We start from the raw sequence: 142692 nt of genomic DNA, 5'->3' as shown, positions 1-142692 counted from the left end.
GCTACCTTGTTCTTATAGTCTTTAATATTTTTTAAATTTTCATAATTTAGATCTAGATCATTTCTTGCTATGTTTATTCCAATAATAATAAATATTATTTTTGTGTTACAATTGTAAACAGGATCTTTTTTTGTACTCTTTTTAGCTTCTCCATACCCCTCTTAAGCCCTGAACCCCAAACTGAACATACCACTCCAGAATTGCTGAGAAGGATTTCATCAGCCTTGTACCTCTGCCCATCTCCATTGTGACTGTCTTAGTCCAGGTTCTCACCAAAGCCTCCTAACTGCCGGCAGTCCACCCACTACACTGATGCTGCAAGGAGTTGCTATATATTTGTTCAACTCCCACGTAGTTAAGCACCTACTAAGTGCCAGACACTGAGCTACATGCCTGTCTCTAATGTTCAGATCTCATCATGTCACTCACCTACTTAAAAATTGTAAGGGTGGCCAGGCGCGGTGGCTCACACCTGTAATCCCAGCACTTTGGGAGGCCGAAGTGAGCGGATCACAAGGTCAGGAGATCTAGACCATCCTGGCTAACACGGTGAAACCCCGTCTCTACTAAAAATACAAAAAATTAGCCGGGGCGTGGCGGCGGGTGCCTGTAGTCCCAGCTACTCGGGAGGCTGAGGCAGGAGAATGGCGTAAACCCGGGAGGCGGAACTTGCAGTGAGCCGAGATTGTGCCACTGCACTCCAGTCTGGGCGACTGAGAGAGACTCCATCTAAAAAAAAAAAAAAAATTATAAGGGCTTCTTTCTACGTCCTGTAGGATAGACCCACACAGGTGGTACACAAGTTATCACCATAGTCTGGGTACTGACTGCCTTTCATCCCAAATCTACCCCTTTGGCCATTTTTTTTTAAGACAGGGTCTCACTCTTTCACTCAGGCTGGAATACACTCTTTCACTCAGTCTCAGCTCACTGCAACCTCCATGTCCCTGATTCAAGCGATTCCTCTGCCCCAAACTCCCAAGTAGCTGGGACTACAGGCCTGCGGTCACCATGACCAGCAAATGTTTCTATTTTTGGTAGAGACAGGGTTCCACCATGTTGGCCAGGCTGGTCTCAAACTCCTGGCCTCAGGTGATCCACTAGCCTACGCCTTCCAAAGTGCTGGGATTACAAGTGTAAACCACTGCAACCGACCCCTCTTTGGGTATCTGTATTCCAGCACCAAACCACCTTTTTTCTTGACTGTGTGGTACTCTTTGTACCTCTATGCCTCAACTCTTTCTCCTCCCTCTTCCTGAAATGCCTTCTCCTCTCCATTCTCCACTTTCTGAATTCTTTTTATTCCAGCAATCCAGCGTCAGTTAACTAACTAGTGACTCTTTCCCGACCCTCTCAGACTGTGTGTCTTCCCAGACCACTTGGTTTATTTCCCTCCTGCGTAACTTGATAAGCAATGTTTTGATTGTTTGCTTACATGTATATTTTCCCCATAAGCTTCAAGTTCCCCATAGAGTGCGGGGATTGTATCTTATTTGTCTTTCATCCCTGGTGCCTAACACAGTGTGTGGTTTATAGTAGGTGTTCATTTAACATTAACAAAGACATGAATTTTCATATATAACATGAGTGTAAAGTTGCTATTGTGAGGGCTGTTCCAAGTGCTGTACATGTATTCTGTAAAATAGAATGAGTCTTCTGATGAGCCGAGCAGAGGAGGTTGATTTTATAGACAGAAAAGGGCTGAGGAAAGCAGAAACAGAAAATAAAAAAGCAGATTGATCTTTTCAACATAACTTTTCTTGTAAAGGTGAAAGCAGAGGGGACTTCTTTATTACACCTGCTAAAATTGGTCAGTTGGGGATTTGGCTATTATCTGTCTCTCTCTCCCCACTGATTTCCGGGAAAGTCAGATGAAGACCTTAGTTTTTGGCTGGTTGTGGGGAACTTCAGCCTGAGTAATTGCATTTTGCTTTGGTCTGTTGGGTCTAGTGCAGGAGCTCAGTCCAAACCAATGGCCTCCTATACATTTTATTTAACACGCACTTAATTTTCCAATAACTCTAAGACTAGGACTAATTATTATCCACATTTTGGGCAGTCACGGTGACTTACTCCTGTAATCCCAGCACTTTGGGAGGCCGAGGTAGGCAGATCACTTGAAGTCAGGAGTTCGAAACCAGCCTGGCCAACATGGTGAAACCTCATCTCTACTAAAAATAGAAGTAGCTGTAATCTCAGCTACTTTGGAGGCTGAGGCAGGAGAACTGCGTGAACCTGGGAGGTGGAGGTTGCAGTGAGCTAAGATTGGGCCACTGCACTCCAGCCTGGGAAACAGAGTGAGACTCTGTCTCAAAAACAACAACAACAACAACAACAAATCCACATTATATAGATAAGGAGACTTAGGCACAGAGTGGTTAAATAACTTGCCCAAAGTTACTTGGCTGTGACATAGAACATCCAGGATTTAAACTCAGGCTGACTGTACACTTGCATGCTTACTCAATAATATACGCCACATCTCTGTGAAAGACTTGCATCTGTATAGCAGGTATAGCAGAAGGAAGACTCCTCGACTCCCCCTTCCATACACATTCTTCTTTTACGTATGTTTCTTGTAACAGAATGCCTCCTACCATTATATTACTGAATGTAATCCACTAAGACCTCTGGATCTTTTTCTGTCATTCTGTTTTTAGTTTCCAAATCCCTTAGTCCCTTGCACCTACCCATATTAAACCTGGTACTCTATGTGTTTGCTCTTTCACTCTCTTTAAAAAAAAAAAAAAATCAGCTTTAATTTCAAACTCTTTTTGTGTGGCAGAAGTTTATTTTTTTTAACTGAGGTAAAATACACATAATTTACCATCTTTACCATTTTAAGTGTACAGTTCAGTGGTCATAAATATGTTTATATCATTTTTTTCCCCTTTCATTAACTTCCTGCCCGCTTCCCAGCCTCTGGTAACCACCAATCCACTCTGTATCTTCATGAGATCAACTTTTTTAGCTCCCACAAATGAGTAAGAACATGTGAGATTTGTCTTTCTGTACTTGGCTTATTTCACTTAATATCATGGCCTCCAGTTCCCTAGATGTTGTTGCAAATGACAGGGTTTTATTCTTTTTTATGGCTGAATAATATCCCATTGTGTATATGTACCACATTTCCCTTATTCATTCATCCACTGAAGGGTACTTAGGTTGATTCCGTATTTGGCTATTGTGCATAGTGCTGCAATAAACATGGGAGTGCGGGCATCTCTTTGTATATTGTTTTCCTTTCTTTTGGAATATATATATATATATTACACACACACACGCACACACACACACAGGGTAGTGCTATTTTTCGTTTTGTGAGGAACTTCCATGCTGTTCTCCATAGTAGCTGTACTAATTTGTATTCCCACCAACAGTATATGAGTGTTCCCCTTTCTCCATATCCTCACCGGTGTGTTATTGCTTGTCTTTTTGATACAGGCCATTTTAACTGGGGTAAGATGATAATAAATTGTGGTTTCAGTTTGTGTTTCTCTGATGATTAGTGATGTTGAACATTTTTTCATATACCCATTGACCATGTGTATGTCTTCTTTTGAGAAGTGTCTGTTCAGATCTTATGCCCATTTGAAAATCAGATTATTTGGTTTTCTTTTTCTATTGAGATTTCGAACTCCTGATATATTCTGGTTAGTAATCTCTTGTCAGCTGGCTAGTTTGCAAATATTTTCTCCAATTCTGTGGGCTGTCTTTTCACTTTGTTGATTGTTTCCTTCGCTGTGCAAAACTTTTTAGCTTGATGTAATCCCAGTTGTCTGTTTTTGCTTTGGTTGACCATGCTTTTGATGTCTTACACAAAAAGTCTTTGCTGAGATCAATGTCCTAGAGAATTTCCCCAAAGTTTTCTTCTGGTAGTTTCATAGTTTTAGGTCTTTAATCAATTTTGATATGATTTTTACGTACGGTGAGAGGTAGGGGCCTAGTTTCATTCTTCTGCATATAAATATCCAGTCTACCCAGCACAATTTATTGAAAGAACTGTCCTTTCCCCATTGTATGTTCCTTGCACCTTTGTAGAAAATAAGTTAGTTATAAATGCATGGATTTATATCGGGGTTTTCTATGCTGTTTCATTGGTCTATGTGTCTTTTTTTATGCCAGTACCATGCTGTTTTAGTTACCATAGCTCTGTAGTAAACTTTGAAGTCCAATATGGTAGTATGATGCCTCCAGCTTTGTTGTTGTTTTTAGAATCTGGGTCCCTGTCATCCAGGCTGGAGAGCGGTGGCGCAATTACGGATCACTGCAGCCTCAAGCTCCTGGGCTCAAGGGAGCTTCCCGCCTCAGCCTCTCAAATGGCTGGGACCACAGGCTTGTGCCACCATGCCTGGGGTTTTTTTCTTCTTTTTTGTAGAAAGGGGGTCTCACTATGTTGCTCAGGCTGGGCTCAAATTCAAATTCCTGGCCTCAAGTGATCCTCCAGCTTTGACCTTCCAAAGCACTGAGATTACAGACATGAGCCACTGCACCCGGCCCTGTTCTTTTTGCTCAGGATTGCTTTGGCTTTTCAAAATCTTTTGTGGTTCCATAAAAGTTTTAGAATTTTTTTTTATTTCTATGAAGCATATCATTAGCATTTTGATAGGGATTACTGTATTTGCCATTTCTTTAATTCCTGACACTTTTCAGTCTTAAGAAGGTCAGAAATGCACTCTTCTTTATTTCTCTCGTCTTAATCTCTCTCTTCTCTCTCCCTTTCTCTCCCACATCCCTCCCCCACACCAATTTCTCTCTCTTTCTCTCTCTCTCTCTCTCTCTCTCTGTAGGTGAGGATCAAATTCACAAAGGAAGGGACCAATTAAGATCTTCAAATCCCCTACATCCTACAGAGGATGTCCCACTTTTCAATTAAAGAGGAATATTCCCATGCCTCTAATGATTTCCATTCAGAGGGAAATGCTTTTGTGTTAAATGCATATATGAAAGGTTTTCCACCTGACATTACTGAGTCTTTATTGTTCTGTTTCTGTGTGCCTGTATGTGTGTTCTTAGATTTGTTTGTATTCATTGAATATTGGACCTTTCTCCACTATCTGCAGGGATCCCTTGCCCCTAAAGTCCCTCCTTCCACTGCCTCACATTGATCTTTAGTTTCTTGCCCCGTAAGGGGCTCCTTTCCACTGAATTCTGGATCTCAATTCCTTTCAGTAAAGATGACTCCAAGATCTCCCTGGGCTCCCACAGAGAAACAGAGTCTGCCCTGGGAAAGTCCAGCTTCACTCTAACCTCACTCCCCATCTACACGGTGAGATGCATCTAGGTTTTAAGGGCATAGAGAGAAGTCACCATTCTGACAAGTCATGGGAAATACTCCTTCTTAACTTCCTTCCTTTTGTGTGTCCCTCTCCATTTCTTATGGCTTCTCTTCCATGTTCTCTCTCCCCTACCCCCATCCTGCTGCCTGTTTATTTTTTAAGCCTTATCTCCTAAATCCTGATTGCATAGCTCATAAATATTCAGCATCTCCTAGGAGGAACCTCTGAACAGTATATCACCACCCAGCGTTGTTCCCTCCTGTAATCAGAAATGGGGCTAGACTTTTCTCAGAGTCACTTGCCTTCAATCCCTGAGCCCTCCTCTTATCAGGATGAGGGCTTTATTTTCCTCTTTATGGTCTTAATCATAAAAAGATTCCTCACTGTGACTTTGGAGCCCGGTATGGATTCTAACCTCCATCATTTCAGGGTCCTATATCTCTAAATGTGAAAACTCCCAAATATTCCCTGATGAGAAAGTTTACCTATTCCAAGGCAATTACTCTGGCATTAGAAGAGGAAAGGAAATAGAAATGAGTCTAGAGTTATAATCCAGGTGGAAAAATTATAAGCACTGTTCCTGGCACATAGAAGATATTCAGTAAATATTTCAATTATGCTGAATGATTTCCAATGTGCCTATGAAAAAGATGGAATGAAAGATAAACCAAAGTATAAGCGATGGTGGAATCAGGTGTGAGACAATGTATACAACTTTTCCATCTTTCCTCCATTTTTGAATATTTTGTCATCCTAATTAATAATGGAAAAATATACAGTTATCATTTAGAGAGGGTGAAGTAGAGGAAAGTGGGCAGGCAGATTATGGCTGGCTCCCCTTAGCACCCCAAGCTCCTGCCTCTGTGGGCGTCGTAGAGCAGCCCAAGGCCGCAGAGGCCAGAGTCTCTTCCCCCCACTGATTTGGCACCAGAGCCAGCAAGGCCAGTTGTTTGTATTAGGGCGAAAGAGGGAACAAAGAGGTGGGAATAGGAAGTAAATGCAGAGAATCAGAGAAGTGTGGTTTCTTTGCAAACATCCTCCCCAAACCTCTCTCCTATGATGTTTTAAACAGATGTCATCCAGGTTTGACTCAAATCCTTCCAGAGGCAGGGAGCTCGGAACCTGATGGAGGGTGCCTAGGACAAGGTAAGGCAGCTCCCACAAACAGCAGGTCTTCTCTATAGATACCTGCCTCATCTGTTGGGCTAGTCCTGCCTCTAAATAATTGGTTCAGAAATGAATAGGAAGAGAGACTGGGCACAGCGGCTCATACCTGTAGTCTCAGCACTTTGGGAGGCTAAGACAGGTGGATCACTTGAGGTCAGGAGTTTGAGACCAGCCTGGGCAACATGGTGGAACCCCGTACCTACCAAAAAAAAAATTAGCTGGGCATAGTGACGTGCACCTGTAGTCCCAGCTACTTGGGAGGCTGAGGCAGGAGAATCGCTTGAACCCAGGAGGCAGAGGTTGCAGTTAGCAGAGATTACACCACTGCACTCCAGACTAGGTGACAGAGCAAAACTCTGTCTCAAAAAAAAGAAAAAAAAAGTGTATGAGAAGAGAGAGCAGAAGTGGAAGGCAAGATATAAGGAAAAGAACATCTCTTGGTATAAGATTAACATATTGGTTGAAACACTAAAGGCTGAAGGTCGAGCTCATTGTTTAACTTGCCTTTAGCCATTTCTGCTCAAAGTCTACAAGAGGACTGAGGCTGGCAGAATTTGGGGGTTGGCTGTGTAGCAGTGACTTGGGCCAGTATCCAGAAAAGCAGCTGCATAATCCCCATTTAAATCCTATTTCGGCACAATTTACGTTGGAGATGGGAGCGGGGACTATTCCATAGAGTTATTTCAGAAAGACCAGGGATGCTGTCAGTGGAAGCTGTGAAAGTGTCTGTGTGTGGACGGTGGAGACAGGGCCCATGTGTTTTGGGCTCTATTAACTATCTCCCTCCCATCCATCACAGCCTCCCCCCGGGCCTCCACAGCCCTGGCAGCTGGGTCACCCCGGGGAGGCTGGGCTCGGGGTCCCTAAAGGGAGCTAGGCTTCAGGCAGAGCAGCGGAGACACATGTGTGCTGGGCTGGGTTGGGGCCGGCACCTCATTGAGAAGGGGGCTCTCCAAGCTGGGCTTCATTAGGGCAGTGGCACTAATAGGGAGGGGGTCCTGGGGGCTGGGCTGACAGCCAGTTACTTGCTCGTCTGCATTATGGATTAACCCATCTGGGCCTGGGAGATTGGCTCTGAAAGGGGCACAAAAGGCGGGGGGCGTGACCACAATCACACACTGAATTATCCCGTCTGAGCGCAATTGTCCACCAACAAACGGGGCCTCGGGATGGTGACCCCCTTGGGTTCTCTTCATCTCCCATCCCCATAGGGGATGCCCCATAGGAAAAGCCAGAGATAAACTGCTGCCTGGTTAAAAAACAGGGTTTGGGGCAAGGAGGACAAGGATGCCATTCCAGAGAGACAAGGAATTTAGGAGAGAGGAGTGGGATTTGAGTTTCAGCCAGAGAAGCCAGGAGCCAAGCAGTTCTCCCAACATACTTTTTGACTTCAGCCGTCTACCTCAGAAACAAAGAATGACGTAAGAATCACACCTGTCAGGAATACCAGGCAGAATCCCGGAGCAGAGGGGCTCAGTCTAGGGGAGAGGCATGGGAAGGATCAGAGTCAGGTGTCTCGCATCTCACCCGTCACCCCCTCTGAGGCTAATTGATTCCAGACATGAATAAGGGGCTCTCATTTGGGGTCTTGAAGGACCCCTGCCCTGCTCTGGCATCTCTGATGCTCTCCCAGTGGGAGTGCCCCAACCCCTCCCCCACATCCTCCTCCAGGAATAAGACCCTGTGCGATGCAGGGTGATGGAGGGAAGAACAGGAGGGGGCAGCAGGCAGGGGGCCCTCTCCTCTGCCTAATCCTCTCATTACCATCTCATAATCAGAATCACGCTTTCGATGTAAATGGGGATGTTAAATATTGGTTTCTCTAGACACAAGCTCCTTTGGAGAAAATTATTAATGCTCCCCCTTTTGCCAATACTGGTGGCCCCCACAGTGTAGGGGGGGATGGTGCAAAGTATTACTGAGGGCTGGGGGATTTAGAGTCAGACTGGTGGGAAGGTGGAAGTGTCTGACTTCCACGGGGGTAGACTGATTTGTTTTCAGTTGGCCTGGGCAGCCTCAATTTCCCTGATTCAGCAGAATAAACTCATCCAGAGGAAATTGGCTCATTTTAAACTCATCAAGCCTTGGTTGGAGCTGATTGACTCCTGGTCTCAAATCATTCTCGACTGGAGATCAATATGGAGTTGTAGATCCCAAAATCAGATTACTAGGGGAGGGGAAGGGTATTCACTGGAGAGCTCAGGCTCTTTGCCCTGTTGCCCATTGCTAGAAACTCCTGGCATGTCCCAGGGGAGTGACCTGCACTCTCCAACCAAGGACAAAAAGTGACAATGTCCTCTCACATCCAGAACTTCCTGTTTGCCATTTCACAGCAGTCCTGCAACATAGGGAGAGCAGCTACCATTCCCAACTGGCAGGATGAGGCTCAGAGTGGATAAGCAACTCACTCAGGCTCACACAGCTGGTAGATGACAGATTCGTATGGTAACATGGGTCATCTGAGTCCAAACTCACCCTCCTCCCTTTGCACCATGCTCTCTCTTAAAATTCGGGCTACTACTCCACTGCTACTTGTAGGGAGATGGAGACCATTCGGTATGTCAGTGTTTTGACCACAGAAGAGTGTGCATTGGGGGTGCGTTGAAGGCGTGGCGGTCAGGTCAGGCAGAGGTCACTGTCAGCTCTACTCTGCTCCTGTGGTTAGGACACGAGGACTCGGACTGCTGGAAAAGCCATCACCCTGCCTGTTCTCTTTGTTCAGTGGCTCCATCCCTCACTGCATTGTCTGAACTCTGGGTTCAAAACTGAGAGTGAATGTGAATCACAAGAGTCTTGAGCTCCCGGCCTCAAATGATCATCCTGACTCAGTCTTCCAAGTAGCTGAGATTACAGGCATAAGCCACAGAGCCCGGTGAGTTAATATTAATAGCAATAATAATTGCTTCTTCTCACATTTGCTTAGTACTTTACAGTGTACAAAGTCCCTCTCTGGGCTGGGCGCAGTGGCTCATGCCTGTAACCCCAGCACTTTGGGAGGCCAAGGCGGGCAGAACACTTGAGGTCAGGAGTTCAAGACTAACATTGTGAAACCCAGTCTCTACTAAAAATACAAAAAATTAGCTGGGCGTAGGTGGTAGCCGCCTGTAGTCCCAGCTACTTGGGAAGCTGAGGCAAGAGAATCACTTGAACCCGGGAGACGGAGGTTGCAGTGAGCCAAGATTGTGCCACTGCACTTCAGCCTGGGCGACAGAGTGAGACTGTCTCAAAAACAAAAACAAAGCCCCTCTCTCGATTTGGGGATATGATTTGATGCTCAAACCCCGCCTTGAGAACTAGCACCGCAGCATTATGCTAAGGACAGGACGCAGGTTCTGGGATCAGCCTGTGTGTGTTCACTTCCCGGCACAACTGCTTATTAGCTGGGTCATTGCTGGTAAGCAGCAGTACGACCTCAGGCAAGTTAAGTCCCAGCTCCCTGCCTCAGTGTCCTTATCTCTGAAGTAAAGACGGTAATAACACAGCCTACTTCCTAGAGTTGTTGGGAAGAATCAATAAGATTATACACGCCAAGTGCTTAGTGTCTGGCGCTCACTAACAGTCATTTTTAGGGCGGGTAAGGAGTGTGATCCCATCTTACAGACGCAGAAGCTGAGGCTCAAGGGACTAAGTAACTTGTCCAAGGTTACTCGGTTGGCATGGCAGAGCTGATCCTTAATTCGGGTCTGGAACGCAATCTGCAGGTGGTCTGGGACCCGTGCCCAAAGTTCCCTGAGGAGAAAAGGAAAGGGGCGGTCTCCTGAGGCCCTTTGTTGTGTTTCAGATGGCAAGGCAGGCTCTTTTGCTGTTTAGCCGGGTTAGCCACACGCGGAGGAGACGGACTCCACTGCGGCGGGCGTGACTTGGGGCGACCCCTCTTCCCCCGCCCCTGGGCTTGAGGCGGCAAGAGGAGCCAGGGGCACCATGTGGCTTGCGCTAAGCCGCTACTAGAAAGAGAAGGCGGGAGATGCCTTCGGAGGGCCCCCTCCAGGGCCTTGGAGAGGCCTTCCGCGGCTCAGCTCCCTGCGTTTAGCTTTCTCCTCATTAACTCCCCGGCCTCATTAATCAGCCCCGATGAAATGCGCCCCCGGGAACGCTGCCCGCCCGCTCCGCACTTTGGCGCTTTAATTATCCTCCCAGCGGGAGGAGGCGGGGTTGGCGAGGCTCTGTGTCTGTGTGTGTGTGTGCGCGCGCGCGCGCGAGCGTGTGTGTCCGCACACACACACGCGCACACACACACACGCACACATGCATGCACAGGTCCGCGGATGGCCGAGACAGGCAGAGCCCGGGTCGTGACCTAGCCAGGGCTGCAGACCCGGCTCGCTTCCCAGGATATTACCTCAGCCCCAGGCAGCCCTAATGTCTCCCGGGCATCTGCCCAGCGAGCCTACTGCCAGGCTGTCATTTGCATCAAGTCCCTTCCCTTGCAGGGATCCTCTTTCTCTCCAACAGTCCACAAACCTTCATCTCTTTTGTTTAACTTCACTGACTAACCAAATCCTACTGGCCTGCACCTACTTTGCGCATCGGAAACATGGTCGGGAACATGGTCTAGGAGTTGGAGACACAGACACAGCCCCTGTCAGGCCTCAGGAAGCTCCCACACCGGCCAGGAGGGAAACAAGTGAAAACACAAACCAAACAAAGAACAAAACAACCCTTCAGTGGCAAGGTCCTCATCTTAAAGGGAGCACACAATGCTATGGACGTGCAGAGTAGGACACGGAATGCAGTCAAGGCTTGCCAAAAAGGCTTTTCCTAAGATCAAAGCCTGGAGTGGGACTTAAGCTGTAAGTGGGAGCCAGCCAGTGAAGCAGTGGATGTTTAAAGGAGTAAATAGCAAATACAGAGAGGACATAGCATAGACAAAACTGTGTGCACAGAGCCCTGTGGGTATTCTGTCCAGCTGGAGGACAGGGTTGTGACAAGGAGACAGCATGAGGTAAGGAGCTAGCCATGGTAGAGCCCAGGACATGAGAAGCCTTGTGTGCTGTGCTAATGTTGACTTAGATGTAACCTAAAGGCAATGAGCAGTTAGTGACGGATTTTAAAGCCAGAGAGTGACACCGTTAGACATATGTTTTAGAAAACCTCATTGCGAGTGAGGAGGATGAGTTGGAGGGGGACAGGAATGGAGGAAGGGAGGCTAATTAGCAGGCTAGGTGGCTGATTGGATGTGGGAGGCAAAAGAGAGAGTGGAGTTTGGAATATTCCCAAGTTTCCTCTGCAAGGTGTGTTTGGAAATGGGGAGGAAGGTTATCCTGAAGTGGTCCCAGGTCTCTGGCTCAGTTCAACTTGCAGGTGAGGCAGAGACCAGCTGGTTTTCCCTGTTTGCTTTACCCTTGTCTTGGTAGGCAGCCAGGAGACTTGTCTTCCAGTCTCAAGTAGGTAAGCTACTTCATCTGCTCTCTCATCTACAAGGTGAGAGACTTGGATGGGATCTGGTTTACAGACTTACTCCTGCAGGGCAGAGGGTCCTGGGTCTAAGAAGATCAAAGCATGCCAAGGCAAGAATGAATGCCTACTGAAGGAGGCAGTGCTCCTCAGCCAAAGTCTGCTCTAGTCTTGCTGGAAAAAGGGTTCAAGTTTGCCAGATGTTCTACAATAGAAGCCAGAGGTCAATGTTTTTAATATGACATCTCCTAATTTTAAAATGCCCAATCAAAATTTACTTGGTTTGAAACACATGAGATATATTAGTTCATAAGTGCTTAAAAAAAATCATTGGTTACCATTAGGGGAATCTGAGGAATAACCTCATTACTCTGATAAATAATAAGGGAAAGAATCAAGCATTTATCCTGCCTTTCCTATTTGACATGTACCTCTGCATAAACAAATCATTGATGACAGATACTCTTTAAAGAAGTATTCAAGCTCATAAATGAAGAGTGAATCATAGAACTAGACTGTCACAACTTGGCAATCCCTAATGAAATAATGGATCTAGACAATGGTCGTTACTGACAAGCAGACATTACTTCTGATCGAATTAAACTATGGTCTATGAAATATTCTTGAAAAAATCAAGCATTAATTGATCAAGCCTCTATATCTAACAACCAATTTACAGGAAATATAGAGGTAGAAGAACATGTTAAATAGCACCATGGGGATACATTTAACAAAATTCAGACTGTGGAAAATTCTACAGAACAAATGATCTGGTTTATTTAACAAATAAATTTCAAGGAAAAAAAGAGATTAACTGGGGGATTATCAGATTAAAGGAGAGAATGCACTGTGGAGATTCATTTGGATCCCAATTTGAACAACAATAAAGAAAAATAAGACAATTGGGGAAGTTTGAACATTGACGATATATTTGAGGACAAGGAATTATTATTTTAGGTGTGATAGTGATATTATTATTATGCTATTTAAAAGAATTCTTATCTTTTAGGACTACTTTTTAGTACTTACAGAAGAAATGATAGGATTTCTGAGATTTGCTTCAAATTCTGGAGGAGAGTGGGAGAATAGATGAAGGAAGATTGCCTTTGAATAGATTAAGTGCTGAAATTGGGTGGTGGGACTATGGGGGTTCATTATAGCATTCTCACCAATTTATATATATTTATGATCCACAATATGCTATTATTCATGATAGAAAGTTTAAAAAACACTTTATGGACCAAAATGTGTTGGTGACCTGGATTTGGTCCACAGGCTGCCAGACTGTGGCCTCTAAATCTGATGACACTTCAGCTTCCATCCAACTGTAAATTGCCCTTGAGTCCAAAACATCAGTGGTGGGACTCCATATTACTAGACTTTGATTTCCCAAACCTTTTTTCTGGTCCCTTTTCAGGTCCTTTCCCAGAGGTTCCCATCCCACAGGGAACGCGATAGTGTGGCAGAGCATTAAACAAAGCCACGACGACCAGCCAGAGTTCCCTGGGACGGAAGACACCAGACGATTGGGGTGCTTAGGACTGGGATGCTTGGAGCAGGACGTCTGGAGCTGTCACAGACTAGCGCTGCTCCTCTATCCAGTTCTCTCGCCTCCATGTTAAAGATATACACTGCATCCGGCCAGACCCACTTTTTACCTGAGCATTCCAGAGCCCAGGCAAGGCAAAGGCTTCTACTACCCAGGAAAATAATAATAATAATAAAAGACTGAAGCCTCCCCTGCGGATTTCGGGTTAGAGAAGAGGGTGGTCAATGTCGGGGAGACTGAGTGATTGGGGCAGAAGAGGGGAAAGAGTGAAAGTCCTCTTATCCGAAGGCACGTGAGAAGGACAGTGCTGCAGACGGGCACGGAGCTATTTCCGTGCGGTCTCTTGTCTTATTGCATGCCCCCAGCCCTACGCAGTGAACAACCCTGGCACGTGTCTGCGGCGCTGGCTGCTCATTTAGAAACCAAGGGGCCAGCTCGCAGAGTGCATCGCGCGGGCTGCCGCAGAGGGGACGCACAATAGGCAATCAGCGGCCGCTGGGCAGGAGGGGAGGGCGCTGGGGCGCTGCCGGGGGCGCTGCCAGGGGCTCCAGCAGCCTGCGCACTCCACGGACGCTTCCGTTCCTCGCCAGCCCCGGGGCCTCTTATTGTTCACTGGACCAGCTCCTGTTAGTCGGACTGGCGCTGGCGTGGGGGATTTGGCTAGAGTCGGTCTCGGCGGCTGCCTGGCCCGGGGTCCTGCGTGCAGGCGCTCCCTCCACTCGCCAGCGCTCCCACCCAGGTGTCCGCGTGCGCCGATTAGGCGGCCCGCCCGGCTCCCGCCTCCTCCATCAGCCGCTAATGGGCCGCCCTGGGTCTGGCCCCAGCGCTATTGTGTGCGCGTGGGGGTGACGCCGGGTCTCCACGGCGCGGTGGAGGGTGACCGCGCGCCGCTGCCACCCCGCTTCACACCTGCTCCCCGCCCCCAGCCCCGGCCGCGCGTCGGGTTCCCTCCCTCCCCGCGGGAGGGGTCTCAGCTGGGGCTGCACTTGGTAAAGAGGCCGTGGAGAGGCCGGCGGCGGCCCAAGGAGGAGCCATAAATTTGGAGCAGATGCGGCCTGACAGTCACCCAGCCCGGGGAGGTGGGGGAGGGCTCTGCGCCCCTCCCAGGCCGCGTCTTCTGGTTTGCAGCTGAGTTAGATGGATTCCAGGCCGAGGTGACTCGGGACTTTGGACACAGGGAGCCTGTGCTCCTCACGCCCCCACCTCTGCCGACCGCCCATTGTGTGCCCACATGCCGGGAGAAGGAATAGGGGGCAGAGACATGCCTGCATTCGCTTATGACTTTCCCCCTAAAAAGAGTCGTTTTTCAGTAGAGACTTGGACAAAGTCGGCCACCCTGGCTCTGAGTTGGTGCTTTTTGACAGCAGCCAAAGAAAAATATGGAAGATAGTAGAAGCAAGCTTCAGCTGTTCATTCTGCACTATTTATTAAGCGCTTGTTTTGTGCTAGAAAGGTAAGGAAGCACAAGCAGACAGGATGGGGGAGATGGGAAAAGGTGGCAGAAAAAATACCAAGGACTAATACTTGCCGTTCTGTAAGTATTGTGTGTACTGTAATTCTGCACATTTAAACAGTATTTTCCTTTAGAAAGTAGCGTTTCCTCCAGCAGAAACGGAGCGGGGTGCAGTGTCTTGGGGGTTGATGGAGTTCGTTCTCAATCCAGGTGTCCCATCCACAAATATGCGTGTGTCAGGGATGCTTTCCACGGATCTGGAAGGGAGTGAAGAGAGTTGGAGCTGCGCCCAGGTGGGGTGGACACAGCCCTATTTATCTTACCTGCTCTGGGTACTGTAGCGATCCTTCTCTAGTGTCGCTTGAATCGAAGACTGAGTCTCCCATCTGAAGATCTTGTGACCAAGGGTGATTGAGGGGTCAGTGTCCACAAAGCTGGTGCCGAGTTGGCAAAAACCTCTGCAACCTCCCTTTGTGGCTCTTCTCTGCTCCCTCTAACACTCTGGGCTGGGCTGGGTAACTAGATTGGCTTCTAGGATCCATTGCCTCTCCCCTTAGCTCCCACTCCGACAAGTCTCCCTGGTCTGTGCCCACAGGATCACCCAAAGACTAGAGCAAGCTTGTGCAACCCGCGGCCCACAGGCGGCAGGCAGACCAGAACACCTTTGAATGCAGCTCAACACAAATTCACAAACGTTCTTAAAACGTGATGAGGTTTTTTGCAAAAACACATTTTTAACTATTGTATTTTATGTGTGGCCCAAGACAATTCTTCTTCCAATGTGGCAGGGAAGCCTAAAGATTGGACACCCCTGGACTAGAGGTTCACAGCTTGCATGAACATCACCTGGAGGCCTTATGAACCCTGCCCTACAGTTTCTGATTCCTTTGGTCTGGGGTAGAGACAGAGATTTTGCATTTCTGAACGTTTCCCAGGTGGTTACAGTGGTGATACTGGGGGCCACACGTTGAGAGTACCGGCCTACAAGGAAAGGAAATTAGGAGTAGGCGAAAAAAGGAAGGAGCTGAAGTCTTCAGTGCTGGAGAAGGTTACTGGAAGCTGAAGCTGTCCAGGGTACTGGGGTATCTTCACCCTCTGTGAGGGATCCATGGGCCAAATCCACAAATAATTGTGGACATATTGCAGAATTTGTATTCCAAAATTTGGGGGGGAAGTGTGTGTGTGTTTCTGGAGACTTAGCACTCCCCCTAATGGCCTCAGATGATTCTGCACTCTCCTCAGCCTTTCAACGCGAAGCAAGAATTACTCTTACTTTCCCAGCCTAACTTGGTTATCCACTCCCATCTCTTTGTCACTGATGGAGCAGGTACATTGTCTCACACATTTGTTTGCAAATTGACGAGCATAGATTTTTTTTTTTGCACAATAGTTTCTGTACTAATGAATGAATTAGTGCTTTCTTTCCTCTTTAGGAGAACCTTATTCTCCTAAAATCTCCCTTAAGTCACATTGGAAGTGTTGTAGGTGGTTCCACCAGTGTTCTAAAACACTTCAAATGTGATTTAAGGGATTGAGTTCCAGATGGTTGCTTAAAAATTCTCCCCAAGGTGTTGGTGCCATTGTCATCAGTTGGGAACTTTTGGCTGGTGGCAAGCACAACCGAAGTCAGAGGTTAAGGTTGGGTTTGCAAAGTAGAATTTTTAAGTGTGGTATAGGGACAGATTAGATGAGAAAATCAGGTGGCATTTTATTTTTAACCACCAGGTGGCAGACCTAACCTCATTAATGAGAATCATCCCTAGATTTAAAGCTTGGCCTGCATTCTACTTTTTTCACATACGAGCCAGGGCAAAAGAGCTGTTCCTCTACTTAAATGACTCAGAAATTGGGGTAGGGAGAACAATGCTTGAAAATATCTTTGTAACTGCTGCCACTGTATTTGAATAATACCTTGAGCTTCCTGATCCATGAGGAAAGGGTCGCTGAAACTTTTTTCCTTCTGAAAAGAGGGAAAAGATATAGATGTAACAAAATTGGTTACCTAAGAAAAATGCAAGGAATCGAACTAACCAGAGGTTTCTGCCACCACCGCATAAACACATAGCAGCCCTAAACAGCTTTACAGCCACGTGGCTTCCTTCGCTTGCAGACCGTCTGGCAGGCACCCTCTTAATTCCTACCAACTGAATTCCTACCACCCGAGTTCTTTGTTCTGTCGCCCATATTGAAATTTCCTCAAACTAAAAATGAAAGCTTTATTCTAATTCTGGAATCTACTCAGGGCCTTCTTACTAAATTTAACTTGCAGTCTGTGGACATGTGGTTGATCTCTCTTTATCCCAAATGATCTTGACCTTCAGATCATAGTCAACGTATAAATTAAATTTAACCTAAATCATATAATAACTATAGCAAGGGTTACACACACACAGCAAGAATGCAGGATGGGCAAGGTGGCTCATGCCTGTAATCCCAGCACTTTGGGAGGCCAAGGTGGGCGGATCACCTGAAATCAAGAGTTCAAGACCAGCATGGCCAACATGGTGAAACTCTATCTCTGCTAAAAATATAAAAATTAGCCAGGTGTGGTGGCATGTGCCTGTAGTCCCAGCTGCTCAAGAGGCTGAGACACAAGAATCTGCCTGGGAACCTGGGAACCTAGAACCTGGAAGGCTGAGATTGGAGTGAGCCAAGACTGCACCACTGCACTCCAGCCTGAGCAACAGAGTGAGACTCTGTCTAGAAACAAAATATATACACATATATATGCACATATATACATATATAGATTATATATGCATATATATACACATATATAGATTATATATATATCTCTCTCTTACAGGAGGGGTCAATGAATGTTTTGGGAGAAGGGCGGTGAAGATTTCTGTTCTACATGCCTTTCTTATCTCAGGTCTATGTTACAGCAAGTACTGACAGTATAGTAGCTTTCTCCACAATGTCAAGGTCAGAGCAGATCTATATCTTACATAGAAGACAGAAAATTGACTATACCAACATCAGGTCCTCTAGCATAGGTGGGACATTACCTTTTTAGCCTGCAGGGCTTAGTACTACTTTCAGCTGATTGGCTTTAGGCCTCTTCCTCATTTTGGAGAGGGCAAATCTCAGGTGCACATTGAAAATCTTAACTAAGTAAAACCCTCCAGCCCAGAGTGCTTCTCTGCATTGGGCAATTCACTTTCACTGCTACAGCTGCTTTATACACTTTAAATGCTTATAAATACACTAACAGACAGAGCCTATGGGAAACAATGCAAGAGGATTGAATAGTAAGTATTTGGTTTTTTCTATGTAGTTTGTTAACAGAATCAGTCAAAAAATATATTTATGGAATGCCCACAGGCTACATAGCATGGTACTTCACCCTTCATTGAAAATCCATTAAAACAATCACTGGGTCATGCTTGGAAAGTTTTTCCACAAAGGAATTTTCTTTAGTTGCTGGGTTGACAGGAACTAATTAAAGATGCAAAACTAACAACTCCATTTGAACTAGCAAGCCCTTATGTAAACTACTACAAATGATATGTTTGAATTTATTTGCACGTGTGCCTGTATAGATGGACTTAAAAGCCAAAGACATCATGGTATTAATATGCATATAAGGAAAGAAGAGTTTTAAAAGCTAGTGAATCATCTTCTACTAATGCTTGGTAAATGTTTACCAAGAAGGTTGCGCCCTGGTTATAGGCCGGCAATGACCACCAATAAATAAAACTGTTTTCACCTCTATAACAGTTACAGAATGTCATTCCTTCTTGCCTTTCATACCAGGAAAACTAGGCTGAAAAAAAATCACTTCTTTTTAATCAAGGCAAAAACAGACTCATCCAACTAAAAACCAACCTTTGGTGTTTGAAATTAGTTTATAAACATAGGGAGAGTTCATTTTTTTTATTGTTTTCTCCTACCGCTAACTTTAATACTTTAACAACCTTTTTTAGAATACATATATGTATATATAATTGGTTCTGTCTTCGCTAAATCATTTGTTTAACAAAGAATTGTTATTACTTACTTAAGGCACTGGTATAGAAAATGTACCCCATTTCTTGCAAATCTTGCATGTTATGGGGTCTTGTTAAGTGTTTCCAAGTTTAGTGGAATCACCACCATTTCTACCCCAGTCCATATTTTTAGTTCCAGATCTTCTCTGCAACCACTATCCCAATCCCAAACCCTCTACTGTACTCCCTGTCTTCTTAGTGCAGGAGGAGAAAGAAAGAGCAGGGTTTGGCAGAGGGTCTTATTCTGCCTTAAAAAAAGGATATACTTTCCGTCAAACAATAGAACTCTGACTGACTTAAGAAAAATACAGTAGTATAAGTTTAGACCCGAGGTCAGATAGTCCTGGAGCCAAAGCTCAGATTCATCACTTAGCAATTATGTGATTTGCTGCAAGTCACTTAACTTCTCTGAGCCAAGGCTGCTTTTCTCACTTGTAAAGTGAAGCTTAAATAATACATGTGAAAGGCTGGGTGCGGCAGCTGCACCTTAGTCCTTGCACTTTGGGAGGCCAAGGCCTGTGGAGCCCTTGAGCTCAGGAGTTCAAGACCAGCCTAAGCAACATGGCAATACGCTGTCTCTACAAAAAATACAAAAATATGCTGGCTGTGATGGCATGTGCCTGTATTCCTAGCTACTTGGGAGGCTGAGGTTGGGAGTTCGAGACTAGCCTGAGCAACATAGTGAAAACCCATCTCTACAAAAAATACAAATATGCTGGTCATGGTAGTACATGTCTGTAATCCCAGCTATTCAGGAGGCTGAGGTGGGAGGATCCCTTGAGCCCTGGAGATTGAGACTGCAGTGAGCTGTGATAGTGCCACTGCACTCCAGCCTGGGAGATAGAGTGAGACCCTGTCTCAAAAAAAAAAAAAAAAAAAAAAAAAAAAAAGCACATGAAATTCTTAATGTCTGCCCTGCTACAAAGCATCGGAGAATAGAAGTTATTAGTATCTACCGGACCCAAACCTCTGCGAGAATAGAAGCCTGCTTCACTTCTGTTGCTTTGGGCGAAACTTCACCTGTGATGAAGAGAGTACGTGTGTGTGATACTGTGAAATATATATTTGGTCTTCTCCTATTTCCTGACATATAGCTCCCCAAATGCTTGGAATCTCTAAAGCAACAGGAGTCTTTTGTATGCTAATAAGATAACTAGTGGCCCAGCTGTGATTAGAGGGCTGGGACTTTCAGCCCCACCCTCCAACCTCTAGGGAAGGGAAAGGATGTGAAGTTTGGGTTGGTCACCAGTGGTCAATGATATAATTATTCATGCCTACATAATGAAGCTTCCATGAAATCCCAAAAGGACAGAGTTTGGGGAGCTTCCAGATAGCTGAACACGTGGAGGTGACTGAAGGCTGGTGCCCTGGAGAGGGCATGGGAGCTCCACGCCCCTTCCCTGTGCATCTCTTCCAGCTAACTCTTCATCTGTGTCCTTTGTAACATCCTTTTAATAAATGGGTAAGTGTAAGTAAAGTGTCTCCCTGAGGTCTGTGAGTCACTCTAGCAAATTAATCAAACCCAAGGTGAGGGCCCTGAAAACCTCAATTTATAGCTGCTTGGTCAGAAGCACAGGTTACGACCTGTGCTTATGACTGGCATTTGAAGTGGGGCAGTCTTGTGGGACTGAGCCCGCAACCTGTGGGATCTGACTGAGCCTGTCTCCAGGTGGAAGGTGTTAGAATTGAATTGGAGGACGCACAGCTGGTATCTGCTGGAGTTAGAATTGAACTGGAGGACATACAGCTGGTATCTTCAGTTTTTTGTTTTTTCTTGCCTCTTTAGTATGCATGTGCAAATACAACAGAAAACTCATTGATAGCTAAGTACAGTAGCTAGCACCCGTAATCTCAACACTTTGGGAGACTGAAGCGGGAGGATTGTTTGAGGCTAGGAGCTTGAGACCAACCTGAGCAACACAGAAGGAAAGACCCAGTCTCTTTAATTTTTTTTTTTTTTAATCAGCCAGGTATGGCAGCGCATGACTGTAGTACCAGCTACTCAGGAGGCTGAGGCAGGAGGATCACTTGAGCCCAGAAATTCCAGGCCGCAATGAGCCATGATCGCACAATTGCACTTCAGCCTGGTGACAGAGCAAGACCCCATCAAAAGAAAGAAAGATGGTGAGAAAGAGAGAAGGGGGAGTGGAAAAGAAAGGAAGAAAGGAAGGAAGGAAAGGAAGAAAGGAAGGGAGGCAGAAAAGAAGGAAGGAAAGGAAAGGAAGAAAGAGAAAGAGACAAAGAGAAAGAAAAGGAAGGAAGGAAGGAAGGAAGGAAGGAAGGAAGGAAGGAAGGAAGGAAGGAAGGAAGGAAGGAAGGAAGGAAGGGAGAGAATTCTCGTTGAAGCACCAAAACCAGGATACTGCATCATAGGACTTATTTTTCTGGGAAAAAGCTGTGTTTTGAGCAGGATAAAAGATGACCAAGATCCTTTGCCTTTCTCTAATTTTTGATCAATTGAGTTGGATCCTTTCAGAGACGGACACTGAGACAAGCATTTGAGTGCAAGGAGTTTCTCTGAGGAAGATCACCCATAGGAAAATAAAGGTGTGAGAAGGGAAAGAAGCCAATAGAGGGTAAACTGTGGATATCTGGGGCTTAATTCCTTCAGGGAACTCTGGGAGAGATGGTTTAGGATGCACCTCAGAGTTTTCCTACCTGAGGGGCAAGGAAGTTGGGATATTTATCTACCAACTCTTTATCCATCATTTGTTAAGATCTGCTTCTAGGAGCATTAACAGTTGCAGGCATGGCCTTGCCACAAAACCCCAGAGGCCAGTACTGCAGCTTTCCTAACAGAGCTTGCAAGAGACTCTGTGTGGCCTACATGCCTGCAACAAGTACCTCTAGCACCATGGAATTGCCAGGCGCGTGGCCCAAGCAGAAAGGCCACTTAAACTGCAGCTAGAACTTACTGCGGAGTGTAGTCTTGCTCTGGGCCTCCCTCAAAATCCGTAGCCTTCAGAGTTACCCAATACATGGGTGGGAGCAGTATTCAAAGAGGTGTGTTGCTATCTCCAAAATCCAAAATCCTAGCAGTACCATACCTCTCAGTGGTAGAAAAGCAAGGTACAAGAATTTGTCCTCACCCGGGGATGTCTTGGCATACCCCAGACAACTGGACCCCTAAAAACTTCACTGATATGGTAGGCCCTGAGTCATTTTAGGGTTTATTTTCTCACCTCTGGTGATACAATTGACATAATGCCATCAAAATAGGGAAACTGCATGGAGTTCTGGGGTAAATATCAAGAGAAGCAAGGTCTTTTGGGCATTATTTTGAGACTGCTCTTGGAAAAGACCTTTAAGATTCTCAGAAGCCGTGACTGCAAGGTTCCTTCAGACATTGCCTTAAATCATTCAGAGGTTTTCACAGGGGCTCTCACAACCATTCCCTTGATGTGATTTTTGGTTTTAACTTTCAGGAAGTTGAGGTCTTGCTCTCTTGCCCAGGTTGGAATGCAGTGACTCATGATTGCTCACTGTAGCCTCAAACGCCTGGGCTCATGCAATCCTCCTGCCTCAGTCTCCCGAGTAGTTGGGACTACAGGCACACACCACCACTGATTTTTTTTTTTTTTTTTTTTAGAAATGGGGTCTCCCTATGTTGTTCAGTCTTGTCTCAAACTCCTGGCCTCAGGCAACCTTCCTGCCTCAGCCTCCCAAAGCATTGCCATTACAGGCGTGAGCCACCATGGCTGGCCAACTTAGACTAATTTTTTACCAGCTGGGAAAACAGAGGATAAGAGACAGTTATGTTTTCCAAACTAGCAAATCCCTGGGCTTCTGTAAATCCTCTAAACTTTGCTTGTAAGCTGAATGGTTCCTTCCTTTGCTCATCTCTCTTTTCCTGTGTGTTATCATACACAGGAGAAGCCAAGTGGCACTTTCAACATTCTGCCTGGAGATCTCCTTAATCATGTTTTTAAAACGTTATTAGGTCCTTTTTTTTATCTTTCAAGTTTCCCCAGAAAACATTTTGCCAGTTATTCCAGTGACAACATAACACAAGTTGCCCTTTCTTCAGCCTGCAGTAACTATTTTCTCACTGCCTTTCCAGCTCCAGCAGCTGTTGGTTCGCCATTTCTCCAGCCTCTGCTCACAGCTTACTTGGTGCTTTTCCAGCCTCTAACCACCAACTGGTCCAAGGGCAGAATTCCAAGAGAAGGAGAGTGGAAGCTACAAGCCTCTTGAGGTTAGGCTCTGGAACAACATCAACTTCTGCCACACTTTATTGGTCAAAGCAAGACACAGGGCCTCTCCAGATTCAAGGAGTGGGGAAATTGACCCAACTCTTTATGAAAAGAGTTGTAAAATAATGGAACAATGTTTTTCAATTTGCATTAGACATCTTTTCACTAAAACATGGATAGATCTATAGAATAAATTCCTAAAAGTGAACTTGCTGGTTCAAATGCAAATATGTATTTGCAATTTTGTGATGTATTGCCAAGTCACCCTTCACAGAGGTTGTACCAATTTTGAATTTTACTACCAATATATGGGCGTGCCAGATGACATTTCCCCAGATCTCACAACATCATGTGTTATCCAGAATACAGAGTTTTCCCTTTGCTCATATGACAGGGAAGAACGGCATCTCCCTGTAATTTTAACTCGTCTTTCTCATATTATGAGTGAGACTGGGCATCTTTTGTTTAATTAAGAGCCAATTACATATTTTTTCTCAAAACTGGCTACTCATAAGTTTGCCATTTTCTATTTATTTTATTGGCTTGTTATCTTTCCATGCACTCAAGAACTAGCATATGTTAGGAGAGGGATATCTGGATACCAATTCTGGGACAGGCTCTCAAGACTCTGGACTAAAAGTTTCCTTAGATAACCAATTTTAGTATTGCTGAGGTCAACAAATTCTCTCTTCCCCTGGGAAAGGCCAACAGTATGAGGAGAATATAGTAGCTTAATTAAATAAAATATGGCCAATTTCACTCATTGTATGCAAAGTTTACTTACTTCAGACCAGCTCACTACAAAATAAGAGGTTCCCATGATCACCCTCAGGTTCAATAATTTTCTGGAATGATTCACAGAACTTGGGGCTGACAATTTTAGTTTTATTATAATGACAGGATACAAATTAGAACAAGCCAAAGAAAGAGACACATATGGCAGAATCCAGAGCTAAGAGTGTCCTCAGGAATGTGTGGCAACCCAAAAAGCTCATTCTAGTTTTGATGTCCAGACTCTCTATTGAGGCTTCAGTAGATAATAACTCAATTATTACATGGGTATAATTGAGGGTGGCTGGAATTGGCTGAACACAATTTCCCACCACCTTCCCTCCCTGGAGGTCAGGCTGATTTCACTCCTGTAACTCAGGAAATTTCAAGGGATTCAAGGGAAATTTCCAGAAGCGGAAACAAAGGTCAGACCTTTCTTTGCATAGTGGTAATTCTTCACTACACAAATACCAGTAGTTTTTCTTTGTTTTGGTTTTTAAATCTTAATTTAAAATGTATTTTTCTACAAAAATTAGCCCAGTGTGGTGGTGCACCCATAGTCCCAGCTATAATCCTTCAGAGACTGAGGCACAAGAATCGCTTGAACCTGGGAGGCAGAGGTTGCAGTGAGCCAAGATCATGCCACTGCACTCCAGCCTGGGTGACAGAGTGACACTCTGTCTCAAAAAAATAAAATAAAAATAAAAATAAAATGTAGTTTTCTTACATAGTAGCACAAAAAACAGCCGACACTTGCCTTTCACAACTTGTGTGGTCAATCCCATGTACTTTTGATACATTTTGGTCCATTTCTGAGTTGTATCTTTTTCCTTAAAGGACTGGGGCATATACAACTCCCATGGAAGGTCCCCTTCATTTTCCCTGTGCTAATGTGATGGTGTACAAAGTCTTGGAAGGGACAGAGTGTCTTTCATATCCTCTCCACCTTCCTTTTCTGCAATTTCCAATAACCCAATCGCCTTCCTTGTGCCCTGTGCACTTTTTTCACTGTTGCCAGGTCCTCCGCTGCTGCTTTTCACTCTTAGCCCTTGCTGGGGAGAGCACCGTTCAAACTTTACCAGGTTACCATTTTCGCCCTACTCTCAACTAGTTATCTGCATGAAAAAACAATATAGCGAACTCTTTTTTTTTTTTTTTTTTTTTTTTTGAGACAGAGTCTTGCTCTGTTGCCCAGGCTGGAGTGCAGTGGCATAATCTCAACTCACTGCAACCTCCACTTCCCGGGTTCAAGCGATTCTCCTGCCTCAGCCTCCCTAGTAGCTGGGATTACAGGTGCCCACTACCATGCATGGCTAATTTTTGTATTTGTAGGAGAGATGGGGTTTCACCATGTTGGCCAGGCTGGTCTCAAATTCCTGACCTCAAGTGATACACCCACCTCAGCCTCCCAAACTGCTGTGATTACAGGTGTGAGCCACCATGCCCAGCCCAATATAGTAAACTCTTAATGTTAGACTATTGAAGTCTGATAAAGATTTAGTGTGTTCTCCCTTTCAGGTATATTTGATTTTGAAAAAGAAATTTTTGGCTGGGCGTGGTGGCTCAAGCCTGTAATCCCAGCACTTCGGGAGGCCGAGACGGGCGGATCACAAGGTCAGGAGATCGAGACCATCCTGGATAACCCGGTGAAACCCCCGTCTCTACCAAAAAAATACAAAAAACTAGCCGGGCGTGGTGGCGGGCATCTGTAGTCCCAGCTACTCGGGAGGCTGAGGCAGGAGAATGGCGTAAACCCGGGAGGTGGAGCTTGCAGTGAGCTGAGATCTGGCCACTGCACTCCAGCCTGGGCGATAGAGCGAGACTCCATTTCAAAAAAAAAAAAAAAAGAAAAAAGAAAAAGAAATTTTTGTAAAGCACATGGGGATGATTCTCTAATTGCAGAATTTCAGGCCAGAGGGGAAGATATATTTGACAGAGGTCCTGATGAGGGAGTGAACCATGTGGATATTTGGGGAAAGGTGTTCCAGGCAGACAGAATAGCAAGTGCCAGGGTTCTGAGGCAAACGTGTGCTTTACATACTCTCGAATCAACAAGCAGGCCAGGGTGGCTAGAGCAAGGGAGGTGGCAATAGGAGATGAGGTCAGAGAGGCAACTGGATTATTCTGATTGTTTGGGTGAAAGTAGACTGCAAATGTAGACGATGTAGACTGAAGATGTAGAAGAAAGTAGACTGAAGCTGTTTTGCACAGAAAGATCAGTTAGTTGGCTCTCAGAATAATCTAATCAAGAGAAAATGGTGGCCAGAGGCGGTGGCTCATGCCTGTAATCCCAATACTTTGGGAGGCCAAGGCAGGTGGATCACCTGAGGTTAGTAGTTTGAGACCAGTGGGCCAACATGGTGAAACCCCATCTCTACTAAAAATAAAAAAATTAGCTGGGTGTGATGGTGCGTGCCTGTAATCCCCGCTACTCAGAGGCTAAGGCACAAGAATCACTTGAACCTGGGAGGCAGAAGTTGGCAAGATCGGGCCACTGCACTCCAGGCTGGGTGACAGAGTGAGACTCCATCTCAAAAAAAAAAAAAAGGGAGTGGGGGCAATAATGGTAGTGGTGACTTGAAACAGCAGTGGATGCTGTGAGAAATCCAGTTTAGAATAAATTTTGAAGGTAGAGCCACCAGAATTTGCTGATATATTGGACATAGAGTGAGAAAGAGTCAATGACAACTCCATGGTTTTTAGTCTGAGCAGCTGGAATGATGAAGAGGACGGGAAGGAGCAGATTTGGAGGGGAAGACCAGGAGCTGTTTTGTGCACACAGTTTAAGAATCCCGTTAGGCAATGTGGAGCTGTCCGGGAGGTGGCACATTATATGTGTGCAGTTTGGAAGAAAGGCTTGGCCTGGAGATATAAATTTGGAAGCAATTAGCATGTGGATGAGTACTGAGAACTGGGAGACTTGTGCCCTCGATGTGGCACCATTCCCTGGGGTGATCAGCCGGCTACTTGGTGGCAGGTTGATTATACTGGACCTCTTCCATCGTGGAAAGTGCAGAGGTTTGCCCTCACTGGAACAGACACTCCGGATGTGGGTTTGCCTATCCTGCACACAATGCTTCTGCCAAGACTACCATCTGTGGACTCACAAAATGCCTATCCACTGTTATGGTATTCCACCTAGCATTGCCTCTGACCAAAGTACTTACTTTACAACTAGAGAAGTGTGGCAGTGGGCTCATGCTCATGGAATTCACTGGTCTTACTATGTTCCCCATCATCCCAAAGCAGCTGGATTGACAGAATGATGGAATGGTCGTGTGACAAGGATCCGCTTTTTACCTGAACTAAGGAGAAAGTCGTACAATAACATTGCCTTTCCAGAAATGATTCTTCTTCTCTTTTAACCAAAACTTCTTGAAAGCAAGGAGTGACTGCTGTGTCCTCACATGGCAAAGGTGAAAGGGCAAAAGAATCTAGCTAGTTCCCGCCAGCCTTTTTATAAGGGTACTAATCCCACTGCTCTCATGACTTAATGACCTCCTAAAGGCTCCAGTGCTGCCGGTTGAGACTGGCTGGGGCTGGTGTCGCACATGATAAAAGAATTTACCAAGACAGTTGTGGGTAAAGGAAGGCAGATTTTGGGCCAGGCACGGTGGCTTATGCCTGTAATCCCAGCACTTTGGGAGGCCGAGGTGCGCGGATCATGAGGTCAGGAGTTCAAGACCAGCCTGGACAACATGGTGAAAGCCCGTCTCTACTAAAAATACAAAAATTAGCCGGGCATGGTGGCGCATGCCTGTAATCCCAGCTACTTGGGAGGCTGAGGTAGGAGAATCTCTTGAAACCAGAAGGCAGAGGTTGCAGTGAGCCGAGACTGTGCCACTGCACTCCAGCCTGGGCGACAGAGCAAGACTCTGCCTCAAAAAAAAAAAAGGCGGCAGATATTTTAGAGAAAGTACGAAGATACATTACAAGAGTGCAGCACGCAGCACAGCAGAGAAGGTAGCAGACATATTTGGGAACAGACTGATATACTGTTTGCAGCATTTCAAGGTGAAACAGCTGAATTCTAGAGGACACAAACGACAAGTAAGTTGAGATGCAAGTGCTGAAAAGGAGAAGGGCTCCTCATAACGAGGCGGCACTGAAAAATGACATCCGAGGTTGAGATGTCAGGGAAGGTGAGGGAGAAGGAGCAGATGGAGTAAGTGTAATTGAATGTAAAAGTGGTTTGTCAGGGGAAGAATGTGTGGCCTCAATCAGTCCACCGGGTTGGAGAGAATGGAAGAGAGTAGAGGAAGGCTGGTTTCGAATGTCAGAAAGTCAGTGGGGCCAGAGAATTTGGCCAAGCACATCTGACAGGTTTGGCAGAGACTGGGATCCCGAGAAACAGTCAGGAAAGCTTGGACATAAAGAACTTCAGACCATTTAGAGAAATCATATCAGAAGAGGTCAAGCTGTAAAACAGTATTGGAGACAAGGGTCCCACCCAGAGGCCAGGCCTCCTGGTCTGGAAATTTATAAAGTGGCCATTTTGTATTACATGAGAAAATTAGGTGTTTCTTTCTGAGAGTCTGAGGGTCAAATTTATCCCAATGCTTTAAAATGCAGCCCAGGGGTGAGTCTGAGGGAATGGAAGGGCTCTGTCCCATAGTGGGTCCAGGAAAGAATCTCTGCTGGGGACACGAACCACAGTTTTCTTGGGGGCATCCCACTGAGGGAAAAGGGCTCCCCTCACGTTCGCTGAAGGACTCTGAGATGCACTTTCCAAAGGGGAGGCCCACCTACCGGAAAGGATCTCCTGGCATTAGGGCCTTATGTTAGACGAACATTGGGTGAGCAACCCCAGGTCAATGCAGGTACAAACTACACTGAGTGCTCGATCCAGGTGCCAAGGGAAAAGACTGAAAGAAAACTCACCAACCCAGTGCTGTTTGGGATCACCTGGCTTAACACATCTGGAGCTGGCTGGTGGCTGTCTTCATGGAAGAATTTAGGGTGAGAAAGAGGGGGTCCGAGTTCCCCAAAACATGTGTGGATTCATCCTGGTCAAGCTGCCACCACCAATCATGCCCCGCATAGGGATAGGGAACTTTTGACCAGAAAGGATAGGAGAGAGCCTTCCTCACTTTCAGGCAAGCTGCCAAACCTGTTCACCCCTTGGGCTTCAGGCTACACCAGGGAGTCGCCCTGGCCAGTTGCCACCACTTGCCGGAGGGATACTAGAGATTGTCAGCTCGAAGACTGAAAAGAAAACTCTAAACTCTCATCCAACTGGGCAGCGGTCAGACGTCTTTCCACCAGGACCTTCTGCTCTGCTAGGCAGTGGCCCCAGCTAGGACTGTCAGTCGTCTCCAGGCCCAGACCCTGTTTGCCAAGAGGTTGGGGTTGAAGGGGGAGAAGGGGAGAGTTCCCTATATGGGCCACCAAAATATCATGGGTTGTGACTGGCTGGGGCTGGAATCCAAGGTGATAAAAGAATTTACCAAGACAGTTGTGAGTAAAGGAAGGCAGATTTATTAGAGAAAGCATGAAGATACATTGCAAGAGTGCAATGGGCAGTACAGCAGAGAAGGGGCTCTCTGCCAAGAAGCAGAGTCTGGAGGGAAGTTTTAAAGGGTCATGCTGGAGGGGACTACATGTGGATAAGGTGCGCCGATAAGCTCATGCTGCTAGGGCTATATGTGGAGCAAGATATTTGGGAACAGGATGTTGTACCAGTGGGTTGTTTGTGGTTAGCCGTTTCTCAGAGCAATTATTCTCCCCAACCTGGGGACCCTTCCTCATTGTTGCTTACTTATCAGGACTCCACATCCACCTCTTTTTTTGTTTGTTTGTTTGTTTGTTCGTTCATTTGTTTGTTTGTTTGTTAGAGATGGAGTCTCACTCTGTTGCCCAGACTGGAATGCAGTGGTGCGGTCTCGGCTCACTGCAACCTCCACCTCCCAGATTCGAGCAATTCTGCTGCCTCAGCCTCCAGAGCAGCTGGGACTACAGGTGTATGCTGCCACACTTGACTAATTTTTTGTATTTTATTTTATTTTATTTATTTATTTTTTGAGATAGAGTCTCACTCTGTCACCAGGCTGGAGTGCAGTGGCGTGATCTCGGCTCACTGCAACCTCCTGAGTTGAAGTGATTCTCCTGCCTTAGCCTCCTGAGTAGATGGGACTACAGGTGCACACCATAATGCCTAGCTAATTTTTGTATTTTTAGTAGAGAAAGGGTTTCACCATGTTGGCCATGATGGTCTCAGTCTCTTGACCTTGTGATCCACCCTCCCTGGCCTCCCAAAGTGCTGGGATTACAGGCGTGAGCCACCGTGCCCAGCCAATTTTTTGTGTTTTAGTAGAGACGGGATTTCACCATGTTGCCCAGGCTGGTCTCAAACTCATGAGCTCAGGCAATCCTCCCACCTCGGCCTCCCAAAGTGCTGGGATTACAGGCATGAGTCACCGCACCCGGCCTTTTTTTTCTTTTCTTTTTTTTCAGACGGAGTTTTGCTCTTGTTGCCTAGGCTGGAGTACAGTGGCACAATCTCAACTCACTGCAACCTACACCTCCTGGGTTCAAGGTATTCTCCAGCCTCAGCCTCCCAGGTCACTGGGGTTACAGGAGCCCACCACCACGCCTAACTAACTATTTTTGTATTACTAGTAGAGACGAGGTTTCACTATGTTGGCCAGCCTGGTCTGGAACTCTTGACCTCAGGTGATTCACCTGCCTTGGCCTCCCAAAGTGCTTTGATTACAGGCATAAGCCACCATGCCCGGCCATCCACCTGTTGATATAATCACACTGGATCTTAGGTTCTAGCATATGAATTTTAGGAAAACACACATATTCAAACCATAGCAGATTTCAGTACTCCCCATCTACAAATTGATCTACAGATTCAATGCAATCCCATCAAAATCCTAGCTAGCTTTTTTTTTTTTTTGACAAATTAATAAGCTGATGCTAAAATTTCTATGGAAATACAAGGCACCCAGAATAGCCAAAAGTCTTGAAAAAGAGCAAAGTTGGATAACTCATTCTTCATAATTTGAAAACTTACTATAAAGCTATAGTAATGAAGATAGTGTAGTATTGGCATAGGGATAGATGTACATTGATGGACCAGATGAGAGTCTAGAAGTAAATCCTCACATTTACAATCAATTGATATTTGACAAGGGTGTCAATTCAATTGAGTAAGAATGGTCTTTTTCATGAACAGTGATGGATCAACTGGATATCCAAATGCACAAAACAGAAAATTGGATCTCTCCCTCATACCATACACAAATATTAACCCAAAATGAATTATAAACCTAAATGTAAGAGCTAAAATTCTAAAAGTCTTCAAAGAAAATATAGGAGTAAGTCTTTGTGACTTTGGGTTAGTCATAGACTTCTAAGATTTGACAGCAAAAGCACAAATTACAAATTAAATAATTAGGTGACTTGAACTTCATCAAAATTTAAAACTTGTTATGCTTCAAGTGATGTTATCAAGAAAGTGAAAGACAGCCAGGCATGGTGGCTCACACTTGTAATTCCAGCAACTCAGGGAGGATGGGGTGGGAGAATCTCTTGAGGTCAGGAGTTTGAGACCAGCCTGGACAACTTAATGAGACGTGTTTCTACAAAAAAAATTTAAAAATTAGCCAGGTGTGGTGACATGTTCCTGTAGTCTTGGCTACTCAGGAGAATGAGTTGGGAGGACAGCTTGAGCCTAGAAGTTTGTTGGTTGCAGTGAACTATGATCATGCCACTGAACTCCAGCATGGGCAACAGAGAGAGACCCTGTCTCAGAAATTTTTCTTCTACATGAATATTCATAGCAATATTATTCATAATAGCCAAAAAGAAGAAACAACCCAAATGGCCATCAACTAATGAACAGATAAAATGTGTTTATCCATACAATGGAGTATTCATTGGCAATACAAAAGGATGAATTACTAATTTATGCTACAATATGAATGATCCTTGAAAACATTATGCTAAATAAAAGAAGCCAGTCACAATAACCAACATATTATATGATTCCATTCATATCAAATGTTCAAGATTGGCAAATCTATAGGGAGAGCAAATGTATTAGTTGTTGCTTAAGGCAGGGGGGGTTTGGAGGAAATGGGGAGTGGTTGCTAATGGGTATGGCATTTTTTTTGCATGATGATGAATATGTTCTAAAGTTGATTGTGATGATGGTTGTATAACTCTGTGAAGGCACTAAAAATCATCAAAATGTACACTTTAAATTGGCAAATTATATGGTATGTGAACTATATCTCAATAAAGTCACTGTATCTTTTTTTTTTTTTTTTTTAGATGGAGTCTTGCTCTATCGCCCAGGCTGGAGTGCAGCAGCACGATCTCAGCTCACTGCAACCTCTGCTTCCCGGGTTCAAGCAATTGTCCTGTCTCAGCCTCCCAAGTAGCTAGGATTACAGGCGAGCACCACCACACCTGGCTCATTTTTGTATTTTTAGTAGAGATGAGGTTTTGCCATGTTGGCCAGGCTGGTCTCCAACTCCTGACCTCAAGTGATCGGCCAGCCTCAGCCTCCCAAAGTCCTGGGATTACAGGTGTGAGCCACCGTGCCCAGCGGTGCTAAATCTTTTTTTAAAGGGAGAGAAATTGGACAGTAACTGGAGGAAGAGGGTAGGTTTTGAGATTTTTTTAATGAGACAAAAATAATGAAAGCATGATATACTGAAAAGAATGATCCAATGCAAGGGGAAAACATTGCTGCTGAAGGAGTTAGAAGAGAAAATTTCTGGAACAATGTCCTTGTCGGTAGAGGTGATAGCATTTAGTGCTTAAGCAGAGGAATTGATCTTAGCTAAAAGTACAGACTACTAACTAGTACTAACTAGAGGTACACCATGCAGGTAAGTAAATGTGTTGGGAGCTTCAATTCTAATCCTTTCCATTTCTTTTTCAGTGAAACAGGAAGGAAGACGATGAGCTAAGAATGAAGACTGGAGAAAGATTTTCGAAGTTTGAGGTGGCCAAAGGCATAACATAGTTCTATAGGAGAGTGAGAGAATGAATTAATACAAGAAACGAAATGGTTGCTGAGCCACATTAAGAGCTCACTTGAAATCTGTGGTCACATTTAATTGAAAGGAAGACCACTCGGCATAGTTTTGTGGTTTTTTTCTAGCCATAAGCAGTTATATGGTGCAGGCATGACATAGGCAGACAGTTGGATTTAAACAAGATTGTGGTTTTGCCAAAAGGATACTACAAAGAGAAGAAGGACCAGTGAGCTGAGAAGTAATAGCCCTCACTTACAAGAGCTGAGGAGGAAATGAGACAGCCAAGTTTGAGTAAGAGCCAGAAAGTGTAAAGAATGGTCAGATAAGAGATTGAGGACATAGGGATTTTTTTTTTTCTACCATCAATCCTGAATACCAGAGGATTTTGGAATGGGTGAGTAACAGAATCAGAAAAGAGAATTTGCAGAGTCTCGAACATTTAGAATGTCATCAGATTCCTGGGCTTCTCATAGTGAGTCTCTTCAGCAGGTAAAAGGGCATGATGAGATTAGTACTGGTGGTTCCAAGTCAGATAGTGTGACAAGGCTGTCATGTTGGATAGGAGTGGGTTTGGGGATGGGAGCCCTTCCATGCGGATAAGAGGAAATAGCATCAGTGATCTTTTATTGTGTTTAGTAGTACTGGGCTCCATGCAAAATACCCTTCATGAATTAGCTTATTTATGCCTCACTCTTTCCTGTGAGGTAGGCATTATGTCCCCATTGAGCAACAAATGTGACACAGACTACCTTCAGTATTACAGTGGCCCAGGGTGGGCTGCAGCCATGGAAGGGAGGAAACACTACTGTGTGATTTCTTCCAATACTTCTTTTTTAAACAACCAATTTTCCTTTCTTAAAAATCACAAGACCATCACTTCTTTCTATGTAAGAAAACAAAGATAAATAACAACACAAAAACCAGCATTCAGCCTAGCCAATACTAAAACCAGTTGCATATTTATTTCAGCCCTTTTTCGAATTAACAAATGTAGGCCTATTTAAAAAAAAACATTTTAATAAGCTTTATTTCTTGGAGCAGTTTTGAGTTTATAGAAAAATTGAGCAGCAGTACGGAGGGTCCCCCCCAACACACCCTGCCCGGCACCCCACACAGTTTCCCCTATTATTAACATCTTGCTTTAGTGCGTAGTACCTTTGTTACAATTGATGAACCAATATTGATAAATTAGTATTAACTAAGGTCCATCATTTACATTAGGGTTCACTTTTTGGGTTGTATAGTTCTATGCTATGGGATTTAACAAATGTATGTTTCATATCCACCATTACGGTATCATACAAAAGAGTTTTACTGCCCTAAAAGTCCCCTGTGCTCCATCCATTAATTCCTCTCCTCCTCCCCCATGGTAACCACTGGTCTTTTTACTGTCCTTATAGTTTTACCTCTTCCAGAATGTCATCTAGTAGGAAACATAGTCTTTCAGACTGGCTTCTCTCACTTAGGAATATGTATGTAAGTTTCTCTCATGTTTTCTCATGGCTTGTTAGCTCATTTCTTTTTATCAAATACTATTCCATTGTGTGAGTATACCACAGTTTGTTTATCCACTCTTTAAGGGGCATCTTCCTTCCTTTGTGGTTTTGGTAACTATGAATAAAGTTGTTTTGAAAATTCATGTACAGGTTTTTGTGTGGACATAAGCACTATTGCTGGATCACATGGCAAGACCATGTTTAGCTTTGTGACTGTACATTTTGCATTTCTACCAGCCATGAATGAGGGTTCCTGTTGCTCCACATCCTCACCAGCATTGGGTGTTGTCAGTGCAAAATGAGTAAAATGTAAAGCATTGGGTTTTGTCAGTGTTGTGTTGTCATATGCAAAATGAGTAAAATGTTTTGCATTTTACTCATTTTAATAGGTGTATAGTGATAATTCATTGTTGTTTCAGTATGCCAGTCCCTAATGACATCCTTCCATGTTCATATTTTTCATCTGTTTATCATCTTTGTATAGATCTTTTGCTTATATTAGGAAATTGAATTGTTTGTAATGCTTACTGTTGAGTTTTAAGAGTTCGTTGTATATTTTGCATGCAAGTCTTTTATCAGATTTGTATTTTGCATATATTTTCTCCCAGTCTGTGGCTTGTCTTTTCATTCTTTTAACAAGTCTATTATTATTATTATTATTATTATTTAGACACATGGTCTCACTATGTTGCCCAGGCTGGTCTCCCGAATAGCTGAGACTACAGACTACAACTGGCTTAAACAAACCTGTTATTTTGAACTACGGTAGTTCATTTACTAAACCATTTTTTATGTCAGAATAATATTTCATGGAATGAATATAGCAGTGTTTATTAACCAGTCTCTTACTGCTGGCTTTGTAGGTCAATTCTAATTTTTGATATTATCAACAGTAACGTGATGAACAGTCTTGTGACTAAAATCTTTGTGTGCAGTCTTGTCTTCTTAGCATACATTTCTAGAGGTGGTACAGTTGGATCAAAGGGTTTTTATGTTGTTGAAGCTTTTGATATTTATTAAAATTGTCCAGCAGAAAATTTCTCCCAGTTTACGTCTTATTAGTAGAGTAAGGGAGAGCAGCTATTTTCCCAATCTCTTGTCAAGTAGGTATGATAACATGCTCTATTTACTTATTGAGATGGAGTCTTGCTCTGTTACCCAGGCTGGACTACAGTGGTGGCATCAAAGGCTCACTACAATCTCTGTCCCCTCAGGTTCAAGTGATTCTCATGTCTCACCCTCCCAAGTAGCTGGGATTACAGGTGCACGCCACCATGCCCGGCTAATTTTTTGGTATTTTTAGTAGAGATGGGGTTTCACCATGTTGGCCATGCTGGTTTCGAACTCCTGACCTCAAGTGATCCACCCACCTCTGCCTCCCAAAGTGCTGGGATTACAGGCATGAGTCACCGTGCCTGGCCACAACATGCTTTAGAAATGGAAATGACTTCTTTTGTTCTTCCAAATATAAAATAACAAGCTTATTCCATCATTTAAAATTATTTGCAAACTGAAAGATTAAAAACAGTATTTCATTATTTTAATTTGTATTTTTAAATTGCTAATGAAGTCAAACATTTTGTCAGAAAAAAATATATTATCTCTAGTGTCACTTAAATGACATGAATTTGATGGATATGTAACAGACAGTAACTTTTTTTTTTTTTTTTTTTTTTGAGATGGAGTTTTGCTCTTGTTTACCAGGCTGGAATACAGTGGTGCTATCTCAGCTCACTGCGACCTCCGCCTCCTGGGTTCAAGTGATTCTCTTGCCTCAGCCTCCCAAGTAGCTGGGATTACAGCATGTACCACCATGCCCAGCTAATTTTTTATATTTTTAGTAGAGACAGGATTTCACCATGTTGGCCAGGCTCGTCTCGAACTCCTGACCTCAGGGGATCCACCCACCTCAGCCTCCCAAAGTGCTGGGATTACAGGCATGAGCCACCATGCTTGGCTGATAACATTCTTAAAATAGCATTTATTGAGCACTTACTCCAGCATGGTATTTTGCCAGGTATTACATAAACATGTACGGAATAATCAATCCCTAACTGCTAACAAGTCACAGTCCAAGAAAGTCAACGACCGGTTTACAAATGGTTACTGAGTGCCTACTATTGCCTGGAACTACTTTTTATAATAACTTTATTAAGGCATAATTAATATACAACAAAGTGTACATACATACTTAAAGTATACAATTTGATAACTTCTAACGTAGGCATACAACTGTAAAACTATCACCACACTCAAGATATCCACCATCCTCAAAAGTTTCCTTGTGCATCTTTGTAATCCTAGCTGATTCTGGCTCCTCTGTCCTCTCACCATTTCCAGGCAATCACTTTTCGTTATCATATATTAATTTGCATTTTATAGAACTGTATATAAATTGAATCATGAAGTACATACTCTCAGGGAGCAGGGTCTGACTTCTTTGACTTAGCATAATTATTTTGAGAGTAATCTTTATTACATGTATCAACAATTCATTTCCTCTTCTTTTTTAATCCAGCTTGTGTGTGTCAGTGGTTTATTTCTTTCAACTGCTAGTTAGTAAACATAACACAATTTGTTTATCCATTCTTTTGTTGCTGGACATTTGGGCTGTTTCCAGTTTTTGGCTATTACAAATAAAGCTGCAATGAATATGTATGTGTATCTTTGAATGAACATATGCTTTCATTTCCCTTGAGAAATGTCTAAAAATTGTCTGGCTGGGGCATAAGGCAGATGTATGTTTAACTTTTTTAAAAACTGCCAAACTGTGTTCCAAAGTGGTTGTGCATTTATCTACCAGCAGGGTGTGAGAGTTCCAGTTGCTCCAAATCCTCATCAGTTCATATGGGTTAGTCTTCTTAATATTAGACATTCTAATAGGTGTGTAGTGTATCTTATTTTGTTTTAATTTGCATTTTCCCAATGGTCAATAATATTCAATATCTTTTTGTGGGCTTATTTGCTATCTGTATATTTTCTTTTGTAAAATGCATGTTAAAATGATTTCTTAAATTGGATTGTTTTCTTATGATTGAGTTTTGAGATTCCTGTGCATATTTTGGGTACAAGCACTTTATCAGGTATGTAATTTACAGTTACTTTTTTTCCAAGTTTGTGGCTTGTCTTTTTATTCTCTTAACACTGTTTTTCAAGGAGAAAACATTCTTAATTTTAATGAAGTCCAATGTATCCATCCTTTTTCTTCTATGGATTGTGCTTTTGGTGTCAGACCTAATATCTTTGCTGGTCCGAGAGCTATGTCACAGAGCTGAGCAGCCATGACAGCCTATTTCAATGAACAAGACTGCAAGCTGTTGAACCCCAAGCGGGAGACCCTGACCCACATGCTGCTGGAGCTCACAAGATCACTTTTCAATAGGATGGATTTTGAAGACTTGGGGATGGTAGTAGATAGGAATCACCACCTGCCTCCACCAGCTGCCAAGGCAGTGTGGTTGGGAACCTCCCCAGGACAGTCATCAGGAGCTCTCAGGCTGAGAGACACACACAAGTGCCCCATGTGCTTGAGGAGGAGGCGACTGTCGTTGGGATGCCTTGCCATTAACTTTTCCATTCTAACTGCAATTTGCCCTGGCTAAGCAAGACAGATCTCTGTCCCTTGTGCTGCCAGGAGCTGTCCGCTAATAACGACACTTGTGAGGAGCACAGAGGAGATAAGGCTCAAAACAGCAGCAGCAGCACTGTCTGGAGAACCTCTACAGAGCCATGTACATATGAGGAGGCTGGGGCTAAGCGCTGGCTCTCTACAAGGTCCTCCTCTTACACCTTGAACTCTCATTAAAGGTTTCTTTACCCACAAACACAAGAAAATATCTTTGCCTAATCCAAGACAACAAAGATTTTACCCCATTTTTTTCTGATACATTTTAGAGTTTTAGGTTTTTACATTTAGATCTAGGACCTATACTTATTTTGAGTCAATTATTGCATATGGTGCAAACCATGGATCCGAGTTCATTTTATGGATATCCAATTGTTCCTGCACCATTTGTTGAAGAGATTATTTTTCTGCACTGACTTGCCTTTGTACCATTGTTGAAAATAATTGATCATATATATATGAGTCTATTTCTGAGACAAAACCCTTTTGAGGATTGTGTAGCACGGAGACTCATTAATCCTCTCTAACACTTGTGCCTCAATATTCTCTGCTATTTCATCCATTCCTCTAGTTATGGTGTTAGCTGAAAGAGGAACATGTACCACCTTTTGAACAACAGCCTCTCCTAAAAGTTCATGACAAATGTCCTTAGCAGCAGGCAGGATCAACTCTTCACCAATACTAAAGGGCTTCTTAGCTTTAATAACGTGGTTAGCCACTAAGAACGATGCTCTCAGTACAGACACACTTAATGAAGTGGTGGCCTTCAATAATTACTTCTGTTCTCCGTGTTCATGTTTTTTCTTTAGAAAAACGCCAAAGACTTGTCTTTTAATGCAGGGTGCTTGGTCTCCAGGTGGTGAAGCAGTTTTGAAGTTTTCACGCTTCCTTGAATAAGCGGGTGATCACATAACATACAAAGTGGGCTTAAAGAATGTGAATCACCTGTTGCAATTAACCCATAATTTAAGTAGAACTTCTGGCATTTCCTTTTTTTTTTTTTTTTTTTTTTTTTTTGAGACACAGTCTCGGTCTGTCACCCAGGCTGGAGTGCAGTGGCACAGTCTCGGCTCACTACGACCTCTGCCTCCTGGGTTCAAGAGATTCTACTGCCTCAGCCTCCTGAGTAGCTGAGATTACAGGCACGCACCACCATGCCTGGCTAATTCTTTTTTTTTTTTTTGGAAACATGGGTTTCACCATGTTGGCTAGGCTGGTCTCAAACTCCTGGCCTCAAGTGATCCACCTGCCTTAGCCTTCCAAAGTGCTGGGATTACAGGTGTGAGCAACCACACCTAGCCTGGTATTTTCTTTTAAGTGCAGCTTTTCTTGCTGGCAGTCTTAGAGTCTTCTGCTCATCACTGGGTCTCTCTGACTTTTCAAAGAAGCTCTCCAGTGATGTTTGCTTTTACTCATTTTAGCTAGGGTTAGCTTGTGGCTCACCAAAACTGTGACTGAGACAAGTGTGCAGTGCAGGAAGAGACATGGACAGAAGTGGTAAACAAAATAATGGGCAGGCCATGCACAGACTAAATTAAGTGTCGGATTCTGACTTAAAACTTGCCACCAGATACAGCTGTGCAATTGAAATACATCAACTCACTTGCCTCTATAAGTCTGCCACCAGATGCAGCTTAATTGTCACTTGCCGCTCACTGATAGGGTTTTGATATGAGTCTGCAGGCAACTGTTTTATTTTGGTCTCTGTGCAGTCAACCCTTTCTGCTAATGTTAATCTGTATTTGCGGTCACTCCCCAGCAACAAAATACCTACCTCCTAGCAATGCTGCCTCAGCTCCACCTCAGATCATCAGGCATTAGATTCTCATAAAAAGCGTACAACCTAGATCCCCTGCACGTGCAGTTCACAGTAGGGTTCGTGCTCCTATGAGAATCTAATGCTGCTGCTGACCTGAGAGGAGATGGAGATCAGGTGGTAATGTAAGTGATGGGGAGTAATGCAAGTGATGGAAGATAAAAATATAGATGAAGGTTTGCTGGCTAGCCTGCCGCTCACCGCTTGCTGTGTGGCCCAGTTCCTAACAGGCCGTGGACAGTACTGGTCAGTGCCCCTGGAGGTTGGGGACCCCTGCTCTGCCTAATGCCCCTTATCTATGGGGTCTTCCAATTTGGTGAGAACAGAAATTATTCCTGGTTTGTACGTGCTCCACGTATTCTTCTCTTCACACTTTCAGGTGATTCTTCCTCTGGCCTTAGGGTGCTTTGTCACATGCATGTACTGATACGTGCACAGCTGAAGAGCTGAGATCTTTTGCAGATCTCTGAGGTTCTCTCTGTGCATTTATTTTCTCTCTGGTACTCTGCTCTACAAACTCCAGCTGCCTTGGCCACTCTGGAATTTCGACTTTGTCTCCTCAACTCAGGGACACCACAGAACCTCCCAGGATCCTCCTCCCTCTGCCATGGTCGGGAAACTCTTTCTAACTAGTAATATTGGGCTATTGCAGTACTCACCTTGTTTGTTTCCCAACTCAGTGTCTACTGTCCTTGGTTGTCTGATGTCCTATGTCTTGAAAACCAGGGTTTCATAAACTTTGTCTGGGTTTCCAATTATTGAAGATAGAAGGGTATGTCTTTTCCCTGTCATTCCATCTTGGTTGGTGGGGAAAGCCTGCCTGGCATTCTTCTAAGTGCTGGATCTATTGGAAGTGAACAAAACGGACAAAGTCCTTGGCTTCAAACAGCTTACATTCTAGAAAGAAAATGCAGACAATAAATACATGAAAAAAATTAATATGCATAAATGAATGTTTTCTGAAAATAAGTGCTGTTGACGAAATGGTAACAGGCCTCTCTGGGGAGGTGACATTTGAGGAGATGAATTACAAGAAGGGAATTGTCACTGGAAGAGCTAAGATAAGAGTGTTCTAAGATAAGGAGATATGACAGCTCCAAATGCTCCAAAACAGAAATAAGTCTGGCTCGCTTGATGGGGCAGATGAGGTCAGGGTGGCTGGAGCATAGTTGAGGTGGTAGATGAAGTTTGCACAGTAAGTTAAGCTCAGAGTAAAAAGGGCCTTAAAGATTGTTGTTCCAAATATCCATTGCTACATACAAATACCCCAGAATTTAATGGGTTAGAACATACAACAATAATTCATTTTGCTCGTAAATCTAGGGGGTGCTTGCTGTCCGCTAGGCAGCTCTTAGGATCTCTGATATGGTTGTCTTCAGGTGGTGGCTGGGGCTGGGGTCATCTCAACACTTCTTCATTCACAAGTCTGGAGCCTGGAGTAGGTAGAAAAACAACTGGAGGCTGGAATATTTCTGGCTCATTGGCTATCTTCTTTGTTCTCTTTGTGGTCTCTCCACGTACACATAGGATAGCCTAACTTCTTACATGGTGGATGAAATCTTTTCCAGCAAGTATCTCAAGAGAAACTGCCAGAAGCTGCAGGGTATTTTCAAATCTAGCCTTGAAAGTCACCGTGTCACCTGTATCGCATTCGGTTTATCAAGGCAGTCACCAAGACCCACCCACATTCAAGGGGAGGAAATATAGACTCAATTAATTTCTTCTTGGGAGAATGTCAAACAGTGTGCAGACATGTTTTAAAGCCACCACAGTCATGGCAAAGAGTTTGGATTATATCATTCCAAGGGAAAGCCATTGGTGGATTATTATTATTATTTTTTTTGAAACAGGGTCTTGCTCTGTCACCCAAGCTGGAGTATAGTGAATCGATCATGGCTCACTGCAGCTGCAACCTCCCAGGCCCAAGCAATCCTCCCACCTCAGCCTCCCGAGTAGCTGCAAGTACAGATGTGCACCACCATGCCCAGCTAATTAAAAAAAAAAAAAAAAAACTTTTTGTAGAGACAGGGTCCCACTAGGCTTGGATTTTTAAAAAGAGAATGACGTGCAATGATATACAATTTTAATCAACTGCTCCATCAGGATTACTAGATACAAGATAAGATAATCAATTAGCATTTTTATATACCAGCAAAAACAATTAGAAATTAGTCAGATGTATTGGTGCATGCCTGTAGACCCAGCTACTTGGGAGGTTGAGGCAGGAGGTTTGCTTGAGCCCCTGGGGGTTGAGGCTGAAGTGAGCCAAGTTCACACCACTGCACTCCAGCCTGGGTGACAGGGCAAGACCCTGTCTCGAAAGGAAAAAAAAGAAAGAAAAGAAAATTTTAAAATGATACCACTTATAAAAACATTTTAAAAAACTCAATTACCTAGGAATAAACTGAACAAAAATGTGTAAGACCTTTATGAAGTAAATTATGTAACTTTATTGAGAGACTACAGACTAAATAAATGAAGGTTTATACCATTTCCAAGGACTTTAAGGGTGATTACTGTACAAATGTCAGTTCTCAAATTGGTCCATAGATTCAAGGCAATACCATTCAAAATAACCACAGTTTTTTCTGTAGAACTTGACAAACTAATTCTAAAATGTATATGAGAATGCAAAGGATTAAGAATAGCAAGCTACTCTTGGAGGAGGAGGAGGAAAAGCAAGAGGGTGAGAAGGAAGCACTTGCTGTACTTGACATAAGACTTATTATAAACTCACAGTAATTAAAGCAGTATGATATTATCACAAGCAACAAAAACAGAAAAATGGATAGACAAATAGACCGATGTAATAGAAGAAAGAGCCTAGAAACACACCCCTGCATATAGAGATACTTGTTTTATTTTTTTGTTTTTGTTCTTGGTTTTTTTTGTTCGTTTGTTTTGAGATGGAGTTTCGCTCTTATTGCCCAGGCTGGAGTATAATGGTGCTATCCCGGTTTACTGCAACCTCCGCCTCCGAGGTTCAAGCAATTCTCCTGGCTCAGCCTCCTGAGTAACTGGGATTACAGGCATGTGCCACTACGCCCAGCTAATTTTTTGTTTTTTTAGTGGTGATGGGGTTTCTCCATGTTGGTCAGGCTGGTCTTGAACTCCCGACCTCAGGTGATCCGCTTGCCTCGGCCTCCCAAAGTGCTGGGATTACAGGCGTGAGCCACTGCGCATGGCCCAGCCACTTGGTTTATGTCAAAGATGACATTACAAAAAAGGGAAGGAAAGGATTGTCTTTCCAATAAATGGAGTTGGAATAATTTTGTATTCACATGGAAGGAAGGAATGAAAGAAGTGAGTGAGGGAGGGAGGGAGGGAGGAAAGGAGGGAAGGAGGGAAAGAGGAAGAGAGTTGTAGAAATACTTGGACATATGACCTGGGAGATGTGTACAAGAATGTTCATAGCAGCATTATTCATAATATCCCAAATTTGAGACAACCCAAAAGTTCAACAGTAGAATGGATAAATAAAATGTGGTATATCTGGCTGGACATAGTGGCTCACACCTATAATCCCAGTACTTTGGGAAGTGGAGGTGGGAGGATTACTTGAGCCCAGGAGTTCAAGAGCAGCCTAGGCAACATAGTAAGATCCTGCCTTACAAAAATGTTAAAAATTAGCCAGGTGTGGTGGTGCACACCCGTAGTCCCAGCTACTTGGGAGGCTGAGCTGGGAAGATCACTTGAGGCCAGGGAGGTTGAGGCTGCAGTGAGTCGTGACTGTGCCACTACACTCCAACCTGGGTGACAGAATGAGACACTGTCTCAAAAGAAAAAAAAAATGACATATCCACAAAAGAGCATTTTATAGAAAAAAAAAATGAACAACCTACAGCCTCATACACATACATAATTTTTTTTTTTTGAGATGGAGTTTTGCTCTTGTCACCCAGGCTGGAATGCAATGGCACGATCTCTGCTCACTGCAACCTCTGCCCTCAGGTTCAAGCAGTTCTCCTGCCTTAGCCTCCCGAGTAGCTGGGATTACAGGTGCCCACCACCATACCTGGCTAATTTTGGTATTTTTAGTAGGGATGGGGTTTCACCATGTTGGCCAGGCTGGTCTCGAACTCCTGACCTCAGGTAATCTGCCTGTCTCCGCCTTCCAAAGTGCTGGGATTACAGGCGTGAGTCACCGTGACTGGCCTGAACCTTAATTTTTTAAAGTAATATTCAATTAAGCAGACACAATACATAATACATAATTTCATTTATAAAAAGTTCAAGACCAGGGAAAACTTTAGTATTTAGCAATGCATTATAAAATAATAAAGCTATAAAGAAAGGCAAGTCAGGAGTGTGGTTATCTTTATAAGGGAGATGAGGGTAATATTGGGAAGGGGTGAGTGGGGCAAGACCTCTAGAGTTTTGGAAATATTCTGTTTCTTGATCTGGATGGTGCTTATGTGGTATTTGCTTTATAATAATTCATATAATTGTACATATATGTTTTATGTACTGCTCTATATGCATATTTCACCAAAAAAAAAGTTTTTAAAAACCAAGTTCACTGTGACTACTGTGTAGGCAGGCAAGTGTATAGGCAGGAAGTCCAGTTGTTGAGTAAAGACAGGGTGGAGGCTTGGACTAGGGTTGAGAAGTGGTCAGATTTAGGAAATATTTCAGAGATAGAAGTAATAGGACTTGATGTGGAATGTGAAGCAAATAACAAAACAAATACACTGACTCATAAAACATAAGGCTAGAGCACGCAACAGAATTAACAAAGCTTTTGAAACAGAAAACATGAATGTGAGGTGCTAGGTTGTGTGAGTAGGTATTAGATGGAGGACTTCTGTCCAACTACCTCAGGGAAGACATAGAAAAGCTGGAAAAACCAACACTTGACACAGATTGTGCAGGAAATGAATGAAGGATGATATAATTAAAGGGAGTAGTTGACAGTTTACAGGTTGAAGATGAGTATGTATTGTTTTATTCTCTTTTGCACATTATATTATTTTCAAGACATTTCATACATTACTTCTCAAATGATTTTTATTTACTTATATCATTTAGATCCACAATTAAAGGCGTACCACACTACTTCAAACACAGTAGGCATTCCATAAATTGACTGGGCTATGAAGTCTTGAGCAGGCACCTCACACATCCCCCAAAATCCAGCATCAGCCATGGTAAGCCAATACGACAAATACATGATCGTGGCTATTTGGCAGTGCCTATATAGTATGCAATAAATACTAATAACTTTTACAGTATTCGCTTAGTTTTAACTTTAGGATGTCGCTGGGAATTTCATTTTTGTTACAACTTTTTATCATTACATAGACTGATGGGTATGGGAATGAGGTGGGGAAGGGGTAATACAGAAATAATGATTAGAAACAGAAGTTTGTGGGAAGGGAGACTTCTCAACCAAGCCATTCTATTTAGGAAGTCTTCCCATATGATTCAGGGTTGATTTGAGAATCATCCAAAACTAGGCAATAGTGATGACAGCAATGTCCTGTCTGGAGTGTCTGCTGCAAAGACACCAGCTGCAGCCAGGCTGTGTGCTCCAGAGAACCAGCTGGAGCAGAGAACAGGCGGGAGCCCTGCCCCCTTCCAAGATGGCAGGGCAGGAGCCCCGCCCCCCCAACACAGCTGCAGCCACCCAGCCACAGCTGCAGACCTGGGCATCCCTGTACTCTCAGAGACCTAGGAAGCTCCTGCCCCTGCAGGCTCCGAAGTGCCTGATCCCACTGCCTGGCCTCTCCCCACTCCCCATGCCCACTCGGATTTTGGAGCAAAGTTGAGGCCGAGCCCAGGTGCTGTTGCAACCTGGCCAGGTGTGCTTGTGCTTAGGGCAGTGCTGACATGCCAGCCCCCTACTGCCTCAGCCCCCTTTGGACTTTGGACACTGACAAGCATGGGAGGGAGGCTGAGGGCAGCTCAGTGTGGGCCTGCAGACACCCCTTAGCACAAACAGCCTGGGTGCCATGGGTGCTGCGGACAGCAGGTTGACAGTGGCAGGAGGTAGTCTCCTGGGTAGAAAGGGGTAGGTCTCGATGAAGCCCCCACCTTCAAACCAGGGACGACCTGAAGCCTGGGGGCTGGGCTGCCAGTTCTGTGGACCAGAGTGAGAAGTTACCACACTTTTTCTGGGCCCACCTATGGCCACCAATGGATCAATCAGCATGCACTTTCTCCCCTCTGAAGCCCATAAACACCAAGGACTCAGCCAGACTCAGGCAGACAACAGGATGACCTGCTTGCAGATAGGAGCTACCCACTCCAGTTCTCCTCTCCACTGAGAGCTGCACTCATTGGGACAACCTGCCTGCAGAAAGGAGTCATCCACTTTGGGTCTTCTGAGAGCTGTACTGTCACTCAATAAAGCACCTCTTTGCCTTGCTCATCCTCCAATTGTCTGCATACCTCATTCTTCCTGGATGAGGGACAACAATTTGGGACCTGCTGAATGGTGGAAGTGAAAGAGCTGTAACATAAATAGGGCTGAAATACACATCTCATTTGCCATGTTGTGGATGACAAGGAGAGAAGAGAGGAGAGAAGAGCTGTGGCTCTTTGGGAAGCCCAGACCTAGGAACTCCCCAAGCCAGGGCTGTGACACCCTCTTTGGGACTCTGCAGTTCCTGGTGTCTCCAAGCTTCTGGGAGCCACCACATTCCCTGGTACCAGCAGTGGAAGCTGCTTGCGGTATGCCTGGTCCAGCTGCGGCCTCACAGGGAGCCAGTGCCCATGCTGGCTCCTGGAGCTGCCCAACCTGTCCTAGCTGATGTGCTATGTGCAGTGGCCAGACCCCACACTCGCTCACTCATGCACCCCTTGCTGTCTGTGCCTGGCTTACCCTTGGCAGGCATGGGATCCGGGCTGGTAGCATGAGCTGAGTGCAGCCTGCCAGGCTGAGTGGGCAGAAGGAGCCCAGTGGGCCCAAGCAAAACTTGGGCAAAGGCACCACCAGCCACAGAGATTTCTGGCTGGCAAAACGACATCCCAAGGATCCCATGATAATAGGAGGAGGGTTTTTTTTGTTTGTTTTTGGTTTTTTTCCCAGACTTGTGGGACAATGAGATAAGGTTAAAGTGGCAATTTAAAAACTCTTTGGAGGGCTGGGTGCAGTGGCTCATGCCTGTAATCCCAGCGCTTTGGGAGGCTAAGATGGGGTATCACTTGAGTCCAGGAGTTCGAGACCAGCCTGGGCAACATGGTGAAAGCCCGTCTCCACAAAAAATACATAAATTAGCCAGGAGTGGTGGCACATACCTGTGGTCCCAGCCACTTGGAAGGCTGAGGTGGGAGGATCGCTTGAGCCTGGGAGCAGAGGTTGCAGTGAGCTGAGATCACACTACTGCACTCCAGCCTGGGTGACAGAGTGAGACCCTGTCTCACATACACACATACAACTCTTTGGAATCTCTGATTTAGTATATGATTTAGGCACAACTCTCCCTTTCATACACAGCAAATACCTTATGACATTAAAAATTTTATCACTGGGCTGAATGAGAGTTAATTTTGATAGATGTTTCAGATTCTATTACAGTCCTCACACAATGTCTACTGTGAACCAGGCACCGTTCTAAGGACTTTACCTATATTAACTCAGTTCTCTCTACAATGCTGTGACGTAATCCTCATTTTATAGATGAAGAAAACAAGGTACTGAGAGCTTGGTTAAGTAACTTTGCTAAGGTCACAGAACTGGAATTTGAAGCCAGGCAATCTGACTTTAGAGTCCATATTAACTGAGGTGCTAGATTGCATATTTCTTTGGAAAAAAGGGAAGAGGATATCATACATTCAGGAACTTCCTTAGGCTTCTTCTGTTAGCTTATAAAACTATGGTCGCATTTTCACATGACTTACGAAGACAATTATCTCCTCCTCTACTTTATCCCTATTGCTTAATCCTTTGGCTTTTTAGTAACACCCAATGGTAGTCATTCTCTCCAGTGAGTCTCAGAGTTAAAAAATTTAGCTGGTCTCAATGATACATTGGACTTTGGGGACTCGGGGGCTCAGGGGTAAGGGGGGGTAGTGAGGGACAAAAGACTACACATTGGGTACAGTGTACATTGCTCAGGTGCACCAAAATCTCAGAAATCACCACCAAAAACCTTATTCATGTAACCAAACACCACTTGTTATCCCCAAAAATCGATTGAAATAAAACAATAATTTAAAAAAGCACATAACCCCCCCCAAAACGTAGCTGACCTCAGCTTAAAAAAACCATACATTTGTTATTTTTAAAAATATTGCATAGTTTATTCGCATTCATTGGTCAGCATCCTCAGTTATGTCTGCTTTGAAAGAAAAATCTGCTGAAGTTTTTAAGTTAATGATCCAGGATATACAATTAAGATTTTCAGCTTTGAAAAATATGGAAATACGGTACAGCTGTGTACTGGATGTGCCGTGCTACTGTTAAGTTTCAGTACTTTAAGGAACGTTCAGGACTGACTAATACACTAATTCATTCCCAGAGGTCACTGAGCTGTCATAATTGACAGTGTTCCTTGAGTATGAAAAACCGGGAAAACGATGCAACTTCCAAACGAGGGAGGATGGAGAATGGTATTGGAAAGTAACTTTTCTGCTGGGCTCAGGAGTTTTTACATGCTCAAGCTATAGACAACTGTACCAACACAATAAAGACTAATGTAATCTAACTATTCTACAAACGGTCACACCTACCCAGACTAACTGGAAAACTGTAGTTTATAACCGGAATTAAACAGTTGCTGTTCTTTAATTAATGAGATTGGGGTTCTTGAAAAGCTACAGCGTACGAACTCTACCCTGGTCCACATCTGCTTTTTAAAGCCCTCCCCAGAACCGCTCTCCCTTCAGCCTTGGTGCCTTCCCGGATATACCCTCCAGAAGCTTCCGTGGTCCCCATCCTGGACGTCAGCCTCTGCACCTAGAGGCCGGCTTAGAGGGAAGACGGGCAGAGGCGGGGGAGACAGGAAAGAGAGAAGCGGTCAATTCCTCCTTAACTCCGGGCCCCCTCGCGGGCCTCACCCCTCCTCCCGGGGGCTGAGATTGGAGAGGAAGTGGGAAGGCTCCAATCTGTTCCTCACTCCAGCGCCCTCATGCCCCCACCCTTCTCTTCAGCTCGGGGCTTCGGCGCGCCTCGTCCCCGCCTTTCGCCCCGGGAGAGGAGCGGGCGGCGTGGGAGGGCTCGCGGAGAAAGGCCCAGGGGGGTAGACGACCTCACTCCGGCAGCCACATCCTCGGCAGCAGGGACCCGGAGCCATCCGCCCGCGGGCGAGCCAGGCCCGAGGGCAGCCCCGGAGACCGCGGTGGCCGGATGCGCGGGCGCGTCACTTCCGGGCGGTGCAGCGGCGGCCGCTTGGAAGATGGCTGCGCCCTGTGGCTCGGAGCTGCCCGCCAACTCGCCGCTAAAAATCCCGAAGATGGAGGTGCTCTCCCCGGCTTCTCCTGGTGGCCTGAGCGACGGAAATCCATCGCTGTCCGACCCTTCCACGCCTCGGGGTGCCTCCCCGCTCGGGCCGGGCAGTGCGGCGGGCTCGGGGGCAGCGGCGTCCGGGGGTCTCGGGCTGGGGCTGGGGGGCCGCAGCGCCGCCTCGTCCTCGGTCTCCTTCTCCCCTGGTGGCGGCGGTGGCGGGGCTGCGGCAGCCGCCGCCGCCGCTTGCCGGGGCATGTCGTGGACGCCGGCCGAGACGAACGCGCTCATCGCAGTGTGGGGCAACGAGCGGCTGGTGGAGGCGCGGTACCAGCAGCTGGAGGGAGCCGGCACGGTGTTCGGCAGCAAGGCCCCCGGGCCAGCCATGTACGAGCGCGTGTCCCGGGCCCTGGCCGAGCTGGGCTACGAGCGGACCCCGTCCCAGTGCCGGGAGCGCATCAAGGTAACCGGCCGCCCGGCCTGGGGCAGCGAACCAGAGACAGAGAGAAGGCGGGGAAGCGGGCCTCGGGGGCAGGGGCCGGTCTGAGGGCAGGGCTCCCCTCCGGGGCCCGGTGGGCGATTCGCATCTCCTCCGCCTTTTTCTTCTCTCCCTGGGAAGGGGGCTTTTTCCAGATGGCCGCCAGCCCGTAGGTTTCCTGAGTTTGAAGTTGGGCGTGCCTGCCGCCGCCCCTCTTTCTTGCCAATTGAGGATGTTCCTGCGCTCTGAAGTTGGTAGTTTCTCATTGTGCGCCGTGCGGCAGCCCCTGTGCCGCGGGCGCCTCTTGCCCCCACCGCCGGGGCCCCTCGCTTTGTTTCAGGCGGAGGGGCTCCCAGGCAGAGGCTTACCGGCCGGGGCGGGATTGAGGAAGGGCAGAAGTGGGGGCATTGAGCCCCCAGTGTAGGAATATTTAATAAGTGACCGTAGCGGAGCCATAGAAAAAGCGCCTTGGGACGACTGGCCTTTGTGTCAGTCGCTTTGCTTCTATCTTGAGCTACGAAGGACGAGTAAGACTAGAGATGCTTTGGAGAATTGGAAAGGCTTGATTGTAGCCAGATTGTGTATTGTTACCGTGGAGTTAGTGGACATCATCAAAGTTAGCTTGGCCAAGAGTTGGTCTGGAATTTGGATTGTCGATGCCTCCAGAGTTAAGATTGGCTTGAGGCCCTGCGGTTTCTTAGGAAGCTCCTTCAGGAAAGCCAGTTTTTCCCTGCTTCAGTTACTGTGCCGGATGTGGTGACAAGTAGAACTCTCAGTGTGCATCTGGCCATCCTTGTGTACCTGCATGTTTAAATGCTGAGGCTTAATTTGGGCTAGAAATCTTAGCCAGGTTAAGATTTTGCTACTACTACTGACTAGGCGTTCATATTTGTATTATTGGCAGATAAGGAGTTGTATTTTAGTTAAGCTCATTTCCTCATTGTAGTGGCTGCTAAAAAGATTGTGGTAGGATTCTCCCAGGTTTTACTGAACTGCTTATACTACTTAGTCCTATTATCTGTGCACTTCTTTTCTGATACAGCTGGCACTTTTTCTGGGAACTTCTTGAGGGGGGATAAAAGCCACCAAGAACAATCATAAATAAGAATGATCACACTAAAGAACAAGAATAAAGTCTAATAGGCGCAATCATGAGTTAGAGTAAGCTAAAGGAGGGAAATTGCACCAAAGTTCTCCAGGTCTTGGCTCCAGTAGTATTCCTTTAGGGATGTTGTTGCTTAGAAAACTTGGTCCAGAAACTAAGATATTTAAAACCTTCTATTGTTCAAGCAATTTGCCACGCATTAATTACTCCATTACTAATTTAAATTAGTGTATTTGATAACATGTATCTTTGGGACTTAAGTTCTCTCTTTTTTTTGACAAGGACATTAAAGTAGTAGCTAACAGGACAAGGCTACTCTTCTCTGAATCTCATTTGTTCTATTCAAAGTCATTAAGGTTAAATCTTAACTTTTATTTATGTATATTTAGAGACAGGATCTCCCTCTCTTGACCAAGCTGAAGTCCTCCTGGGCTCAGACTCTCCCTTTCTTGCCCAACCTGAAGAACTCCTGGGCTCGAACAGTCCTCCCCAGTAGCAAGGACTACAGGCATGCCCCACCACACCTGGCTCCTTAAAAAAATATATATATATATATTTTTAGAGGCAGGGTCTTCTACGTTGCTCAGGCTGGTTTTAGTTCCATGGTCTCAAGCTGTCCTGCCTCAGTCTCCCAAAGCAGTAGGATTACAGGCGTGAGCCACTGTGCCCAGCCAAGGTTTAATTTTGGGGAGAGTTTTTGTACTGTCTTGGTTAGCGTGTATCCATGACCTTTTCTTGAGTTAGAAGTGCACTTTAGGCATTTTAAACTGTTTTAGCTCAATTAATTTCTGTCCGTAGAAACTTCCCAATCACACAGAAAAAGTGTGTTGTGAAAACGTCACTGAATATAAATCTCTCCATAAAATTGTTTCTCAACCAGGGAGTATCTAATTGGGTTGTTTCATTGTCCAGTTATGAGAAGGATAACTTAAAGCAAGAAAAAGAGATTTATCTTACTTGAATAATTTTGAATAATTTTTAAAAGAGGATCGACTTACCTGTGTCCAGACAGGTAAAACCAAGTTGACCTCAAGCTCTTAGGATATTTTGAGAATGTGCTGATGAGTATGGGTTCTCTGATCCATTGTAGCTGTTAACAAGGAGGGCAGATAACTGTTTTGTGTTTTAAAGTGCTCTACTCTTTATGTGATTTCAATCAACCCAGACTTTTTCATTAGTAAGTTTTCATTAGTTGAGTTTTCCTGCCAGATTGATAAGCTAAGGACAGGTTCTGGTCTCTCTTATTCACTGCTGTACTAGCATATAGTAGACACTACATTTTTTGAATTTGTTTTAAGTTTATTTTTAATGGAGACAGGGCTTTGCTCTGTTGCCTAAGCTGGAGTGCAGTAGTGTGATCATAGCTCACTGCAGCCTTGAACTCCTGGACCTAAGTGATCTTCCCGCCTCAGCTTCCTGAGTAGCTAGGACTATAGGCATTTACTACCACGCCCAGCTAATTTTTGAATTGTGTATTTTTATTTTTTTAGAAACAGGATCTCACTGTGTTGCCTAGACTGGTCTCAAACTGCTAGGATCAAGTGATCCTCCTGCCTTGGCCTCCCAAAGTGCTGGGATTATAGGCGATAGCCACCACACCCGGCCTTATTTAATTAATTCACCAAATGAAGTCTAGAAAGATAATTTTGGAAAATATAAAAATCTGCAGCAGTATAATTCAATAATACTGCTGTTTAACGCAAAAACAGACTCTGGAACCCAGTCTGAAGAATACTGCATTTGAGGAGATTTCGTGTGAATGTAATTTTCAGCACAGAAGCAAATGTGGTCACTGAAATCATATTCCTACACAATTATGAAGTGGATGTTCAAGTAACTCAAGATTATGCTCATGAAAATAAAACTACTACCTTAAAATCTCAGAGAATCTCACACCTCTGAAAACAAGTCATTAGATCCCAGTTTCAGAAATGCAGATTTAAAACAAGTAGTTCAAAAATCTTTCACTTTGTTGTGTTGATGAGTACTACAAAAAGAAACTTAGTAATACTTTTTGCTTTAGATTTTACAAAATAGAAACAAAGTAGTAAGATGTGGAAAAGGAAAAGGAAAAGGAGGAACTTGTTATGCAGACTGAAGTACAGGTGAACTCAATGTCAGAGGCTCACAGAGAAGGAATATGTGTGAATCAATTACATTTGTGGTCTAATATATTTGAAATTCCTGTCAAAAATTCAGTTATGAGCTGGGTACAGTAGCGCTTCCCTGTTGTCCCAGCTACTTTAGAGGGTGAGGTGGGAGGATCGCTTGAGCTTATGAATTTGAGGTTGCAGTGTGCCAGATCGTAGTACCTGTAAATAACCACTGTTCTCCAGCTTGGGCAACATAGTGAGACCTGGTCTCTTTAAAAAAAAGAATTCAACTGTGAAACCCAGTAAATAATTTCTTCTAACTTTAAAAGGAAGAGATATATAGCAACTTTAATTTTTCCATGCAAACCTTCCTTTAGTCAGATAATTTCTGATTAGCAGCCTTCCTCACACTATATAAAGGATCAGGAAGCTGAGTCTTATTGCACCCTTTTCTGACCACCTTCCTGAATCACCTTAAAGCATGTCACTTACCTTCTCTGAACTGTGCCCTGGTCCTCTTATCTATACAGTAAAAGTACTAAAATTATAAATAGTGAAATTGAATTAGTAATTTAACTCTTGGATTTTGAGACTAACATCCTACTTTTTAATACTGTCTGAATGAACATATTTCTAAGCACACAAGATTTTAATTTACAGTCAGATATAAACATTTGTTTATTGCTGCAAAGTTTGATTTTGATGTCTGTCATCTTATTGGTATTTGCTCTGTCGTTTGGGTAAAACGGATGTATTTGACACTGCCTTACTACATAGATTGTTTATCTTGAAGTTTTGTTGCATTTTTGTTTGTTTGCAGCGGAAAATTTGTCTGCTAACAATTCCAGCCCAATTTTGAAGTCAGATACACAAATCTAGGTAGTTTTTTGTCTAGTGATTGCATGATTTTTCTCTTTTACTATAGGCCTTTTCTTCATATCTCCAGTCACCAAATACTTAAGTACTTACTATGTGGAGGGCTGTCTGCTAGGTGTTAGGATGAATAAAAGAACTGTAGCTTTAAAAATAAAAATAAAGAAAAGAAGTATAATACACAATTCCTGTAGCCCAAGAGCATAAGATCCAGTTGAAGCTTGTATACATACATCAATGAGTCAAAACGCTGGACAAGACAACACAAGGGATGGAATGCAAGGCGGTACTTGATTTAGTGTTATTTGCCTAAAGCCAGACTATAAGCGTAATGCCTTCAAAGGAGGGGGCAATCTCATCGCTGGCCATACTGTAGTAGTTGAAAGACCTATCTAGACTTGGAATTCATGAAAGCATTCACTCTGAGCCAGATGCTACATTCACACTTCAGTCGGTTAATCTGATGCACTGCAAAACTCATTCTCAAGTCCCATATTTTTGGGTGTTCTCCAAAAATTTGCCTCTTGAATGTTGGCTTTATGTCTTTGAAACAGATGTGTACTTCTAGCTGTGCCTCAAGATGAAATGCAGGGTGACTGTATGTGACCTAAAAAATTTGCCTTTTCTGAATCAGTGCTGGTCGCTCATCAGACAAATTTTAAAATGGTAAAAGAGGTCAGGCATGGTGGTTCATGCCTGTAATCCCAGTACTTTGGGAGGCTGAGGTGGGCAGATCATGTGAGCTCAGGAGTTGGAGACCAGCGTGGACAACATGGTGAAACCTGTCTCTACCAAAAATACAAAAAATTAGCCGGGCGTGGTGGCACACACTTGTAGTTATAACTCCTGAGGAGGCTGAAGTGGGAGGATCACTTGAGTTTGGGAGGTGGAGGTTGCGCCACTGAACTTCAGCCTGGGTGACAGAGTGAGACCCTGTCTCAAAATACATAAATAATAAGTAAAAGATAAAAGAGCCTTCTGCTCAGAAAACAAAATGATTAATTTTCTAGGGACATTGCTTAGATTTATTCATCAGTAATTGTCATCATCTTTGGAGCAAATTTTGTACTTTAACAGGAAAATCACCATATAGTATATTTGGTCTTTCATTTTAGCTCTGAAGCCTTGCAATTATTTATTTGTAAGAACCAACAGGGCAAAGATAACTAACTTGGAGCAAAAAGCTACCATTGTCCCTGATAAGCATTTTAATGACTCTGCCCATCTCTGAGGACTTCTTTTTGGTGTTTGCAGACAAGACATTTCTTCTACCTTCTCATTGAAAGATTTCTAAGAAATATGATAAGCTACTCAAATAGTTCGTAAGAAAGATTTAGATTTATTTTCTGTTATTTTTGATATATTTAGTCTCTGTTGTTACCATCCCAATGTTATCTGAACTCTTGTGCCTTCCAGTTTGCTTATCTGCTTATGAATTTGACAGAGGCTTGATGTGTATCCTCAAAGAATAGACCATCTCTGACTACCAATCATATGCTTATACTTAAACTTTCAGTTTTAGAAGGAAAGGAGCTAACAAGCACATGTTAAAACTGTGAATGAGTAGGATTCTGGGTTTATTTTCTGGCATTTTTGGAAATACAGTGAAGGGTGGAGTTAAATATTCTGGTTACTTCATTAAGAGGATATGTTAAAGGAAAAAATAATTTAGAAAGCATGTAGTACGAACAGTACTGTTCCATAAAATTTTGTAGTGATGGAAATATTCTCTGTCTACCTCAGTTCAGTATGATAGCCACTGATCACAGGTGGCTGTTCAGCCCTTAAAATGTGAGGCATTGTGCCTGAGAAACATAATCTTAAATTATATTTAATTAATTCAATTTTAAATTATAAATAGGCATAATGTGACTAGTGGCTACCATATTGAACAGTGTCAGGTAAAAAGTTGTTGTTCACAGTATTAAATTCATCTTTGTAAAAGGATTCTTGTGGCCACCTACTCAAACCTCTAGGGGGAGCTCAAGGTTCCTTCTTGACCTTTCTGTCACTTTACCCCTGTGTAGGAGGAACCTTGATAAAAGTCAAGAAAAATGGCCTGCCATTCCAGGAGGTGCCAGCAGTAAAAGTCTTATAACTTCAACTCACTGGGGCAAACAGTGCGTATTTTAGGTTCCCTAGGTGATCCCTGTCCAGTAGAATTGACTGTGACGGTGGAAGTGTTCTGAATTTGCACTGTCCAGTACGGCATTACTAGCCACAGGTGGCTACTGAGGACTTGAAATGTGGCTAGCGTGTGACTGCAAAATTGAATTTTAATTTTATCTAATTTACATTTAAATAGCCACCTGTGGCTAGTGACTGTTTTTTTGGCCAGAACAGCTTTTGAATAATGAATATTCAAACTTTTTGCTTGTGTACTCCCAAAAGACTTTGAAATCCGTGTATCCTCTGGAAGATTTTTAAGCTGACATTAAAATTTTTTCATCATGTGTTTGGAAATCTATAGGAAGTTAGCAGGACATAGAAAATGTTAAGTCTGGTGTGAGATGACTATGATGAGAATTGGCGATAAAATGTACTGAATAGCAAACTGAATCTGAAAAATACACATTAAATCATTATTTGTGAGTTTTATCAACTGTCTCTTGAAAATTTTGGTGTTAAGGAAATACTCAAGTTACATTTAAAAGAAACAATGTCACTAGCCTATATTGTTTTGGTTATTCTAAATTCAGGGGCCAGGATTGATAACTTAAACAATATAAATAAGAGGGGGAATGACAGGAATCCCTAAGGTTTCAAATTGCCTCCATCAGTTATTAAAGGAGGCTACCCCAGTTAAATACAGCTGCTTTAGAACTCAGTATCTTTTTGATATCTTTCTTGGCTGATGCAGCGGTGCTGGGCTCCTGAATTCCCTTGCCATTAGAAAGCCAGAGGAAAACAGGAGAAGGTTACAGGGGAAAGTGTGGGGCTTAACTCTTGGCTAAAGTTCAGGTATCTGGCAGGGGGTGGGGGGGGCGGGATTTAGATATTTTGCTCATTCCCTGTCATCAGATTCAACTGACGGATTCATCACAAGGTTTCTTTAAATGCTAATGTCTGAAATAAGTTCTTTATTTTTTTCATTATTCATCAACAGATATTTGAGTGCCTACTGCAGTAGGTCCGAGAATTACGGTAGTATACCATCACCTTCAAGATGTCCGTCTTCTAATAAAGGAGTCAGATTACTAAAGAATAAATTACAATATTGTGAGCAAGGTCTTGTGTGTCATGTTAATGTTATGCTCATGGTGCTATAGGAGCACACACATCCTAGGCTTTCAAAAGGTGAATCCTGAAGATGAAGGTGGACTCAAAGGTAGATGAATAGTTGGTGTAAAAGCTCAGAGGCAGCATAACCTAGAATAGTGCAAACTGCAAATATAGTGAGACATACTTACCAAAGAATGTAAAACTGGAAGTATCCAAACAGTCATATACTTTCAAAAATCTTTAAGTGTTCAGCTGTTTAAAAAGTCATGTTTTTCAATTGAAGAATAATTTACCAGTATTGCATGGCACGTGGTGAAAGAGTGATGTAGGAGTCATAAATGATGCCTTGATGGTGTCATAACCACGTAGAATGGTGGAGCCAGTAGTTTTGGGATGACATTGTAGTGAACATACCAATTCCAGGTCATTTATATGTTGTGATGAGTAACAACTTTTTCATGGCGTTGAATTGCAGTTGAGTAAATACCCATTATATATCTCATTTCTTAATTTGTATGCTAGAAAGTAAACCCAAAGCAGTGCATCTTTTTTTGACCACAATTCGCAGGAAGAAGAAATATATTTTATCCTGGGACCTGGTAGTCGCATAACATGTATGTATAACTGAAACAAATTTCACAAAACAGTGATTATAACCAACACTTACATAGTATTTTCTGTGTGCCATGCACTATTCTAAGTGCTTTGTAAATGTTAACTTAATCCACATAATGGCAATATACTTAACTACCTGTAATGTACTCTGATATGTTCTGTTCTAGTTGAAGGCAGACACTCCAGCTGTAGAGCCTGTTTCATAACAGTATACACATGTGAATGCACCTAACACAATACCTGCCGTGGCAGGGCATCTTTCTCTGCCCCCATCCTCCCCACATCCTCCTCCTCCTCCGCAGTGCTTGTCAGCATTGGCTCCCCTTTTCACCCCAGTCCCTGTGGTACTTCCCATCTTTCCCCTTCCCCAGCCACAGCCTTGGCTGTCTCCAAAAACGCCCTCACCAAATGCTGGTGCAAAGAAAGTCTGGAAGGATGGGAGCCGCCATCCTTTTGACCAAGGTGGTCACAACTTGCTAAAATTAATTGTGCAACCCACTAATGGGCCATAAGCTACAGTTAAAAGAGGACTAGAAGATAATACAGTGAGATCAATATTTATTTTTTCATTCGTTGTGTTCTTTTAGACTTAAGATATTGAAACTCCAGAAACATTGATTTGCAACGGCTCCTGTCCTAGATATTCTGGTGAAATTATATTATGTAGTTTTAGATAGATGTAGTTTGAGCCTAGGGTTTGAGATAAAGGGTGAAGCGGGGGAGTGGGAAGTAGTAAGAAATGAGACTGGAGACTTAAATAAGAGGTCAGGTGATGTGCTAAAGTGCTTGGACTTTATTCTAATCAAAGGATTTTAAGCCAGGCAATGACATGGTTAGTCTTAAATTTTAAAACAGTCACTGACTGTAATGTGGAGAATCAAAAGGGTAAGACTGGAAGCACAAAGGTCGTTTAGAGGCTTCTTGCAGCAAGCTAGATGGAAAGTGAAATAAAGCAGTGGTAATGACGATGGAGACACAAGAATAAATTTCATATACATCAAAACCAAGGACGTGTTCGAAGAATCTGGGAATTTTAATTTCCAGAATTTGTTAGATCCTAACCTGTGAGACAGCTCAGTGTCTACTTCTCTACCAACTTACACAGAGGATTCTTGGCTGCGGTCATCAAAGCCCATAACAATATTTCATAGCTGAGGTTTTTAGGCTTGATTTCTAAGAACCCAAGGAAAACCAACTACAATACCGAATGAAGACAGTCCTGTCCGTATGGCCTCTAGCATATAGTCTCTACAGACTTCAGTTCTGCTTCCCAGTCTTCAGAAGTGATTATCCTGCTTTCCCCCCCACTTTTTCACAATATTACCGGAGAGTAAGAAGTAGAATTCAGATCCAGTATTTCAAATGTTAAGTGTCATGTAGATAGATACCTGGATTTGTGCTCCTAGTGTTACGTTAATATAGAACCAGCAGTTTTTTTCTGTGGAAAATTGTATCTGTGTAATGTTAAAACAAATGAAATAAAATAGGAAGAAAAAGTTTTGAGTTTCAAAAACCACAGACCAGTACTCTAAAGAACTTTTTAAAACAATTAACTGTTAGGATTGCAGTTATGACCAGATATTATTTAATTCTGTTTCTGATGTGGGGTTCCTCCACTGTGTTCTGTGTGCTATTAATATTTACCATTGCGGAAGCTTCATTCGGTGTTGAAAATGAATGCTTAGTGGATCTGTGCCTTCTATGCATATGTTACAAATTATCTGGAGTTCATAATCAATGCAGAGTTCCCCTCCCCTCCGATTGTTCTAAATAATTGAAAGATGTCTGCTGTGGAAAAAGGCATGTGTTTAAATCTGTATAATTCTCAACTATTTTTAGTTGGGAAAAGTCCTTGAAAGCCAATGGAAATACTTCTTTTTTTTTTTTCTTGGCACTAATCAAGTGAGTGTTACCTTTTCACTTAGTAGGATGTGTTGTTACTCTAGTAAAATACAAACCTGTGTTTATTCTCAGGTATTTTAGAAATAACAGCCATCATTTTATTTTATGTGTGTGTTCTTGGCTGTATTCATAAATTATATATTTTGGGCTATCAAATATTCATTCAATATAAATAACAATAGTAGAAGTTGTTTACTTAGATATGCTTTCTAGTTGCATTTTCTCAGCCTATGTAAGACTACTTTGTTGTAATAGCTTTTGAAATTTACACTACTGTCTCTCTACTATCTTCAGATTACTTGATTCAAATAAACCAATTATGTTTGTAATTGATATTAATAAAACCAGAATAAAAGTTCATATGTACCCAAAACTGCTTTTATTATTTTTTTAATTTGCAAATATTTTTCTCTAAAGGGAAATAGCTGGTTTATAATTTAGAGAGAATAGGATAGGTCAAAAAGCACTTCAACCTAATACTTGGTATCTCCACTACCTGTATACCATCTTAAGGAATTTTCCATTCATTCATTCAACAAAAATGTATTGCACCCCATTTACATGTTAGGCATTGATTTGGGCTCTGGGAATACCTTGGTGAACAAAACTGACACAAAAAACCCTGCCTTCAAAGAGCTTACATTTTGGTAGAAAATAATGTGATATTTAAAATATGTAATTAAGCAATTAACACAGTTAGGGAAAAAGACCCTCAAATATGATATTCCTTGATAAATCCTTGAAGTTGAGCTCTATACCTCTCATCATGCTTATGAGAGAAGTTCATTTGCTATTGTTTTATTAAGAATGATTTACATGATTTGATATCATTCCTTTGTCTTGTGTATATCCAGTTGTCATTGAGGTTTGTACCACCAAGCAGCAAAGTGCTACATTGTTACTCATTCAACCATCAGTTCATGAGCATCTGCTATTGTGCCAGGCATTATGTGGAGCCCTAAAGAGTCAGTCTTAAGCAAAACCAGGAGAGATCCCTTCTCTGTTGTACAGTTTAGAAAACATGGCTAATAGTTGGGCCTTGAGCAATCAGAGTTGTGCCAATTTTAGAACAGTACAAATAATTACTTTTTTCCTTATATAAGTAATATAAGCACACTATAAAATTAAAAGGAAAAATCAGGAAAAAAATGCTAACTTCTTCACTGCAGTGTAACCATATATCCATGAAACCTTTTGTTATTTTCCAAGAAACAGTAGTGGTAAGTCTGATTTTAATTCCAGTAAATTTCTATGCACCAAAAAAGGAATGAAAGATCTACATGCTTTTTATTTTGTTTAACTCCAAGAGCATTTGTGGGTTATGCATATTTCTATTCATGCTGAATTTTGCCTGCCTTCTGCTTCTTGTAAACAGGTTGCCCAGTGAGTGAGGCCTCATCCTCACTCTGTATGGGTAGTTAGGATTCCTTTTTCCCCATTGGTTTATATGTCAATGTGTTAGTCACCATATTCTTGCCAAGATTATAAATCTTTCAAAATGATTAATTAATTGGCTTTGTTTTTTCTTTTTTTTTTTTCTTGAGACAGGGTCTTGTTCTGTTGCCCAGGCTAGAGTGCAGCGGCACCATCATGGTTTACTGCAGCCTCAACCTCCCCAGGCTCACGTGATCCTTGCACCTCAGCCTCCTGGTAGCTGGGCCTACAGGCATGCGGCACCAAGCCCAGATAATTGTATTTTTTTGTAGAGATGGGTTTTTACCATGTTGCCCGGGCTAGTCTCTTAACTCCTGGGCTCAGGCAGTCTGCCCACCTTGGCCTCTGAAAGTGCTGAGAGCCACTGCCCCCAGCACTAATTGGCTTTTATCTATAAAAGAAGAACTGAGAAAAAAGTCAAAGAAACTATGGCAGTATAGCCAGATGTTTGTGAAACTCAAATAATGTATGGGCAAAAAGATGTCTATTTACATAGGTACTCCTAGATATAAACTGCTTTTACCTATAGAGTTCACATGTTAATACAAACAGTTGCGTGAAATACTTTGAATAAAATGAAAAATCAAAAAAGTATTTGAGACCAGCCTGGTCAGTATGGTGAAACCCCGTATCTACTAAAAATACAAAAATTAGCAGGGCTTGGTGGTGCACGCCTATAGTCCCAGCTACTTGGGAGGCTGAGGTAGAACAATAGCTTGAACCCAGGAAGGGGAGGTTGCAGTTAGCCGAGATTGCGCCACTGCACTCCATCCAGCCTGGGCGACAGCAAGACTCCGTCTCCGAAACAAAAAAAACCTCAAGCTGGCATTCGTTTAATGATGCTTTAGATGATGTGGTTTAGCTGAAGCTTGCTTTTCTCGACATGGCTCTGACACTGATTGTTAGGGTAAGGGTTCTTTTGAGTATGTTACTCCTACGTGTTACTCCTACCCATGTTGCGCCTCGTGATACCACACTTTGCTGCACTACTTTACTTGAACTAACCTCAATTCATAAGGCCCCTTGGTCTCCATATGGTGTGACTGTATCATTTTTGTAATAATTATAATAATAATGCAAATATTTACTGAGTGCAAGCAATTAAGCAGACACTCTTAAATGCTGTGTTTTCTCATTTAATACAGCAAATCTATGATGGAGGTAGTGTTACCAGCCCCACCATATAGATGAAGAAATTAAGGCACAGAGAGATTAATTTGTCACAAAGCTTGCAGGCAGTGACACTAGACTAAGCAGTGTTTCTCTGGAACCCATGCTCTTCTTAACCACTTGCTTATATCACCTCCTTCTGAATCAGCCCATGTTTATTAAATTTTGACAATTGAAGTCATGTTTTTGGCAACAATGTGATTATCAACAGTCATAAATACAGTACCAAAATCATATAGTAACACCTAGATGGACAGCATTATGCTGATATTTCTTGTCATTGAAATGAAAAGAATTTTTTAAATTCTTGGAGATAATTTATGGTTTCCTAAGATCAGAAACACAATGAGATTTGGAAGTCCTAAGGAAGAATTTAAAATAAGTATTGAAACCTAGTAAGTAAGACTTAATTGTAGAAGATTCATTCAGTCATTCGTTCAAGATCTCAGATAAATGATGGCATTTATTGGATGACCAACTCCTCCAAAAAGAAGTAAGTTTGAATTATACGAGCAGAAACACAATGTAGAATTACTTTTTGACAGTAAAAGCAGGTAAGGATGTGGCTTATCAAAGGAGGCTATGGAATGTCCACTACCTTATGCCTGCCATTGTTTACCTAATGTGTAAATGGTTTGTGTACTTCCTAGAGATAGATGATGGGGATGAGATGGACTGCTTTTTCATATATGATATACCAAACAAAACGTATCAGCATATTGAGAAAGCTAAAAGTAGAATGAAGAAATAAGAAAACAGAGAATGCCAGTTTGGTGTGGTGGTACACGCCTATAGTCCCACCTACTCAGGAGACTGAGGCAGGAGGATCACTTGAGCCCAGGAGTTTGAGGCTGTTGTGCATAATGATTGCCCCTGCAAATAGTCACTGCACTCCAGCCTGGGCAACACAGACCCCATATTAAAAAAAAGAAGAAAGAAAAGAAGAAAAGAAATCAGGATGCAGGGCAAATAGCAGTAACCTAGGTAAATATGTTTGCTTAAACTAAATATTAAAATGATCTATGAGCTTCCTGGCAACTGTGGCAAAAAGTAAATACAGTGCCTTGCCATAATTTTCAGTGTCTTCTGAAGAGAAGTATACCAGGTCTTAGTTTTGAAACCAAAGATGAACTTGCATTAAGGACACTGAAAGTGACTTCGGATAAGCTCTTAACCTTTCTCTGTCTTATTTTCTTGTCTGTAAAATAGGGGTGCACCATATATCTCAATATATATGTAATGTGATACCCAGATCCCTCTTCCAGGAATGAGATGCTAGTCCCCCCCTAGCTGTCTGGAATGCTGGCTGCTAGTGGCTTCTGGTTGATTTCTTCAGAATTTCACTCTGCCCAAGGGAACTGTCTCACCCAAGATGAGGCCCCCACTCCGGTGGCAGCCTGAATCCAATAACTGGTCAGTGCTGAAATACAAAGGTCCAGCCTCCTTGCCTCAGTTCGGTATAACTCTGAAGGATAAGCTGAGTTCCATACCTCATTTTAGGATTAGCAGAGGCTGCTGTTGCAGCTCTGTCTACTTTAACTTCTTTCTGTGCCCAGCCCTGCTTCTCAGTCTCTCACATGCGTGGTTCCCAAGAGCCTTCCCCAGCAAACCTGCACAGTCTCCTCAGACTCTGTTTCCTGGGACACTCTCTGTTAACATTATTGTTAAGTGGGAATGATGATGTAAATTGCTTAGCCCAAATCTCAGCACACAGTTGGCACTCAGGAAATGGCAGCTATGATTTACCTTCATTACATGGCACGTTGAGCCACGTAAGGAAAATGTTTGGTTTTTGTAGAAGGTACAGAGATATTTTTTCATGTGGCTGTTTCTCTTAGCAATCTTCATAAAGCTAAGAATAGAATATAAAAATTCTACCAAATGAGCTATAAAAATAGTTATGATTGCCTGAATTTATTTCTAACAACTTCCTAAATAAGTTCAGGTCACCCAGGATAGTTGCTTATAATAAAACATGCTTATTTTCAGATTTTTCTTAGAAAGGATATGTGTCAGGATATGAAGATGTGTTCTTTTCGTACATTGATGACCTGTAGTTTACACTGTGTAAATGCAAAAATATATATATTTTTTGAATGTTTACATTTTCACAAGTAAATGAATCTGGATTTAATGTTTGTACCCAGAGGTCTTGAGGGAAGATTTCAGATAACCTTAGTTTTTGTATAATTTTATCTGCCTGTCAGGATTCTTTTTCTCATAACCAAATGTGTAAAATTTACTAACGGAAACATCTCTATTATAGGTTATCTTTACACTATAGATGGTAGTTTTTAGTAAGAAAATAACAACAGAACTGAGAGAATCACATGGTCAACAGATGAAAGGAATAAAGTGGCCAATGCTTCAGGGGAAGCCTGCTCTGCACAGTCTCCCTTTTAAACATTGGTCTCATGAATGGAAACACCTTCGTATTGGAAGCAATACGATGTTGTAATGGTAAAGCTGTGTGCGGATTTTTGAGGTGGCGGGGGGGGTTTAATTTTTAGACATGGTTGTCCATGGAATAATTAGTTCGTAGTGGAGGTTGTTTGGGAGTACTTTAACAAAGGCTGGTTCTCCCCGGCTATGCCAGAAATATTTTAGATAATTTTCTTGAATGTGTTTTAGATATCACATGCTAATAAAAGTATCATTTTTAGTGTATCTGAATACCTCTTTGATGTAGTCCCCCAAGGTGTGAACTTAGAGAAAGATTCAAAGAGGTGCTGACATAGCAACTTCAGAGGTGATGTAGGAGGTCAAATGAAAATAACCTCTAATCCCAGTCAGTTCTTTGCCAACAATTGATTTTTTTTTTCCCCCTTTCAGGTGAGGAGGAAGTTCTAGACAAATAGTGTTATCGCTATCTTTGGTGACTGTAGCTACCTGTTGCTGCTTATATACTGAAATAGTTCAGTATACCCTACTTTTTTGACCTGTATTGTTCTAAATAGAAAAGCACTTGAGAATTCCGTGTCTTGAAGGATTCTTGTACCCTAAAGAAGCCCTTATACATGAACATGCATGCTAGGTGTGACTTTCATCTGAGATCATTGTATGAGTGTCCGTGAGAAGCACACATAGCACAGGGTCAGAAGCTTTATGGTTACATGAATTGAGTTCCTTGAGTCATGGAAGATGTTTGTTTTTAACAATTAGTATTGTCCTTCTTTAGGGTTTTTTTCTTAGTAATCTGAATGGGCATGACCCTCAGCTGCTAGCATGAAGGAATCTAGAAAACTTAGAACTTGATATTCATTGACAATCAAAATTTCCTGAATTTTATATTTTTTTAAAATGTTGTTTTTACTTTCTTTTATTTTTTATTTTTATTTTTATTTTTTGAGACAGAGTCTCACTCTGTCACTCAGGCTGGAGTGCAGTGGCACAGTCTTAGCTTACTGCAACCTCTCCCTCCTGGGTTCAAGCAATTCTCATGCCTCAGCCTCCCGAGTAGCTGGGACTACAGGTTTGCATCACCACACTCAGCTAATTTTTGTATTTTTAGTAGAGACAGGGTTTCTCCTGTTGACCAGGCTGGTCTGGAACTCCTGGCCTCAAGTGATCTGCCTGCCTTGACCTCCCAAAGTGCTGGGATTATAGGCTTGAGCCACTGCACCTGGCCCTGAGTTATTAATATATATTCCAGGCAAGAATCTCTTCTCATGGAGGCAGTACTGACCAGTTATAAACACAAAGTGAGTGAGTCGTTGATAGCCAGATTCAGAATGAAGTGCAAGCCGATAGGATTCAATCCTGGACAGTTCCCCACAAAGACTGAGGCTCCAGAGAGGTAAGATCTGTTTGTGGCGGTCATTCTGTTTGACCCTATTAAAATCAGGAAACAATCGAGTCTTTCCCCCTTCCTGTCTTTGACAGAACTATCTTATATTCTTGAATATTTCACTTGCTTGTTTACTTTGTAAGGCATAAGAAAAAATTTAGACAGGGCTGCAGAGCTCCCTTTGGCATGTGGCCTGCCGGCCCAAAGAAAGCTGTAACAACAAGAATGATAGATATTTTTTAAAAAACCTTGCCCAGCTATTTTCAAAAGGTTTCAGGAGCCCTGCGCATCAAGATTCATTGATTTTATAATTTGTTTTAGTTAAGCAATGAATTTTCTGAAGTTCTTTGCTAAGAAAATGTTTATCCTCTTGCTAGTGATTTACTACTTTAAAATTAGGTTAATTTATGTATTGAATAAATATATACTTTGAATAAGCCTCATGTAATAGGCACTGTTCCAGGCTTGGGGAATAGAGACAACCAAGGTGGACAACATCCTTACCTCATGGAGCTTACAATCTAGTGAAATAACTTCTTAGGAAACATTAAAGTTTCTTAAGTGGCGTTTGATAATTTTCATATGCCAAACTCCTCTTAAAGGAATACTTATTTATCTTTGGGCCTTGGCTCCTCATTTGTTAAGTGAGGAAGATAAACTAGAAGATCTCTAAGGTTCTTTTCCATTCAGAACTTGTATTTTTTTTTATTTTTTATTTTTTTTAGAGAGAGGGGTCTCACTCTGTTGCCCAAGCTGGAGTGCAATGGCGTGATCATGGCTCAGTGCAGTCTCTACATGCTAAGCCCAAGGGATCTTCCTGCCTCAGCCTCCTCAGTAGCTGAGACTGCAGGTGCACACCACCACACCCAGACTAAATTTTTTTTTTTAAGTAGAGACAAAGTCTTGCTATATTGACCAGGTTGGTCTTGACTCCTGGCCTTGAAGCATCCTCCAGCCTTGGCCTCCCAGAGTGCTGGAATTATAGGCTTGAGCCACTGAGTCCGGCTCCGTAATGTTTAGAAGATGGAGCGTGGTTTGTAATTAGAACCTTAGGCAATTCCACCCACCTTCAGTGGATCAGTGTATTAAAAGAAGTGTTATAAAGAGACATTTGCCAAAGACAGTGATATCAATAGGTGATGGAGAGTATCAAATGCTGCAGGGAAGTCAAATGAGTTAAGGACAAAGTTTGAGGACCATTCAGTTATTAAGAATACATTGGTCGGGTGCAATGGCTCACGCCTGTAATCCCAGCACTTTGGGAGGCCAAGACAGGTGGATCACTTGAGGTCAGGAGTTTGAGACCAACCTGGCCAATATAGTGAAACCTCGTCTCTGCTAAAAATATAAAAATTAGCCAAGCGTGGTGGTGGGAGCCTGTAATCCCAGCTACTCGGGAGGCTGAGGCAGGAGAATCATTTGAACCCAGGAGACGGAGGTTGCTGTGAGCCCAGATTGTACCACTGCACTCCAGCCTAGGTGACAGAGCGAGACTCTGTCTCAAAAAAAAAAAAAAAAATAGACATTGATGATCACAATAGGAACAGTTTTAATAGTCATACATTAGACTGTGATCCCCTTGGTTGACGACTGAATTATTGTAGACATTGCCTATTCCTGTGAGACCCTTTAGACATTAGGCGTGTTAAAGCAGGAAAACGTGAGCTTCACCGTAGAGACTACTGAGGAACATAGTCAAGACTTACTTTACTGTACTTGTTTCTGGATGTGTGTTTTTCTGTTTTAAGTTGTTACTTGAGGTAGTTTATCTGGCATCTATATTGATAATCAGATAATGAATGATCAAGTACTGTGTGATGCAGTTGGAACAGATAATCAGCATAACTAATGAATCATTTAATATTGCTTAATTATCACTTCAGAAAAAAAGATTTCTTGCCCAGCAGGTAGAAAGAAGTGCTGTATTTTTTTTAGAAGAGTAAAGTAATATCCTTGTATGCTTTTACTTTTTTTTTTCTTTTTTCTTTTTTTTTTTTTTTGAGACAGAGTCTCTCTCTTGTCACCCAGGCTGGAGTGCGGTGGTGCGACCTTGGCTCACTGCAACCTCCACCTCCCAGGTTGAAGTGATTCTCCTGCCTCAGCTTCCCAAGTAGCTGGGACTACAGGTGCCCAACACCAAGCCCGGCTGATTTTTGTCTTTTTAGTAGAGACGGGGGTTATACCATATTGGCCAGGCTGGTCTCAAACTCCTGACCTCAGGCGATCCGCCCGCCTTGGCCTCCCAAAGTGCTGGGATTACAGGCATGAGCCACCGTACCCAGCCTTTGTATGCTTTTACTGATAGAAATTATTTCTTTCAAGAAAAGGGAATTTGGCTAATTTACCTCTTAAAGGAAATATTAGTGCTGCTTCATCTAAATGAACAGGAGAGTGAGTGAACTGACAATTGTACTTAAAATAGTTGTTCCAATCTTTAGAATCTCCTATAAAACCTTAAGATACAAGTTTACCTTATTTTAGGGTTTCAAACTAATATGTGTTCTATTTTATGGAGGAAAGAACTACGTAATGTGGAGCAGAGTTTTTTAACAAGAGGTTCTTGTATGGCTCTTTAGTGAGTCCACGTACCCCCTTGAAATTGTATGTGGCAGGTTGTGTATGTGTGCATGTTTCTGAGGAGCGGATCCATGACTCAAAAAGGTTAAGAACTTCTGCCCTGGAAAGGAAAAGCAAAAGATAGAATAAAGACATTTTGAAAAATAAAAACATTTTGTATTTGCCAAAACTTGCTCTGCAGCAGTAAGTCTGAAACAAGTTTGCTACGTTTTTCTTTTTGGTTTTACTTTGTTTAGGCTTTTTTGTTTGGTTGGTTTTAAAGGATTTAGGGGATTGGCAAGTCAGTTTGTCAGATATCAATGAACAGAAAACCTAAGAAAAAAGGTAGCAAAAGTTCTGCTGGCCCCAGATGGATTTTGCCTTAGATAATTTCCTAATCATTAGTTACAGCTCTGTGTTAAAAGATGTATATAGAAATTTATGCTAGATTCTTAACATCTTTCTTACTGTGTGCAGAAATGGTTTTTTATTTATGTATGCTACGTAAGAAATTTTCTTTCCTACTTTTATGCTCACAGTAACAAAATATAGCTGAAGAAATTAATGTTTTTCTTAAAGATATTAAATGGTGTTGTTTTGTTTTGTTGCCTCAATTAACTAAGAGCAACTAGTTTTAACAGTTACAATAGCAGTAATGTTAAAGGAATAAGATCTTTTTCTCAAAGACCTTTGTTGCTTCAAAATACAAATCTGCTTTAGTCTGAGGTATCATTTTTAACAATTTTATAAGAATATCAGTCACTGGAAATTCACTCCCAGCGTAAATGTCCTCATCTCTTGTGGAGCATGATATGTGATTTTTAAGGCCTTGTTTGTGAATAAGCGTGCTCTTTAATCATTTGGGTAAAAGGAATCTGAAATTTATCATGTGTACTTGGCAGTGGATTAAGATAACTATGTAATCCATTTCTAGTGTGGCCAGCTTGACAACTACATTTGAAAATCTGTTTCACTGCTTGTTTTTTCTTGTAACATTGTTTCCTGCTATTATAACTAAGCTGTCCTCCCTGCAGATTGACTTTATTTTTCATCTGACATCTTAGACTGATCAAGCCAATGTTTTCTAAACAATACATTTATATAGCTGTTATGCCTTATTTCTGTTCCTCCACATTATATTGCTCCATTCCATGTATGGTCAGTTAGCTAGAACAGTGGTTTTGTCCTGGTGAATATTTTATGATTGTATGAAATGGGGCAAACTTTGAGAAAATTATTAAGCCAATACTGGAATTGGTTGGCATATGCCTTTATGATTTATTTAGTTTGTTTTCTACTTTGCCCTACCAGGGAAGAATTTAATTCTTCCCATTTCCTGAAAGTCAAAGGATTGGAGGACACTGAAGCAAAATAAACCTTAATCTCACCTCAAAAGGAGCTTAGATAATGTCAGGAAGGGCTTTGATGAAACCACTGTCCCTGCTTATAGATCTTATTTTCCAAGCCTTTCAATATTTTATTTGCCCTTTTCTGAACTCTACAATTTCCCTCTCTTGTAGCTGGTTCGATGCCCAGAACTGAATGCTGTGCTCCAGCTGTGGCCTCACCGGTGCTGAATAGAGAGGAAGAGCCACCTTCATAGCTTACATGTGATTCCTCTGCTTATCCAACCCAATACTGGATTTACTTACTTTGGCAAGATAGCTGCATTGTGCACTGTATTTAATGTTACGTGTACTGTAACCCTGGGTCTTTCTCTGCATTGCTGCCGTTAAACCCCCAATCCTGCCAATCTAAAACTCCTGCCTTTGTTTACCTTCCCCCTCCCCCATAGACTCCCCATACATTCATCCACAATGAATGTCATCTTTTTATTCTCTCATTTCCTTTTACTCTAATCTTAAACTTTGGCAAAACTTTCACTCTGTCCTACAAATTGTCAGTTGTCAGCCATCTTATTTTTCTCCCTGCTTTGGTAATGGGACATCTTTCAAGTCTTTTCTCTGGTTCTTTTCCCTTTGTAGTCATGAAGCACTTGGCACGGTGAATTCAGTAAGCATTCTCTTGCCATTGCTTCCAAATCAAATACCATGAACTCCTGGGTTGACCACCTATCAAGTTGTTACCTATGCTTTGGTTCTTCAGTCCAGGTTTTCCTGACTCCTCCTGACCTCTATCCCTACAGCTTCATTCAGGATACAGTATTCTCTCACAACTCTTCCTCCAGGGGGAGACAACAGCATCATGTCAGTTTACCGGGGAGATTTCCGACAGTAAGGAAAATTACAATCTCTAATTGTGAATAGAATCGTTTTTAATAATTTTAAGCACATTTCTGCCCCCACCCCAGACCTTAATTTTTAGAAACGATTAAGCTTAAGTTACTACAAATTTCTAGGATGAGTAAAATAAAGGAAGAAGGAAGGGAAGCAAGGTTTTTGTGTTGAATAGGACATGGTTCTCCCAAGAAAGACAAACTGAGGTTCTTGTTGGATTTGAGAGCTGTCTGAAATGGGAATTGAGGCTTCGTTTTTCTGAGCATTATTGTAATCTCAGCTCTAGAATAGGTTTTTAAGTTGGCTTATGTAGGACTGTTGACACACACAGTCTTAATTACATGCTTTAGCTAATTTAGAGTATGGAAAGTGTAACCTTTTTTGCTTTATTAGGGTGATAATTGGAAGGTCTCCACAGTTCCTTTTTATGCATCTCTAAACTCCCTCAAGTTTAACTAAATCCTGGTGCTTCTTATAGTACCAGTCAAGCCGAAGTTTAAGTTCTTACTCTTTTTTTTCTTAGTTGATTTAAATAGCCTCTCCTTGGATCTGTGGTCTTTACTGAACCCAGAAGTTACCTCCTAAGTGCATTTATATCTTGAGAGTGTTAAAATCAGCTGGGAAATCTTTTTTAACATGATTTCAATACATCAAATTCCTATCATGGTTTTAAAAGTTACCAAACATCTTTCCTTCAGGCCCCTGATAGATATTTTACATACCAGCATATTGCACTATTTAAGTGTATTACAAAAGTACACTACAAAGTAAGAGGTAGCAAGGTCTGTTAGTGTCTTTTGATAAATTGTAAAATGTATCACCTGACTTTTCTTCCATATCTGTAACCATTAGATACTGCTAGTTTCCTTATTCACAATTACATAAGCCAAGCTCAATTTGGTGGTTCCAAAGAGAGTAAGTCTTTTCTGTGGTTTCCTCCCATGTCTGTTGCCAGAGATTGGTGGCTTTGCTTATGCTCGTGTCACTTCCTGATAAGTGTGGCACCTTTCTTCAAAGGAATGTTAGTTTTATTCCCTGACTTCTGAAATAACCCTCAGCAACAGAGCCAACTGGGCTGTTGTGTGTGCTGAATGCTTTTCTCCAGGCAGTCAGTAAGTAGTGAGCAGTGGCATGGTTTCCTTCTCCATTTATGGCCTTGGAAGGGTGAAAGGGACATGGTTGGGACTCTCCATTTACGGTCCTTGGAGGAGTTGAAAAGAGTGGTTGGGGTGTTCTTGGAGGCAGAAACTAGACATTGTGAGATAAAAATAAATTGGCAAGGGATGTTTGGAATTCAAATTCCAATCCCTGCAAGGAGGGCAGAGGGCGCTGGGAAAGGGGGAGTGTGTAGAAAGTCAAATGAGCTCTGCTGCAGGCATTTGTCTCCTTCCATTGGAAGGTTTGCCCATGACACGTATTTGCCTATATTGTTCTAGAAAGTTTTGTCTTATGTGATTGTGACTGTCTTTTACAAAGAGGAAGAAGAAACACTTTAATAAAGAGTGTATTGTTGGAAACCTCAGTTCTCTAAGGCATCATTTGAGGCTCTGGAAGAGATCTCAAGAAAGGGAGAATGAGGCAGGTGCTTGTGCAGAGGGTAGGCCGGCTGGCTTTAGGGTGGGAGACTCTCAATTGTTGCTCTGTTTTTGTGTGACGAAGATCATCACACATGTTGTGCTTTTATTATTCCTTTTACCCATCTAGATTTCTGGCTTCAAGGGACAAATTTTTAAAGTATCTGACAGAGTATCTTATAGATTGTCAACTGTGAATTAAAGATACTGAACTTCCTGGCCAGGTGTGGTGGCTCATGCCTGTAATCCCAGCACTTTGGGAGGCCAAGGCGGGTGGATCACCTGAGGTCAGGAGTTCGAGACCAGCCTGACCAATATGGAGAAACCCCGTCTCTACTAAAAATACAAAATTAGCTGGGCATTGTGGCTCATGCCTGTAATCCCAGCTACTCAGGAGGCTGAGGCAGGAGAATCGCTTGAACCCAGAAGGTGGAGGTTGCGGTGAGCCGAGATGGCGCCATTGCACTCCAGCCTGGGCAACAAGAGCGAGATGCCGTCTCAAAAAATAAATAAATAAAGAGACTGAACTTCCTTGGAGGCTCTATAGAGATTACTAAGAGTTGTTTTAGTTTGGTGAAAATAATTAACATATTGGCTTATCGATTGCAATCTCACGTTTAGGAGAAATTTAGTCTGGCAGTGCCTATAAATTAAGTCTGAGGTGAACTACTTTTGAACAGTTGAGTTAGAAAGTATTTGGTAGCCACCAGGGAAAAGAGATCTTATTTCAAGAAAATTCTTAGTGAAACTCAGTAAATGAGAAGGGAGATTAGAAGGAACAAAGGGAGGCAGAGATGGGATAGAGACTGGTTGCAACTTAACTAAATTTGGAAGCTGGGATTAAGCCCTTGGTTTATCTTTTGAAATGCCATATAAGATAGCATTAGATGTACCATTAAACTCAAGAAACTGGGCTAATAATCAGAAATATGTGTTAGAAATAAAGACCATGGTAAAAATAGAAGGGTTATACAAGAGAATAAAATTATTCAGGTTTTATCTGTGGACTTGCATAATGATACTTATTTGCTGTGTGTCACATGGCAGAAAAGGAAGTGAAATTACACCCCTCTGCCCTGTCCTTCCCCCCAAAAAGAAATCACTGGCTTCATTTGTTGGTTTGTTTATCTGGCAGCTTGAGTTGGTAGAATAGACTAGTAGATTGTCTAGTTTTAGACGTAGGTCTTAGTGTACTGTTTCTTGATCATTGATGTTTGAGACCTGGAATTTGTAGCATTATTGATTTGACCTCTGTTTCAAATTTTAGCGGCTTCCACAAAGACTGAGTTAGTAAGGAATACAACTATGTAAGTAATACGTTTTACTAGCTAATTTGTTTAGGCAATTATTTTTACCCCGTATTCATTCCTTCTTAATCAAGAGTAAGTCAGGTATTCTTTGCTTTGGGAAATTCTTCTTTCTGTCCTCCCTTCCCTCACTTTTTCCAAATTCTGGGCACAATAGCAACTCTCTCTCTTCTGTGGCAGGTGTGCATCCTATTGGCTGGCTGGTATTTCTTGTTTTTTTCCCCCCCCCTTATTCTTTTTAAATGGGGGTGGGGGTATAAAAATATGTGTATGGGGTACATGCAATAATGTTGTAATGTTTCTTGTTGTTTAATGGATAATTAATTGCAAAATAATTGTTTTAATTATAACATGTTTGAGTAAATGCTAAATTAGTATTTTTTTTCTAATATAATAATGAATTTGAAATCTAGCATTCCTGTAACAATGTGTCTATGTTTGTCTGTCTGTGTCTGTCTAATAGTAATTAATATCTGTGGTCCGTACCTGGAAGAGGAAGTACAGCTTTAAAGGAATAACAAAAGACTTTGTGTCTTAGACCCTTCGCAGGTGTTACAGTCGGGTGAAAGAACATGGTGTTGGGAAAAGAAAGAGCAGTTACACATTTGAACAGTTGGAACAGGTGTTTGGTCAGGGAGGATGGGATGCTCAGCCCTGCCAGCCTGTACTTATTAACAGTAGTGGCTTGTACCAGGAGCTGGAGTCAGATGGCAGCACTATGGAGGACTATTCACAGGAGGACTGGGGAAACCACAGTCAGGATCTCCATGGCTATCCAACAGATCAGGAATTGGGTAAGAAAGCCAACATATATGATACTTACATTTGTGTGTATTTATATACCTTTATGTATGTGCACCCATACTTCTTATCTGTAAATATCTTCGGTACTGTTCCTTATAGTGGCCAGCACGAGGCATAAAGGGCATCTCTGCCTTATATGTCTTTTATGAATTTGCACGTCCCAGTCTATTTGGGGCAATATAGGCATCCTTGGTTTAGCCTTAAACTGCCAACTGGTGCTTGATGTTGTTCATTTGGCAAGTTATTTACCAGCAAGATTCCCAAAGACCCAGAAGAATTTCTAATTCTCAGCTATACAAGTACCCTCCGTGACAGGTAACATCCTATGCAATTCTAAGTATCCTGTACCTTCTAGTTCTAAGATGACTGCTAAGATAATGACTCTTGGCCCAACTGCTGTAGATGTAGTTCTTAGGAATTCCTTCCTTTATCCCAAATATATTTTTCTTTTCTGTTTATGATTTGGAAAAGGTCTTCTCCCAGACTTGAGCCTGAACAAAAATTGAGGGGAAGCCTCCATTTATCTTCAGTAGAGCTGATATTTGAACTGTGTGATCATATTCCTTCACACTTCTTAAGGGATCCCATTCCAGCAGTAGCTGGAATGATTTATACAGTCATAGGCATTAAAAATGGAAAATAAAATTCCTGGTCATGAAATGTAAATTTGTAAGGCCTAAGAGTATATATGTAGTTGTGGGGTTTTTCTGTTTCTTTGCTCATTACATGCTCCAATTTTTATTTTCATAATTTGATTGCATAATTTGGAAGTACTGATCAATCAGCCATTATACATTAAGAGCAGGTTGTGTAATGAGTGCTCACTTAGAAGGATATGTTCTTGCTCCCAGCCCTTGGTGCTCAGGCAACCCCCAAGGAAGTATAGGTCGGATTGGCAGTATAAACATGCTCCCTGAGCTTTAGATAAAAGTCCATGGGCTCTGTTTTTTAACCAAATTCTTGATGATAGAAAAATGTTAATTCCAAAGAAAAAGGACTAAATGCTAATATGTTTCTTAGCAATGTTGTTTTAAAAATATTATAAAACTATAAGACTAACAGCATATAAGAGATGGACTTAACGATTAGAAGAATAAAAGGGGTAGATGGTAAGCGATCACTACCAATTAATTTCAAAGGAGTAATAAGGTCTAAATTACTTTGGCATTCCATAACACTGGTTTTGCCGTAGAGAGTTAAGTCACTCAAACCTTTGGGAAAAAAGCAATATGCAGAATGTGTTGATCCTGATATTGGGGGAATAATTGCTTTATAAAACCTACATAGAAAATCTAAATAGAACAGAATTATTTTTATTCTTATCCTTTTAAAATCATGTCTGCAGTGAAATTAAGCTTTAAGCTCCTAGCTGGAAATCCACTGGTGACCTTGAAGAATTTTATACTTGTCGAGCTGGTTTCTGATCTTGCATATGAATGTATGCATCTCATTATATAAGAGCTATATTTATAAATCTGATATTGGACAGTGTTTGACACTAGAATAAAAGCCTGGTTTTGGAAAGTATGGGATGATCAGTAAACATAGCTACTTATCTACATACATGCATGCCACCACTTAGGAAAACATAACTTGTTTCAAAATATTTGCTTTTCAGATGAAATACCTGTCACAAAGAGAACATTAAAAATAAAACAAGAGTCTTCTGAAGAAGCACAGTAAGTAGATGCTTCACCTTTCCAGAAAGTGTGTCTGCCTAAGTTTAATGACCATTGGGAAGATCAGAAAATATTTAGACATGTTACGAAAGTTCCGGCCATTCACCAAGGAGGCATGTCTATTCATTCTTTAGATTTAATCAGGGACTCACTTAAAGCTATTAGAAAGCATCGCAAACATAGCATCACTGGTAATTCCAAGAACTGTGATGTCTATACATTCTTCTTTTTTTTTTTTTTTTTTTTTTTTGTCTCGCTCGGTTACCCAGGCTGGAGCGCAGTGGTGCAATCTCTGCTCACTGCAAGCTCCACCTCCAGGGTTCACGCCATTCTCCTGCCTCAGCCTCCAGCGTAGCTGGGACTACGCAGCTATGTAGTTGGTGGATGCCCGCCAACACGCCCAGCTAATTTTTTGTATATTTAGTAGAGACGGGGTTTCAACGTGTTAGCCAGGATGGTTTCAATCTCCTGACCTGGTGATCCGCCCGCCTCAGCCTCCCAAAGTGCTGGGATTACATGCGTGAGCCACCCACCGCACCCAGCCAGATGTCTATACATTCTTTCACGTCTTAGCTTAACTCTTCCAGTGATTAGCTAAAATGTTGATAATTTTGTATAGAAGAAGAAATAAATGTGTTACAGGAAAGCAGGCGTGTTTATGGTGTTTGACTGTGTGTGGATGTGGACATCTGGATGTTTAATTAAGGCACAAAGATGAGTCACAGGAACCTGAGTTTATCTGAGGTTAGGTGAAATGAGAGGCAGACCAGAGGGACACCTGAAGTATTTTGGGAATCAAAAAGAAAGCTCTTAGATGGCCTATTATACATTTGGAGAAGAAAGCAGTTGCTAGAGGAAAGTCTAAGAAAGTCCAGGGACAGGGTCCTTCCTGGTCCACACAACTTGATCTTCCCCGAGTTTAGCATTATCTTTTGTGCAAGGACATCGTAGTTCTTGGAATTACCAGTGACATTATATTTGTGGTTCTTTTTAATAGCTTTAAGTGAGTCCCTGATTAAATACAATTACTGAGGGGAATATACTGACAGAAAATTTATAGGGAAAGTAAGGAACACCATTCATTTTTTTCACCTGTTAACCTTGGAGTATTGTTAGCACCCACTCATTCTTGGGTGCTTCATCCCACACATGTGATCTTGATGTCTGAGAGATGGCAGAGAAGAGGCAAAAAGGGCTGTGATAGGTGACAGGCAGCACAACAAGAAAGCACTAGTTGTTTTTTGTTTGTTTGTTTGTTTGAGACAGTCTTACTCCATCATCCAGGCTGGAGCGCAGTGGTGCAATCTCAGCTCACTGCGAGCACCTGTAATTCCAGCCTGAGTAGCTGGGACTACAGGCGCGTCACCATGCCCGACTAATTTTCGTATTTTTAGTAGAGATGGGGTTTTGCCATGTTGGCCAGGTTGATCTCGAGCTCCTGACCTCAAGTAATCCACCTGCCTCGGCCTCCCAAAGTGTTGGGATTACAGGCGTGAGCCAGTGTCCGGCCACATTAGTTGTTTTTATTCAGCAAGCCACCACTATCACCTCCCCTTTGTAAATGCTCGTTTCTTTTTCAGAGTCTCTCTTTGGAATCAAAGAATTCCCGTTGTCATCTGATTCCATGTCTGAGAAGAGGGTGAGAGTTCAGGGATGAGGAGTTTTTCCCCCAAATGGTAGCCATTATTTCATTTCTCAAAAAAGAAACTAATCGCCCACATCAGTAAGTTTAAGGCCATTTCTTATTGGGAAGTAGTTGTCTCTTAGGAGTGTGACATCAAAGTGTACCAAAGGAAGGGAAACTGATTATTGTTGTAAAAAAAATAAGTTAGACATGATGGCTCACGCTCCCGCCTTTAATCGCCGCACTTTGGGAGGCTGAGGTGGGTGGATCACTTGAGGTCAGGAGTTTGAGACCAGCTAGCCAACATGGTGAAACCCTGTCTCTAGTAAAAATACAAAAATTAGGCCTGGTGCGGTGGCTCATGCCGGTAATTGCAGCACTTTGGGAGGCTGGTGCAGGCGGATCATGAGGTCAGGAGTTCAAGACCAGCCTGGCCAACATAGTGAAACCCTGTCTCTAAAATACAAAAAATTAGCCAGGCGTGGTAGCAGTTGCCTGTAATCCCAGCTACTTGGGAGGCTGAGTCAAGAGAATTGCTTGAACCTGGGACATGGAGGTGCCAGATTCTGTCTCAAAAAAAAATTAGCTGAGCGTGGTGGCACACACCTATAATCCCAGCTACTGGTGAGGGTGAGGCACAAGAATCGCTTGAACCCAAGAGGCAAAGTTTGCAGTGAGCCAAGATGGTGCCACTGCACTCCAGCCTGGATAACAGAGTGAGACTCTGTCTCGAAAAAAAAGTGAGTTATTACAAGGCAAAGAGTGGTGGCTCATGCCTGTAATCCCAGCATCCTGGGCAGCCAAGACAGGAGGATTCCTTGAGCCCAGGAATTCAAAACCAGCCTGGGCAACATAGATAGACCCCCATCTCTACAAAAAATTTTAAAATTAGCTGGGTATAGTGGCATATGCCTGTAGTCCCAGCTACTCAGAAGGCTGAGGCGGGAGAATTACTTGAGTCTGGGAGGTCCGGGCTCCGGTGAGTCATGCATTCCAGCCTGGGTGACAGAGCAAGATCCTATCTCCAAAAAACAAAAAAAAGTTATAACAAAATCTATACTTTCAAACCCTTACTCTCCAAAAAAAGTCACTGGTTTTTCACTACAATGTCCTATCTCTTCCTTATAATCATTCAGGACCTTCACGGGAGGCCCAGTTGATATAACTAGGAATGAACTCAAATTTTATGGATTTCACTTCACCAGCCTCAAACCACTTAAACTTTTCTGGTGATTGGAACGTGAAAAACCAGGAAATCTAACAGACAGTTCTCAGGAATTGTTTAAATAACAATGAGTAATTTAAAAGTTTAAATAACAATTATATATGTTTAAATAACAGTTAATGAGTCTAGTTCTCATTGTGCTCCAGAGCTTTGAAATGCTGGTGTGAATCTTGAGTCCAAATCAGCTTCAGGCTCAGATCAGCAGGGCAGGAAACTGACAGGCTTTGCAGAAGTATCCAGCCTGGCTGCCTCTCCTCCAGGTTTTAGCTCTCGGGGTGAGAGATTCTGAACAAGGTCTGGGTAGGCCAAGAGTTTCTTTAAAACGGTTCTTTGCAGGGTCTGACTATAGCATTAGTGCCATGAGAATGCTGAATAAAATAACATGATTTGGGCATGGGATTGCTTTTTCTCCTTAGGTATAGGTGGGATTAGCTGAACCTAGCTAATCTCCTAGTCTGCTCATTTATTCAACACGTTTCTCAAGTGCCTATTATATGTCAGGCATTGGGATACTTCACTGAGCATAATAGACAAAAATCTCTGCTCTCCATCCCAACTCCTTAGCATAGTCCTCTGTAAGATCAATAAAACATTTCAAAGGAGGGCAGGGAAAGATGGTAGCTATGAAAGAGAATTTTCCTTTAAAGCATCGACTTATGCAGAAATATGATCTATGCCTTAGCCTCATAAGCACCACAATCAGACATCATAAAAGTGACCAAGTGCTTTTGTCTCCTCTGAGAAGGGGAATAATTCCCTGAGAATGTAGTGATTTCATCTAGATAACCACTCTCATACTTGAAAGCTTTCAAGACAAACTAAAGGATAGACGGTAAATTCAGGGCAGTCTTAGCTCCAAGAAGCAGCTGATAACAAAATATTAATTCTTTGCCATATTGCAAAGGAAGTCAAGGAGAGCGAGAGGACAGACTGAGAATGGCCATGTGAAGCCTCCCCAGAATGTTCCTAAAGCTCCTCCCCTAGAAGGTATGAGAATGTAACAGGAAAAGTCTCAAGGATCCAGCTCCTTCCAGAGCCTTTTTTCAAGAACCTGTTAGCACACACACACCCCTCTCTTGCCTGTGTGTGATTGTATGTAAGTGTGGTGGTTGAGTGTTTTTGTAGGTTAAACCTGTAATTGATGTGGAGGGTAATAGTTCCTTTCCAAGTTAATATTTAACAAACCAATCTTCGAGTATCAAAGTTTTGCTGTACTTGAGAAACAAACTTTATATAGCTTCATATATATACAAGTTACATGATTTAAGCAGCCTGTGAAATTAAAAAAAAAAAAAATTCCAGCATTTTCTGTCTTATTCTGTTAAGTATACTAGTCAAAATTGAAATAATTCTTTTGCTTCTCTTTATAAAGGGTTTTCTAGCACAGTCTCAATTTATTATCTTGAATGTTACTCTCTTGAAATCTAAGCCTAATGTGAGCCTTTTCCGTCTGAATTCCCAGATCTTAATTCTGTGCTAACCTGACTTCTTTTAATTTTGGGATTAGTAATGAATTTCAGACAAATAGAAAATGTCATTTTCAAAAGGTCATTAGTCATAATCAGTTGTATATTTTCCCACAGCACACACAAAGTCCATTATTGGACTTTCTGAATTTCCAGGTTAGAAATTAAGCTGTTAATTATTTTAAGTGATGCCAGATACTTTTCTTTTTTAAATACAGCATTTTTCACCTTATTTTGGTAAGTAGTTAGGTCCAAAGGCCATAATAGCCACTTTAAAATGTTATGATCCATAGATTTCTGAAATCCTAGAGTCTAAGGTATGGATTCTGATTATACAGTGAGGCTATAGAAGTCACGGAAAGCAGTTTATCATTAATTCTTAGAAACTTGCTAGGGGTGTGTTTCTTTCATTTTAATAGGTTGATTATCTAGACTTATACTGCCCAGTACAGTAGCTACTAGTCACATGTGGCTATTTAAATGTAATTTTAAACTAAATATAATTAAAAATGTAACACCTCAGCCACATTTTATGTTCTAGTGGCCACCACATTGAAGAGCAGATACAGAACATTTCCATCATCACAGACAGTTCTATCTGACACTGCTGTTCTAGATACTTAGGGAATTTGACTTTTATTTCTCTTTCCAGGAAGAGAGACATCATGCAGAATATTGTGCAGATTTTGGAATCGGTACAGTTGAAATGGGAACTTTTTCAGAGCTGGACAGACTTTTCAAGGCTCCATCTTTCTAATAAACTGGCCATTTTTGGAATTGGTTATAACACCCGTTGGAAAGAGGATATCCGTTACCATTATGCTGAGATCAGCTCCCAGGTGCCCCTTGGCAAGCGACTTCGGGAGTACTTCAACTCTGAGAAGCCTGAAGGACGGATCATTATGACCCGAGTGCAGAAAATGAACTGGAAAAATGTTTACTACAAATTTTTAGAGATCACTATTAGCGAAGCTAGGTGCTTGGAGCTGCACATGGAAATTGACTGGATACCCATTGCCCACTCCAAACCAACTGGTGGGAATGTTGTTCAATATTTATTGCCTGGGGGTATTCCTAAAAGCCCAGGCCTTTATGCCATTGGCTATGAAGAATGTATTGAGAGGCCCCTCTCACCACACATGGAGCAGCGTTCCCTGGACCCAGGAAAAGAGGGCCGGGTTGACCTGGAAACCCTTTCAGCACAAACCTCATTACAGGTGGAAATAGAACCCACCCGAATTACCTATTGCTACCTCGGGATTGCTGAGGTCAGGACTCTGCAGCAGTGCTTATTTTTACATTTCCAAGCAAATACCAAAACCTTCAGCAAAGATTGGGTTGGTATTAATGGGTTTTTGTCTCAGAACTGTATTGTGGATCCCGGAGTTTCTCCCAAATCCATCTACATCAAATTTGTAGAAGTAGAGAGGGATTTTCTTTCTGCAGGCTCTTTAGTTGAGTGCCTGGAAAAAGCCATTGGATACCCCTTAAAATTTAACAACTGAATGTCATCCTTCATAAGGATTTGGGCTCTTAGCTCCTTCTTCTCTACTCTCTTCCCATTACCTGGACCACCCCTCATCCAGATGCCACCATCAGACTCTTCATGGAAACCTTTTCTTCAGTTGGGCCAGTACGACTTCTAAGGAATCATAGTAGACTTGGGCCAGAAAAAACAGACCTCACCTGAAAATGCTCATTTTGAGCAAGCAAGATATATAGCGAACTTGCATGGTGGGTCAGCTATTTCTTTTTTAAAAACAGAAAAACAATTTTTAAATGGATTTTAGAGCCCTAATATAAACAAATGTAGGTACATTCCATATTGGACAAAACTTATACTTTGAGTTTCATATGAAATTGAAAAATTGTATTTTTTTCACAATGTTTCATTTTTACACATCTCTGTGTCTCTATATAAGTAATATTTACAACCCTGAATAAATAAGCAATAGATAATGGCAAGTTAAATCTTGATTCACAGTTAAAAAGACTGTTTTTCAATATCACCCTTAGCTACTATTGTATATAATTTAGTTTCATTTTTTTCACCAACCAAGTGTTTTGCTATTTCCAATCAGTGTTGCCTGCAAAGACCTTTGTTTCTGTGATGTACCAACTTTACAGTTGTGTTGCCATTTAAACCTTTTTAAAAAAAAAAAAATTAAAGTAATTCCTGGCCCCTTGGCGTAGTAGTTGAGCTTTTTGTAGCAGAGTGTGGCCGCACTGGCAGTGGGGGCTGTGCTCTGACTTTACTGCTAAGAATGAAGAGAACAAACAGGGCAGGGTATCTTCACATCCTTTCATTCTCTATACCTCACTGACCAATGTCATTATTGTCAGAGTACCAAAGGTCACTGGACATCTCATTTTGTAATTCTTTTAAAAATGACTGGGATAATCCTTTTGACCCTAAGTACATGAATTCATCTTTTACACTCCGTACTCAGGGGCAGCTCTCAAGGAGCACAACTGGAAAATTGATATAATCTTGCTGTCTCTCAAAAGGAAGGAAGATCCAGTAGAAACATCTTTTTTTTTTTTTTAGATAGGGTCTTGCTCTGTCACCCAAGGTCTTGCTGTCACCTAGGGTGGAGTGCAGGAGTGCAATCATAGCTCACTGCAGCCTCAAACTCCGGGGCTCAGCTAATCCTCCTGCCTCAAAGCTTCCTGAGCAGCTGAGACTACATTCTCGAGTGCCACCACACCAGCAATGTTTTCACTTTTTTTTTTCTTTTTTTGGTAGAGACAGGGATTGTGCTATGTTTCCACCGAGCTAGTCTCAAACTTTTGTCCTCAAGCAATCCTCCCACCTTGGCTTCCCAAAGTGCTGGGATTACAGGTATGAGCCAGTGGGGCCAGCCCAAAAGTATTTTTTTAGGAGAGGGAATTGACAGGTATAAGTCCATTAGGAAGGTAACTGTCACATTTAGATCTTTCAGATATTTCTAATGGGCCAATCACCACTCCACTTACAGGTTAGTACTCTTGGCTGAGAATCGCTTACTAACAGAGTAGTCAAGGATCACTTTGGTCTCATGGCAGGAACTTGTTGGATTGGTTATTTATCTTTATGATTTCCCAGCATCTCTCAGGTACTCTGCTTAAAGTGGGCTGCAAATCCAGGTAAGAACTCTCATTCTTCTCGTTTTTCTATACTACTGAAGATACAGTTGCATATTAACAAAAAGTGTTCTTTTCCTGCAGCCGGAATGTTCTCAGATCAGTGATTTTCTCATTCTGATGCCTGTTGGTTGATTGATGCTTATCTTTGTAATAACTAGAGAGCTTATAATCAATGAGATGGCTTTTATTTCTGTTAAATATTTGAGTCTGGGGTTATGGAGTTGGGTACTAGTTCAGGGAGAATATAAATATCTTGAGAATGTTTTGAGTGTGGCACCTGTTCTCCCCAGGCAGCATCTATAGGCAGAGGCCTGAGGAAATCCTCCTGAGTTTGCTCTTCTTTGGAACTTAGAATTCTGATCCTAAAGGCTGAGGCAGTCTTGACCATCTTTTAGCCATAATCTCATAGTATTCAGTGCTAAATGCTGTAGGAACAAGCATTATTACCAGGAATACTTCATGGCATCTCTAAAATGTTGCCACTGACCAGCCCCAAAACTAACATTATGCTCTATGCATTTTTTTTTCTGCGTCTTCCCATTGTTGTTAGTTGCTTAGCTGGGGCAGAACACTTGGGGAACATTTCGCAAGGATGTTTTAGACCTACTGAACATTACCGAGAATGGGACATTGCTGGACCCACTACGAGCGGCATGGAGAAGATAGCAAAGGCTGGATCCAATAGATGTTTTCACCATTTGCTTTGGGATGGGTGGGGGGTAGAGGACAAAGATGAGCATTGGGAAATGGAGGTTTACCAAGAAAGTACCTTGCTGATACTGGATCTCCAGTCTCTTTGGCCAGAACAGTCTAGAAAAGAAGATAGCAGGATGTCAGATAACTATGAGCATTGCCAAAAATAAAAAATTGTACTATTTAGACCTTAATGAAGCTTTATAACTGATTCAAGGGGGACAGAGAAAGTATATTCAAATGTAAAGGTAAATATTAGGAATTACTTTTGAAATCTAAGATGAGATGTGATTGGAAGAAACACTAATGACCTGCAAGTCTCTGACAGATGAAACTGTGAACTTAGCTCTTGCACACATGTTTATGTAAGCAGTTCCCAGGTCACACATAGATCATCTGTGTCATTTACACCAGGGTGGAGAGCAGTCCACCCTAAAATGAATCTTGGCCAAAACTTTCACAAAGTAATGGAGCTACTCTGCTAACTTCTACTACTTGACTGCGTCAGGGTCAGAGGAAAGAAATTGCTGAAATAGGAGACAGGAGATAGTAAGGACAATTCTCTAGGGTCAAAGAATCTTGAAAAGACTGCCCCTGTGTCGCATGGAGACATTCACTGACTACAAATCATTGGTTGCAGCTTTACTTCCCCTGTCAGATGTAATTTGGGATTGGATTCTGAAGGAAAAGTTAGCTACAGGGAATGAATGTTGAGGCTACACCTTATGTAGCACTTGATCAGGATAAGCACAGCCTGTGTGATTAGATACTTGGTGTTTCTAGGTTAGAACCAAAAGACTTTGTACTTCCTCTCTTGGAAGGAGTTACTTATTTGGGGTGACTTGTCTGGAAACAAAGGAGGGGTGTTTACAAGAGATGGTTTGCAATGCAGACTAAAGCCAAGAAAAATTTGAGTGTGATGGAATAGGAAAACCAAACAACAGCCCCCAACCCCACCATACAATCTGCTTGGCCAAGTCCAAGTTTGTAGCTCCCTACACAAGAGTGTGAGACTGGCAGGTATCTCTTCCTGTTGTCTTTGCCTCCACTGAGCTGCCAAGTACTAGATTCCAGGGTTTGCATGAGCAATTTTGTGTTTGCATAGGCATTTCTCAAAGTCACTGCATGGCAGGTATTTGAAGAGGAGCCAGGCAGATCACACTAGGAAGAAGCAGCTGAGAGGGCGAATGGGGCACTGTATAGAAAAAGACCTTGTGTGAGGTGTGGGCCCAGGGACTACACTCTGTTAAAACAACAGAACTATGTACAGTAAATGGAATCCCGCAGGCCTGGCTGCTTTTCTTCCCAGACAGCCGCGGGCAGCGCCAGGAAATCGTTGTTATGCTTTCTGCCCTCACTGACCTTTGCTGGGTGGTTGAGCTGTGCTGGGATGTTTGAAGCATCTTTTTCTTTTTCTTTTCTTTTTTTTTTTTTTTTTGGCTGTTGGACAGAAAAGCAAGAACAGGTGCGTGCCTTTCTCTAAGGGAGCAGCGGCCGCCAGAGGGCGCAGAGGTGCCTTTTGACCGAATGGCGCGGGGAGGGGGGCGTTAAATTCAATTCACAACGAACAAGATCTAGTCTCGAGAATTAAAGGATCAGCGCGCGCCTGAGCCTTTCACTGCGGGAATGGGAGGCACTGAAGATTCGGGGTATAAAGAAGAAACGGAGGGACTGTCCTGTCTTCCTTCTCGCAGCCGCCCCTCCTCCCCAGTCAACATCAGGCCTGTACGCCGCTCATTTCAGGGGCTAAGCTGGGAGCAGCATGCACATTGCCTCAGTTTCCCGCTCAGCTCCTGGGACTACTTTGTGCCAACCTTCCCTGCTCGGAATATGAGGCACAGGCCGGGGTAATCCTCCAGCCTGGGTTGGGGTCTGCGGAACTCGCGGAGCGCTTTTTCCTGCCCGCAGGTGAAGATTCCCCGCGCGCCCTGGGCTCCCGCGCGGCCTCCGCCGTCGCCCTCGCTGCAGCGCTCCGGTGGCCGCTCAGCCCCCGCCTCCAGGAAAGCCACAGATTCCCGCGGTACAAAGGAGTCCGCGCGGCTGGCGCTCCGGCCTCTGCCTGCAACTGGAAAATGCTGCTCCCCTCTTCCTCCTTCAGGAAGGCCGCCCTGATTGGGCCGGGGATGCGGCACCCCCAAGCTTGGAGCGGGTTGTTGGAGCCAGAGCCCAGGAGCGTTTACATGTCAGGGGTTACGGGTGGTTCCGACTTCGGATAGTCCCCAAATTTCCCACCCTTCCTGGTCACCCTTCCTATCCCACCCCGGCGGAAGGGGAGGTTATGGCTCAGGATAGTTCTGGAGCCTCCTCTTCCCCCTCCACTCCCTGGCTGGCTCGTGGGGCATCACAGCTTACCTCACCCCTCCCTGCGTTCAGACCTGGAAGAGGCTGCAGGATCCCGCCGTCCGCGCGCTGGGGGCGCCCCCGGGCGGCGGACCCCGCGCGCCCCGCCCGGGAGGACAGCGACCTCTCCGCCCCCTCGAATGCCCCGCCCCGCTGTCGCCGTCGGTCCCCACCCCGCCACCGGCACACAGGCGCGCAGACTTGGGCTGGAGCCGCCCTGGGTGTCGGCGACCCGGCTCCCGCGCACGCTCCGGCCGCTGCGCAGCCTCGGCACCTGCGGGTCCGTGCGTCCCGCAGCTGGCGCCTCTGACTCGGTCCGGGCCAGGGAAGACCATGATTTCCCTCCCGGGGCCGCTGGTGACCAACTTGCTGCGGTTTCTGTTCCTGGGGCTGAGTTCCCTCGGTGAGTGAAACCCGGACCTGGAGGGGACTTGGGATGCGGGATGGGGTGAGTTCGACCCTGAGGGAGAACTTTGGCCACTGCTGCGGAACTGGGTCCCACGACTCGCCCTCCTCCCCTGACCTCCTAATCCCACTCCAGGGCATCGCTGGCTGGCGCTGACTTCTCACTTTGGCGGGTACAGCTCCCAGTTTGGGTGTGGGGGCGGATGGCTGGGGGAGGTAACGGCATCTCTCGCAAGACCTGGATACCTCTGGGGTGAATTATCGGAACCGTTGCTCACCCTGTCCACTCCCCACCCCCCACCCAGCAGAGCCGGATGAGCTGAGCCGCTAGATGAGACACTGGCTAAAGAGCTTAAGGACTTAACTCTAGCCCCCTCTCATCCCCGACCCCACATACAAGCTGATGAGGAAGATCCCCCGGGGAAATACCTCTGGTCCCCAGGCTTGACACACGCACTTTGTGTCAATTCCCCAGCGCAGATCCTCTCTCTTGCTCCCTCCTGCTTCCTGCCCTGGGAATCAAGGGAGGTGCCCCAAAAGGACGACCGTGAGGTCATTTGGGACACAGGAAATGGGGGAGGGGTTCAAACGCACAGAGAAACAGAATTGTGACCCCCCCCCTCCTCCAGGCCCACCACCCCTATTGGTTCCCAGAGCCAAAGGGATGAGGGGAAATTGAGAGGAGGGTGGCCAAAGGTCAGGAAGGGAACCTCCTTGGAGCAAGGGTTTGGGAAGCGTTGGAGGCCTCCAGGGGCGCTGGCTTCAGCTGAAGCTGGGGTGGCTCAGAACTCCATCTGGGAGAGAAGGACCCGGCGGGACTAGGCCCTTTGAAGCTGTTTCACTTGCTATCCCTCAGCTTTCTTGCCATCCCCCTTCAAGGATCTCGAATGGGAGTGAAGGGTGGGTTCAGCTATATTGACTTTAACTCATTTCTCAGGTTGCAGGATGTCAGGACAAGTAAGGCCTGGAAAGCTGTAGAGTGAAATTCAGCCACAATGATGAGGACTGAGATGAGGATCACCAGTGTCCCCTTTAGCCTGTTCTGTGCTCCACAGTTGTTGGGGCATGCAATATTACAGTCCTTGGATAAAGTGGGTCTCAAGTACAGCCCCCCAGGCCACACCAAAGCCCGCAGTAGTCTTCTGTCCCTCCGGGCTTGGTGGGCCTGCTCCAGGATCCCTCAAACATCTCATCCCGGCCTTCCCAACTTCAACTTCAGCTCTGTTCCTTCTGCATTCCACCCCAACTCTATCCCCCTTCCTTGTGGGGGGTGGGGGCTGGAGGAATCTCTGAAGCGAGGGAGGACAGTTCAAGTTGGCTGCCTGAGTGTCCCAGGCTTCACCTGCTGCTCATCTGCAACCCTCTGTCCTACCCCAGCTTTGGGCCTCCGTTCGTCATACTGAAGACCTGGACTGAAAAGTTCCTATCGGCTCCCCTGGGGGTTGCCCAGTTCCCGCCAGCCACTCGAGGGTTAAATGGCACTGGTGACCGCGGGGCAACGGGCAGGCGCCCGGCTCCGCTCCTCTGGGCTCCCGAGGAGGCTCTCCGCCTCAGCACGCTCCTCCGCGGCTCAGCGCCGCTGCCCCTGGGGCGTGAGAAGCCCGCGGGGGGAGTTTCTCAGAGAAAGACGGAGACTAAAAATAGTTGCCCTGGGGAGCGGGCCCATTTCGCTCTCCTTAGGCCCCTGCCGGCTCCCTCACGCTGGCCTCGGAGAGGGCTGTGGGCCGAAAGGGTCCCCTTCTTGGGCTGTCCCAGTGTCCTCTCAGACCCAACCAGCCTCCTTTTCTCTCCCAGTGGCTCCGTGGACCCTGGGACCGAAGAAAGGGGACCAGTTGGGTGACTTCCGAGCCAGCAGACACCCAGGACAGAGAGCAGAAAAGCCTCAGGCCCTCTTCTGTTCCTAGTTTCTGACAGGGCGAAGGGCAAGAAGCACGTGCCCAGACCCCAGTGTGTCCGTTTACTATCTCTCTTCACTCTCCTCTACCTTCTGGCAAGTGGAATTATAAATGTGGGACCTGGGGAGGTCGCTGGTGGTCCACAAGGTGAAGGAAGCGCGCGCCCCTTTTGGGCCTCAGGCAGTTTCCTGGCGGAAACCGCTTCCGGCCGCTCGGTGCGCGTTGTAGGAAGGCTGGGGAAGAGCCGGCGGCACCTGCAGGCTCCAGGCGTGCCCGGCCTCGGCGGAATGGCAGCGGGCTGGGTCCCCAGGGGGCGTCCAGCTCCTTGAGGCGGGGACTGTTTCCTCCCGTAGAGCCTCCGGTCTAGTGGCCCCCCCTTCATTGTCTTCTGCCTTATCACTGGGTACAAATTTCCTGCCCAGACCACAGAGATCCTCCAGGAAATGAGAAGGGGGATGCTGCGAAGGCCAAGTAACAGAGGTGGGGGTTCTGTACGGCGCAGCCGGGAAGCGGTGGGGGTGGCTTGCATCCTGGCCGGATCGGCTCCCAGGCCTTAGAGGCCTTCAGCCTGGCTCTCCGAGGGTGAGGGTGGAGAGCGGGGCCTGGCTGCGGCCTCTTCCCGCGGCCTCTTCCCGCGGCCTTGGCCGCCTGCTCGCCACGCAGAGGTGGCGTCTTCTGCTCCGAGGCAGAGGGCCGAGGCCTGGAGGGAGTAGGGCCCGGGACTAGAGCAGCCAGCATCCTCAGGCCTGGCCGTGTGCAAGCCCAGGGTTATTCCCCAAAGGGCTTACCAGTTGACTGCTCTGTTGCCTCCCCAAAGGGCAAAGGATGAGTATTTCAGGACGCCATGGTGCAAACAATAGCCCCCTCCTCGAGACCAACACCCCGGTCCACCCCGAGTGCCGGACACACTCAGGGGAGGCTTTATACTTGTCCGGAGACCGTCGTTCGCGCTGCCCTTAATTCCTTGCCACCCGAGAGTTCTCTGCCCAGATCGCCCGACCCCAGAAGGGCTCCGAGGAGATTTCCGGGTTTCAGCTCTCCGTTTTCCAAGGGAAGCCCGCCTCTGGGATTGCGCGGGAGGGCGAGGAGCATCGCATTCACCGGGTCAGGCTTGGGCGCTGGGCCGTTCTGCTCTCTCCAGCTCCTGGCAAGTTCAGAAGGAGCCGCAGGGTTAACAGGTAACCAGGCGGCCTCCCAAACCCCTCCGCCCGTCGGGAACTCAGGAGTGAGGGACCCTGGCGGCCCTGAGCAGCATCGCTACTCTCCCTTGGCTCTCGCTCAGGAAAACTAGGGAAGCAAGTGGGCTACGTGGAAGGTACAACAGAAACAGTCGATCTGCCCTTTCTCCTGATATCTGCCCCTCCTCGCTGGAAATCTGCCCCCTTTCTTTGATGCTCAGAAATCTACGCCTCTGGATACGAATAAATGCATAGAAATGTGTCCCCATCCCCGCTACAACCGCAGAGGCTGGCGGTGAAGTCGTGATGAAATGGGAAGCAGGACACTGAACCAGTGGTCCCTGGGCACCCCTTGAGGCCTCCAGGGGCCGGACCCCACAAGGTTCCTCTTTCCTGTTAGAGCGACTTTCCTCACTCTCTCGTAGAGCCGCGTCGGGCAGGGTGCGCGTGCGGAGCCGGGAGCGGGTCCTGGGCACTCACGCCTCGCTCTTGTCTCCAGCGCCCCCCTCGCGGGCAGAGCTGCAGCTGCACTTGCCCGCCAACCAGTTGCAGGCGGTGGAGGGAGGGGAAGTGGTGCTTCCAGCGTGGTACACCTTGCACGCGGAGGTGTCTTCAGCCCAGCCAGGGGAGGTGCCCTTTGTGATGTGGTTCTTCAAAGATAAAGAAAAGGAGGATCAGGTGAGGGAGGAACGCCTCTCAGCCAGCGGCAAGTTGCGCCCAGCGGGGGTTGTAAGCAAAGAGCTGGTAGGGGTGGGAGGGGTAGAGAGGGAATGGGGGCCGGGGAAGGAGTTTCAGGGAAGAGCAGAAGTCTTCACCGGTTCAGTTTTTGTTCTGATATGGGAGACTTCCCAAGCAATTATCTTTTGCCGACTTTCCCTAAAAATCCAGCACACAAAATACTGTAAAAGTGGAGAGGCATTTTACTTGGTTATGGGGGTGGAGAGGAGGAGGGAAAAAATGGAAGTGGAGGACTGGGAAACGCTTAGGGGAGGTAACACACACGACTTGTAAAAGCATATTTCTGGCCTGGCGCGGTGGCTCACACCTGTAATCCCAGCACTTTGGGAGGCCGAGGTGAGCACATCACTTGAGGCCAAGAGTTCCAGAGCAGCCTGGCCAACATGGTGAAACCCCCGTCTCTGCTAAAAATACAAAAATTTTTCGGACATGGTGGCACCTGCCTGTAATCCCAGCTACTTGGGAGGCTGAGGCAGGAGAATCACTTGAATCCACAGGCAGAGGGTGCAGTGAACCAAAATCCAGCCACTGCACTTCAGCCTGGGCGACAGAGTGAGATTCTGTCTGAAAAAAAAAAAAAAGAGCATATTTCTGCTTTCACATTCTCTGCTTTGAATACTGTCGAGTCACAGGCCACTTCTCTTTCCAAATGATTCTCATCTGTCACCTTGCCCCCCTTTATACCACCTCAAGAACCAAGAGACCATCTCCTCTCACAGTCTCCCGCCCATCTGTCTTGACACCAGGTTTACATCCAAATAAAGGTTTACCCAGAAGAGAACGAAACAATGTTCAGAACCCCTGAAAACTGTGTTCAAGGAAGTCATTTGGATTTTTTTGAGACAGGGGTCTCATTCTGTTGCCCAGGTTGGAGTGCAATGGTGCAGTCTTGGCTCACTATAGCCTCTACCGCTCCTGCTCAAATAATCCTTCCACCTCAGCCCCCTGAGGGACTGGGACTACAAGCACACATCACCATGCTAGGCTAATTTTTTTATTTTTTATAGAGACTGTTTCACCATATTGCCCAGGTTGGTCTTGAACTCTTGGACTCAAGCAATCCACCTGCCTTGGCCTCCCAAAGTGCTCACAGGCATGAGCCAATGTGCCCAGCCTCATTTGATACTTTTAAAATATATTTTTCATATTTTTTTTCTCGAAGATGTCTCCCCCCATTGTGTAAGTTTCAGGTCTTACAAACCTGGATCCACCCCAGCAGTCTGAGTTGCATGCATACATACCTCCTATTTACATTGTCCCTCCTCCCACTATTATGTCACCTTTCTAAACACCGCAATTGGGAGATGAGACAATGTACGGGAACCAAGAACTGTTCTGGTGAAGAGGACCTGGGGCAGTGAGAGGGGCTAGGGACAAAAGGTGAATGGGGAGCTGGTTCAGGTTAGAAGAATGGGTGCATGTGAGGGGCATGTGGAGAATGCCAGTTGGGGGAGGGAGATGGGCTGAGCCTGTAGGCACAGTATACACATGTAGTAATGGTAGGGATGTATTATGCCCCACACCAGGTGTTGTCCTACATCAATGGGGTCACAACAAGCAAACCTGGAGTATCCTTGGTCTACTCCATGCCCTCCCGGAACCTGTCCCTGCGACTGGAGGGTCTCCAGGAGAAAGACTCTGGCCCCTACAGCTGTTCCGTGAATGTGCAAGACAAAAACGGCCAAGCTAGTGGCCATAGCATCAAAACCTTAGAACTCAATGTGCTGGGTGAGTGAGAAGCACAGACTTCCGGACCCCTCCCCACCCACACTGGGAGGTCTGGTGAGTCTCTCTCCTAAAGGGTGAGAGTTGGAGGAGGGACAAATGAAGTGACAGAAGGGTGCAGGGCAGAGGGAGAGGATCTGTGGGTCTCCTGGTTGTGGTTTTAATCTGTCTCCCCCTGCCCAGTCCCTCCAGCTCCTCCATCCTGCCGTCTCCAGGGTGTGCCCCGTGTGGGGGCCAACGTGACCCTGAGTTGCCAGTCTCCAAGGAGTAAGCCCGCTGTCCAATACCAGTGGGATCGGCAGCTTCCATCCTTCCAGACTTTCTTTGCACCAGTGTTAGGTGAGGACACTTCTGGAAACAGTGGCTTCTGGAGACTGTGGCTGGGGAAGGGGAAAGATGGGAGGTACCACAGGGACTGGGGTGAAAAGGGGAGCCAATGCTGACAAGCACGGGGGAGGAGGAGGAGGGTGTGGGGAGGATGGGGGCAGAGAAAAATGCCCTGCCAGGGCAGGTATTGTGTTAGGTGCGTTCACTGTGTATACTGTCAAGAAAGGGGCTCTATAGCTGGAGTCTCTGTGTTCAAATTCCAGCTCTTCTAGTGACTAGCAGTGTGACTCAGTGCCTTCATTCCCAAATTTGTAAAATGCGGATTTTACACGCATCAGCTTGAACTCATTAGTGTGACTTGAACACACCAGTTATAAAAAAGTATTTTAGGGATAACTGAAAGATTTTTAATATGAAGTATTCGATGATTTTAGATAGTTATTTTATTAATTTCCTAGGCATGGCAATGCTATTGTGGTTATATGGGACAGCGTACTTTTTTTTGGAGATTTATGCTGAAGTGTTTACTTTAAAGTGTCTAAGTAAAAGAAAGAAATCAAATAAATATGGCAAAAAGTTAGCAACTGTTGGATCTAGGTTGTGGAAATATGGATTTTCATTTTGCCTCTGTTTCTACTTTTCACATGACCATTTTTATAACAGTAGCTTTTTCTTTTTTAAAAATAATCTTTATTACCTCACAAGTTTGTTGGGAAATTGTGGTAAGTGTATACACATAAAGAATCTAGAGTAGTCTTTGGCACAGGGTAAGCAGCCAATAAACATTCACTGTTATAATGATTAGTTCATATTGTCCTTTCAACACCATTAGGTAGGTCATATTGTCCCCATTTTACAGATGAAGAGATGGAGACCCTCAGATATCAACTACCTTGCTTAAAGTCAGTCACACGGCCTGTTCTGGAACCCATGTTTACCTGTTCCTACCCCAGTGTTCTCTCTCTCTCATCACGCTGTCTTGCCGAAATAAAAGTAAAATGGTGTTTTGGTTGCTCTTTGCATCACTTTCTCTGCGGCCTCCTGTCGGATATCCACTGGGGGCTCTGACTGAGGAGTGGGAATGGAGGTTATTGCGCTAGCCACTCTGCAGCTAGGAGCCGAGCCCAGCTGTCACACCTCTCCCCCAGTCAGGGAATAGACAAGCCATGACTCCCAGAGGGTCAAAGGGGACATTCCAGAGGAGGGAAAAAAAAATATATATATATATATATATTTTTTTTTTTTAATGGGAAAGAGGGTCTCTGGACTGATGGCTAAATTGTGTCCACAGATGTCATCCGTGGGTCTTTAAGTCTCACGAACCTTTCCTCTTCCATGGCTGGAGTCTATGTCTGCAAGGCCCACAATGAGGTGGGCACTGCCCAGTGTAATGTGACCCTGGAAGTGAGCACAGGTCAGTGAGGGGTAAGTGTGGTTAAGAAGAGTGGTCAATGGTGGGGGAGGGGTTGCAAGTGGGGAGGAGGCCTGTCTCCTGAGGCCTCTCATTGTAACAGGGCATGGAGCTTGCCCTGATCAAATGTTTGTACAAATGGTTGGTCAGTGACCAGTCATTTCCTGCTCAACAGCCACCCCTCTCCTTGACAGGGAAAAAGAGGGAATGTGTATGGTGGCAGAAGGGGTAGGGGCAGTGGGATTGGAGGGGGTGGGAACCCCTCAGCTGGGTGTCCCCCTCTAACACGATGCCTTTTCCAGGGCCTGGAGCTGCGGTGGTTGCTGGAGCTGTTGTGGGTACCCTGGTTGGACTGGGGTTGCTGGCTGGGCTGGTCCTTTTGTACCACCGCCGGGGCAAGGCCCTGGAGGAGCCAGCCAATGATATCAAGTAAGTGTCCCTGGTCTCTGCTGCAGTGGGGGCTCTCCCTGCTCTCCTCACAGAGTCTGGGAATTCAGGCCCCTCTCATCTATTGGAATGGGGTCAGTGGCTGAAACATCATTCCTATGGGCAGATTTTAAGGGAGAGGGAAAGGAGTATTGAAGTGTACAGGGAGAGGTGGCATATAAGACCAAGCATGTAGAAACGCTCTCCTCCTTCCCCCTCCCACTTCTGACCTCTTGTTATTTCTTTGATGACTAGGGAGGATGCCATTGCTCCCCGGACCCTGCCCTGGCCCAAGAGCTCAGACACAATCTCCAAGAATGGGACCCTTTCCTCTGTCACCTCCGCACGAGCCCTCCGGCCACCCCACGGCCCTCCCAGGCCTGGTGCATTGACCCCCACGCCCAGTCTCTCCAGCCAGGCCCTGCCCTCACCAAGACTGCCCACAACAGACGGGGCCAACCCTCAACCAATATCTCCCATCCCTGGTGGAGTTTCTTCCTCTGGCTTGAGCCGCATAGGTGCTGTGCTTGTGATGGTGCCCGCCCAGAGTCAAGCTGGCTCTCTGGTGTGATGACCCCACCACTCATTGGCTAAAGGATTTGGGGTCTCTCTTTCCTATAGGGGTCACCTCTAGCACAGAGGCCTGAGTCATGGGAGAGTAATCACACTCCAGACCCTTAGTACTCTGCCCCCACCTCTCTTTACTGTGGGAAAACTGTCTCAGTAACACCTAAGTGTCCAGGAGATAGAAGAAGAGGAAGTGGATCTGGAATTGGGAGGAGCCTCCACCCACCCCGACTCCTCCCTGTGAAGCCAGCTGCTGAAATTAACTCCTCACCAAGAGTGAGTGGCAGAGACTTCCAGTTACTGAGTCTCCCAGGCCCCGTTGATCTGTACCCCACCCCTATCTAACACCACCCTTTGCTCCCACTCCAGCTCCCTGTATTGATATAACCTGTCAGGCTGGCTTGGTTAGGTTTTACTGGGGCAGAGGATAGGGAATGTATTTTTTAAACTAACATGAAATATGTGTTGTTTTCATTTGCAAATTTCAATAAAGACACATAATGTATGTATGGGATAAGAAACAAGTTGCCTTTTCAAACTAAGAATTCTAGAAATTAAGCTTCAGGAGCACGCAAAGTGGACCCCTTCCCAAGCTGTGTACCCAGGAGGGCTTCTCCCCACAGGCTCAGAGCAGCTCTTCTAGTGTTTAGAAGGGTCCTTGTTTGTCACGTGGAGAAGAGGAGACTCTGAGCTACTCTGAACAGCAGAGGGATGGAGCTGGTAGCTTTCTGCTGGAGCTTGAGTGCTCCCGGCTACGGGTGCGTGTACCTCATCTGCATCCTCTTCAGGGACAGGGGAGAGGAAGCTCAGGAGGGCTCCTCTCCCACACCACGGAATTCTTAACAAAAACACTTCTTGTCCATCTGGAAGAGATCTCTGTTGTTACTGAGGGAGCGCTGGGCATAGTATGGGGTGCAGGTCTGTGTCCAAATTCTGCCATGTTTTTTCCTACCAAGGGTAGGGTCTCTTTTAGGTCTCAGTTTCTCTGCCCCTAAAATGGAGTGGCTGTGGAAATGGAGAGGTGCTCATTTCCACCCAGACTCCTACCTCAGTAAGTGGTGAAATGAAAAGCGGTGTGGACAGAAAGGGTCTGCGGCCTGGGACTCACACTGATAGTGAGGCTCCGAGGTGGGGACCCCACTTGCCAGCTCTGGGGTAGCAGGACACCTTCCAAAGTCAGCTTTCCTCCCGGAGCTCCAGTGCTGAGCCCCTCTCTGCAGAAGGCCCAGCCCTTTTCCCAAGGCCTGACAGCTTCAGACTTTGGGGAGAAGAGGAAGGAAGGAGGGAGCAGGGATAGAGAGACTGCAGAATTGGGGCTGGAGGAGAGGAGGGAGGCCCACTTTTTTTTTTTTTTTTTTTTTTTTTTTTTTTTAACCTGCGGTGCCGGCCTCTCCCCTGTTTGCTCTGAGATACCAGTCTCGCTCCTGCCCAGCCCGGGCGGCTACCCTTGGGTGCTCCCTTCCCTCCCCGACACCCAGACCGACCTTGATCGCCCACCTGGCAGGAGCAGGACACGACAGATGGACGCGGCCATGGCCGAGCTCCCGGGGCCCTTTCTCTGCGGGGCCCTGCTAGGCTTGCTGTGCCTGAGTGGTGAGGAGGCGCCAGGCGGGACCACGGCGAGAACTGGGGGGCATAGGCCTGGCTTCCCGGGCTCCTTGGGACCCACTCTGTCCCCGCCAGGCCAGATGAGGCTGCCGTGGGCCTCAGGGGCCCTAAGGCGCCTGGGGTGAGGCCGGGGAGGGGGTGTCGAAGGCCCGGAGTGGGGAGGAGAGAGGCCCCCAGGCCGGCGGGCTTGTTCGGCCTCTCCGCCCGCACAGGCCTGAACCACCCCACCGCAGGGTTAGTGTTTTCCTTTCTCTGCTAAACACACACACCGTCTTACCTGGCCCGGTTCCGGCTCCTTTACCCACAAAGACCTGGCCCCTCCCGGAAACCTCAGGTTTTGGGAAGGGAGGGGTTGGATTGAGGGGAGAGCGTTGTGCTCTGCGGAGGGAGCCCCCAGCTTCCAATGTAGATGCCCGGGGGTGGGCCCGACCCTCCAGATCACTGGAATTTGGGTTCCTACCTCCCTCTGGTCCCCGGCCCCAGGGCTGGCCGTGGAGGTGAAGGTACCAACGGAGCCGCTGAGCACGCCCCTGGGGAAGACAGCCGAGCTGACCTGCACCTACAGCACGTCGGTGGGAGACAGCTTCGCCCTGGAGTGGAGCTTTGTGCAGCCTGGGAAGCCCATCTCTGAGTCCCATCCAGTGAGCTATGAGCAACTGCATGAAGCTGGGTTGGCCTGGAGGGACAGGAGCCCAGGAAGAGGGCATGGGGTAGGGAGGGGGCGTTTGGGGATCAGTATGCTTCGATGAAAAGGTAAGTGGGCTCTCCCAAGATCTTTTCAGAGCTGCAGTCTGCCTGACCCTATATCTTCCTTTCCTCTCCCATAGATCCTTTTTCCAACTCCCCTGCCTTAGTGTATCCATTGACACTAAGGTGTTGTGACTGATACCAAGATAATATGCTGCCTCTTCTGTCTCTCTCTTAGAGAGATGGGGGGGGAGAGAGATAGAGAGAGAAAGAGAGAGACCAATGGATCAGGTTCATTTAGCACCTAAAAGGGGGTGGTGTTTGGGAACAGAGAGACCTTTGAGGTTCCAGCTACAGGGTGTCAGCTCCCTGGCTGATGTAAGTCAGGGGCCTCTTATACCCACTTTGATGAGGAAGGACTGTAGAGTTGATGCTCGGCAGAAAAAGGCACATATGTGTGTCTTCTGCCTCTCCCCAGATCCTGTACTTCACCAATGGCCAACTATATCCAACTGGTTCTAAGTCAAAGCGGGTCAGCCTGCTTCAGAACCCCCCCACAGTGGGGGTGGCCACACTGAAACTGACTGACGTCCACCCATCAGATACAGGAACCTACTTCTGCCAAGTCAACAACCCACCAGATTTCTACACCAATGGGTTGGGGCTAATCAACCTTACTGTGCTGGGTAAGGCAGGCTGGGGATCCACGAGCCACATACTCTTTCACATACTTGGGGGGGTTTGCACTGGTCCTGCTAAATCTCCAGTTTCTGACTTTTGACCCCAGCACACAACTGCACTGGGGGCCCCAAGCGAAAATACTCTCTCTTCAAGTCTTCTAATCCAGATGGTCATACTCCAACTCCACCCTCCACTGAGAGCATCTCCTCCATCAGAGCCTAATAACAGAGGGTGGGAGAGAAAGCCCTTCCCATATGTGGGGATCTGAGTCTGCTCCCAGAAGCTCCATCATGGGGGAGCCTCTCATTGGGAGTTGGATTCTGTCCCTCCCAAGGTCAGTGGCAGAGAAGGGGAGTGGCCATCAAAGGAACAAGGGCCAATATTACTGAGCAGCAACTTTGTGCTCAGAGCTTCTGTCTCAACCCAAACTAGAGCCTGTTCAGAGATGAGCAACCACAAAAACTATCAAAGAGGCTGGCAGTGTTTAGATGGAAAAGAGAAGGCCTAGGATGGGTGTATGACTGCTGGATTCAACTATCTGAAGGGCTGTCATGTGGAGGAGAGATTTTAATTTCTCTTTGTGGGCCCAAAGGGCAGGAACTGAAACCAATGGGTGGATATTATGTTAACACACATTTTGGCTCAACATGAGGAAGAGTTTTCTCTAACAATCAGAATTTCCAATAGTGGAAATCTCTCAGTTCCTGGGGATGCAGTGGTGTGTGGACACAAGAGGACCACTGTTTGATAGGGGTATTGAAGTAGAGAATGTAGCACCTAATGAAGTTGGGAGTGGGGTTGGAAGATTGCTGAGGAACTTTCTGTTTTTTGCAGTTCCCCCCAGTAATCCCTTATGCAGTCAGAGTGGACAAACCTCTGTGGGAGGCTCTACTGCACTGAGATGCAGCTCTTCCGAGGGGGCCCCTAAGCCAGTGTACAACTGGGTGCGTCTTGGATCTTTTCCTACACCTTCTCCTGGCAGCATGGTTCAAGGTAAGGGCCCAGGGCATCAGGAAGAGGGGACTGCAGACCTGGGCAAATCTGCCTCTTCCTTGGCTTCCTGTATTATTCCCTCCTGCCTGTCTTCCTGCACAGTGTGTGGCTGGGTGATCCTGGGAGTATTTCTCAAGCTGAATATGTTACTGATATCCTGGAAGAAAGTAGAGGGCAGGGAGCATTCTCTTGATGCCCACCCATCTGCCTTGGGGAGATTTCTTTTAGGTTTCCTAAGGGTCATGGATCACTTCCAAACTTCCTAGAGAGGAAACTGAGGCAGAGTAGCACAGACTGTCTTGAATCTTTTAACCAGTATCTTTGGAGGAGCCTTAGTTTCTCAGCTTCCTCTTCCTGGATTCAGTTGTTCTCTCCAGCCCCAGCAAACTCCTTTATCAATCCAGAAATGAATGAGCCACCCCCAGATCACCTCCTGGTATGTGCTTTGCCTTCTCAGGCAAAGGTAAACAATTTAAAAAAGCATTTGTGTCCACTTAGAGCCACCCTACAGGATGCAGTTTCTAGCAATCAAGCCTTTTACCCCAAACCAGGAACCTGACATCAGCTAGTAAGCACCCCACCCTGACTCCATGGCCAGTTTCTGAATCCTTCATGAGTGTACAGTCCTCCTCCTCCCAAAAAGGCAGCTATGTAGGGTGGAAAGAACAGGTAAGTTGTAGCAGCTTTGGAATTCCTCTCTGGGTCTCCTCAGATACACTACTTCCTTTTTCTGAACTGGTTTCCCCACCAATAAAAAAAAAAATTAGTTCCTCCCTGACAGGATTGTTGTAAGGATGACATGAAATGTGCTGTCCTCATAGAGGTGCTCACTGAGTTGAATGGGCCGCAGAACACTTCCTCTTCATCCTCTAGATGAGGTGTCTGGCCAGCTCATTCTCACCAACCTCTCCCTGACCTCCTCGGGCACCTACCGCTGTGTGGCCACCAACCAGATGGGCAGTGCATCCTGTGAGCTGACCCTCTCTGTGACCGGTAGGGATGCTGGGTGGAGGCCAGGCCAGCAGCCTTGTGTTGGGGAAGCTGTCGGCTGGTGGGCCGAGGAAAGCCTGCAACTCCCGAAGGTCCTGTATCTCCTTAGAACCCTCCGAAGGCCGAGTGGCCGGAGCTCTGATTGGGGTGCTCCTGGTCGTGCTGTTGCTGTCAGTTGCTGCGTTCTGTCTGATCAGGTTCCACAAAGAGAGGGGGAAGAAGCCCAAGGAGACATATGGGGGTAGTGACCTTCGGTGAGCAGGAGGGCTGGGGGATGGTGCAAGGAGGGAGGAAGGGGCTTGGGTTAAAAGCAGGTGCCTGCAGTCCTCAAACTCCAACATCATTCAGTGTGTTTAGGGGTAGGAGGTATTGTTCAGCCCTGGGATTTGCTGGTGGCAGCAGTATAACCTGTGTATTTGAGGGTGCAGGCAAGCAGTACAGGGTGGAGTGGCTGGTAAAAGCTGTGGCAGGGAAGCTCAGTTTGCAGGACTGCCCTGCCCCTCCTCATATTTAACAAAGTCTACTTTTCTGTTCTGAACCACCTGGGAGTATTAGTGGCTTGTAGATGCCGGGAGCTGGATTTGTCCTGAGCAGTCAGCTGAGTTCAGTTCTTCTGTGGAGGAAATCAGGAAAGGGGAGGAGAAGCTGCCTCTGTCATCCACTTTAGTTGCCAGTCAGGGTCTAGGATAGAGATCAGAGCAGTATTTCTCCAGGTGGAGTCCTCAGATTACCCGGACAGAAATCACCGGGAACTAGTTATACATTCAGATTCAGGCCACTCCTAGCCTTCCTAGAGTTGTGTGTTAGGGAGTGATGAGGCCCAGAAACTTCATTTTGACCAAAGTTCCGCAGATTATTCTCAAGCACAGTGAAATTTAAAAGTCCCCAGGTTAGAGGATGGCCGTCCTCTGCAGGAGGCTTCTACTGTTCACTAAGAACTTGCCTATACCCATCAGGGAGGATGCCATGGCTCCTGGGATCTCTGAGCACACTTCTATGAGGGCTGATTCTAGCAAGGGGTTCCTGGAAAGACCCTCGTCTGCCAGCACCGTGACAACCACCAAGTCCAAGCTCCCTATGACTGTGTGACTTCTCCCAATCCCTGGGAGGGCGGTGAGGGGGAATATCAATAATTAAAGTCTATGGGTACCATACTGTCTCCTTCTTTCTGCTGGTATGGCGAATTCCTCCAGGCGGCAAGAGTATTAACAGTAAGAGAAGGAATGGGCTTGAAGTCCGAGAAAAGGTAGGCAGGAAGTTTGGTTGGGTCAAAGGGGTAGGTTTCAACCTAGGTGCCTCTCCACTTCAACCCACCAGCTCCCGATTTTTGGTTTGGCCCAAGGAGTCTTGTTCAAGTTCCAAGCGGAGGCCTTGTGCACCCAAACTCCCTCCCCCGGCACCCTCTGAACACTTGGACATTCCTCTTTATTGTTCACATTCCAACCCAGCACAGTCACATGCACACACGGAGATTAAAAACCTTTCGGCCACAGCCCCAGGAGCCCGGCGGGGGGGGGGAGGGAAGGGCGGGGCCGACGGGGGCGGGGCGGGGCCGTGGAAGACTCCTCCTACCGAGCCTCCCAGGCGCTCGGCGTTTGCATAAACAAGAGAGCTGGAGAGGCTGCCCTCAACAGTGCGCTGGGGAAAGGGGAGGGAACGTGACAGGCAGGTGTGGGATAGGGACTTCTCTTCCGGTCAGAGCAAGGGGCGTCCGAAACCATAAAAACACTTTCCCTTCATCTCACCCCAGATCCAAAGTCCTGAGGCTAGGCTGGGGCGGGAGTGGCACGGAGATGTAGGGCGCCCCTTTTAGCTGCGCACAGAACGAAAGAACTTGTTTTTTCTTTAAGTGAGTGTACTTGGGTGACGCTTAGGGCGCCCTCCACAGTGCGCGCAGGAAAGCGCACTGAGGCTGCGGAGGCAGAGCTGCATGCTGGGTGTGGGGAGAGGTGGGCGAGAAGCAAAAGAAGGAAGATTTGGGAACGCATGGTTTAGGGTGGGGTGGAGTGGAAGGGCAAATGGGGACCATACTAGACTGCAGAACTAACTAAAAGGGCACGGACTCAGCGACTCCGCGACGGAGCCTGCCTGGGTGAGGGAGTCTCTGGGACGCAGGGGGCTCCCGTAGCTGGCAGGTTGCTGGGCAGGAGGGGGTCACAAACACGGCAGGGAAGTCTCGTCGCTGCGAAGGGAACGCGGCATCCATCTCTCCTCGGGAACTGAGGACAGAAAAGGTCTGAGAACCTGCCCTCTCCCGCCACTTCTTCTTCCCCCTCCTTTCCCCCTTTCAGTACCAGGATTCTTTGGGCGGGGAGTGCCAGGGGGCCTCAGTCACCCAGAACCCCCCACCCCGAGTCAAAGCGCTGAAATGCGCCCCGCGGCAGGTACGTGTGCGAGCCGCGATGTATTTCTGCCCCCCCGCCGGGCTTGTGCAGCCAAATGGGGTGGCTTTGCATATGTATGTCCCCGTCGCAGCCTCGGGGGTCTGGATGTATCAGAAAACCTTCAGGGGCAGGGTGCATTTTTCCCGGCTGGGAGGGGTGAGGACGGGCAGAGGAAAGGGCTAGGGATTCCATCCTTTTCTCCTACTCAGGCGTCCCACCCCGCCGCCTAGGGGCCGTGTTCATTACCTTTGAAAATGCTCAGTTCTTCTTCGGTCCAGGGCGGGGCAGAAAGGAGGATACAGAGGGAGAAACAGGTGAGCTCCTGGAATCCGCCCAACCCTCAGCCTCTAACCACCCACCCACCTCCCATCTCGGATTTCTATCCCCCAACCCTTGGCTCCCACCACGCCCCCTGCACCCCCAGCCCGCCCTTATTCTCCCCCTGCTCCTTCTGGGGAGGGCTGGGAAGGGCAGCTGTCAGCCTGCCGGCGCGCCGCCCGCCTCACCTGGCCTAGTCTCCGCTGGGGCCGCCGCCCGCGCCTCCCCGGGCCACCCCAGCTCCGCCAGGCCCCCCAGGGCCCGGGCCCTTCCGGCCGCGCTCTCCGCTCTTTATCTTCTTCCGAGCCATGTGGCCCCGAAAACTCGCCTGGATTTTGGCGGCGGCCGCGTTGGCGCCGGGGTCGTCCAGCGGGATGTCTAGAATGTCGTCGTCCGGCTTGGAGCAGGCGTTCTCCTGGGGGCGGAGCAGGAGGGTTCTTGTGGGGTCACTGTGTCTTGATCCGCGGGAGTGGGGTAGGAAGAGCCCTGAGGGACTGGGACTATAGCGATACGGGGGTGAGAGGTGCGGGGTGTCGAGCCTGGAGCAGGGCTATGGCAGGGACACGCACTGGGGCATGGGCAGCGACAGGCGAAGAAGGTTCAGGGCCAGGTGGACAGTCAGGTCTCAATTCAGGAAAGAGAAGTGCAGGCAGGACTGGGTGTGGAAGAGCCAGGCCCATCACCAGCACCGAGTTAGGGGTCTGCAGAGCTGATTGGAGGCTGGTTTGGAGCAGCAAGGAAAACAGCGGCAGGCACTCCTGGAGTGGCCGCCTGTCCCCCTGCTCTCAGAGGGTAACTCCAGCTCAGAAGGACCCAGTCTGAGTCCAGGGTTTTCCATGGAGAGGGTGGAGAAGCCTCAGTCCGCCAGCCCTCTCCCCAGTAGAAATGCAGGAATCTCACAGCTGGAATTGGGGAGAAGTTGGGGATACTAGTCAGTGAGTCAGCCTCCCCCGACCTAAGACTAGAGGCCCAGAGATTGTTTTCCCATTGACTCTTCATTTTCCACTGCCCAAGGATGAACTCAGACACAGGAGATAGGCGATGATTTGGATGAAGTGATAGAGAAAAGTCTTCACTCCAAGGAAAAAAAAAAAAAAGAAAAGGAAAGGAAAGGAAAGGAAAAGACCAGCAGGAGCAAGAAGCCCTCCCCAGGGTGTGCTTATGACGAAGAAAGGAATTATGGTGATAACTACCACTTAAGCACTTATCTTGTTCCAGGTGCAATAACAGTGTTTTACAGGCATTATTTTATTTAGTCCCTCAAAATAAAGCTATTACGTACCCTTTTATGATTACCCCTAATAAAACTAATGATTAGACTGTTTAAAAACCTACCTGGGTCATAAAGACAGTTACCAGTGGACCCAAGATTCAAACCTTTGTATTTCAGAGTCCAGAATATATTTTTACCCCTACTTTTTAGGACAAGCAAATGCAGCCCAGTCAACCAACCAAGGTCTACCATTTGCTATAGGTGTGTGGCCTTCGGCAAGTTATCTCATCTTTTCCTATCTCAGCACCTTCCTCTAAAATATCAGGATAATATTATCTACCTCTATGGGTTGTGGGGAAGAATAAACAGCATGATATGCATAAAGTCTCTTGCACAACCTAGCTGCTCAATAAATGGTAGCTCTTATGATTGTCTTAAAAATAACATTAAGTTAATGTGAAATAGTTGTTTTTGCAGGCCAAAAGTGGTCATATAATAACAATTTCATATGGTTCAACCTACTAATAATTAGGCCCACCTCTATGCTTCAAACTAGGTTTCTGTTTCTCTGATAGCCTGCCCTGGTTGAAAGTAGAAGGGGTTGGGGGATTGATGGTATAGATTGCAGAAAAAAGGCTATGGAATGGAGAGGAATTCAGCCTCTGAGCCCCTTTGTTGCTTAACATTACTTGCAGTATTAGCGTGGGTCAGGATGGGGATGGTTACTATGAAGTTAGAAGGACATTTCTCCTTTGATCTGGCTCTCTGGCTTCTAGGAATTTGCCTCCTTCTTTTTTTCTTTTTTTTCATGAAGTCTTCCACTGCTTTGACTATCTTTTTCTTCTAGGACATGAGATGACCAAGGTTTCACATAATAATGGTAATTCAGTTCTGCACATTCGCTCTCCCTGCCATCATCCATCCAGTTCATAGAAGTGGACAGGATATGAGCAAGGCTTCAGTGATCACTGTCCTAGCCAGATTCTGCCCCAGGGGCACAAGCCTTAAACTCCAGATGCCCAAGCCCCGGCTTAAAAATGGCTCCCCTCACCATGTTTCCCAAGGTTAGCCTCATTTCCTGGGCTTCACATTCTTCCATTTGTGCTCAAGATGCCCACAGTCGATTTAAACACAGGTAAAAGGAGTTACATTTTGGTAGAAGAGCCAAAGAAAACAAAAGTTACAAAAAGGCAGGTATGGTTGTGGAGGGGCCCAACACAGGTCTAGAGTGCTCAGAAAAGACTCCTTTGGAATGTTTTATTCTTAGAGCTCAAGTCTTTCTTGGGATATCCTCAGGGAACAGTAAGGCTTCTTCTCAAAAGAGGGTGACAACCATAAAAAAGAATTCCTGACCTACCTCTCCTCCTTGGCCTCGCAGCTGTGGAGGAGTGGGAAGGTTGAGTGGAAGAAGGGATATCTGCCTCCAACCACGCTAGACCCGACCTGCTGTCACCACCCGCCCCAGCTGGATCCAGAATGGAAACCTGGAATAGCAGGCAAAGCCACCCCCGACACGCCATGTTCCTCCCCAGAACCAGCTCCCTCTCCTTCAGCTGAATTGTCAGGACACAGCTGCCAGGTTGCCAGTCCACAGGTGGAAGTGGAAGGGGATTAAAAGGACCTGGGAAGAGGTTCACTGGTCATGGTGTCTGGCTAGTGCCTTCCGAAGCTACGGTTGTTGGTGTGTGCCTGAGAGTTCCATAGAAACTAGGGACTTCTGGGAGGGAGGAGGAGGTGGAAGGGGCCCTGGTCAGCAAAGCAGGAGCCAAGGCTTCTAGTCCCAACTGGGCACATCGCTTCATTTCTGAGAGTCTCATTTTCTTCAGCCACAATTAATGAATAAAGTCTCCCAAATCCAAATAGCTTTAAGGATTTCCCCTGCTTGCTGCTTGTTATATGTCAGGCCCTGTACTAAGTGCTTTGCACATATTACCTCATTTAATCCCCATTTTGAGAAGTCAGGAAACAGCCTCTGAGACATTTTGTAACTTACCTAAGGTAACTCAGTTGACAAATAGTGAAGGGATGGATTCAGTAGCCTCTGCTGTTAGCCATTGCCTCAGGGCAGGTAATTATTTCTATGAATTCAGCAGGGCCAAGCCAACTAGACTAAGCAAAAGAAATGAGTAGGATCAAAAAAAAAAAAATGTTTCTTTCATGTGCTTTTTCATGTGCAGTGAATGCAGGGAAAGTCATATATATATGGCTATGTAAATCAGCAACTGCAATAGTTGAATCAACAGGAATAAAAAAACCATTCCTCTGTCTCTTAAAAAAAAATAGGCAGATCTGTTTTCTTCTTCCTCATTTCTATTTGAGCCTCTGTATCAAGGAGAAATGAGAATAAGACAGGACTAGATTCTTCCCAAACACCAGGTGATGCAGTCAGTGAGGAGAGCTCCAGAATCCAAGAGGAAGAGGGACCTGCCTCTAGCCCCCAAGAGGTATGCTGTTCTTCCTACACATCGCAGCTCCCTCCCATCACTGAGTCCCGCCCTCCACAGAAAGGGGAAGAAAATGCCCCCCCCCAGCCCTGCCCTTCCCCAACCCTCCATCCATCACCCTTTCTTCTTCCTGTCCTCCTGCACACAGTCTGATATTGGTGCTCTCTCTTGCTCAGCCCTAAGCCCTGCAGATCTCTAGGACAGGGCATGACTTGGGAAGGCTCCTTTGCACAGGGTGCACTGGAGGAGGTGCCCCAGGCCCTCTGCCATGGAGATAATTGTGTATCTGCTTCTTCTTTACCTTTTGGGTGGGTAGCCTTTCCTTGTTTAAGGGACACTGACTCGAACCATGTCTACTAATCCTTCAGTATGGTTCCCTGGGCACTCAAGAGCAATAGTTCCAGGAAGGGACCCCCACATCCTACTCTAATTACTACTGCAGACACAGAGGAGACCAATTCCATTCCTTCCCTGGCCTCCTGGATTCTTTGTTTACTCACCTCTTTCCAATGACCATGTCTCCCACTTCCCCTTTCCCAGCAACACTCCCCTCTCATCCTCACCTCTCCCCTCCCCCCAGCTCATTTCCCAGAACCCACCATCCATTTATCTTCTCTACTTTAGACAACACTGCTGGGAGGAGGGGCTCTTCCTCAGTGGAGCCCAGGAACCTCCATGAGGAGCCCCTTTCTCCCTTCACAACCAAAAAATTGCTTCCTGTAGAATAACAAGCAGAGGGAAAAGGCTGGAAGGAGATATGTTATCGGGGTGTTCTTCAGGGGGTGGGACTGTAAGTGACTGACATGTTTCTTTTTCATACTTTTCTCTAGTTTTTACATTTTCTATTATGAGCAGATTACTTTTATACTCAGTAAATATTTAGAGGCGAGGTTAAAGCACAGCTCTTCGAAGAACACAGGGCTACGTTTGAATCCTGCCTCCACGCTTAGGAGTCATGCTTCCTTGGAAAAATCTAACTTTCTAAACCTCAGTCGGCATGTCTGTGAAATAATACCTACCTCACAGGGTTGTTGCGATGATTAAATATAAAGTGCTGACTACAGGGCAGGCATTCACAAACTGGCGACTATTATTGAAACTAATAGGAGTTAAAATCGCAGCAACCACCACTTGCCCCTAAGTTTTCTCTGCCTCTTTGTACCCAGACATGGGAAAGTCTCACCTATTATAGTACTGGGCTATCCTTTCCTTCCAAAGCTCACTTTTTTTCCTTTACTGTGCCATAAGGTGGCAAAGTCAGTAACCTCGTGTATCATTAGCTGGTTGACTGGATGACTGAAAATACAAGGACTTTGGAATAGTCTTTCTCCGAGTGCAGAGGCAAAAAACAAATACGCAAACAAATACATTTCATATACGTATGACCACTGTACTCTTCCAGTGAGGCAGGAGCCAGGGCCTGTGCCAGGCGCTTTCATACCTAGTCACCTTAACAGCAACCCTCTCGGGCGCTGGGCACTCGCAGTACCCCGGTTTCCGCGTGGGCGCTGACAAATTGCAGACACTTCCTTCCCTCGCCAGCAGGGCTCTCTCGCGGTCACTTCACCCAGCCCCTTCCGAGCGAGAAGGCCTTGGGGGCCGGGACAACCCCTCCCTAGAACCACCCTGACTAGGCTCTTTGCAGCCAGCATCACTACCGAGCTAACCAATATGGACCAGCCCGCGCTGCACAGGGAGCTTAGGCGATCGTTGGAGGGTCGTGAGAATCAGCCTGTCCGCCCACCGACGGCGGCGGCAGAGGATGGGGAACGGATTGGGGGCCAAATGACAGGAGAAAGGAGTCGCCGCAGTGTCTCCAGGCGATGGTTTCCAGCGTCCCACTGGAGAGGAAGTTCCTCCTGTCACCTAACCTGCAGTTCCCCTGTTGCAGAGCCCTGCCGAGCTCCCAGTCCAGCCCAGGCTGCCTGGCGGATGGGCGCTCAGACGCCCCCGCGAGTTGAGGAGCATTTTTCCTACGGCTTCCAAGTCGGGCGGGCGCCTTCCACCATCCACCACCCACGTCTCGGCAAGGACCCCTTTTCTTTTTGCTCCTAGGTCTTCTGCATCCACTTCCATTCCTCACTCGCCCTTCAGGGCTTTCTCAGGCGTCTCTCGCAGCAGACCCCGCCAAGTGCCCCTCCCCCGGGCCCTCTAACTTACGGTGCAGCAGTCCATGCTGGTGTCGGGGGTCCTCGGCGGGGACCAAGGCTGGCGCAGGGCGGGGGTGGGGTCTGTGTGGTGCCGGGTGGGGGCTCTGGGGCAGTCGGCAGCCAGCCGACCCGCGCCGAACCTGCAGCTCAGCTCTCGGGTCCGGTCTCCCGCGCTCGGCTCCGCTCGCGAATGTAACCTGAGCCCCGCGGCCGGGAAGCCAATCAGGAGCAGCCTCTGGCAGGGTGGGCGGGGAGAAGTGGAGGGAGGACCACGCCCTCTCGCGGCTGTCTCCGCCGCGCTCCCGCTCCTGCCCCAGCCCCTCCGCCTACACGCTTGTATCCAAGCCTCCTACACACTCCATCCTCCCGGGCGCAATCCCCTGGCTTGCTAGGCGGCAGACTGCCAGGCAGATGTACGCCGGAGTAGGCAGAAGGAGGACCCCGACACCCCTAGCACAAACACCCACATCTGGGCACAGCACCCCCTCCCGCTTATAGAAAACCACGCACCCCTCACCCACCCCTCCACACTTCCACAACCTAGCAGGAGTCCCAAATATGGCTCCCTCTAACTTCACTCCCCCTCAGTCCGCAAAGAAAGGCTCCCTAAGACGTGCGGTAAAAAGGTCTCATCATCACTCCTGCTACAGACGGAGAAACCTGTTGGTACAACCTGGCCATGGGCATGCGTCCACGCAAAAGCTCACAAGCCCCACATGTCCACATATGATTTTCCCAGGCCGCCTTCCAACATACAGACACTGCAGACACAACCTGCAAAAATAACTACGCAGCCCTTCAGTTTCAGGTAAATGTGAACACCCTGTTGTGGGCGCCCGCGCGCTCACGCACGCACACGGTCACCCAACTCAAGCTGTCAGCACGACATATCTATTATTGATCTGTCTATATGAGCTGCAGCAAACAAACAAAATCATATATGCACAACATCTATTTTTGATGCATTTATATATGGGCACTGACTTGGAAGAAGTATCCTCCTCCCTTTCATACCAGACTCGGCCTAACCTTTTAAGCTACTGCCTCAGAATAAGACAAAAGCTGGCCACACTCGCCCTTGCTCCTGGGAAGAAGAAAAATACCCTAAACCCAAGTATAGAGAATTCGAAGTAATTGGCTCTTGGGTCCAAGATGAGGCAGGATGTGGGCTTCGTGAGAGGCTGGGAAGGGGAGCTATGGAAAGAGCATCTGGGAGGGACAGCCTGCCACTGTTGTGGTCGTCAGCCTCCCCCAACTCGGCAGGGTAGAAGAGCTGGCAGTGTGGCTTGTTATGTGGGTAGGGTAGGCCTTCTCTGAGAAAACTAGAAAGTCTTTCTCAGCTAAGGTCCCAGAGAAGGGAAGGAGGAAAGGATGGCTGCTGCTGGGAGCAAAGGTGGGAAATGCCCTGTGGCTTCGGGTGGGACAGCAGATCCTGAGACAGGTCTACTGTACATCCCCAGCCCCTGGCCATGACCAGGAACCACATGGCAGTGACATGCTTCCTTCCCACCTAGATGTTTGGGCCCGAGGCTCTGCTTGCCAAGGGAAAAATGAGTGGGAGGGAAATGCCTGTGTCCATTCAGGGTGGGGATAAGTTTAGCCAGCTTGCGGGCCCAGGCTGAGCTGGATGCTGGCCGGGATTCCAGGGCTTGGGGTGTAGGGGTGTCTCCCCCAGCATGTTTGGGACCCACCCACTTTTGTAATGAAAAATCTGTTCCCCAATCTGTCTCTGGCACATCCTCCATCTCCCCACCTCCACCAAATGGCCAGATGTCCTGGGAACTCAGGCCCTTTCCTAAATGATGGGCACATCTGTGGCCTTAGGTTGTGCCAATTCCTGCTGGACTTCAACTCCAGAATCCAGAGAGGAGAGGAAAGGGGGAAATTAGGGGACAGAGTGGATACCAGGCCTAGACTCTGTGCTTTTCTCTTCCCAAATTAGAGCTGAGGAATTCGGGATTTGGTGAGTTTGCAGTAAAGTCTCCCAAGTTGCTAGGCAACATCCCTCTGCAGACTGCACTGCCTCTGGGCCCTTCTTCCTGCTGGTCAGAACTGAAGGGGGGGGTATCTTTACAACACTCCCCCCCCCACCAACTCCCACACAGGCAACACAGCCCTTCCCTCTTCCTGAAGGACACCTTTGTGTGGGGTGAGGGTGTCTCTGAACACTGGAGGGCCCATAGGAGGACAGATACGGCAACTGTCAGTTCCATCCGCAAAGCAACCATTTCAGCAACAGCCCACTCAGGGCGCCTACGCAGAACTGGCCACAGTGCTGGCCCTGGGGGATGGGAAGGCTCTGAGGTGAAGAAAAGACAGAGAGGAAGGCAGAGCCTGAGATGAGAAGACAGACACTCACAAACTCAAATACCAGTGGCAGGAGCAGCAACACATATGGCCTCATAGAAATTACACACACAGACCCAGAGATGCAGACACACACACTGCCCACACACCCAGAGACACACACCCTGCACGGGCTGTCACCCACTGACATCCAAAGACATGCTCAGCGTGGGCCCCTTAACCGCTGTGGGGCCGGGGCATCCACTAGCCCTAGTGAAAAGTCCCTCTTCTGAGCCTCTAGGTGGCTGGGGTTTGCCAGCAAGGTAGACTGGTAGGACTCAGCCTGTGATACTCAAATAGATGAGCTAGGAGAAAGGACAGATGCAGTAAGGGATGGCTGGGTCTGCCTCTGCAGGCTCTGGTCTTTGGCAGGATGATGCCAAGTTATACTCCCCATGGTAACCTGCCTGGCCTAGGGCCTGGGTGCCACTGGTCAACATTTGGAGTATGACTTACTGGCCAGATGGGCTTAGACTCGTAGTTGTTCTTGATTTTTTGAATTTTAAAGCTGCTCATCTACTGTGTGCAGCCCCCATAGCTACTGAAGGAGAACGGCTGGCCTGGAAAGGAGATGAGCTCTGGAGGGGAAGGGTCAGGTTAGAGAGGCAGCTGGGGCATGTTGTTGGGTGCCGTGGGATGGAACCAGCAGGAAGCACGGAGGTGAGAGGGGTAGGTGAGGGATAGACAAAAGAGAGGATAAAAGATGGATTAGTGGGAAGCTCCTGTGGTCCAATACAGATTCTTCTTGGGACAGATGGAAGGGGATTTGGAGAGGGTTGGTCCTAGTAAGCAGGGAGAAAAAGCCAAGGCATGTGACAATCTATTTGCCAATAACTTGTGGCTTCCCCTCCTCGGAGTGGGCACCTTCTGAACATCACATCCCGGCTCAAGCCCATGGAGGGACTCATAATCAGAAGGGGGCTAGAAAGTAAGAGGCCTGTGCCTTTGGTGGAGCTGATCTGGGGGCTTCTTAGGTCAGGATTTTACCCATTTGAGTGGAGGGGGTGGAGGTAGCAGGAAATTCAGTTTTCTCTGCAAATATTTCAGCTTTTGCTGTTGTAGTATTTTTAGCAACCTGGTTGGCAGAGGAGGAGCCCGGGTACATTTTTAAAGGGGCCTCTGCCAAGCTGGAGGCCTTTTCCCACCCTCACCCCACATGTCAGAAAGGAGAGGGGGAGAAAATACGTGGTTTAAGGGGTCCATTCAAAGGTAAAAATCAGGTTTGCTGGACATTAGGTGACCATTAAGTCATTTTCACCAGTAGTCATTTCGTTCAGTCATTGTCAGCATCGTGATTGTTACCGGTATTATCAAGAGGAGTAAATATTTATTGAACTTCTGCTACATTCAGGGTGCTGCTAGGGAGGCAATATGGAAGGCTTGATATAATATATTTGCTAAGATGGGGAAAGAACCACTATTCCAGAGTGAGTTCTAGGCTAAATCTGAATAGCACTTTACAAAGTGCTACCACATCTATTATTTAAAGTGGTGTTCTTGAGAACAGTGTGAGGAGGTATTAGTCTTCCTTCCTTCCTTCCTTCCTTCCTTCCTTCCTTCCTTCCTTCCTTCCTTCCTTCCTTCCTTCCTTCCTTCCTTCCTCTTTCTTTCTTTCTTTCTTTCTTTCTTTCTTTCTTTCTTTCTTTCTTTCTTTTCTTTTTTTTTTCTTTCTCTTTCTTCTTTTTTTTTTTTTTTTGAGACAGAGTCACACACCGTCACCCAGGTTGGAGTGCAGTGGCACAATCTTAAGCAACCTCCACCTCCCAGGTTCAAGGGATTCTCCTGCCTCAGCCTCCTGAGTTGCTGGGATTACAGGCGCCCACCACAACACCTGGCTAATTTTTTGTACTTTTGGTAGAGAGGGGGTTTTGTCATGTTTGCCAGGTTGGTCTCGAACTCTTGGCCTCAAGTGATCTGCCTGCCTCAGCCTCCCAAAGTGCTGGGATTACAGGAGTGAGCCACCATGCCTAGTCTAGGAGGTACTGTTATTTCTAAACTTTTTCTGAGGAGGAAACTGAGGCTGGGAGAGGTTAAGTGACTTGCTATTTGTCCAGCATTAGATCTCTGTTGAAATGCAGAACTAGGACTAAAACCCAGGAGCTCTGACTTCCAATTCTGTGCTTCTCCTCTACAGTGCTCCTAGCATATGCTAAGCAAATCAGACGTAATCTCTTTTCTCTTGGATGTTGTAATCTGATGGAAAAAGTACATATATGTGTGCATATGTGTGTATAAAATAAAGTAATGAATGATAGATACCAAAGGAATTAAGCTGGCAGTACCTGTTATGGGAGTTGAGGTGTGGGAGAAATGACTGAGAATTTGAAAGGTCAAGGAAGGCTCCCTGGATGATGGTTTGAAGCAAGTGTGAATCTAAAAGTATCTGAGACAGTTATCAATCAATTTGGAGGGTTCACATTTTGCCAAGTTAAGGAAGCACCTGTTGACATATCCTCAAGAGGTGCAGATGACGTGTGCCCGAGGTAGTTGGGTATAAGCTTGCTTTACAAGCTTGTACAAGGGGTACAGCTTGCTTTTATACTTTTTAGGAAGATATAATACATCAATCAATACTTGTAAGATGTACATTGGTTTGATCTGGAAAGATGGGACAACTTGAAGCTATGGTGGAGGGTGGTGGCTTCCGGGTTATAGGTAGATTTAAAATTTTTCTGATTGGCAATCAGTTGAAAGAGTTATTACCTAAAGACTTGGAATCAATAGAAAGGAAATGTCTGGCTTACATTGATAAGCAGAGTTTTGTCATGCAAACAAAGCCTCCAGGTAGCAGGCTGCAGAGAGAATAGATGGTAAATGTTTCTTATCAGACTTAAGGTCTGTGTTGATGTTAATGCTGGTCGGCTTTTCCTGAATTCCAAAAGAGAGGAGGGTATAATGAAGCATGTCAGACCCACTGCCTTCCCATCATGGCCTGAACTAGTCAGGTTAACTTTGGAATGCCCTTGGTTGAAAGGAGGGGCTTGTTCAGATGGATGGGGGAGCCTTAGAATTTTATTTTTGGCTTACACAAAAATACGATTTAGATAAGTGAAGAGGGCCAGTAGTGGGCAGAAGAGCATTTGAGGCAGGAGCAAATGTGAGCCATGCACCACACTTAGTGTCCCTGTAAGTGCATGCCACCCCAGCCCAGAAGGGCCCTGAGGACAGCAGTCCCAGTCTCTTTCCTCTCACCCAGGGTTTTATGTCCAAAGCTCAGTGCTCTGAATTAATCTACAGTACCATAGCCCTGCTCTTCCTCAGAGCTCTAATGCACACCTGCCCCTTGCTTCTATAGAAGTGCCAGGTGTCTGGCTCCTCTGCCTTCATCCTATTTTTTCTAGGCCTCAGATGTAGTTCAAAGCCCTGGATGTGTTAGCTCCTTATTCCTATTTTGCTCCAAATACCTACTTGTTCTTATCTTTCCACCTCCCTTTCCTCAGCTTGCTTCCCCACCTCTCCTAATGTGTGAAAGCTCCTGATGGCTAAGCAATGTGTGTCCCTGCTGGGCCTGCACATCTTGCCTGCAAGCATTAGACCAGCACAACTTTTTAATAACAAGGCACCAACCATTTGAATAACAAATTCTAGAACAAACCTAATAATAAGCATTTCAGTGTTGGTCCAGACAAAGGCCTGTTTTAATTGATTTCTGCAAAAAGACTTACATGACATGTAGTTTTTACCTTATTTCCTAGTCCATTTAAGGACGTTTGCTCCTTTTGTGGTTCTGCTGGATAGTCAGATACAAGAAGTTCCTGGTTTAACCAGCAATGCATGCCTGCTGGACCAAGTGAGATTCAGGCCATTCTCCCCATCATTGTCTACCTCTAGGTAGAAGGAAGGGGGCACTCTTATCCAGGACAGGGATACCCTCATAAAATCATCCAGAATGAGTGTCTCTTGCCTGCGTGTATGTGGTCAGCATCCCAGGCTTACACTTTTCCATGCTGATGCTCTCTGGTCTGACAGCTTGGACTGATGGTTCTAATCTGGATCCACTGGCTATGGCTATGTCATTAATTTGACATCTAGTATTTATTGCTTCATATTAACACTTAAAAAACTTTTTTTATGTTAGAAAAGCTTAAACGTAGGCAAAAGTAAATAAAGTAATGAACTCCCCTGTACGCATCATCCACATTCAATAATTCTCAACTTATCATCAAACTTCTTTAATTCATATGCCTTCCGATTCCCCCCTTGTCATTTCATTGATATATATCTAAGCACGTCTCTCTGAAAAATAAGGACACTTCCATACTTATTTTTAAAGCATCTGTTAATTAGCCTTATATAAGCTCTGCAGGGAAACAGATTAGATTCTGAGGCTCCAGTGTACAATATGGCAGCTACAGTTAATAATACTATATTGTTTACTCGAAATTTGCTAGGAGAGTAGATCTTAAGTGTGCTCAACACACACACGTACACCAAAAATGGCACCTCTGTGTAGTGATGGATGTGTTAACTAATTTGATGTGGTAATCATTTCACAATGTATACATATTTTAAATCATCCCACTGTACATTTTGAATATATACAATTTTTATTTGTCAATTATACCTCAATAAAGCTTGAAAAATATAAAATGAAGGCTGGGCGTGGTGGCTCATGCCTGTAATCCCAGCACTTTGGGAGGCTGAGGCAGGCAGATCAGTTGAGCCCAGGAGTTTGAGACCAACCTGGGCAACATGGCGAAACCCCATCTCTAAAAAAAATGCAAAAATTAGCCAGGCATGGTGGTGCATGCCTGTAGTCTCAGCTACTTGGGTGGCTGAGGTGGAGGGTCACCTAAGCCTGGGAAGTCAAGGCTGATTGTGCCACTGCACTCCAGCCTGATAGAGAAAGACTCTGTCAAAAAAAAAAAAGAAAAGAAAAATACAAAAACATAGAAAAAAAAATAAGGAAAGAGATTAGAGATGTTGTCTTTACCACTGTAGCCTTAGCACAATATCCAGAACATAGTGGATACTCAATAAACAGTTTTTGAATAATTGAATGAATAAGCAGGAGAATGAATGAATATATGTCAGAGAAAGCAAGCAGTAAAGAAAAGTATATTGCTGTGGTCAGGCATGACCTTCTTTGTAGCAGGCCGTGATTCTCTTAGAGGTCCAGGTATGTCTTCAGCAAGAACTCACAGTTAGGCTTTAAATAGGGAGGCAGCTCTTCATCTCTCTGAGATTTGGTGTTGAGGCTTCCATTTTGAGGAGCGGAGACAGAGAGAAAGTTGATGCTGAGGTGGCCTCTTTTGGGGAGCATTTGGGAGACAGAACAAGACCGGGCCTGAAAGCCAGGAAGGAGCCACGTCTGTTCCAATGTGTCTAGTTTAATGTCACTCTCTGTCTAGTTCCATTTTATTATTTCCTTTCTTTAACTTGGTTAAGCAATTCTACTTTGTCTTAGCTGTGCTAGGGGACATTCAAAGAAGAGTTATATACTTGGCCTTGGGCCAGAGAGGCCAGGGTGGACAGTCAGCTTGGTGGCAGCAGTCCTTATGGAGGCATCACAAGAGGAAGCAACTTTCAGCCTTTGTGGCCTTAGTGTCCTGTTGCATGTGGAGATTTGTTTCCAGTGCTATTCTTGGAGGGTTTTATTTTTATTTAAAAAGATGAGACATTTCTTTCATTGGGTGGTCTGACATAGCAGATTCCAATTGCTTAAATAAGCCCATAGGCTAATGACTTCTGCCTACCAGGTCAAAGCGACAGCCTGTTGAGTAGACGAAGACCACATTTTCACTGCTGTTTATAAGGAATTAAGGGCCTAACACCTATCATCTTCTCTAAACCAATCCAAGTCAGTCATCTGGGTGAAGATGGTGTTACCAATAATCATCTTCACTGAGTTTTCATATGAGCTTCTCATAGTAAGTGTTGGCATGTTCTGAAGTTTTGGACTTCAGAAGAAAGAAGACATTGACAGGATTGTTCCAGTGGACTGTCATCCACTATGGCCAAGATACAGATGAGTAGATATTAGAAGTCAGCCTTTGCAAGGCCTTGGTGGCAGGCCATGTGCAAGCCAAAGCTTCTTCAAGGGTATTCCCAAAGTGAATGATACTTCACATGCCCCGGACTTGGATCATGACACAGGAATTGGTCATATGAACAAATGTCTTTCTTTATGTAAAAATGAGAGTTTTTTTACCCAGATAAGCCCTGGCTCTAATCCTGGAAAGTGATGATTGTTTTGACTTTTTTTCTTCTTTTTGGTCAGACTGAAGCACTGAAAGGTAAAGGATTATTAACTACAAGTTTTTGTTATTCTGTAGTTTGGGTGGGACATTTAAGTTTAATAAGATAGGTACTGAGTTATTTGGGTTGCTGTATTTGTGTTATTTTTGCTTTGTCTTCATGGGATTGTGTGTTGGAGTGGGGTGACTGAGGGGAGAGCTGGAACGTGAGCTGTTTTTGGATTGGGTTGTTAGTGGAAATGTTCTCTCTGCTTAGAGAAAAGGCACGTTTAGAGAGAAGGAAATGAAAGTAAAAACTACACTTCCTTTTGACCCTGGGGTCTTAGGATAACTCTTCCATAGATGTTCAGCGTTCATATATACCTAGCAGAAAGAGTCAAAGGTTTGTACTGGACACAATCCTATCTAGTAGATGTTCTTCAAAAGAGGAAGAATATAAAGCTTGATCCTTAAAGGAGAGACAATACTTTCTTTTTTTTCTTTTAATCGGAAGTCTCACTCTGTCACTCAGGCTGGAGTACAGTGGCGAGATCTCAGCTCACTGCAACCTCTGCCTCCCAGCTTCAAGCGATTCTCCTGCCTCAGACTCCTGAATAGCTGGGACTATAGACACTTGCCACCACTTCTGGCTCATTTTTATATTTTTAGTAGAGATGGCGTTTCGCCATGTTGCAGGCTGGTCTTGAACTCCTGACCTCAAGTGATCCACCTGCCTCAGCCTCTTAAAGTGCTGGGATTACAGGTGTGAGCCACTGCGCCCAGCCTGAAGAAGAGAATACACTCTCTGTTCCACTCCAGTCCACAGGATGGTGGAGCTATGCTACTTTACTATTTGCTAAACACATATCAGATCATGACAACAAGGTCCTGCACTTTGGATAATAAGTGGGATTGTACAGACCTTAGTGAAACCATCATGGCAGACACTGTTGCTTACCTAGTCAATATCCATGCACTCCCTGTTCTTGCTTGATAACACAACTGCAGTTTTGTTGGGGTGGTTATGGATCCAGACGTGACAATGGGCCATAGTCTAAGCCTGTTTAGGGCTAATCACGAGACACGGATATAGCCAGTGATATACAAGCTGATTTTTGCTGAGAAATCTGAAAAAGCTCCTACTTCCCAGACAGGAGAGGGCACATGGTATTGCCAGTCTCTGTTTCTTATTCCCTCAATACAGAGCTGAAGTCTGGAGCTGTATCAGCTGTCTTATGACCATGAAGCAAAATGTCAATATGATAAAATCATGAGGAAAAAACCCCTCATAATCCTATAGACTTAAGCCACTATCATTCAGTCTTTCTATAACATTTATATGAATGAGGCTGGACTCGGTGGCTCACCCCTGTAATCCCAGCACTTGGGAGGCTGAGGCAGGCAAATCACTTGAGGTCAGGAGTTCAAGACCAGTCTGGCCAGCATGGTGAAACCCTTGTCTCTACTAAAAATAGAAAAATTAGCCAGTTGTGGTGGCAGGTGCTTGTAATCCCAGCTACTCAGGAGGCCGAGGCAGGAGAATCGCTTGAACCCAGGAGGCAAAGTTTGCAGCGAGCTGAGACTGTGCCGCTGCACTCCAGCCTGGGAGAGAAAGCGACACTATCTCAAAGAAACAAAACACAGATTTATGTGAATGACTCCCTAATATGCCACAATAATACAAGAGATGTTCGAATGCATCAGATCAATGCACCTATCTTTTTGACAAGATAGGGACAGCATGTGGAAGTTGTTTCCAAGGATTCTTTGATAACAGACCCTGAAATGTCTAAGTTGGGATACCTTATAATTCAGACATAAATTTATGCAATCTTGTGCAACCTTGATTTCCTAATGGGTTTTTCTAGCTTGGCTTTGCTTAGCTGAAAGAACCATTGCAGGATTCCAAGTGACTGTTTGTTGTTCCCGTAGTCACACTCAGGCCTTTGTCCCCCGGTCTGTCTCATTATTTCTATCATGTCAACCTCTCCCAGTTGTCCCGTGTCTGGAGTATGGGCTTGCTATAATTTGAATTACTAGTAACTAAGGAAATTCCTTTAAGACAAAGATGAGGACCCAGAGATAGATGAGGACTGGATGGGTTTAGGCATTTTATCTCTTAGCCAAATGGCCGATGTATATTGGTTTTTTTTTTTTAGATGGAGTTTCGCTCTGTCACCCAGGCGGGAGTGCAGTGGCACGATGGCGGCTCACTGCAAGCTCTGCCTCCCGGGTTCACGCCATTCTCCTGCCTCGGCCTTCTGAGTAGCTGGCACTACAGATGCCCACCACCACACCCAGCTAATTTTTTTGTATTTTTAGTAGAGATGTAGTTTCACGGTGATAGCCAGGATGGTCTCGATCTCCTGACCTCGTGATCCGCCCGCCTCAGCCTCCCAAAGTGCTGGGATTACAGGCTTGAGCCATTGCACCCGGCGTATATTGATTTTAAAAAAGTGATAGATGGTAGGCCCTTACTCCCTTATGAATGGCAGTGAATGGCTGGTCCTCATTCCACCCAGCTGGCCACTGGTTTGGCCTGGTAGACAGTAGTCATTAACCCACGAACATTGTCAAGGGAATTAGAATCAACCGCGTCATACAACCCAATGAGGAAACTTCTCATCTCTTTCAATAAAAACAAAACCCTCCAAGGTTAGCACTGGGAGAATATCAATTAAAGGCAGAGTGAATGTTCATCTAGAGTCCCTCATTTGTGCAGCCTCTGGAGCTCCTTCAGTGGGTGGCTCCCGTCCTCCACCATTCCTGCAGACAGCACTCGGTAGTCTGTAACAGTTGCCAATCTAGTTATTCGGATATTCTGAAAGATTAGATACCCTTAGGACAAGGACTCCCTGAAAGTTCTTGTCTCCCTTAAAATGAGTATTACTTACTTTTAATTATTAGATGGAAGTGGCATATACTGACAAGCAGAAACCTCGGGGACACTGGTAGGGCACTTCTTTTTATTTTACATTTTTATTATTGTCAACCAATGTATATATACATGTGTACAAGGGCTTAAAAATTTATCTTAGGCTGGGCACTGTGGCTCACACTTGTAATCCCAGCACTTTGGGAGGGCAAGGTGGAAGAATCGCTTCAGCCCAGGAGTTCCAGATCAGCCTGGGCAACACAGTGAGACCCTGTCTTTACAAAAAACAAAAAAGTTAGCTGGGCATGGTGGCACACGCCTGTAATCCCAGCTACTCAGAAGGCTGCGGCAGGAGGATGGCTTAAGCCCAAAAGTTCAAGGCTGCGGTGAGCTAGGATCACACCACTGCACTCTAGCCTGGGCAACAGAGTGAGACCCTGCCTCTAAAAATAGAAAAATAAAAATAATTTATCTTAAACTAAAGCAAAGATTCTACAAATTTAGAAGGTCTTAAACCATTTTCCGGGAAGCACTTTCTGTGCCAAATCTTTATTATGAGCATTTATTATGTGCCATCTGCTTTATACTAAGTGCATTACATACTGTATTGATCAAGACTCTTTGGGTGGAAAAGGATAGAAACTCAACTTACATTAACATAAGCACTGACTCACTGAAAGGGCAGAGGTGGAGTTCCAGGAATGTAAAATCTTATTAAGACTCTCTTCCTCCCTTTGTGTTTCTTGTTTCTGCTTCCTTCTGCATAATGCTGACATTTCCATAATGCTGGAACGGTGGCTGCAGGCAGCTCTGAACTTAAGCCATTATAGCCTTGGGACCAAGGAAGAAATAGAATTCTTCAATTCCAACCTCATTAATAATAATTGTAAAATTCCCAGAGGAGATCACTGATAAACCAGATTTGAGCCTTATGCCTATCCTAGCACCAACCCTTGTGGCTAGGTGAGGGAAGTATTATAATTGACCCAGCCTGTGGCACCCGTGTGGCCAACTGGATTCTGTAACTGGCAGGGCCCTGCAGAACCATTTGGTAAGAGTGGGGGAAGAGCAGTTCCACAAAAGAAAAGGGTGTTTTGGACTGGATGACTAAAGAATGCACACGCATCTCAATACTTTATGTTGTGTCATGCCCACAATAATCCAAGCAAATGCCAATGGTGAAGAAATACCATTCCCCATGTTTTATAGGTAAAAAATATATATATACGGGGAAAAGAAAGGTTAAGTAACTTGAACAAGGCCATACAGCTGGTAGGCAGTAAAGCTGGGCTTCTATTCAAGTCTGTTTGACTCCAAAGCTGTCCCCACTATTTGGCCACCTCTCCTGCCTGGATGAATTTCTCCTCAATCTGTGTATCTTACTTAGAGTGATGAAGTCATTAAGACAGAAGACTAAATTTGCATATTAAGCAACATTCTCCCGCTCTGCTCCCCTCTGCGAAAGGTCATTTTGGCACTGAGGGCTCTCCCAGGGTTCTGCTTTCTTTTGGAATAACTGGCTCAAACAAAACTGGGGATGTTATGAAGCCACTGAACTGGGCTGACATGGCTAGACCAGGGGCTTAGAACAATGCCGTCAGGTTTCTGGCTCCCTTTCCATTTTTCAGCAGTGCCTCCCTCAGGGTCTCTCTGTGTTAGATTTACCCTCAGACTGGCCTTTTATGGTGGTGGAGAAAGGAAGGTTATTATAATCCCCAAACTCTCAAGAGAAAAAGGAACCGTCTCTCTCTATGTATCTGAATATAAAATTTTGTGAAAGGGCTCTAAGCAACCTCTCTTGGGCATTTGCTTATGTTACTGACAAACACTCCAGGACCACACAGACTGGGGGAGGGTTGAGCCAGCCCTATGAAGGGACCCTGGCAGTCAAAAACATGGCCATGTTGACGCCTAGCAAGGCGCAATCATTGCAGAGTAAAGAGCTGTGATCAGCTCCCCCTTTCCCTATATGCCCTCTTGCTAAGTGGGTGCCTTATTGGCAGTTATTACACTGCCTTGTCATTTCTGTCTTACCTTCCTCATCAGGCTGTGACTGCCTGTAGAACCAGGATTTGGCCTTCCTTTTTTTTTTTTTTTTTTTGAGATGGAGTCTTGCTCTGTTGCCCAGGCTGGAGTGCAACAGCGCGATCTCGGCTCACCGCAACCTCCGCCTCCCAGTTCAAGCAATTTTCCTGCCTCAGCCTCCTAAGTAGCTGGGACTACAGGCACCTGCCACCATGCCTGGCTAATTTTTTGTATTTTCAGTAGAGACAGGGTTTCACTATGTAGGCTATATTGGTCTTGAACTCCTGACCTCAGGTGATCCACCTGCCTCGGCCTCCCAAAGTGCTGGGATTATAGGCATGAGCCACCGCGCCCAGCCTGGCCTTTCATTTTGACATCCCAGAATCTAGCATAGTGTCTGACACATGGTAGAAGCTCAATAAATATTTAATGAATGAATGAATATAATATAATGCTATGATTTATGTAATTTACAATGCTATGGTTAAGAAAACAAGCATTCTCCAAAGATCTGGTATGCACCACAGTAGTAAAAAAACTACCACTTAGATGCCATTGCATAATTGACAAAGTAAATTATAGGTACTTGGCCAACAAATTTTACGTATTCATCTCATTTAAACCTAAACACCATGGAAAGTTATGTGCCACTTCTTATCAGCCTTGCACTTGACTGGGTGAGGGTGAGGGAAGTTCACAATGTAGAGGACGCAGTCTGTACAAAGTGTTTGGTCTTATGGAGAGGCAAGACAATCAAGATAATTAGAAAACCTCTTTCAGATGATACATAATAAGTTCTTCCACTCAAATTGATGCTCAGGAGCTTCCTGGCCAAAGTCCAGTGTCTGTTTGGGGTTGCAAGGAGGAACTGGGGATATATTCAGAGCAAGGTTAGAGGAGTGACAACAAGATGAACTAAAAAAACATGATGTGTGGAAAGGTTCATGGGACGGGAATGACTCAGGTTGGAGAAGAGAAGACCGGGAGGAAACTGAATCATTTCCAAGACAAAGAAGGGCTCTCTTGCTGGGGGATGATGGCCAGCTGTCCTCCTTTGCCTCTGCTTGCAGAGCAAGGGGAAATGGGCTTAGACCGAAGGCAGGGCTAAGATTAGAGAGAAGGAAGAACTTGGCAGTGAAGGATGTTGTATAACCTAGTTTTTGAGACAACTTGGGGACTGAGGAGACTCCCACACGCCTGGTCTGAGCCCAGTGGACGTGCATGTGGGGTGATCTGGCTGACTGGCTGGGAAGGGAGGAGGAGGTCCTGAGGCTGCATCTTTCTCTGTGTCCTCGATTTCCCGTTGGAAGTTAAGTTCCCAAATTTTGGAGCTGGCAAGGCAGCACCTCCCCCACCCACCACGCACTGCACCAGTGTTCCTGGGCTGGGTAATAATGCCTGTCATTTCCTCTCCCGGGGGAGTGGGGCTGCAACCGCCCTGACAGCCCCGAGGGATTGAAGGCAACTAAAAATAGTGCATTAAATATAATCTGTTGAGGGGCACATTTGCATTGCTTTTCTTTCCCCCTCGCCTGTCTCTTCATCCTTCCTGGCAGGCCAGGCCCGGGTCTCGCTCTGGGCACTGGGAATCAGGTTCCGGGCACTGGCTGCTCTCATTTTGCAGCAGAAGGGCTCTCTAGTCAAGAGGTCCGAAGGAGAAAATTCATACAGTACAGTCAAGGGTCCCCAGGGGTGTCCCCTTTCACTCCCCTCTATTCCCCCTGGGCCTCTGGGTCCTTCAGGGCCTGAAGGTGCAGGGGGAGGAGCTGCAAGTAGGGGAGGCAGTGTTGAGAAGGAGAGCCAGCCACGGCTTTGTTCTCCCATCAGCCACTTCCGTGTGCTACACAATCTCTCTGAGGTTAAATATTAATTAAGAGCAGAATGACAGTGAGAGCTGAGCAGTGTCACTTTCTGTCCCAACACAAATGCTAATTTCCTCCCCTGTAGAAAGTGACTTTGGAGTGGGATTGGCAGCGCAGGGGGAATAGCTGGGGAGAGGGGAGGAGAGGCAGCAAGGAGAGATGGGCGGCAGCGGCAGCAGCCCTGCGTCAGAACTATTCAGACTGATAAGGCAAGAAAGGTGTTTGTGCTGGGATTCCAGAGGGAAGACAGGACATATCCAGTCACAGAGGACACCATCACGGCACAATCCTAAGCTCTTCCCACTTTAACGATAGTCACCTAAGAAGTTGAGGTAAAGCTGGGTCTCCCCACTTCCCTAAGACTGAGTCCTTAATCTTGGGTCTGTGCATTGGTTTTGGGGCTCATCACACCTGGGTGCTGTTTGCAAAACTGTTCCTGTGCACATCACCAGTTTTTTTGGAGACAGAGTTTCCAGCAGGGCTGGTATGTGATCCACAGTGTCATCCTCAGCATGTGGTGCCATCTTTGAGGTCAGCTTATGGTTTGAGATGGCTGCTGGAGTCTCAGCTGAACACCTAGATTCTAGGCAGGAAGCAGGAAAAAGTTGGTGGGCAGGAAAGACCAAAAAGTTCCACTCCAGTTTTCTGTCCCTCTTTTAAAGAGCTTTCTTAGAAATCCATTTCCATCTTACTGTCCATACCTACCTGCAAGAGAGGCTGGGAAAATATGACAGTTTTGCTGACATGGGGCATCTACATGTAAGAGCAGTGTTTGTGTTTGTAGGAAAGAAAAGGAGAGAATGGTAGACAACTAGGAATTTCTGCTGCAGTGTCTGTCTCACAAAAGGTCAAGAACCTCGGATTTGGGGGAGGAGATGCTACCATCTCTCAAGGGTCTCTGTACCCACTGCTCAGACAAAGCTGACTGGAGGAAAAAGCCTACCATGCAAAGGCCTACCTTGGTACGGATTCCTAAGCTCACAATTGGTCCTCAGAAACTGGTCCTCCTGAGTGAGGCTGGCAGGGTTATTCTCTGACCAGGGCTTGTTTATTAGAAAGGAGGCTAAAAAGGAGATGCTTGTTCCATTGAGGACCATGGCCTTGTGGGGGGCTTTGCAGCGTATGCGTGGGAACAGTTTTGTTTGGTCTCCGGTAATTATCTTCTTCCTGGCAATACTTTGCTCCCTACAGCCTGGAACAGGTGGCTGAGGAGAGGGAAGACATTCTCACTTCTTAAGGAAAGATGAAGTGAGGAAGGCTCTGGGGTGTGGGTGTGGGAGGGGTGAGCTGGGCCAGTCTGAGATTCCGCTTGTTTGGGACTTGGATGGCATATTTTCCTCAGTCCATTTCTCTTAGATCTTTGAGCCTTTGCACAAGCTGTTCCATCTGATTGGAGTGGTTACCCATTGGTGGACTCTTAATCCCTCTCTAAGAGTCAGGTCCATGAAGCTATTCCTGATTTTTCTTGACCATTCTCTCTATCCCCCACCCCTGCCCCAGGAACCTTCTTGTGATTCTGTAATCCTCTGTACGTGTTCTGTGATCTTCACAACCACACCTGTCACATCGTTTAAAACTATCGACTTGCTGTCCTCCACAGCGCTAAGAGTTCCTTCATGGTAGAAAATGTTTTGGACCATCTATGGCATATGACTCGCAAAGTGTTTGATGGGGATGAACAAACTTTACAAAGTGTTATTGAACATCTGCTGTGAGCAAAATGCACTGGAGATAAGAAGGGGATTAACATTAAAAATGACAAAGACAGTCAGGCATGGTGGCTCATGCCTGTAATCCCAGCACTTTGGGAGACTGAAGTGGGAGGATCGCTTGAGTCCTGGAGTTCGAGAGCAGCCTGGGCAACATAACGAGACTCCATCTCTACACAAAATATTAAAAATTAAATGAGCATCACGGCACATGCCTGTAGTCTCAGCTACTCGGGAGGCTGAGGCAGGAGGATCGCTTGAGCCCAGAAGGTCGAGACTGCAGTAAGCTATGATCACACCACTCCACTCCAGCCTGGGCAACAGAGTGAGACTTTGTTTAAAAAAAAATGATGAAAAAAATGATGAAAAAAAATGATGAAGACACTGGCTTCTAGGAGTTCGCAGTCTAGTGGGGGAGATAGACCTGTAGATTACGGATCTGATAAAATGGTAACCATGATAAGGTGCAGGGATCTTTAGAACAGGGGAGGGAGAGATTAACAGAACTGAGGGGTTCTGGGAAGGCGATGCTGATTTGTGCTAAGGCTTTGAAGGAAAAGTCACATCCCTATCTTTAGGGCAGAGAAAGGGCAAGGACAAAGGAAAAAGCAGGAGTCATCTCTGGAGATCAGGTGTTTTGGGGTTGGATAATCCACATGGGAATCTGGGAGTATTTCTATTTGTTGGGTTTTTTTAAAACATGGGGAAGCTGGTGCTGTGTGTGTGTTAGGTCGATTTGAAGACTTGACCTTCGTCTGCTTTTTGTGTAAGAAGACTGGGCCATTTGTTCCTGTACGGATTGAAGGTGTTTGTGAAAGTGTCAGGACTGGGCGACGGGGCCATTCAGGGAAGAGGAGGCAAGAGGCCTGGGTGGGGACAGGGTCTGGGATGGTTGTCACTTGGTCTGAGTGTTTTGGGGGCCTGTGGGAAGGAGGGCCCATGCTAGGCTCTCCCCTCACCCTTCCCTTTTTTGTCTTTCTTAAAATACCCTGTGTTCCTGCAGCAGTGCGGCTGCTAATCTAAAATAAAAACAGCAGGAAATGCAAATGGTCAGGTTCTCCTAGCAACAGGAGCCAACCCACGCAGGGCGTGTGGAGCAGAGCAAAACTGTCCTGAGGCTGGGATACGGGTGGCTGGGGTAAGGAAAATGTCTTCTCGTACAGCTTGGCCCTTCCAGCTTCCAAGAGGGACTGGCTGGTGGGCAGCCACCTGCTGTGCAGAGGAAACCCTCACTGGGGTGGACTGGGACAGAGGACTGTGTGCCAGGGAGAAGGTGCAAGGGTTGGGGAGAGAACAGAGCCCTAGTTGAAGACACCTCCTGACTGCAGTGGCTGGAATGCTGCGTCTCAGAGAACCGACACTAGGGGTCTAACTAGGTGCATGGTTGGGAAGGGCCTGGATTTGTGTACACATTTCCATGTGTCCATTTCAGTAAACCTGTTGAGCCTTGTCATTTTTAAGATGATGAAATGAAAGGATGTACGGGGTTCAAAATCAGGAAACTACAAGATTCCTAGAGACATCTGGTTCAGTCCCCTTTTGTTACAAAGGAAAAAACTGTGGTCCAGAGAGGTAAGTGACATTCTCAGAACACAGACATCATTAGTGGAAGGGGTGGAAATGGAAAACAGGCACACAGGCTGAGACATTTTATTTTAAGTAGAAGCTGCCAATGTCTCTCCTCTGTTCACAGCTAGACAGTTAGAAGCCATGATAACCTCACTGGGCCCCTTGGGGGGTTGCAGGGAGAAATCGTCTTAGGCATATCAAAGAAGGCTGAAGACATTTGAGAGATAAATGGGGGTCATGTCCCCAGAGGGATGCCGTAGAAAAGTGAGCACCTGGAGGTGAGAGGGGCACTGGCTGGGGGTAGAAACCAACGGATGTTGCTCAGAGTGCCATGCAGCTCCAGTGGTCGCTATGCACAGTCATTTTTTGGGGGTCTCATCATGGAAAAGGGTGAAAAAGAACATCACTGTGTCAAGGCTGCACAGCGAAACTGGAGAAGGTGAGGTGACTTGCTCAAAAGACAGCCCCAAGTGTGGGTGAACTTGGAAGAGAACCTTGGAATTCTGGCTCCCTGGATCCCAGAGAAGTCCGTGTGCCCTAGACAGTGTGGTTTCCTATTACATAAGCAGCTCTTTTATTACTCACACTCGATTCCTCCTGCAAGATTCCTACAGTATCTCCCCCTAGAAAACACAGTGGAAGAAGAGGGTTCTGAGTTCCAGCTGAGTCTCGGTGACTTGAATGCCTGGTCACTCCTAAGGATTCCAGGGTAGCTAGCAAGGTGAATAACAGCAAGAAGCCACGTCAGGGAAACAGGTGCACTCAGAACCATGGGCCTGTGAATGATCTATACATACATCTGCATGCTTCACTTCCCTATGGCTGCATGGCACCCCATGGCCAGAGTACTCTGAGTGACCTCAGTGCCTTCCCATACTGCCTCATCCTTTCTGGCCAAAGCCCCAAATAAGGCAGTTGATGATTAGAAGAAAGAACATGGGCTTTGATATCTGCAGCCTTGACTCAAATTCTAGTTTAGTAACTGTGTGACCTTGGGGAACTTGCTTAGCTTCTGAGTATTGGACTCTAGCTATAAAACAAGAGCAATTATGTCTATCTCATAGATGCGTGTAAAATGCTAGCACAGCCAGACATACAGTACGCACTCAACAAATATTGGTTTCTACACTTCTTACTTGTGGTTGCAGTTGCTCAGGGACCAGGTGGGAGTTTCAATTTCTATTGCCAAGGCAGGGAATGCTATTTTCCAGGTATTCCAAGATGGAGCTCAGAATGCAATGCTCCCACACACAAAGAATAGTTTTCCTTTATTATTGATTAAATAAGTTTTTATGGGTGGATCTGGGAATGTGACGTCTGTTTTTCGCCATTATATTCCCAGCACCTGATAGAGTAGACAATCCATAAACATTTGTTGAATGTTGTATATATGAGAAAAGCACTCTAAATTATAGACAATCAGCTTACAGAAGAATATTTGAAACATAATGAGGTTCATAATATTTCAAACATAAGTTCAATCTACTTATAGAACCTCTTTGAGGTCAGGCCTAGGAAGACAGATCTGGGGGCCCAGGGTGGTACCTGCTATGCTAGTGACTCTACCAAGCCATGACCAATTGCAACCCAGCCCCTGGACAACTCCCCGGGTCAGACAACAGACTGCACAAATCCCTATACATGGGTTTTGAGGATGTGGGGTTGGGGGTGAGTTCTTCCCAGGAGACCTCTGGTTGATGGAGTCAGTAAAGTGTATCATCATCACCCTTGGCCTTGGCCACGCGATCCTCTATTCCACCCTTCCGGCAGCACAGACGAGGGGCATATTCAACTGAGATCTCCTCCCTCCAAGGAATTGTTTGTTCTTCCGTCTTAGTCATAAAATCTCCTTTCCCCTGTCTCTCTCCTTCCTCCTTCTCTCTCTCTTTCTCTGACACACACACACACACACACACACACACACACAAGTGCGCACACACACACACAGAGCTATGAATTTGAATATTGATTCTGCCATTTTAACTCGAAATTCTGTTTCTCAAATGTGGGTAGTGTTGGCTTACTCACTGTTCTCTTGTTGCTGGAGTTGTAAAAATCAACGTCCCATTGCTGAGATCGAAGCTCCCTGTGTCTCTGGGGGGCTCAGCAGGGACGATGGCCTCCAAGTGGACCTCTGGGAAATCTCGAGGCATCAGAGCTGTGGGCTCAGCATGCGAGGTCCCCAGGGGGCCACAGACCCCTCCTCCTGGGAAGAGTGCTCCTGCAGAGCTTATTTGCAATCTCCTGGAGTCCCAGACTCACCAAAGGATTCAGATCCTCTTCTTTTTGCTTCCTACATAGAGCACATTATAGACCTGCAAGAGGAATCAGAATTCCAGACTCCCTTAGTGAGAGACAAAGTGTTAGGTCTAAGCTTTTTTCTTTCTAAAATAAGGGTCCTCCCTGGAATCAGGCTGCCTGATAGCATTATCCGTGAAACTGGTGGAGAGTAAGAAAATCGTATTTCTCTTTATGGGTGGGAAATCAGGTCATCCTCTGCAAAGGTATAGAATACTCCCCCAGGCTGTGGAGAGCATGTTCTGGTTTCTACCCAGAAAAACTATAGAGGAAAACTGTGGCTGCCTACTACTGAGTATCAGGGGAAAAAGCAGAGATATTTTTAACATACGGAATATCAGTGAACAGAATGCTAAGGAACTGGAAAACTTATTCCAATAAATAGGAAGCATATGCTCTGCCTAAAGCAAACTCAGCTTTTGCTATATACAAATTTCATGAGGGGAAATAATGTAGGAAATTGCGGAAATATCTGACCATAAGTGGGCTAATACCACTTGCTGCAGGAGACCTGGGAGGCTGTGCAGATGGACTGGGGAAAGCGACCGGTGCGCCACGGTGCCTGGAGCCGTTGGCCGTCTTGTCACGTGGGTCTGGGATCATCCAGACTCTCAAGAGTGCTGGGGGCACAGAGTCCAGATGGACACTCCCCCCCACACAACCCCAGTGTGTAATGGGGTGCACGGCACTGACAATCGGAACATCCCCGCTGGCTTCACCTCCCTGAGTCTCCAAGCATGGACGATGGCAGTCTCAGTGGCAGAGATTCCTGGGCTTTGGGTTTTACGCCACAGGTTCTTCTTCTTGCCACCGGGAAAAGCAATTTGTATGCATCTCATTAGCGAGATGCTAGTCATTGGGGATACTAATTTTCTTGCTAAACCTGACAAATATTTTACTGTCTCCTGTAGTGGGTCATTGCACCCCCAGCAGCCTATCCTTTTGTGCTGCCAGACGGAAAGGATGTGTGTTTGCCGTTTTCATTAACACAATGAGTACCTTAGCATCTCGCCTGCCCGCTCCCTGGCTTCAGGCTCCCTGAGACAGGGAGGAGAAGGGGAGACGAAACGGGAGGCCTGCCCGGGACGAGGCGCTGGGACGCGCGGTGCGCAGGGGCAGGCGGGAGAGTTACTGGGAACCGCAGCCGCCATCCGGGAGCCCAGCGCGGGGAGGCGGCGCTGCCAGGCGCTAAGCCACAACAATAAAACCGCCGCTGACAAGTGTGTGGTTAGGGAGCAACAACTCATTAAGATGCCTAAGACTCCCCCTGCTTCATCTCGGTCCCAGAGCAGCTCCCCACACAAAGGGCACCGCACACTTGTGGGCGCCGCTCCCACCCTCCCTCACCGCAACCTGACCGCGGACTCACTGCTGCGGCCACTCCCGCCCCCGCCGTGCCCATCCTTGGTTCCCGTAGCCTCAAGCGCAGCCGCTCCCCAGGGAGGTGCTGGAAGGCCCCTCCGGCCAGGGGTATAGCAGCCTGTTCCCTTTCACTCAGGAACAGGAGCAAAAATCCTGCTCCGGCTGCAGGGGCCTGCACGTTGCCCTCTAAGTCACTCACTCCCTTCTCCATTCCCGCTCTGAAGGCTGCTAACTTTGCCAAATATTTACTATGCTCTTCGCCCAGGCTACTCAGTCATCACAGGACTGTGACTGGCAGACGCTCACTTCTGATACGATTTCCCTCTCGGAGAGAATGCAGGCAATGGCATAAGTGGTGTGGTTTCCATTCCTTCCTGATGGTCCCACGGAGGAGAACTTGAGTAGAAGTGGGTTCTAATCCTGGTGGGAAACTCTGAGTTTAATATGAACTCTCTCATTTAGGAATACTTCCTGAGCCTGGGATTTTTGAAACAAGGCTACATGGAAATATGCCAGGTGATTAGCTGTTTTGCCTGACTGGACCTGACTCACTCTTCCTTTCCAGCATATGACCGAACAGCTTTACTATTCCAAAGAAGCTTTCCTTGAACATTGCTGTGCAAGATAATCCTTCTAGAGAATGCACTACCTGCCACATTCACTTTCCACTTGGTCAGTGTTATCCTGTGTGACTCAAAGTGAAAGGATAGCTTGCCTGGACCTGTTGCAAAGTCTTTTTTTGTTTTGGATCCCACTCAAAACAGACAGTCTTATTACCTCATCATGAGTTTCCTGATAAATGGGTAGAAGGAATACATTCGTAGGTGGTGTATGTTGATTCTAGAATCCAAAGAGGCTTGCCAAGCACTATGCCTCTTTTTTTTGGTAGGTAGATGCAACCTGTTGTTTTTTATTTTTATATTTATTTATTTATTTATTTATTTATTTATTTATTTATTATTACTATTTTTTTGAGACAGAGTCTCGCTCTGTCTCCCAGGCTGGAGTGCAGTGGCGTGATCTCGACTCACTCAACCTCTGCCTCCCAGGTTCAAGCGATTCTCCTGCCTCAGCCTCCCGAGTGCCTGGAATTACAGGCGCTGACCACCATGCCTGGCTAATTTTTGCATTTTTAGTAAAGACAGGATTTCGCCGTGTTGGCCAGGCTGGTCTCAAACTCCTGACCTCAAGTGATCTGCCCACCTTGGCCTCCCAAAGTGCTGGGATTACAGGCATGTGCCATTGTCCCCGGCTGTTTTTTACTTTAAAAAGTATATCTTGATATGAACTAGACCTGTAGACCCTTATGAACTTCACTGAAGTGGCAAGCCTTTGAACATTCTATCATGTTACCAACGTAATGGACTAGTGTGATGTTCTACAAAATATTAAGACAATCAAGATTCTCCAGGCTATATTATGACAAAGTGCAGGAGCACTGCCATAGCCTGAGGTAAGAGATTGCTTCTGATTTCCTTTGGTGGTAGGAATGGGTTGGGGGGAGGAATTTATTAGACTAATATCTGCTTACCGGCTTCCAAGGGCTGCATTGTGGCACTGCTGATTAAGTGTGTAATAATCCAAAGTCATTCTCCGAAACCATCTGGCTTTTCTTAGAGCCAGGAAGGAAGTTAAGTGGAGATGTGGTTAGAATCCCACCTCTGCCTCTGTCAAGCCTTTACTGGGTGGTACTAACTCTGCAGTTCCAGTTCCTCTGGGGTGGTGGGTTTACTTTGGGTTACTAGTTTGGCACGGGGGAGTAGGTTGGGTAGGGCAATTCTAGAGTCTTCTACTTGCTACTGGCTGCTCCCTTATGGCCATAGAATACCTCACTCTGTGAGCTAGGAAATAGATATGAGGGTCTTGGCAGTCTTTTGGGTTTTTTTTTTTTTGAGACAGAGTCTCACTCTGTCACCCAGGCTGGGGTGCACTGGCGCGATCTCACTGCCGCTCAGATGTGAGGGTCTTTTAATTACTAAATGTATCTATTTTAAATATACCTCCTGAGGCTGGGAGCCACAAAATGAATCCATGATCCCACTGGACTTAGACCAAAACTCCTTCTTTGACCTGGCTTCCATAAGCACATTCTGATTAGTGAAACAAGGTAGGATTTCAGGTTTTAGGATTAGTCAGTTTAATTCCTTTGTTACTGCCTTAAAGAAGGGAGTGTCCTCTGAGTCCTCCTGGGGGGATATGGCTAGGGAGGGGTTAATCAGGCTGCATATAATAGATCCATTTTAGCTTTCTCATGCCTGTTCACATTTAGACTTCTTCCTCTGTCTATAGGATGCCAAGGAAGTTCTGGCATTTCAACTTTACTGACTGTGGCTTGCTGTTGAGATTGACCAATCCAGCCGACTATTAATGCCACTTCCCAAGTGCTCAAACCATGACATTAAATACTGATTCCTAATTGTGCACCCATTTCAATAAATTCCGCTTAATCAAGTCTTAAGTTACAATCTTCTTGGCCTCACAACCTTACAATCCACTTAAATGTTCTCCAGACTCCTGCTGATAAAAATTAATGAAGTTCTACAACTCTTTTGGCCTAAAGTCTATCTCCTTGAGGCCTAGCTTCTATACTTTGCAATCTGCACTGTGCCGGCGTTTTACTTTCCTTGTGGATCTGGAAGCAATGAAGGGCAGTGGAGGTGGGTCTTGAGGGAAGTCAATTTTTTTTTTTTTTGTAAGGGAACTGCCTGAGGAATAGTCATTGAAAGAATTTTATTCAATGGAATTGGGGTTGCAAGGTATAAACCTCCTCAGAGAACTTCAGAGGGATTTTAGCATTCAGATTCTTAGTCTCATCCATGTCTGCACAAATGTCTATATTGCATCTCTCAGTGTCCCATCTCTCTTCCATTAGTATCCTTTGCTTATTGTAAGAAATTGAAACTGGAGGATTTGAGTATTTAATTGGTTTTTCATCTCTGCAACTATTAACATCATTTTCTAGATGTGGTCTTCTTCCATGTCAGTCCATTGACTACAGGAGAAGGACTCCATTAGAGCTACTGTAGAGACTTTCTGATTTCCCATCATGTTTTCAGTTGGGTATCCAAGGCTTTTAATATGTTTTTTTCCCCCTGTTTACTCTTTAGAGCCATCAGAGACAGTCAGTTGACTCCACAGTCTTCATAATCACTATTGTCACCATGGTGACTAAGTACCACAGTCACTTTATTTCTATTGCCATCCTCCTTGAATTTATTCCCTGCCACCAACAATGGTAAGTGTAGTCACTGTTATGCCACTGAATGCCATGGATTACCAGTATCCACTGTTCTTCTGGTGAGGAGGTTAGTTTTGTGCTTCTTAAGTATAAAAGCAACAGAATATCAGAATCCTACTGTGGGGGTCTGTTTTCTTGGGCCCTTCGTGGCACGTATTCTTATATTTCTCTGGAGCCCAGAAGGCAACATGCGGCAACCACTAAGCCACACTCAAATGTGGCTAAGTGCCGAGGTACACTAAAATGGGGGTAATTGGCATGGATTTAATAAAGGTAATATTTATAAAGATGAAGGCAGGGTGGCAGATTAAAAAACTGACTTCAATTCTTCATTCCTATCTGTATCTGTATCCTTTCATGCACTCTTGATGGGTGGACCATGCTTCTCTGCCTTGTGTCATTGGGCTTGGCCATGTGATTTGTTTTAGCCAATGACATGTGAGTGGGAATGACAGCATGCCAGTTCCAAGCTTAGGCCTTCATAGGCATCACATTTTTTTGTTTGTTCTTGTGTGCCTCTGCCACCACCACAAGAAACATGTTTGCTGGTCTAATGAAGATGAGATACATGGGGAACAGAGTTGCTCCAATCACCCCATAGATCTACAGTGGGAAGCATAGCTGCTCTAGCTAGCAAAGCATGATGTAAAGATGCTCAACTGAGCCCAGCCTAACTGAGCCCCACTCTAGCTGACCTGTAGACATATGAGAAAAAAAAATAGTCTTTCTTTTAAAAGACACTGGACTTTGGGGTAGTGGTTATGTAACATTAATGTTGTAATAGGTAACTGATGCTCTGGAGTAATTAAAAAACAATAAGAGATGGAATAGAACCTCAGAGATGTTGATGGCGGGCCGAAGGATCAAGGGGAGGAAGCAGTTACTAGAACCTGGAGAGTAGCTGGAGGAGAGGATCATATGATAAGAGCTGTGGCTTTTGGTTGAGGAATGCAGGCAATCCATGAGAACTAGGGAGGAAGGCAAGGGGAATGAATAGCATCACCTCGTTCTCCTCCTACCCTCTGATCTCCTGGTGCCTGCCATTGTCCAATCTAGAAGGCCAGGCAGCTCATTTATGCAGGTTATTTAAAAAATCCTCCTAGTGCATAAACACAATGAAGAATAGGTCTGGAAGGGAAAATAGAAAATATCTAAGCCATTGCATGTCCGAAAATATCTTTGTTTTACCCTCATACTTGTAGGACAGTTTGGTGACATAGAATTCTAGTTTGAAATAATTTCCTTGAGAAGTCTGAAGACAATCCCACTACTGTGTATGTCTCTAAAGGAAATAAAACCAGTATGTTGAAGAGCTATCTGCACTCCCATGTTTATTGCAGCATTACTCACAATAACCAAGATATGGAATCAATCTAAGTGTCCATCAACAGATGAATGGATAAAGAAAATATGGGGCCGGGCGCGGTGGCTCACACCTGTAATTCCAGCACTTTGAGAAGCCGAGACGGGCGGATCACGAGGTCAGGAGATCGATACCATCCTGGCTAACACGGTGAAACCCTCTCTCTACTAAAAATACAAAAAAATTAGCTGGGCATGGTGGCGGGCTCCTGTAGTCCCAGCTACTCGGGAGGCTGAGGCAGAAGAATGGAATGAACCAAGGAGGCAGAGCTTGCACTGAGCTGAGATTGTGCCACTGCACTCCAGCCTGGGTGACAGAGTGAGAATCCGTCTCAAAAAAAAAAAAAGAAAAAAAAAGAAAAAGAGAAAATGTGGTACATATACACAATGGAATACTACTGGGCCATAAAAAAGGTGGAATCTTGTCATTCATATGGACATGGATGAACCTGGAGGACATTATGTTAAGTGAAATAAGCCAGGTACAGAAACATGAACACTGAATGATTTCACTCATATGTGGAATCTAAAACAGTCAATCTCATAGAAGTAGAAAGTAGAATGGTGATTACCAAAGGCTTGAGTAGTTGATGGGGGATAGGGAGGTGTTGGTCAAAGGATATGTCACATAATGTGTCACATAATGTCACATAATGACATTTCAGTCAATGACAGATGGCATATACAATGGTGGTCCCATAAGATTATGATGGAGTTAGTTGAAGAAATTTCTGTAATCTAGTGATGTTGTAGCCATTCTAACCTTGTAGCACACTTATTATTATTATTTTTTACAAATTTAGTGTAGCCTAAGTGTACAGTGTTTACAGTGTTGATAAAGTCTACAACAGTATATGGTAATGTCCTAGGCCTTCACATTCACTCACCAGTCACTCACTGACTCACCCAGAGCAACTTCCAGTCCTGCAAGCTCCATTCATGGTGAGTGCCCTATATGGGTATATCATTTGCAGTCTTTTATATTGTATTTTTACTGTACCTTTTCTATGTTTAGGTATGTTTAGATACACAAATACTAGCCACTGTGTCACAATTGCCTACAGTATTCAGTTCAATAACATGCTGTACAGGTTTGTAACAGGAGCGATAGACTATACCATATAGCTTAGGTGTGTAGTGGCCTGTATCATCTAAGGTTTGTGTAAGTACACTCTATGATGTTTGCACAATGATAACATTGTCTAAACGCAGAGTTCTCAGTATGTATCCCTGTCATTAAGAGATGTATAACTGCATAATTACAGTTAGGATAAATAGGTTCGAGAGATCTGTTGTATAGCACAATGACTATAGTTAATGATGATATATTGTATGCTTGAAAAATGTGGCCAGGCGCAGTGGCTCACGACTGTAATCCCAGCACTCTGGGAGGCTGAGGCGAGTGGATCACTTAAGTCCAGGAGTTCAAGACCAGCCTGGGCAACACGGCAAAACCCCACTACTACTAAAAATACAAAAGATATTAGCCAGGCATGGTGGTGTGCACCTGTAATCCCAGCTACTTGGGAGGCTGAGGTGGGAAGATCACTTAAGCCTGGGAGGCAGAGGTTGCAGTGAGCCAAGATCACACCACTGTACTCCAGCCAGGGTGACAGAGCAAGACTCCATCTCAAATACAAAATAAAATCAAAAGAAAAAAAATGCAAAGAGAGCAAATCTAAGTGTTCTTATCACAAAAATGATAACCATGTGAGGCAATGCATTTGATTTAACTGTTCCACAATGGATATATACTTCAGAACATCATATGGTACATGACAAATGCATACAATTTTATCTGTCAATTAAAAAATGTGCAGAATAGGCAAATATATAGAGAGAGAAAGTACACAAGTGATTGCCAGGGCCTGAGGGGTTGAAGGGAGAGGATGGGGGCAGAGAGAAACAGTGAAAGACTACTAACAATTATGGAGCTTTTTGGGGGGTTAAAAAATGTTCTAAAATTGATTTTGGTGATGGTTGCAAAACTGCGAACATACTAAAAACCATTGGATTGTACATTTTATTTTATTTATTTTTTGAGGCAGAGTTTCGCTTGTCACCTAGGCTGGAGGTCAATGGCGCGATTTCGGCTCACTGCAACCTCCACCTCCTGGGTTCAAGCGATTCCAGCACCAAGCACCATGTCTAGCTAATTTTTGTATTTTTAGCAGAGATGGGTTTCACCACGTTGGCCAGGGTGGTCTTGAACCCCTGACCTCGAGTGATCCTCCCACCTTGGCCTCCCAAAGTGCTGGGATTATAGGCATGAGCCACTGTGCCTGGCCAGATTGTAGACTTTAAATGGGTGAATTGTGTGATATGTGAATTATATCTCAATAGTTTTATTTTTTTAAAAAAGGGTTTGAATGAATTTCCAGTGGACTCCACTGAGAGGTTTGAAATTCTTTGGAGTTCTCACTCTTCATGTGTGAACTGTTTTGTCTCTCTCTGTCTATCTTTATCTGGAAACTGGTAGAACCTTGTTTTTGCCCCAGTCAAATTTTCACAAATTTTTACCATGTGCCTTGCAGTGGATTTGCTTTTATTCATTGTTCTAGACAATTATTAGTTTCTTTCAATCTGGAGACTATACCTTTTGTTCTGGAAATGTTTCTTGAATTATTTCATCCATGTTACCCTATTTTGCTTCACTGCTCTCTCTTTCCAAATTTCTATTTTTTTTTCTCTTCTCTTCTTTCTCTTTGTATTTTTACTCTTATTCTGGGAGATTTCCTTGACTTTTTTTCTTCAATCTTTCTATTGAGTATTATTTTTAATATAATTCTTTCTTTTTTTTTTTTTCCTTGAGATACAGTCTAGCTCTATCGCCCAGCCTGGAGAGCAGTGGTGCAATCTCGACTCACTGCAACCTCTGCCTCCTGGGTTCAAGCCATTCTTCTGCCTTAGCCACCCAAGTAGCTGGGAGTACAGGCACATGCCACTGCACCTAGCTAATTTTTGTATCTTTTGGTACAGATAGGATTTCACCACAGTCACCAGGCTGGTCTCGAACTCCTGACCTCAAGTTGATCTGCCCGGCTTGGCCTCCTAAAATGTTGGGATTACAGGCATGAGCCACTGTGCCTGGCTGAGTTTTACTTTAAAAAATTTTAGAATTGAAATATGCTTCACATAACATAAAACTCACCATTTTAAAGTGTATGCTTCAGTGGTTTTTATTATAATTACTACATTGTGTTTTTAATATAATTAGTACCTGCATAATTGCACAAATTACATCATCCCCAAAATATTTCCATCACCCTGTACCTATCAGCAGTTAGTCCCAACTCCCCTCTACCCTCAGCACTGAAAATCACTAATCTATTTTCTGTCTCCATATTTACCTATTCTGGACATTTTATACTAATAGAATCATAAAATATGTGTCCTTTTGTGTTTGGCTTCTTTCACTTAGCATAATATTTTGAGATTCATCAATGTTCTAGCATGTAACAATATCTATGTCATTGTTTTTTATGGTTGAATAATATTTCATTGTATAGATATACTGCATTTTGTTTATCTATCAGTTGATGAATGTTCGAGTTGTTTCTCCTTTTTGGCTACTATGAATAATGCAACCATGAACATGTGTTCACTAGTTTTGGTGTATACATGTTTTCAATTCTCTCGGGATATACCTAGAAGTGGAATAGCTGGGTCATATGGTAACTCCATGTCTAACTTTTTGAAGAACTGCCAAACTCTATTTATAGAGTTTTAAAATTCTGCTAACAAGCTTTACATTTCTAGAAGCTCTTTTTATTCATTTTCTGAATATTTCTTTTTAAAAATTGAATGTAATATCTCCCTTTCCTCTCTGATGATGTCAATAATGTTTTTTTTGAAATTTTCTTCTCCCTGCATAGTCTGTCTTACAAAGTTAATTTAATTTTTTTTTTTTAAATTTGTTTTCCCAAACATCTCACCATCCTTGGCCAAGCCAGAGTGATTCAGGAGTGAGGAACCAGAAAGCTGATTGGATCATGGTCTTGATCATGTGGTTTGGGTGGTCTCAAGTTGGAGTTCAAAGTGATTTGATTGGACATTTGTTGAGAACTCCTAATGTCAGTCATCTTTAGGCCAGATGTTTTCAGAGAAGGACCTTCCAATCTCACATCTAGAAGGTTAGGATCTTTCCACCAGTGCTCTGGGGAGTGTTTGGGAAAGACGATTGGAAGTCTCTGTACTTAATGATCCAGAACGCCCGTGACCGCTGAATCCTCTTCTTCCGGCATGGTATTTCCGTCCTCAAAGGGGCCTGGTACCCTCCAGTCTAGAGACCATTCTATTTCCTTTGGACTCTACACCTGCAGATTTCTGCCAGTATGAGAGAGGGGCAGGCTTCCAGTGGCATCTAAGGATCAAATACTTCTCAAACAGCTTTTACCCATGGTTTTTGAAATTTAGCCCTCTCGACTTCCACTTTTTTTTCAGACAGTGTCTCTCTCTGTTGCCCAGAATGGAATGCAGTGGCATGATCTTGGCTCACTGCAACCTCTACCTCCTAGGCTCAAGTACACTTCTCCTGCCTCAACCTCCTGAGTAGCTGGGATTACACGTGCCCAACACCACACCTGGTTAATTTTTTTTTGTATTTGTAGCAGAGACAGGGTTTCTCCATGTTGGCCAGGCTGGCCTGGAACTCCTGACCTCAAGTAATCCACCGGCCTTGGCCTCCCAAAGTGCTGGGATCCGACTTCTACTTCTAGTTCTGGCAGTACCTGGTACTTGCTAATCCTGTGCTGTTCGTGAATTTTGTGATGCTAATTGTGTTGATTCTCAGCCTTCCTCATGGTGGGTTTGGGATTTGGCTCTCATAGTTCTGTTGAATGAATTTGGTTTCCGGCTTTCAAAACGTGTCGATGTTGTCTTATTTCTTGTTGCCCTACCCATGTGTTAGTTAAAATCATTTGCTGTTGTTGTAATGGAGTTTTTGGAGGATGCAGAATTAGCTGTATATTTTCAGTCGTTCGTGTTAATCTAGAAGTCTCCAATCCATCTTTCTAAGTAAATAAATCAGACATTTTTATTTCCATCCAAATCAGTCATGGTCTAATCAGGAGACAGAAACCACTACACTTATTTTAACAGATAGAATTTAATGTAAATAATGGTTAGTCAGGTATAAAGAATTGTTAACATAGTGACTGAGAAAGCTCAGAGAGAAGACATAGCTATTATGGAGACAGAAACTTCAAGAAGCAGCTACCACCCCTAGGCCCGAAGCCCGGAATTACTAAAACTCAGAAACTTGGAGAGATAGCTTCAGGGAGCTGAAACTCAGTTCTCTGAGGAAGAACCTGATAGGCTGGGGCTGGTATTTCTGGGGGAGCATGATGAGGCCGAATGCAAGTGTTAGGACACTGGATTCCACTGTTCCTGGACTGAATTGCTGCTCAGGAGTGAGGAAGAAGCAACGTGATACCGACAGGCATTGGAAGATTGTGCCACTCTCCACTTCCAGCCTTGAAGGCTCCTCTAAGGACTCCTACTGTCCAAGCCTAAAAAATTCCACCTGGCAGGGGACAAATGTGGTTTGAAGAGCCCGACTTCAGCATCACAAAGCCAACTAGAAGTGGGACTGGAAGCTGAGCACCTACAGCTTAGTAATTGGTATGGTCTACCCCTATTGCTACTCGGATTCATATGCACACGACTAAACTCACTTAAATTTCCATACAGCCACAAAATTGTTTCTACCTTCCTACAAACAAAGGTATTTTCACTTTCTTCCCAATATGAGGAGACACAAAGTCCAGGCAGCAATGGTATTCATATGTGGGAGAGAGTCTCATGATCTGTTCTGGGCTATATATTAACTACTGATCAAATTAAGTCATAGTCCAATCTGAATATTCTGTTTCTAAATACTACCTTGCTTTTTTTTCCTATAGAGATGGGGTCTTGCTATGATGCCCAGGCTGGTCTCAAACTTCTAGCCTCAAGCCATCCTCCCACCTCAGCCTCCCAAAGTGCTGGAAATACAGGTGTGAGCCACTGTGCCTGGCCTGAACACTTCCTTTTCATCCCTGTTTTCCTCCTTAGTTTCCCTCAATTGGTTCAGAGTTTGGGTTGGGAAGAAGGGGTATTATATATTGACCCTCTTAAACTCTAAGTGTGCTTATCATTGTGTTTATTAGCTATTGTGCCCATTTACATTTGTAAGAGCAGTATAAGTGAGTTCCAGTCGTTCCACATCATCCACTTAGTATTGTCAGACGTTTTAATTTTGCCAATCTATGAATGAGAAATTATATCTCACTATTGCTTAATTTGCATTTCCTTTGTGGAGGAGGCTGAGCATCATTTTGCCATATGTTTATTGAACTTGAGTTTCTCTTCTGCTTATGTTTTTTTTTTTTTTTTTTTTTTTAAGACAGGATGTGGTTCTGTTGCCCAGGCTAGAGCATAGTGGTGCCATCATGGCTTACTGAAGCCTCGACCTCCTGGGCTCAAGTAATACTCCCACCTCAGCCTCTCAAGTAACTGGGACTACAGGCCTGTGCCACCATGTCAGGCTAATTTTTTTAAAAAGTTTTTATTTTTAGTAGAGATGAGGCCTTGCTATGTTGCGCAGGCTGGTCTTGAACGTTTGACCTTGTAATCTTTCTGCCTCAGCCTCCTAAAAGAGCTGGCATTACAGACATGAGACACTTCTCCCGGCTGCTCATGTTTTTTGCTTAATTTTTGAGATTTTTTTCTTGCTGATTTGTAGGAATTCTTAAAAAAAATTTTTTTGGTGAAATATATTTGAAACATATAGACAAGAATAGAAGATAATTTAAGAGATATTCATATTCCCATCATCCAGCTTCATTAAATCTTAGCATTGTCTCATTTCTTTTAAAGAAATAAAACATATATATACTTGTCGTCCTTCAGGCCTTCTTCTTCAATCCTGTTCTCTTACTGTTCCTCCCCTACGATAATCACTATCATGAATTTAGTGTTTACTGTTCTCATGCAAAGCTTTTACACTGAGTAGGAGTTTATATTCTGGATACTAATCATTTGTTAATTTTATGCATTTTGAATTGCAAATATCTCCTCGCATTCTGTGCTGTGTTATTCACTTTGCTTATGGTGTTTTTTGATATATGAAAGTTTTTAATTTTAATATGATCATATTTATCAGATGTTTCTTTTATGGTTTGTGCTTTTTGTGGTATAACTTTTCTGTGGATGTATGTTTTATCTCCTTGGTGAATGTCTATTTTTCCTTGAGGAAAGGACCATGATTTATGTACTTTTTTCATCCTCTACAGTTTTATTTATTTATTTATTTCTGAGACATGGTC

General features: G+C 45.0%; 4 protein-coding genes and 1 long non-coding RNA gene across 9 annotated transcripts; 3 read left to right on the top strand and 2 right to left on the bottom strand.

Annotated features, from left to right (window-relative positions):
• The first annotated feature begins 48273 nt into the window (after window positions 1-48273).
• MSANTD2 (Myb/SANT DNA binding domain containing 2) lies at window positions 48274-82449 on the top strand. 4 transcript variants are annotated; one of them, XM_050755597.1, is made up of 4 exons: window positions 48274-49576; window positions 74161-74260; window positions 75889-75949; window positions 80917-82449. In XM_050755597.1, the coding sequence occupies exons 1-4, from the start codon at window positions 48800-48802 to the stop codon at window positions 81767-81769; spliced, it is 1791 nt and encodes a 596-aa protein (XP_050611554.1). In that variant the 5' UTR covers window positions 48274-48799; the 3' UTR covers window positions 81770-82449. The 4 variants fall into 4 exon arrangements, with proteins under 4 accessions (XP_050611554.1, XP_050611553.1, XP_050611556.1 ...); XM_050755596.1 differs by having other exon boundaries at window positions 74005-74260; XM_050755598.1 differs by lacking the exon at window positions 48274-49576 and adding an exon at window positions 56655-70582 and having other exon boundaries at window positions 73427-74260.
• A 247-nt stretch (window positions 82450-82696) lies between these two features.
• LOC126934835 (uncharacterized) lies at window positions 82697-86059 on the bottom strand. The gene is made up of 3 exons (XR_007719119.1): window positions 85446-86059; window positions 84160-84200; window positions 82697-83815 (listed from the first exon to the last, which is right to left on the bottom strand). It is a non-coding gene; the product is annotated as an uncharacterized LOC126934835 (long non-coding RNA).
• A 530-nt stretch (window positions 86060-86589) lies between these two features.
• Window positions 86590-95616, top strand: ESAM (endothelial cell adhesion molecule). The gene is made up of 7 exons (XM_050755615.1): window positions 86590-86826; window positions 90401-90579; window positions 92166-92367; window positions 92548-92703; window positions 93983-94105; window positions 94405-94531; window positions 94784-95616. The coding sequence occupies exons 1-7, from the start codon at window positions 86757-86759 to the stop codon at window positions 95097-95099; spliced, it is 1173 nt and encodes a 390-aa protein (XP_050611572.1). The 5' UTR covers window positions 86590-86756; the 3' UTR covers window positions 95100-95616.
• An 869-nt stretch (window positions 95617-96485) lies between these two features.
• Window positions 96486-101206, top strand: VSIG2 (V-set and immunoglobulin domain containing 2). Its single transcript, XM_050755656.1, has 7 exons — window positions 96486-96688; window positions 97187-97344; window positions 97869-98076; window positions 98906-99064; window positions 99938-100057; window positions 100164-100308; window positions 101011-101206. Exons 1-7 carry the CDS (start codon window positions 96616-96618, stop codon window positions 101141-101143), a joined length of 996 nt encoding a protein of 331 aa, XP_050611613.1. The 5' UTR covers window positions 96486-96615; the 3' UTR covers window positions 101144-101206.
• A 451-nt stretch (window positions 101207-101657) lies between these two features.
• On the bottom strand, window positions 101658-108787 carry NRGN (neurogranin). 2 transcript variants are annotated; one of them, XM_050755653.1, is made up of 4 exons: window positions 108574-108787; window positions 102945-103171; window positions 102685-102705; window positions 101658-102273 (listed from the first exon to the last, which is right to left on the bottom strand). In XM_050755653.1, the coding sequence occupies exons 1-2, from the start codon at window positions 108586-108588 to the stop codon at window positions 102950-102952; spliced, it is 237 nt and encodes a 78-aa protein (XP_050611610.1). In that variant the 5' UTR covers window positions 108589-108787; the 3' UTR covers window positions 101658-102273; window positions 102685-102705; window positions 102945-102949. The 2 variants fall into 2 exon arrangements, with proteins under 2 accessions (XP_050611610.1, XP_050611609.1); XM_050755652.1 differs by having other exon boundaries at window positions 102685-102702; window positions 108574-108749.
• Window positions 108788-142692: the final 33905 nt, after the last annotated feature.

Source organism: Macaca thibetana, chromosome 14, assembly GCF_024542745.1.
Source record: "Macaca thibetana thibetana isolate TM-01 chromosome 14, ASM2454274v1, whole genome shotgun sequence".
NCBI lineage: Eukaryota > Metazoa > Chordata > Mammalia > Primates > Cercopithecidae > Macaca > Macaca thibetana.
The sequence above is the reverse complement of the archived record's forward strand: the minus strand, read 5'-3'. Positions and strand labels throughout refer to the sequence as shown.

Coding starts and splice junctions, on each gene's coding strand:
- MSANTD2 (XM_050755596.1), top strand. CDS start 48,800: ATGCCCCCACCCTTCTCTTCAGCTCGGGGCTTCGGCGCGCCTCGTCCC. Junction 74,261..75,888: donor TCCAACAGATCAGGAATTGG/GTAAGAAAGCCA, acceptor TTTGCTTTTCAG/ATGAAATACCTGTCACAAAG. Junction 75,950..80,916: donor GAGTCTTCTGAAGAAGCACA/GTAAGTAGATGC, acceptor TTCTCTTTCCAG/GAAGAGAGACATCATGCAGA.
- ESAM (XM_050755615.1), top strand. CDS start 86,757: ATGATTTCCCTCCCGGGGCCGCTGGTGACCAACTTGCTGCGGTTTCTG. Junction 90,580..92,165: donor ATAAAGAAAAGGAGGATCAG/GTGAGGGAGGAA, acceptor GCCCCACACCAG/GTGTTGTCCTACATCAATGG. Junction 92,368..92,547: donor CTTAGAACTCAATGTGCTGG/GTGAGTGAGAAG, acceptor CCCCCTGCCCAG/TCCCTCCAGCTCCTCCATCC.
- VSIG2 (XM_050755656.1), top strand. CDS start 96,616: ATGGACGCGGCCATGGCCGAGCTCCCGGGGCCCTTTCTCTGCGGGGCC. Junction 97,345..97,868: donor CCATCTCTGAGTCCCATCCA/GTGAGCTATGAG, acceptor GCCTCTCCCCAG/ATCCTGTACTTCACCAATGG. Junction 99,065..99,937: donor TCCTGGCAGCATGGTTCAAG/GTAAGGGCCCAG, acceptor TTCATCCTCTAG/ATGAGGTGTCTGGCCAGCTC.